At 45.0% G+C, this 121,159-nt stretch overlaps 14 protein-coding genes, 1 long non-coding RNA gene and 1 pseudogene across 20 annotated transcripts; 7 read left to right on the top strand and 9 right to left on the bottom strand.

Moving 5' to 3' along the window:
* Positions 1 to 249: 249 nt before the first annotated feature.
* LOC100831601 lies at positions 250 to 6,268 on the bottom strand (annotated as a pseudogene).
* Positions 6,269 to 6,816: 548 nt separating this feature from the next.
* On the bottom strand, positions 6,817 to 9,989 carry LOC104584365. Its single transcript, XM_010238811.3, has 5 exons — positions 9,674 to 9,989; positions 9,460 to 9,513; positions 9,251 to 9,329; positions 9,094 to 9,163; positions 6,817 to 8,502 (listed from the first exon to the last, which is right to left on the bottom strand). The coding sequence occupies exons 4-5, from the start codon at positions 9,101 to 9,103 to the stop codon at positions 7,346 to 7,348; spliced, it is 1,167 nt and encodes a 388-aa protein (XP_010237113.1). The 5' UTR covers positions 9,104 to 9,163; positions 9,251 to 9,329; positions 9,460 to 9,513; positions 9,674 to 9,989; the 3' UTR covers positions 6,817 to 7,345.
* A 779-nt stretch (positions 9,990 to 10,768) lies between these two features.
* LOC100831297 lies at positions 10,769 to 13,930 on the bottom strand. 3 transcript variants are annotated; one of them, XM_003579203.4, is made up of 3 exons: positions 13,564 to 13,930; positions 13,240 to 13,340; positions 10,769 to 12,497 (listed from the first exon to the last, which is right to left on the bottom strand). In XM_003579203.4, the coding sequence occupies exon 3, from the start codon at positions 12,493 to 12,495 to the stop codon at positions 11,170 to 11,172; it is 1,326 nt and encodes a 441-aa protein (XP_003579251.1). In that variant the 5' UTR covers positions 12,496 to 12,497; positions 13,240 to 13,340; positions 13,564 to 13,930; the 3' UTR covers positions 10,769 to 11,169. The 3 variants fall into 3 exon arrangements, with proteins under 3 accessions (XP_003579251.1, XP_014757681.1, XP_014757680.1); XM_014902195.2 differs by having other exon boundaries at positions 13,568 to 13,930; XM_014902194.2 differs by having other exon boundaries at positions 13,571 to 13,930.
* Positions 13,931 to 18,330: 4,400 nt separating this feature from the next.
* LOC100842183 (formin-like protein 6) lies at positions 18,331 to 21,074 on the bottom strand. 2 transcript variants are annotated; one of them, XM_003578509.4, is made up of 5 exons: positions 20,107 to 21,069; positions 19,661 to 19,944; positions 19,402 to 19,495; positions 18,930 to 19,046; positions 18,331 to 18,836 (listed from the first exon to the last, which is right to left on the bottom strand). In XM_003578509.4, exons 1-5 carry the CDS (start codon positions 20,948 to 20,950, stop codon positions 18,568 to 18,570), a joined length of 1,608 nt encoding a protein of 535 aa, XP_003578557.1. In that variant the 5' UTR covers positions 20,951 to 21,069; the 3' UTR covers positions 18,331 to 18,567. The 2 variants fall into 2 exon arrangements, with proteins under 2 accessions (XP_003578557.1, XP_024310914.1); XM_024455146.1 differs by lacking the exons at positions 18,331 to 18,836; positions 18,930 to 19,046 and adding an exon at positions 19,057 to 19,202 and having other exon boundaries at positions 20,107 to 21,074.
* Positions 21,075 to 28,570: 7,496 nt separating this feature from the next.
* On the bottom strand, positions 28,571 to 30,460 carry LOC100839866 (probable polyamine transporter At3g19553). Its single transcript, XM_003578501.4, has 2 exons — positions 29,496 to 30,460; positions 28,571 to 29,401 (listed from the first exon to the last, which is right to left on the bottom strand). The coding sequence occupies exons 1-2, from the start codon at positions 30,458 to 30,460 to the stop codon at positions 28,894 to 28,896; spliced, it is 1,473 nt and encodes a 490-aa protein (XP_003578549.1). The 3' UTR covers positions 28,571 to 28,893.
* A 4,154-nt stretch (positions 30,461 to 34,614) lies between these two features.
* On the top strand, positions 34,615 to 36,659 carry LOC100830991. The gene has a single exon (XM_003579202.4). It carries the CDS (start codon positions 35,143 to 35,145, stop codon positions 36,097 to 36,099), a length of 957 nt encoding a protein of 318 aa, XP_003579250.1. The 5' UTR covers positions 34,615 to 35,142; the 3' UTR covers positions 36,100 to 36,659.
* An 8,076-nt stretch (positions 36,660 to 44,735) lies between these two features.
* LOC112268899 lies at positions 44,736 to 54,111 on the top strand. The gene is made up of 3 exons (XR_002960405.1): positions 44,736 to 44,868; positions 50,731 to 50,897; positions 53,530 to 54,111. It is a non-coding gene; the product is annotated as an uncharacterized LOC112268899 (long non-coding RNA).
* Positions 46,616 to 48,560, top strand: LOC100830680. The gene has a single exon (XM_003579201.4). It carries the CDS (start codon positions 47,145 to 47,147, stop codon positions 48,099 to 48,101), a length of 957 nt encoding a protein of 318 aa, XP_003579249.1. The 5' UTR covers positions 46,616 to 47,144; the 3' UTR covers positions 48,102 to 48,560.
* A 4,060-nt stretch (positions 54,112 to 58,171) lies between the features above and the next one.
* Positions 58,172 to 59,765, top strand: LOC100827827. The gene is made up of 3 exons (XM_003578461.4): positions 58,172 to 58,430; positions 58,543 to 58,719; positions 58,845 to 59,765. Exons 2-3 carry the CDS (start codon positions 58,639 to 58,641, stop codon positions 59,364 to 59,366), a joined length of 603 nt encoding a protein of 200 aa, XP_003578509.3. The 5' UTR covers positions 58,172 to 58,430; positions 58,543 to 58,638; the 3' UTR covers positions 59,367 to 59,765.
* A 5,753-nt stretch (positions 59,766 to 65,518) lies between these two features.
* On the top strand, positions 65,519 to 67,769 carry LOC100830261 (dehydrodolichyl diphosphate synthase 6). 3 transcript variants are annotated; one of them, XM_024454893.1, is made up of 3 exons: positions 65,519 to 65,537; positions 66,412 to 66,476; positions 66,580 to 67,769. In XM_024454893.1, the coding sequence occupies exons 2-3, from the start codon at positions 66,453 to 66,455 to the stop codon at positions 67,453 to 67,455; spliced, it is 900 nt and encodes a 299-aa protein (XP_024310661.1). In that variant the 5' UTR covers positions 65,519 to 65,537; positions 66,412 to 66,452; the 3' UTR covers positions 67,456 to 67,769. The 3 variants fall into 3 exon arrangements, with proteins under 3 accessions (XP_024310661.1, XP_003578517.1, XP_024310660.1); XM_003578469.4 differs by lacking the exon at positions 65,519 to 65,537 and adding an exon at positions 65,766 to 65,972; XM_024454892.1 differs by lacking the exon at positions 65,519 to 65,537 and adding an exon at positions 65,766 to 65,972 and having other exon boundaries at positions 66,412 to 67,769.
* A 5,970-nt stretch (positions 67,770 to 73,739) lies between these two features.
* Positions 73,740 to 75,487, bottom strand: LOC100825353. Its single transcript, XM_003578453.4, has 3 exons — positions 74,900 to 75,487; positions 74,537 to 74,675; positions 73,740 to 74,395 (listed from the first exon to the last, which is right to left on the bottom strand). Exons 1-3 carry the CDS (start codon positions 75,308 to 75,310, stop codon positions 73,989 to 73,991), a joined length of 957 nt encoding a protein of 318 aa, XP_003578501.2. The 5' UTR covers positions 75,311 to 75,487; the 3' UTR covers positions 73,740 to 73,988.
* A 2,022-nt stretch (positions 75,488 to 77,509) lies between these two features.
* On the bottom strand, positions 77,510 to 84,436 carry LOC104584839. Its single transcript, XM_024463132.1, has 6 exons — positions 83,784 to 84,436; positions 82,715 to 83,342; positions 80,907 to 81,084; positions 79,617 to 79,745; positions 78,612 to 78,665; positions 77,510 to 77,758 (listed from the first exon to the last, which is right to left on the bottom strand). Exons 1-6 carry the CDS (start codon positions 84,434 to 84,436, stop codon positions 77,622 to 77,624), a joined length of 1,779 nt encoding a protein of 592 aa, XP_024318900.1. The 3' UTR covers positions 77,510 to 77,621.
* A 5,783-nt stretch (positions 84,437 to 90,219) lies between these two features.
* On the top strand, positions 90,220 to 92,955 carry LOC100829444 (probable E3 ubiquitin-protein ligase RHY1A). Its single transcript, XM_003579198.4, has 3 exons — positions 90,220 to 90,472; positions 91,889 to 92,097; positions 92,180 to 92,955. The coding sequence occupies exons 1-3, from the start codon at positions 90,299 to 90,301 to the stop codon at positions 92,586 to 92,588; spliced, it is 792 nt and encodes a 263-aa protein (XP_003579246.1). The 5' UTR covers positions 90,220 to 90,298; the 3' UTR covers positions 92,589 to 92,955.
* A 492-nt stretch (positions 92,956 to 93,447) lies between these two features.
* Positions 93,448 to 96,777, top strand: LOC100829147 (probable protein phosphatase 2C 78). The gene is made up of 4 exons (XM_003579197.4): positions 93,448 to 94,076; positions 94,484 to 94,851; positions 95,726 to 95,962; positions 96,050 to 96,777. The coding sequence occupies exons 1-4, from the start codon at positions 93,785 to 93,787 to the stop codon at positions 96,323 to 96,325; spliced, it is 1,173 nt and encodes a 390-aa protein (XP_003579245.1). The 5' UTR covers positions 93,448 to 93,784; the 3' UTR covers positions 96,326 to 96,777.
* Positions 96,778 to 97,639: 862 nt separating this feature from the next.
* Positions 97,640 to 99,370, bottom strand: LOC104584362 (vegetative cell wall protein gp1). The gene is made up of 2 exons (XM_010238808.3): positions 98,285 to 99,370; positions 97,640 to 98,002 (listed from the first exon to the last, which is right to left on the bottom strand). Exons 1-2 carry the CDS (start codon positions 98,957 to 98,959, stop codon positions 97,895 to 97,897), a joined length of 783 nt encoding a protein of 260 aa, XP_010237110.2. The 5' UTR covers positions 98,960 to 99,370; the 3' UTR covers positions 97,640 to 97,894.
* A 2,746-nt stretch (positions 99,371 to 102,116) lies between these two features.
* On the bottom strand, positions 102,117 to 105,067 carry LOC100828848. The gene is made up of 3 exons (XM_003579196.4): positions 104,457 to 105,067; positions 103,527 to 103,874; positions 102,117 to 103,406 (listed from the first exon to the last, which is right to left on the bottom strand). Exons 1-3 carry the CDS (start codon positions 104,913 to 104,915, stop codon positions 102,780 to 102,782), a joined length of 1,434 nt encoding a protein of 477 aa, XP_003579244.1. The 5' UTR covers positions 104,916 to 105,067; the 3' UTR covers positions 102,117 to 102,779.
* Positions 105,068 to 121,159: the final 16,092 nt, after the last annotated feature.

Below are 121,159 nucleotides of genomic sequence, written 5' to 3'. Positions count from 1 at the left end.
TTTAGGTGCGCAAGACGCTTCGTTAGGGAATGGCAACCATGACGTATGGGTTGACCATTTACCTCAGTTTGTAATTGACATTTGTGCTGGCGAGTTCTCCAGCAACTCTGTTTAATGGAATGCTACAACGTTCCTCTCAAAAAAGGGTTGCCGGGCTTATTTTCTCTGAGGCTTGCAAGTAATCGACCTCTGCTTTTTAACACAAGGACACAAATTTCTGTTACATGTGCTAAGATTGAACATATTGAGTGTAAAATGGGAAGTGAGATGTTATCGCCACAAACTGTCTGTCATAACCACATTGGCACATTGCCACTGGGTAGCAACAGCAGGGGTGGCTGTAAATCTGCTACGAGTAGGAGCAATGAGATACAGCATTTATGGGATGAAAAATGGCGGCCAAACTTATTTTCTATGAAGACTGTAAGTAAACTACTTGTACTTTCATACAATCACACACAGATTCTCTTGCACACTCTAAAAACAAGATGGCAACGAAACATAAAACGACAGAAAATTAAAGTAAACAGCGACTTCATAATCACCACAAGCAGGCCTCTGCAATCACAAAATGGCACATGGTGACAACAGCGGAGCATAGAGATGATCATAACCTTTCATTCTTTGCCCGATTAGGCGGATGCTCGAAACTCATGAACCGGTGGACGAGCGGCCCATGCCTTCTTTATGGAGTTCAATTCGTTGACTACGCCGTTCATCTTCATTCTGCGACTCGGGGAATCCTCGCAGCAAGCTAGCCCGAGCTTAAACATAGGATATAAGAATATATCCATGATATGTTGTGTGCTTCCGCTGTAGGTTGCAGTAGCATCCAGTATTTCCAGTAGCTTATCAGGATAGGCCATTTTGACATAGTCTACAAGACTGGTGGCGCCATTGATGAAACTGTCAGTTGGCCTTTTTCCAGTAAACATTTCCAATAGTAACACCCCGTAGCTATATATGTCACCAGCTGTGGAGGTTTCAGATCCCGAGCCGTACTCTGATAGACATACAAATGAAAGTTAATGTTGGCTACATACATGAGTAGACATAGAATCGGTGATGTCACTCTTTAATTGAATTTGGCAAAATAATACACACTAACCAGATTGTATATTTATCGAAGAAATAATATTAGCAGGAAAAATAAAAAATTTAAGATGGAAAAATTATCGAGAAGCATTAGCAATTAATATATAGTTCAACTCAAATTCAAGCAATATTGCTGACCTGGTGCGACGTATCCAATCGTGCCTTTAATCACAAATGAACTGCTTGCGGCTCCAGTACCACTTTGCTTGGATGCATCAGTACACATTATCTTTGCTAGACCAAAGTCAGTAACATGCGCACCAATGTCATCATCTAGAAGGATGTTGCATGGTTTGATGTCACAGTGAACTATGGATGGCTCAATTTGATGGTGAAGGTATTCTAATGCCTCAGCAACATCAAGTGCAATGCATAGCCTTTCCATCAAACTTAGCCTTCTAATGGTCATACCATTAGTCATTGTGTTTGGGTGCAGCCACTCGTCTAAATTTCCATTGCAGATAAATTTTAAGACAAGTGCCTTGAACTCATCACCATTATGGTCCAAACTGCTACACACAGTGATCACCTTGACAAGTTTCCGGTGTCGGATCTTCCTTAGGGCTTCACACTCCCTCAAGAAACTTCTATTAGCTCCCTGTTTGCCAAGATTGAGAACTTTGACTGCTACAGTACATAAACTATCATCAAGACTTAGAGTTCCAATGTACACGTTGCCAAAAGTTCCAGAGCCAATCAAATTTGCCGGTGAGAATGAATTCGTTGCTGCATCTATCTCAGCATAGGATATCCTCTCATGCTTCTCATTGTGAAATCCGGTTTCTTGATGAACAGTATTTGTTTTGGTTCTTGTCTTCATAAAGTAGCATGCAGTCAGGGAGCACATGAACAACATCAAGGTTCCAACCATACAAAAGAGTATGACACGACGCTGATACTGCGAAGCCTGGTGTGAACCTATAGATGGGCATGAAGAGAGTTGCAAGAATGGAGGACCTCCACACAGCATGTCATTGCCTGTGAGCGACAATATAGTGGCACTGCGAAAGATACCTGTATTCGGCACAGGGCCAGATAGGTTATTGAAGGAGAGGTTGAGATATGTTAGAAGCTCGAAGCTCTCAAGGAACTCTGGTACGGGTCCTACTAAGTTGTTGCTAGAAAGATCCAACTTTCCAAGGCCTCTCAAAGAAGAGAAAGCTTTCGGGATTATCCCTTGCAATAGGTTTGCTCGCAAGTATAGGGAATTCAGTAGGACGCAACTGCCGAGGGCATCTGGGATTTCACCAGATAGCCTGTTCATTGATATGTCAATTCCGACGAGGCTGTTCAAGTGCCCAATCTGTGTTGGAATGGAGCCAGTTAGAGCGTTGTTAGAGAGGTTGAGAAGTAGGGTCAGAGAGGGAATACGAAGTATTTCCTGTGGGATTTCCCCACTCAAGGAGTTACCAGAAAGATCCAGAGATCCAAGATTTGTGAGATTACCAAGGCTTGCTGGATTGTGCCTTCCAGAAAGTTATTAGATAGAGAGAGGCTGCTTAACTGTGTGATATTACCTAATGACTGTGGAATCTGACCATAAAATTGACTATGGGATAGGTCAAGATACTGGAGGCTAGGAATCTGGCCAATATCCAGAGGCAAGGTGCCTGTGAAGAGGCTATCTGACAGGAAGAACTTCGTCAGCTTTTGAAACTTGCCTAAGCCGTCAGGTATGGTCCCAGCTATTTTGTTCATACCTAGTGTAATCAAGTGGAGCTCTTCTGATAGGTTGGCAATAGTAATTGGCATAAAACCTTCGAGGTTGTTTTGTTCAAAGTCTAGTATTCTCAAGTTGCTACAATTAGTTAATGATGTAAGGAAATCCCAATCCCTGGGCTCTTTGGCTTGAAGTACATTGTTTCCTACCGAAAATAACCTCAAACTACCTTGGATGCCAATATCCCGTGGAATCAGACCATAATACCTATTTCCGTGGAGAATGAAATATGTAAGTGCGGATGCATTTGAAAAGGAGGCTGGTATTGATCCTTCGAATTGGTTCGCCGGTGTGGAAAAAACAATTAGCTTGGGAAGCCTAAAGCCAACATCAAGCGGCAGAGATCCTGACAGCTGGTTGAAGCCGATTCTGAAGACTGTGATGGAAGAAATATTGAACATGGATGGAGGAAAAGGGCCTTCCAGTTTGTTATCCTCGATTTCAAATCGAATAAGATTAGCCATCTTACCTAGAGCCGGAGAGATGTGGCCACTGAAACCATTGTTGGTTAAGTCTAAGTGTGTCAATGATGTCAGGTTGCCCAACCATCTAGAAATTTGGCCATGAAAATTGTTGCTCTGCAAGCTAAGCTTTGTGAGGGCTGTTAGGTTGGAGAATGACAACGGAATATCACCAGTCAGATTGTTATGAGTGACATTGAGAAATATGAGCTTTGATAGGAGACCCATGGAAGAAGGCATGGAACCAGAGAGATAGTTCACCCCCAGGTCCAAGCCACGAAGTGCTGCACAGCCACTGAGGCTGCCTGGGATGTCACCTTCCAGGTTGTTCATTGAAAGATCGAGGACACGAAGATGGGTCAGGTTGCCGAGCTGCGGGAAGATTGTGCCGGCCAGGCCAAAGCCCTGCAGGCGTATGGCAGTCACACGGCCGGGGTGCCGGCGGTCACTGCAGGCCACGCCCCTCCATTTGCAGAAACCAGGCACCTTAGTGCTGGTACTGTTGCCAGCATGGTCCCAAGACCAAGAGGACAGTGCGTGCGTAGGGTCCCTGGTGAAGGATTTGAATGACAGGAGGACCGAGAGATCACCACTGTTGGCAGTTCCATTGTTGGTAGGTTGAGAGCTGGATGTGAGGAAAAGGAGGATAAGAGTGAGAAGATAGAGGATCAAGAGCTGCCGTGTCCTCTGGATTTTCATGGTTGAGCAAGGAGGTGGAGGCGATTATTCTATTCTTTCCCTTCCAAGTCTTAAATAAGGTGGAGGTTGTCCTTTATTATTAATTTTGTGATGACTAATATCACTATCAGAAGAAAACGTGTGACAATGACCATGTTTTGTCTTGTGTGATATGCAATTAAAGATAGGATATGATTTCAAATGTTGAAATATTCCAATGATTGTTACAGCGCAATGGAATTAGATGTTAGAGAAAAACAGGGTCATATGGAATTTTATGTTCATGTGAAGTAATCAGTTCAATCAGCAAGTTACCGAATATCGAACATACGGTTGTTGCTACATGGTGTGCTCATGCTTTAGTCTCTCCATCACAGGGCATGCCTAGCTGTTAACAGCTTGAAAAATGGAATTATCTGTGTGAGCTTTGCTGTACTTGTAAAGCACTTGCCTACCCGATAGTAACTTTAATTTATATCCAGATTTATAACCTTTTAAAAAGCTGGTCATGCTTTCATATTGAAATATGGACCGAGTGTAGTGATTTTTATGAGACAAGTGAATGCATATTGTAATATATACAAATTCTATTTTGTAAGTAAGGACAGGCCAAACAAACAAACTTTTACATTTTGTAATGACAAATATCTCTATCAAAAGTAAAATAAAACAGAAGTGTGACAACAACTGGTGTGATATCCCGTGCCATGTAGTTGATGACGTGACATAATTGCAAATGCTGAAATATTCCAATGATGTTACAGGAAATGGCAATAAATCAGACATAGAGAAAAACAGGTTAGTATGGAAAAATAATTGTTCATGTGGCACAAACAGATCAATCAGAAACACTGAAGACTGAAAACCTCCAATTAGAAAAGTCGCATGGATAAATGAAATGATAAGGATCGTGATGGTCACCAAAGGACTCAATATCAGAATTGGATGTAGACCTGTCCAGAAGGCTTTCTTCTCCTTCCATAAGACTGACTGATTTCTCAACGTTTCCAGTAAGATTAATCGATTCATCAGGCTTGCAAGCTCTGGAATTAAAGTAGCAATACACAATGATGGAGGCTTTCCTATGTAAGTAATTACCAAAGTTTTAACACGGGCAAGTAGCAGAAGAAAAGAAATGAGTTTCTTTAGTTAAGAACCAAAATAGAAAATATAATTGGTGTCAACGAAAACAGAACGTCAGAAGCTGAGTATCTGTTTACCATTAGGAGAAGAAAAGACGTTTGTCAGTGAATGCATATTGCAATACATATAAATTCGCTTTTCTAAGTGAGGACATGCTAAACAAAACAAACTTTTACATTTTGTAATGACAAATATCTCTATCCAAAGTTCAATAAAAAAGGAGTGTGACAACAACTAGTGTGATGTCCTGTGCCATGTAGTTGATGATGCGAGATAGTTTCAAATGTTGAATATTCCAATGATGCTACAGGAAATGGCATAAATGAGACTTAGAGAAAAACAGGACAGTATGGATATTTTTTTGTTCATGTGGCACAAACAGCTCAACAAGAAAAGTCACCAAAGACTGAAAACCCCCGCCAATTAGAAAAGTCACATCGATAAATGAAATGATAAGGATCGTGATTTTCATCAAATGGTCTCCTCTCCTTCCATAAGACTGGCCGATAGCTCACCATATCCAGCTTGCAAGCTCTGGAATTAAAGAAGTTATACACAATGATGGAGGCTTTCGTAAGTAGGTTCCCAAATTTTCAACACGGGCAAGTAGCAGAAGAAAAAGAAATGAGATTCTTCAGTTAAAAAACAAAATAGAAAATATAATTGGTGTCAACGAGAACAGAGCTTCAGACACTGAGTTCAGCTTGTTTTACAAAGGGGAAGGAAAGATGTTTGTCAGTTTGTTTTAACAGCAAGCAGTCGCAGTTGCAAAGTTTGTCTGAGAGAGCACTATCGATAAGATCAGTTAAATTCCCACTTGCTTTCTAGGAATCAATCGTGCCAGAGAGACCATAGGATCTACAGCGTCCGTAACCCTAGCTGGAATGCGGCAATTAGCAAACAACCACCGCGCGTACTGGACCAGGACATGGGTCGAACACCTTACGTGCATCCAATTCCAAAGAACGTACACGCGCGAAGAAGAGGCGGCAAGATGGAGGGATTCTAGAAGTTCTGGGGGTGCGCTGTACGCACCTTTCTCCCCCGCCTAGTGGAGCTCCTCGCGGTGGTCGACACAGTGAGGCTCCGCCGGCGAGTCGCCGCAGCGAGCTCCGAACGCCGGGAGGAGAGGACCCAGAGGGGTTTCGGTGTGTTTTGTGTGGTAACGTTGGGCTCAAATCAACGCTTCATCCAACGGTTAGAAACAAAACAAAAAACAAAAAACAAAAAACATAATATTAAGATCAATCAGGTGGTTAAATTGGATCGACTTAGACTGTAATGTGGTTAGTATGGTTTCATCCCGTTTGGTCCGATCACGTTTGTTTATTTTATTGTTTGGCTAACCAATTTTAAAGAAACACCTGTTGTAGATACAAGTGGAAGGTGAACGAAATGGTTGTAATACCAAAATGTGACAGAAATCAGTACTAACCACAGACTCTGAAGCAACTCGGTATATTGTGCAAGTCGCTAACACCACCAAGTTTATCGGTTTGTCAAGAGGAAAAGAGAGCAATCACAGCCACAAACTCATCATCATTATCCAAGCATGCAAAATGCCACCAAAATTTGACCGTCCAATAAAAGATGTCTCAAGTTTGTCAAAATTTAGATGTATCTAAACATGACTTAGTGTATAGATGCATTCAAATTTAGTCAAAGTTGAGACATCTTTTATTGAACGGAGGGAGTACTAAAATAGGCCATCTGGAAGCATGCATTTAACAATCATGTTATCAAGATAGAAGATACCAACATTTACAAAACCAGAGAAGTATAAAGTGAAACAAAGAATGCACTGGAACTCCAGATCATTAGTGCTAAAGTAATCCATTTCATGTAACTGGACAAAACTGCTTCACCATAGAAGCAAGCTCTCAATGAATACCATGGTGCTCAGTCCTTTAAAAAAAGTATCGACATCATAGCCTGCAAACTATCTACCAATAGACAGAAAATGCAGTTTCTGACTCATGAACCTAAACACCAGTGAGTCAACAAATCTAATTGACTCGACACGACAATCAGCATAGGCTCACAACGAACCATCCTTCACAGTTGCGGTTCGAACTGCACCCTCAGGTACCTAAGGATTTAGATCAGGGAACTTAGGCTTCAGTTCAAGCCTTTAGATTCTACTGCTGCATCAAACCTAGGTGACGATCACAAACAACTCAGATGTACATACTCTTTCACTTCAACAGGGAGACCAACCACATTGCCACCCTTTCTTCAAGGAAATGACTTAAGTGCTCTGACTCGTTTGGCTATCGGTGACATTGGACCTCTCCTCGCCCGAACTATTAGTGGGAGCTGGGGCATCGAGATCAATCTTCTGCTTTTTCTCCTGTGTCACAGCAACAGCAGAATCATGAAGAATTTCAGGATCAAGCTTGGGCCTTTTCAGTTCTGACACAGCAGGTTTTCCAGAACAACCAGAAACCCTTTGGCAATCGTCAGTGCAACTCGGCTCCACCTCGACAACAGGGATTCCATTCTCACCCTTCTCAATACCTCCAATGGGACCCCCAGAAGCTGCGTCTGCCTCAGACTTTAGCATCAAGAGAGTATGCGCAGCACGATATACTTCAACCTGCTCCAAAACATCCTGCAAATTGCCCATCCTCTCACCACCCGCATAGCATTCCACAGAACATGAACTCTTCTCCGGGTCAGAAGTGAGCACCTCGTGTGAATCATCAGCAGCTGATTCGCCACCTGGACTATCAGTTCCTGGCTCATCATCAGAAGTTGTATCCCTGTGTGAATCATCAGCAGCTGATTCGTCACCTGGACTATCAGTTCCTGGCTCATCATCAGAAGTTGTATCCCTGTGTGGATCATCAGCAGCTGATTCGTCACCTGGACTATCAGTTCCTGGCTCATCTTCAGAAGTTATATCCCCGCCCAGTTGTCCTTGGAGAGACTGGGGAGCCTCTACAACATCTAACTTGTGTTCCGGTTCCGCCAGAGATGGTGAACTCTTCTCCGAACATGAAGTGAGCACCTCGTCTGAATAATCAGTACCTGATTTGTCACCTGGACTATCAGTTCCTGGCTCATCAACAGAAGTTGTATCCTCGCCCAGTTGTTCTTGGAGAGGCTGGGGAGCCTCTACAACATCTAACTTTTGTTCTGGTTCCGTCAGAGATGGCTGCTTCTGCTTCGGCATGCCAAACCCCAAGACATCATTATTGCTGCCCCAAGGATCATCAAAAGCTGGGTTATCATAGTTGTCAGGAACATTCAGACCAAGCTGGCCACACTGGGCACTGCTTGAAGCTTCTTCCTGTCCTGCAGCATTTCGTCCCAGCTTCTCAGGGGACTTGCATTTATCCTCATGGTCACACAAAGCCTGCATACTTTTGTAGGTCTTGCCGCAGGTACTGCACTTGACCATTTCTGAAGCATAGAGCGCTTAAAGTAAGTAACGACGCGTCATGGGAATTCAGCAAATTTATAAAGCAAAACCATGGAAGTAGCAACAGTGGAAGTATCCTAATTGAGAGCTGCAACACAGCAGTACCAGGCACTAGCTATAACAGCAATACATATTTAGAAAAATCAGGGAACCCAACTCTGAATCACAGCTAGCTCGTGGTAATTAAGAAGATGACATAGGGAATTAAGCAAGCCATTCTCAGCCGTGTGACCAATTAATTGAAAGACAAGGCTTAATGAGAATCTTCAGCAAAGGTAAGAAATTTTCACTTTCTGAAACAAGAACAGAAGAAAGGACATGGAAGAACTCATCGAGTCAATTATGTTAAATACTTCATCCAGATACATTAATTCGATCCAACCACAATCTTGTTCGAAGACAACAACTTTGCTCCTGAAAGAGCAAATCAAGAACAGACACACGATCGTAGCATCTTGAACAAACAAGAACTGAAACATAATTCGAGCATTCATGCAAACAAGGGGTATGCAGGAACTTCCTCTAACAAGCAGAGTAGGCAGTAGTTAGTGAGACAGGCACACGATTCATACCTGGAGGCATCTTGCAGAAAATGGTAAGCGGTCAAATTGGTCAGGAAAAGCAAGAACTTGAACTTGAGGACTGGAACAAGAAAAGAAATGTATTAGCAAAGACATCGTATAAGCACAAACAAATACAGAATCCATGGTTCCACTAGAATCCACAAACCAGAGACAAGCTCGTATTGAACTCTTGGCGAAAGACCAAGAACGCAGTTCTGGTTTGGTCAATCCACTTCTTCAGATAACTAGCAAAGATAGGGATTGGTTAATCACGAATTCACGATGGCATCCACAAATTGAATAAATACAGCATTAGAAGTAGAGCCTGCGCTAACAATGGAATCGAACGGATTGAGGTAGGCACGGTATTTGTACCTTGGCTTCGGGGCTTTTTCTGGAAACTGTTCAGTAAATCCAAGAACTCGCCGGCTGAAACAACAATGCGGCAAATGGATTAGCAAGAACTCATAGAAGACTCAAGCAAGAGAATCGACAAGCCCGTCTCGAGTTCTAGGCGAAGGACCGAATCAAGAACCGTAACAGGGCAGCGAACAGTAAACCATGCAAGAACGCAAGAATCAGAACCTACCTCAAAATCTTTGTGCCGATTCCAGGTTCTAATCAAACTGCGATGTGAGACCTGTGGTTGCGGGGCAAAAGAATTGGTGGAATGCGGCGAGTTATGGTATCGTCTCCCCCCGAATCTCTACTTGGTGGTTCTTCCTGGCAGTTCTTTTGGTGGGCGCGCGCAACTAACCGAGCGAGGGCGGGGGGGTGGGGTGTTCTTATAGGCTTCTGCATCCTGTGAATCTGGACTCTGCTGCGTCCTAGGTTCATCCTGCCCAGTGTCCACGGCGGCGGCTCCGCGGCACGGCCGCTGCGTGTGCAAGGAGCGGAGAACAGAAGCAGCAGGGGTTTGGGGAAGAAGCATGGAGAAGGAAGAGGGGAGGACATTGTGTGGAAAGACAATTCTGCCCCTCCATTCAGTAGGAGTTGCATCAAGATACGTGCATAGCCATATCTTTTTAGAGAATACGTGCATAGGTGATAGGTGTCACACATGGAACTCTCGCAGAAATTGTTATACATTTTCCTCTCAAAAGAAATTGTTATATTTTGACGAGTGACAAACTGATTTGTAGGTTGCATTCTCAAATCACTTCAAAATTTAAATTTCTATGAATTTGGCCCATATCGTCAAAGAAAATACTACCTCCGATCCCAAATAATTGTTGTTCTAGTTCAAACCTGCGACACTTATTTTGGATCGGAGTGAGTACCATTTTTAGCATTTTTATTCGATGATCACAACAGTGTATATAACTAATTAACGGATTTGTCCGGAGCTATCAGGACCGGAGATGGAGGAGTAGTAGGTGAGTTAGCTCGGACTGAGGTTTGATCATTCACATACAAATGTACAATCCAACGGATGAAATTTGGATACTTCAAATACAACCTGTTGCACTAGATCTCTGTGTTCCCCAGCATTTATTCAAGTACAGTTAGTTCATCATCACCCTTGGACTGAAACTGCAGCCTGCAGGCATGCATTCTGTAGTCCATGGCCTGAAAGAAATTAGAGAGAGCAGCATTACTCACGGTTTTGGACCAGCTGACTGCACACAAGCCATGTGTGCATACATACAGTCTGTCATGGCCAAGGTTTCAGCGAAGAATCCCATTAAAACAATGAAATAGAGAAACTGCAGCAAACAACTCTGGCCAGCTTCTCTTTATTAACGAATCCTTTCAAGATATGAGCATTTACAGAAACACAAATGTGTAAAAGCTAACTAAAGTTGTTAGGTAACTCCAGATCAATACTACTAGAATGACACAATCTCTTGTCTGCTTTTAACTGAGAAAAGCTTCTTCACTGTCAGCAACCAAGCAACAGCATTAGATCAGCGTCCTTCACTATCCTGACAAATTTGCCAGTAAAGGAAAGTATCAGTACAAAGCTCGTGGGTTGTGACTATCTGCAAGCAGACATATTGGAGTTTTTGCTACTAATATGATTGACCTATATACAAAACTGAAGTGGCTGTGGCAGTTCAGATGACAGTGAGCACTGGCATTGGCTCAGTGAACAGTGCTTGCCAAACACACCCGCTTAGGTTCAGAATTCAAGCCCGAGAAAACGTAGTCTCTGACGGCAAGAGCTGGAAGTCTGTGATCAAGCAACCTGGAGTCCAGTTCAAGCTTCTTCTTTTGCTCTTTGGTCACAACAAAATCGGGACAATCAGCAAGCCCTTGACGATCATTGCGCCTAGGATGGTGACACCTCATGTGGCCTCCCAGCGATTGCCCTGACCCAAATGACTTCTGACATGCATTGCACTGGTACCTCTTGACCTTCACTGCAGATGAACACTTCATCTCCTCAACTGCACTGATACCTCTTGACCTGAGTTCAGCATCTTCAGTAAGCCCATAATCAAGCACATTCAGCTCTATCTCTTTGGGAGCATTGGCGACCGAATGGTTATCCTTCTCAGGAACATTGGGGGTCAAACAGGTGTCCTTGGGACTATTGGGGATCAAAGTGCTGTCCTTCTCAGGAACATTGGGGATCAAAGTGCTGTCCTTCTTGGGAACATTGATGATCAAGCTGTTGTCCTTCTCGCATTGTCCACAGCAATCCTCATAAGCTGAATTCTTGGGAACAGTGGGGACCAAAGGTTTGCACTTGAGATCACTGGCAAATAAATGGGTATCCTTCTTGGGGACATTGGGGATCAAGTTGTTGTCCTTCTCGCATTGCCCATAGCAATCATCATAAGCTGAACTCTTGTGACCTTTTGGCTTCTTGAACCCAGCAGATCGAACCAGCAGATGATCAAAAGAATTCAACTTCACATCCTTTGACACATTGGGTATCAAAATCGTCCTGTCCTTATCTTCTCCATAGCAATCTTCATAAGCCGAAATCTTGCTAGAATGCTCTGAAAGCAGTAGGAGAGTAATTGCAGCATCTGTCTCACCAAATGTGTGCACTGGCATCTCCCTCTTTGACCGCTTGCGCTTCACAGGAGGAGACAACATGACATCATTGTCACCATCAGCAATGACCAGAGCTTCCATCAGCCCAGGTGCTTCTTCAATGGGCTTGCCCAACACCTTCTTCTCGCTGTGCTTCCTCATGTGCTCCCTCGGAGAATTGCAGGTAGAGAATACCTTTGGGCACAGATGACATTGTGTTCCCGAGGACGGCACAGAAGTCTCCTTGTCACTTGGACTCAACAGCGTCACGTGCAAGTCGACAACAATGGCAGTAGGACCTGGCGTGCTCTTTGGCTGCTTGGCGTTGCGCCAGTGGCATGACATGTGGCCTCCAAGAGCCTTCCCCGAAGAGAAGCTCTTGTTGCACTTGTTGCACACGTGCTTCGGTCTTCCTCGTGGTGCCATATCTAAACCATTACAAAGTTTCACTGGGTCAGAACACACAAAGATGAACTAACTCACTCATTGCCACAGTGCTGCTCCATTGATGCATTTCATTACCAGAAACTGATCAAAGCTTTCTGAATAAAAGCAACAAGCAAACTGCTGAAGTTTGTTTCCTATCAGCAATTACATGAACAATCCTTGCAAAAAAGTAAAGCAATTACAGAAACACAATACGGTGGAGAAAGCAAAATGCACTAGAACACTACACCATTTCTACTAAAATCACAGGTTCAAACATTGCATGCAGCTGAAACAAATAACAGAACGAAAGCATAAGCAAGCAACAAATTCTTCGCCTGCGCCATTCAGAAAACAAAACCTCAGCTCTGGAAATAAAAGGGGAGAATCACAATCTACTGAAGCTAAACTTAAGTCTCCCCTAACAGATTAAGCAAGAGCACACCAAGACTTCTGGAGAGAGAAAAAGAAGTGAACTCACTAACTGCTTCTTCTTTAAAGAACAGTACAAAACAATCAAACATGATGCGACAGCTGAGAATCTATGAATCATTACAAGGTCTACGGGACAATCAAAGACCACAGTGATAATACGCTAGATGAAACAGACACGAATTCTCGCCTCTTTGGGGCATTTCCGCAAACACGAGGACTGCATTTGATCAGACAGTACAAGAACGGGAAGAAGAACTCGCGGTAAACAACAGCAGTAACAAAATTGAGTAATGGGGGTGGGATTTTCACCTGGAAGCTCGAATTCCGCAAGAGAGGAGAGCGGGGCAATGTGTGTGACAGGCGCGGACGGATTGCTCGATTGGGGGGGAAATGCGAAGGGGACTTGATCACTGAAACGAGATTGCACGAAACGGGTTAGAATTCAGAGCGCACAGGCAGGCACGAGCGATCCACCCGAGAGGACACTTCAAACCACACGAAATCCCAGAAAAATCTTCAGTAACGACGAGGGACGATCGATTTCGAACCAACAACGGGAACCGATTGTTGATTGAAGAACCGAGACGCGAGAACAAGCGAGAAGGGGAGAAGGATTGGCGCTCGGAGACTAACCCACCACCTGGATTCCGAGGAAGAAGGAGGCGAGGAATCGATCAGGCTAGCTATCCCGCACGCCGCTGCGCTGCGCGCCGGCCTCTTCCTCCTCCTCTGTCCCTCGCAGCCCCTTTTCGGTTTGTGTAGTGTAGCCGCAGCGGAACAGCAAGAGCTCGCGTTCTTGAGGGGCTGGGGGTAGTTATAGACGGCCGCGGGGCAGGAATGTGGACTGGACCCTGTACCAGGTTCATGATGGGAGACGAGGGATGGGGGGGAGTCGCCGGCTTTGCCTTGCCGGGGGCGTTTCGGTGGAGACAGACAGAGCCTGCAGAGGAGACGAAGGCTTCAACTGAGAAGGAGGAAGAGCTGTGTGGCTAGGAGCACCCATCGGACGGTCAGGGAAACATGGCCCGGGGGCCTTTCTATTTTTCTCCCCAGCTGCTCACGGTAGGAGTAACTTGGTAGTAACATAAGTGCCAACTAAGCATTTTTGTGATGTGGTATACTAATAAATGAAAAAAAAGAGTTTTGTGATGTGGCATACTAATAAATAAATGAAAAAAAAGAGGAAGTTGGTAACTAGATAAGGTGCTGCTATAAGTACGACGTCCGACGCTTGTAGGATCCAACGTGGCACGCAGTCTTTCTTTTCCTCTCGAGGCAACGCAGATTAGATTAAAAAAAAACAACAATTTGTTCCGTCGGTTGTGCCTACCATTTAGGATTTTGCTATTTTTCCTCTGGCAGTTATCCCCTTGATCGCTCCTGGATTTCACGGTGCCCACGTTCACGGCAAGGACCATTTTAAGTGACTGTGCAAATCTTGTATCGTTAATATTTCTAGTTTGCTGTGATTCTGCTTTGAAGGTATATATGCATATGCATAGTTTGTTACGTATCTTTTACAACGGAATTTCTAGGAGAAGTGTATCTGCTCAGATTTTTTTTTTTCTGAGACAAGTGTATTTGCTCAGATTTGTCGGAAAAAAAATGTCAATCATATATAGCAGCTGGGTCTTTCATGAGAAAATTGGATTTGGTCATTTGGGCTAGGCTCGAGTATGGGCTAAGAAGATATGGTGAGGCACCAGGGAATCGGATCACGTACGAAGATCCTACGAAACTCGTCATGCGCACAACACTTTCATAAGTAGATATGTTACCATAACATCACACAAATTAAAGTAAGATGAGTTTACAACCTAATAAATGACACAATGCATGACGCCACCAACAATGGATACTACACGAGTACCAAGAACTACTAGTTCAATCAGAAAAATGTTTCAATATAATGAATAGTCAGTGGTTACTTTGAAGAAGTAACAGCCTCTTCACGAGTATCAAAAAATGAAAGAGGATGACATATGGGTCCATCGAGAAAAAAATGAAAAAAAACATGTTAAGGAGGAAGAAAAAATAATTAGTAACCACCGACGTCGGAGATGCCCTTATGTTTCTAAATTTTGATTTCCTCATATCTAACGGAGACGAAACCAATCGGAGAAGCGGCCTTGCTCGAGCGACCGGATACGGCTTGGGTGCTGATACGATTACGCCTTCGAGCTCCGGAAGCGGCTCCGTGTCCATGTAGATGAGATCGTAGCCGTCTAGTACTTCTTCTTCTTCGTCGGAGGAGGCGTAATAGTAGAGCTTGACGTTGACCTGGGCGCCGGTGGCGGAGTTGACGAGGAGGAGGTTGGAGCGGTCTCGTCGGCGGCGGCCAGCCAGCCGTGGGAGCCGCCCATCACGTAGCGGGACCGGAAGGCGGGGTCCGGGATTGTGGTTTCGGTGAGCTTGTTCGTGGAGAGCTAGTGAAGGACGGCCGTTGTGGCGCCATGGTCGCCGGAGGAGTAGACGAGGCAGGGAAGCTGCGGCTTGGAACAATGGTAATGGACATAGGCAGCGCCTGAAGAAGCCGGAGGTTCCACGGTAGTGGCTTGCGCCATTGATTCGAGCAGTATACCGGTTCCGCGATCGATGGCATAAAAAAGCTGGGAAGGAGTGCCACGGACGTCCCGTTTCATGTATTTGTATCCTGTGACCAAAATCTTGGAGGACGGGTACCCAAATTAGAGGAACCAGTAATAATTTGGTTAACGACAGGTAAATAATGTTGTCACCTGTGACCAACTTGGACGCGTGTTGTAGTCTTTTCCCGTTTGGCTTTATTTTGGCAACCGCAACCTTGTTGTAAGCGTAATTAATAAGCTAGCTATATATTCCAGGAAACAGAACCCGGTTACAACAATGTTGCAGAGGTTTGGCACTGTTTCTGTTCGCAATGGATTTGTCGATCGATGCATCCAAAGAAATATCACGGGTGATCTGATAAAAAAAAAGCAAATAACTTTCGTAAAGCAGCAAACAAAAGAAAACCTCTCACGCTGAAACTTACGGAGTCCCTGTGTATATAATAATAAAAGCACGAAGATTTCCTTCGTCGTCGTCCGCCGTGCATCAATTTTCGTGCATGTTCTGATTTTCCGTGTCTTCTTACACTCCATCGAACCTTCTTTTTCCTATTCCCACGGCGCTGACTTCCTAGGCCGCCGCCGCCGCCGACTCAACTGCCCGCGCAACACCTCCCTGCGGTGACCGCTCTCGATACGCGTCGGTGTCAGATTAGATTATCGTGCAAGAGACGAGCAAAGGGGTCCAGAGCTGATCGGCGCTATCCACCGTTCCTCGTGCACTGCACCACCGCGTGCTCTGACGCTAGCCACGGCCGGCGGGCGGTGTGGACTGGGTGCCATGTCCGTGGCCGCTGCTGCTAGCATTAGCCCCGAGATCATTTTGATGAATGTCCAATTATATTGTTATGTTTTGTATAAACATGAATTTTCGTATGCACATGTTTAAGAGGCCGTGGCAACGCACGGTCACTGTACTATACAATACTTAATTCATGACCAGATCAAAAGAAACTTTGGATCAGGAAACTATGCCCCTTCCCTGATTGTTCCACGTCTGCTCCTAGCACCAAGCCTGACATAATTACAAATCTTACTTCTATGGCAAGCTCATAATTCTCAGAAACTTGCAAATCAAATAAACCCTTTCAAACTATGAAACTAACAGGACTTAAATCATGACCAGATGCTTAGAACAACTCTGCAGCATGTCTGCGCCGAGATTTAATTCAGTTGCTTTCCAAAGCACAATCGGTGTACTCTCTCCGATCCTAAATTGTTGTCGAAATATTACATGTATCTAGACATTTTTTAAAAATAGATACATCATATTTAGCAAATTTGAGTCAAGAATTTAGCATCAGAGGGAGTACTTGAGCAGCAAAGCTCATACATAACTCTCTCAAAGTTGCAGACTAAAGAAATCCTCTCACACTCTCAAACTTACAATACTACTGCCTCTGACTCAAATTTGCCCAAATATGAATGTATATATTCTTAAAAAACGTCTAGATATGTGTAACATTTCCACGACAATTTAGCATCTGCTAAACGAAAAACGAAATGATTAAGCTACACCCGGCCGTGTCGTGTGGCGCCTCGTATCTCCTGCCCTTGAATGCGCCACAAGATTCCTGCAGCCAAAATGCGCCGCCGCCATGTGGGGAGCCGGCCCCGCCGTCGCGGGGCTTAACATGATTTAAATCAAGCTGTCAAAAATAAACAGGACTTAAATCAAGCTGTCAAAAATGCAAAACGACTCTATAGTCTATAGTACGTCTGCACCAAGATTTAATTCGATTGATTTTTTTCTCCAAAGCACAACTCTTTATCAGCTAACCAGCCCCATTCTTCAGCAACTTTCTGAAGCCCTGTCCAATAAGCAAACACAGGTTGGAAAGATGAGCACATCGTGAACGGTTGCGACATTTTCAAATTGCCCTGCACACCACTGCAAGCCGCACAAAGAAGATCCTCACAAGGCAGAAAACCATGGCGAAATTGCCCAAGCGAAGCAGGAACCATAGAAGTTCCAAGGAAAGCACCTACAACACCCCAAGATTAAAAAAAGAAGAAGCAACGGAGCACGTGAAAAACAGGCGTCGAGACATTTCAACCTCATTATAAAGAGCAAGTGAAAAACAGATGTCAAGACATTTGAACCTCATTACAACAGAGCAAGTGAAAAGACAGATGCCAAGACGTTTCAACCTCATTACGAAACATGCAAATAGGGGAACCAGGCCAATTTATCTCTCTCATGTTAACTTTGGTGATTACAGCATTAAGATACATCTGCCAGAAAACATAAAAACAATCTAAATATTAAGAGTATAAGCTAAATCAAGACCAAAAGAGTTGTTTTCTAGCAAACCATAAAGAGACCTTGGAAGAGGTTGAGAGCTCTATACAGATACGGAGTAGCCCTAATCTCTGTACAGCCGAACTACTCCTTGTAGTATCGGATCTTGTTTTTGTTCTCTTTTTCTTTTGCCCCTCTGAGAGTTTTTTGTTGTAACCGTTTCCCTCTTGCTTAATGAAATGGCAGAGCACCTGCTTTTGCATCAAATAAAATAAAGAGACCTAGCATAGTAAATCTCCCCATGCAGAGTCTAAACCTCATCCAAGAGTATCAGGTCAAGAACTAGTTAAAGCACCAAACAGATTCAAAATAGAGGTCGACCGAGAGAAATGGAATGGTCTCAGCAGCCTCTTTCTCAAAGAGAGAGGGAGAGAGAGTTCCCTGAGAAAAGGAATACAGTAGGGTACAATCTTGTTCATGACAGTTGTCGACACGTTAGGGAAATCCCTCTCAGACTGATGAAACATTTTTTTCGAGGAAAAAAACTACTCCGTAACAAGATTTAAATCATGACCAGATCAAAAAGGCAACTCTGCACTGAGATTAACTCAATTTTTTTTCCTCCGAAGCCCAATTGGCATGGGCGTGTATACATTTGTTGTCAATTGTACAGATGATCGAGTGTACCTCAAAAATTTGCAACAACCTCCTAGTTTGCAGAAAGTTGCAACTAAAGAAATCCTATCAGACGGCTAACGCAGTAACAAAATAAAACTCCCAAACTAACGTGACCAAATAAATGAAAACTTAGGACGAGGATACACTGACGCTGGCCTTTTGATTTCTGCCGGCTAGCACTGGTTTGAGCTTGCAAGCGCACGTGTGATTTTTTAGGTGTGTCGTACCACCACTGGAACCGCCTGTCAGTACCTTGGAGCAGTGGTTGCACACTGCAAACGTCAACACGTTTCCTTTGATGTCGCGTGCAAATATCTTTGTGAAGTACTCCCAAACATCCGAGCCCACTTTGCGCTTTTTCGACTCCGCATGGTCAGCGGTTGGAGGAACGCCTCTCTCTGTGTACGACACAACGAGAAAGGAAAGAAATGTTAATACTCTGAGTACTTTTTCTAGGTTTATTAATTTATCTTTCTGTGCAATATGCTTACGCGTGGAGGTGTCAGGGTCAGGATCACCGACCAAGAACCCAGGATTTGGCGTGAAAGGAATAAATCTTGGACAGGAACGCTGGTCCTGGTAATGGTGTACTGTTACTTTCGACAATCCTGTAAGGTGTTGAGTTGAATTAAGAAACTGAATTGGAGCATTGATCGCTCACTTACAGGCAAGGATTGTTAGCACTTAAATAACCATAACATGCAGATGATGAGAAGATTAACAGCTAGCATGACTCATCCTTAGTTCCTTGTAACAACATATTGCTGCATGACCATGTTCTCTTGTCAGATACTATTGTGTAGTATTAATTAAATATAATTGGATGGGAGTATTAAAGAAACGGAATTTCTTCTTGAAACCAAACATTCCTAGCTAGCTTGCATTTCAGAACGTGCTAGTGCTGAATTATACTCCTACATATGATATATTATTCTGTACGGGATAATAGCATTCTTTAATTACCATCGCATCGTCCTTCATGAAATGTGGGGCATTTGGGCCTGGGGTCGTACCCGGGTGAGTCTTGCTCGAATACGTGGCACAGAGCCAAATCATCCTGCGGTTATTATGCAACGAACACGCAGCATATAGCACCTCTTAGTACAAACAAGTTTATAATAATCAAAGCCAATTAGACAAACCGGATACTGATTAGTGATTGCATACGTGCTCAAGCATGATGTTTACCTGCCTGCATTGCATGAACCCGAATTTTACATACCTCTACAAAATATGAGCCGTTCACACGGGAGTAGACGTTCATGATCCACTTGGTCTTGGTACCACTCTTGGTGCGGAATTCAAAGGTCTTCTTAAACCCGACGATACACCATATATCATTCCTCTCCCCCGCCGAGTCTCTTAGCGTCCAGTACCCATCCGGTGTTTCCAGTGTAAACTTTTTCCTTTGACCGTTTTCTAATAATTGTGTGTTTTGGGCAAAACAAAGTTTAAGGTTATCCGTGAGATAGTGGATTCCTATCCTCCCCTCCCCGCGATCAACCCCTGCACGTAAGAGTGAATAAAACACACTGCTATAAATTAACTGCACCTGATTGTGTTCATGAAAGTACTAGCGTAGTACCTCAATATGAAGTATGGCATGTATAATCGCGGAAGCAAAATTAACTCTTAATTAAACAAACTACTACTCTGTAGTCCACATACCAGGTAGTTCCTGCGGGTTCTTGACAGGGAGGTCGGCGTTCACGACTGCACGACGTCTCGGTTGAGAGATGTATTTCCGCGGCAGGCGTTCACATGCTGGGTCGAGGTGCTTTAGCAGGAGCTCCACATCCGTGACGTCAGGCAAGTCCGGGAGTCTCCAGGCTTGTAATTCCTCCTCGATGGCCGATCTTGGCCGATCTGTCTGGCCGGGCAAAGGAGGAGGAACGGGGCGAACGGTGCTGGAAACCGAATCACCGCTTGAAGGCGGTTGTAATTCCGCGGCGAGGGATGATCGAGGCAGATCTATGTTCATATGGTAGCTGGGCAAAGGAGGAGGAGACGAAAGTTGATCGATCGGGAACCCTGCATCAGACGAAAGTTCAGCGAGGGACGATTGAGGCAGATCTATGTTCATATGGCGGCTGGGTGAAGGAGGAGGAACGTGACGAACGGGGGTGGGAACCAAATCACCGCCTGGGGGTGGTTGTAATTCAACAGCGACGGGTGATTTAGGCGGATCTACGTTCATTTGGTAGCTGGGTAAAGGAGGAGAAGACCAAAGTTGATCGATCGGGAACCCCGCATCACTGGGGGTGGAAACCAAATCACCGTCAGCTGGGGGTGGTTGAAATTCCGCAGCGACGGACGATTGGGGCAGATCTATGTTCATATGATGGCTGGGTGAAGGAGGAGGAGGCGGAGATGGATGATGCGAAAGAGGATCGATCGGGAAACCCCAATCCAGAGGAGTGGAAGCGAAATCGTCGAAGTAGCCAACCCCAATCCAGAGGATCGATCGGGAGAACACTTTATCCCCAACCTCGAAGCTCCCTTCCTGTCCCATCGCACCTTGATGTGGCGAGATACGGCCGGGCAGAGGGAGGAGAGGAGAGCAGAGGTGGGACTTGGGAGGTGGGTGGGAGGCGCACTTTCGAGCTGGAATGAGGATTGGGATTTGGGAAGACATCACGGTTTATAATGACGAGGCGCGCGTTTGGCAAAGGCATGCCTACCCGACCCGACGCAACGGCGGGCCGGGCATGGGACACTGCTCCTTCGGTCAAAACCTTTTCTGCTCAACTCTGGAAGGCATGCGATGCCAGGCGGATCGGGCCGCGTGGTTTTGGCGCTTTCCTTTCCCAACTTTTCGTCGCACTGCTCGAATTATTAAATATTAAAAAGAAAAAAAAAACCAAATTCGAGCGGCCCGGGCTCGTTGGTACCCGAAACGCAAACCAGAAGCACCAAGTCACCAACCCCAAACATTATTCTACAACAATGCCGTGGCTGTTGCCACGGCCTCTCCCGTTCCTTTCGCTTTCACAGATTCATCGAACAAGTGTGAACAATCTTCGAATTTTTTTTTTTGGTCCAAAGATTTTGCTTGAAAGGAGCTGCTCAAAACGTTCCTCCGTGTATGAAGAAATTTGATTTTATACATATATGTTGATACAAACAACGTCCGATCAAAGTTCCACCTTTTAAAACATACTCCCGTCGTTCCTAAATTCTTGCCTTTGTTTAGTTCAAATTTGAACTACCTAAAATCAAGACAAAAATTTAGGAACACGGGGATTAGCATATTTAAATACAAAGACCTACCAAATATCACGAGCATATGTGCGTGCGTTCATTGGGGTGAGTGTGCGTCCCTGTTTGTGAAGTCTGCATTTGTACTGTGTTTTTTCAACAAAAAAAAATATCACGAGCATACAAGCGAAGATCATATGATCAGCTTTTACCAATTACTCTCTCCGTCCGGTATTAAGTGATGTAAATATGTCTAGATACGTATGTACCTACACATTAAAACACGTCTAGATACATGTGTATGTAGACAAATTTGCGACACTAAATACCGGACGGAGGGGGCACAATACCCGTAGTAATTAAGCTCTCCACGAAATGCAGATAAGTGATGAGAAGAGGAAAAATATATATAGTTGAGCATAAGAGAACAAATGTCAGGTCATCTTGTAGAGAAATAAAAACTAGCTCCAAGAAACAAAAGAGATTTAGGCCCTCTTTGGATTGAAGGAACTCCAAAGGAACTTTGTAATGTTTCAATCCATAGGAATATTTCCTAAAGAGTCTCCTTGGCTTCCTATGCCATTTTTTCCTTATGGCATCAGCCTTTTCTTTCTTCTTTTGTTTGGCTTCGGCCTCCTTGTAACCTGTTCGGATTGTTTTTTTTCCTCTACTTAATGCAATGACAGTGCTCATGTCTTTTCCGTCAAAAAAAATTAAAATGCTTAAGTTTGATTTTTTTTGTCGAATAAAGTTTAATTTCACATGTTAATTTTCAGTTTCAGTATGTAAGTCTATGGTTAGTTAGTCTTCAGTTTCGGTATAAAGTTTAAGTTTATGGGGCTTAGTTTGAATCTCACTTTCAGTTTTAACTAAAACTACATTATTTCATTTTCAGTTTTAAGTTTAAGCTTAAAATTAGTTTAACATATCGATCACTACAAGAATTTACACGAATTATGACGTTCCGAAGCCGTCATAATGGGGCCAAAAATTCGTCATGTAAAATATTTAATGATAGTCCTGCTAATTGTGGTGGACTTGTGCTCATAGATCATCGATCATGACAGAACGTCCCAGCCATCGTAAAGTTGGCCATCAATGACGGTTCTAGGCGGTCCCGATCCTTAGCAGGCCTTGGCTCCGCCCAGCCCATTAAGGCCAAGGCCTCCGCCCAGCCCATTAAGGCCGGTCAAGACGTCATTGATACGATGACATCAGCATTATTGTTAGAAGTGAATCTAATGTTTAACACGTGGGTTGACCGGCAACGCCATGAGGCAGGCCCACAGGACGACACATGTCGATGGTACGGACCTGTCAGAGGATGATAGGTCTGTCAAGTTCCGATAGGTTCACGAGTCGTCTTTTCATGGGTTCACGTGTCGACATTGCCGAGCTACAACGTGTGAGGAGCTACAGAAAAATCGACTTATCTCTAACTAAAAAATTAGCCGACTTAGATATAGCAAAACCAAAATAATAATAATAATAATAATAATAATAATAAAAGATATATCATCGCTACTGTCTGCACGGTGTAACCACCGTTTTATTACAATGCACGACCAAATGACATCTTTTCACATAAACGAAATGACGGACGAGGTAAATCAAAACACAACCATCTAAAAAAATAAAGAAACAGCTACTAGAAGCTTCCTTATTTGGATACAAAGAAAAGGAGCGCATGCACAACCATAAGTAATGCTTGGTTGCTACACGGCTGCACGCAGGTGCATCTTGTAGTGATTCCAGAGCGGAGACGTGCCCTGCTTCTTGCTGTGAGCTCTCAGCAAGCCGTCGCAGCTGAGGCAGACAGCGTACACGTCTTGAGAATCCTTCGCGTGTACCTTTGCAAAATGATCCCAAATAGCGGATCTGCTTTGCATCCGTTTGCGTTTTCGTCCTCTTCTATCCTCTGGCTCTGGCGCCAGGGCCATGAGTACCTCGTGGTTGTTGAAGTACTCACTGAGCGAACCAACGTCCAATTGATCTTCAAGGAGAGGGGATAATTGCAGATCCTCGTCTGATAATTAAGGCCATGAGTGAAAAACAAACCAATCTCAAATTGTATATATAATCCATCTCATCTCAAACTGTATGCCTATGTAATAGTGCAGTACCATTTAGAAATAAAGAAAAATCTACCCCTATCTTTTGATTTCTCTTACTTACATATGGGATGGTGCTCGGTGTTGAAGTCATTGAACATGTTGTCGACGTCTTCGAAGAATGGCCCTGTATATTCAGGCAGCGGCTCCAGGTTTGTCGCCAGATGGACAACCGCTTGATAGTGGAGTTGGCCTGCCGAGCAAAGGATATAATTTTATTTTTTTGAAAGAGACAAAGGATATAATCTGGATCAAGAAACCTCGTTTTGCTGCAGAGTCACTATAGACAGGGAGAGAGGAACATACCATCGTCTCTCAATTCGAAAACCTTGTACAGAGTCATTTTTCCCTACAGTCAAACAGGCAAAGGTAAAACACGTGAGTAAGTATCAAATAGATCAATTTTCTTTCCTTAACGTTTAATAACAAATAGCAGTTCTTTTTAAGCCCGAATATGAATTATATTTAAACTACATGGATTGTAAAGCTATCAGCACGCATGGTGAAAAAAATTGCACGCAAATTTTAGTCACTATATTTTAGAATCAAAGCAGCCCTGCATGCATGCGTGTTTTTTTTTTTGACGGGTCCTGCATGAGCGCTTTTTAATTAAAGGATCAATCAATTTTACTTACATCGATAACAAAGGAGTTCAAGTCTTCTGCACGGTCCAGTTTGTTGTACTGGATCACGGCCCAGCCCGTCTTGGCTCCATTGGGCTGATAGAACTCCAGCGTCCTTTTCACCCCAACATAACGATCACGGCCCGAGTCCGTCCCAGCTCCACCTCCAAGTCGTACCGCGGTGTGCCCGCCTTCTCTCTTCTGCTTCCACCGGCCGTGGGGCGTCTGCCACTGCAGCCCCGCCGCCACGAAGCAGCGGCGCAGCTCCGACGGGTGCAACGACGCCAGGTGCGCGTTCATCACCTCCGACGGCGTGATCCCCAGCGCCGCGTTCTCCGACTCGCGGCGCTGCTGCTTTGCGCGGAGGTAGTCTATGATTTCTGCGTCGGTGGCCGTGGATGGGTCGATTTCTAGGCCGACCGGGTACTCCTCGAGCTGGAACAATGGCAAGGTCCAATCGGGCTGGCCTTCCATTGGAGCTTAGCTAGATCAAGCTTGAGCAGTTGAGCCTTGAGGTGTGTGCGCTTCGATGGATGGATGGATGTGGAGTGCAAGATCGATGGTGCATGCTTGAGTGTTGAGTCGATGCACCGTGGTGGCTTATATAGGAGCGTAGAGCTTGTAAGAAATGGGAGTGGAAGGAGGAGAAGCTAGCAAAAGAAAGCTTCCTTCGATCGGGCATGGCCAGCCCGGACCGATCGCCGCCGTACCCGTAACTAGCCAGTATTCCGGGCCGGCCGGGAGGTAAAAGCAGCAGCTAGCTCTTCGGTCGGTCGGGCACGGCTTGCCCGATCGATCGACTGCCGTACCCGCAGCTAGCTCTCGGGTACACCCTTAGCTAGGCTCGGGTACGCCCGGATATAATTAACAAAGTATATGGCGCGAGCCCGACGGGTTTAATCTCCGGGCAGAGAAGAGGGATACATGCATGTATATATGAAAAAGAGAGATCAACAAGTCTCCGGGCGCGGATACACCCGACGACGACGATCAGCACTGCAAGCCACGGTAGAGGTAACCCGAGCGCGCGCTCGGGTTCAGAAAAGTTTCCCGCGTCATCCACAGCAAAGAATTAAGTGATGGGCCGGTCACGGCTGGCTTGGGCTGTAATCCACAACATAAAATCTCCAAGCCTCTGTTCTTTGTCTTTCTAGTGGCCGCCGTTTAGTGGGTTTCTTTTTTTCTCTGAGTAAATTAGAGAAAACCACCGCATTAGGGGTTAGAGTTCCACGTAGGTACCAGTTTTCGTTTTAGTTGTAAAAAATCACCGGATTAGCGTAAACCCTCGCTCGCTAGCGTTTAAGCCTGTTTCAGACAGGTTATGGCCACGGTCGGGCCAGCGTGTCTTGCTAGCCTGGCCTCCAGTGTGGTCTCTTTTCTTGCTCCCCACCCGTCGCGCTTGCCCCGGCCCGTCATGCTCGCGGCCGCGTGTCCCTGCTCCCCGCGCGTTGCTGCTCGTCACGTGCACCCCGGCCCACCGTGCTCGCGGCCGCTCGCTGCTCACTACTACAAAACGGTCTATATGCAACGGCACATCAGTAACGGGTCCGGCGCGACCGTTACTAATGAACAACATCACCGTCGGTCGCGGCCGTGATGAACACAGCGGGCTCTGCCCGTCCCCGCCCAGCCATACATCAGTGGCGGTCGCGCGAGACGACCGCCACTGATGAACCACGCATCAGTAACGGCCGCAGGACCCTGTTTCCCGCGCCGATGTTCGCCGCACTGCTCTCCGCGGCCATGGCAGCGAGCTCGCCCCGCAGCAGCTCCTGAATAGGGTAGCAAGACGATGGCCGGCTGCAGCTCCTAGATGGGGAATAAAGAGGGAGGAAGAAGAGAGAGTTGCCACACTGGCATGCCACGTCAGGCTGACCTGTGGACCCGTCTTGTCAGTTTTTGGGTTATTCGCTAAGAACCGGATACTTAGCGTAATCCGGTGGTTTTTAGTAAAAAGAAAATATAGACCGGTACCAATGTGCAACCCTAGCCGCTAATGTGGCGTTTTTTTAATTTACTCTAGTTTCCTAAATGGGTTGTCTCTGAAGCTCGTTATTTTTTTTTCTCTTTTCTTTTTCCTCGTTGGTGGTTTGGTGTTCATTCAGGCTGCACTGTGCCACTGTGCCACTCTGTGGATGTAGGTTCCAATTAAGACCCATTAGGCCCTGTTCGGTTCCGGGCCCAATCATGTGCGGTCTCGCCCACAAAAGCATTGTCGATTCGCCGACATTGGTAGCTTGACGTAGTCCCTTCATCCGCTTTTACGGGACGCATAACTTGAACAACTCAGTCCAACAATACCAGACGTCCTAGCACATAAGGTGCGGGACGGGTCAGGCGTGTAGCGGCCAGCCAATCGGTGCCTCGTTAGTTTCTACTAATTGGGCAATAGGATTGGAAACGCCTGGAATCGAGTGCAAGCCTTGGCCTAGCTGGATCCCAAAAAAATGACTCCACTCAAAAAAAAATAGTGACCTGACGTCGTTTTATCCTTGATGTCAAGAGCCTAGATTGACTTGATGCCTTACAAGTATTTATCTACAGAATTTCAGTATTCAACTTTTGTTTAGAAGATTATTATTCATAGAATTGTAAATCTAGGAAACTTTCCTATAGATCGCTATACCCTCCTTCCTGATTTTTCTTTTGAGCGATTCATGATAGTTCCGTCCTAATGGATTGGCTGCTTTTAGTATTTAGATGCAGCCTTTGTCGTATGCTAACCGTATATCGAAGGCTCATCACAAGGTTGCAATTAATGGGTTGCTTCTTCATTTGACCCAAGTGACATCGGGTAAGGATCTGGGCCAACCGACCTTTACGTCCATTCTGACATGGACCGTTTCGCTCAAAAAAGAAAATCTGACATGGACCGTCCATCGTTGGACAGTTCTCTGGCACGTACCAAAACACTGAATTTTAAACTAACACATATTTCAAAGCATATGCATCGATTATAATCCGGTCAAATCTCAAAGCATGCATATGCGTCATCTCCGTCAGAAATTTGGTTACACACATGCATTGCTTTTAATCTGGCCAAAATTTCAATCAATCAAAATGTGATTATATAATATTGCTTGCTTCTTGTTATTCTTATTTACCGTTCATCACAATATTTTTGACCCAACCAATTATATTAGGTTTAAGCATTCACGGCGGTTGGGCAACACGTGCCACGAGGAGGCTGGCTTTTGAGATTAAACCTCTGTGCTTTGATGATGGAAGCTGGTTTGTTTCGATTCTCAAAAAAAGAAGAAGAGAAGCTCTGTTTTCTCAAAAGAAAAAAAAAACTATGTAACAGAAAATAGAGCCATAGACTGGCCTGGCCCAATTAGGCCGTGTAAGTGTAAGCCGAGCCCTGCAAGTTTCATTCGGTTTAATGGGCCTGCCTGTAAGTTTCGGTAGATTGGACCAATTCCATAGTGGGCGCGAGAAAAGTCTGGTAACGGACAGCTGCAAAACAGGCCCAACACCAGCGACGAAATTACTGCGTCATCCGAAATTATGGACAGGCACAGTAATCATTTTGCTGACAAAAGAAATCATGAAGCTGTAAACTGGAGCTCAGGATATCATGTGCCAATTATTCTGGTAGAAAATACTTCCACCGTCTCATATTAAGTGACTTTCTATTACATGTATCTAGACATTTTTTAGGTATAGATACATCCACATTTAGACAAATTTGAGCCAATTAATATGGGACGGAGGGAATACAATCAATACATGGAAACTAAGTTTTTTCCATGTAATATTTGGAGAAACAACCGTTTGTCTAGTTTCACTCCATGACGACTGACGAGGTCTGGTTAACAGGAAACTTGCTAATAGCAGTTTGAAAAGAAAGAAAGAAAAAACAGACACGCGCCAATCATTATTATCTTTTGACATGCGCAGAATTAAAAATTTAGACAGAAATAAAGACAAGGAGTTGGGGATTTGGGGCAACAGTGTGGGCACCTGTCAGCGTTGATCGAGACAGGTAAGCATGGGAGATCTCCATGCATAATGGCCATCTACTCCAGTCAGTTGGCAATGGAATTCTCTGTGGTCTGCGTGAGCCACGAGACCCACGTGTGTAATATCTGTATGTCTCGGTGAGCTGGCATGTCGTTTTCATACTGTTCAGTTAATATCAGTTCTACGAAAATATTCCCAGTTTTTGGCAGAGAAAGCATGAAAGCGTAGCCAGAGACAGAACTTCAGAACTTATTTGCTGCTTCTGAAATCTGCAGCAGCATAGCAGCTGCTGCTAAAGAATGGAACATACCACCCTTGTTATTACACAACAGTTTTCTAGCTGCAGACTTGCAGTTGCACTGCAGAGTAACTGTAATTTACTGGGGTGGTGAGAAACGGAAGCTGACTGACTTGGCTCAGATCTTACAAAGGTGCAATCAATTCTACGTCTCTGTCATTCAAGCTGAGAGTTTTCAGATTTCGGAAAATCCACATTTCACTGTATTTACTGAAGCTATTGTACAACAAGTGTTACGTATACAGCATGCCACCGCTTCCTGCTACTCGGCCTTGCTTGCCACTTCCTCTTCCTCCTCCTGCTCCACGGCGGCCGCGAGGAGGAGGCCGGCGCGGACATCCTCGACGTCGTCGCCGGCAGACGACGAGCTGTGGGAGCTATCGGAGGACGGCGGCAGGGGCGCCAGGAACTCGACCCAGCCGGTGCCCTTGAGCCGCTCGACGCCGAAGTAGGCGGCGACCCCGACGGCGACCACGGCGGCGTTGACGACGACGGTCCTGGCCGACGCGAGGCACATGACGGTGCCGATGAGCACCACGGGCGGGACGCACATGGCGGCGGCGGCGGCGGAGCCCAGCGGGATCCGGTACGGCCTGGGCAGGTCCGGGTCCTTGAAGCGCAGCTTGACGAAGGCCGCGAAGACGGCGAGCATCCCGAGCCCGTAGAGGAAGTTGAGGAACTCGATGATCTCCTGGAAGCTCATGAAGGACAGCACCACCACCCCCGCCGCCGAGCACAGGATGCTGTACGTCGGCGTCCCGTGCCGCGACCTGCATCCATCATATCATATCAAATCGATTCAGATTGGGGGATCGAATTGGGTTCATTCAGGGGATTGAGAAATTTCCGATTTCTTGTTGTTACCTGCGGGCGAAGATGGCCGGGATCATGCCCAGCTCGGCCATGCCGAGGAGCTGGAAGGAGTCGCTGCTCATCTCGGCCTCGAAGAGCCCCATGTTGGACATGGCGGCGGCGGCTTGGATCCACACGCGCAGCCACGGCCCGCCGATCCTCAGCCCGACCTCGGAGAAGAACCCGTCCGTCCACTCCGCGGCCGTCTCCGACGGCAACGCCCCCGTCCCGGCGAGGAGCGGGATGAGGTACGCGCCGACGACGAGCCCCACGGCGCCGAACACCGCCTTGGGGAACGTCTTCCTCGGCTCGTCGACCTCGCCGGCGAGCGTGCTGGCCTTGTCCCAGTAGTTGAGGTTCCAGAACATGGAGTTGAAGTAGCCGCGGGGGTCGACGGCGGAGCGGTCAAACGCGAGCCAGCGGGAGGGGCGGATCTTGGGGACGGCGAGCGCGGTGAGGGCGACGAAGGGGGAGAGGGAGAAGGCGGTGAGGACGACGGCGGAGAGGCCCACGAGGTGGAGGCCCCGGTAGTTGAGGTAGGTGAGGGCCGCGGTGAGGCCCAGCACGGCGAGCGAGCGGGCCGGCGGCGAGAAGCCCAGGTGGAGGTAGTCGAGGAAGAGCACCGGGTAGAGCGCGTTGTCGAGGGTGCCCGAGGCCCACTTGGAGAAGCCCACCAGGAAGGCCGCCGCCGGGCCGAACGCGGCGGAGACCCAGGCCACGTAGCCGGCGTTGGTGGGGAACGCCGAGGCGAGCTCCGCCGTGATGAGCGCCTCCGGGAGGGACCAGAGGACCGGGAGGATGAGGAAGCCCAGGAGCGGGAGGAGCGCGCCACCGCCGGCGCGGACCGAGTCCTCGATGCCGAACGGGCCGCCCGAGACGTCGTAGAAGATGAGCGCCACCAGGGGGAGCACCGTCAGCGGGCGCCGCCGCGGCGGCGGAGGGTCGCCGTCGGGGCCGTCGCCTCCGCCGCCGGTCATCGGGTCAACGGTCGCGCGCCTCCGCTGACGGCCCGCCGCCCGCCCGCGCGCGCGGCGAGGAAGAAGGCGATTTTGGTGTTTGGGAGTAGCGAGATGTGGAAATATGGGAATGGTCGTCGTGTTGGGAGCGTTGCGACTTGCGAGGGAGAGAGATATTATCGGGTAGTTTTGGCTCGATGGCAAGGTGGGCTCCAGAGTCTGGTGAATATTCGGACCACGCCTGGGAGTTCGTGCGAGCCCACATGGCAGATGAGTATCCGCTCGGTCTCGTAATTGTACCTATTTTAAACATAAATACTTTTATATTTGAACAAACTTGAGTCACTTATGTACGGAGGGAGGAGTATACGTTTAGTTTCAAAATTTGTTCACAACAAAGCGTACTTCTCTATTTTCAAAACATTTTAAAGTTAAAAAATTGCTTCTTTTGTCATACGGAAATCGAACCTAATAATATTACCCTATGCACTTACCTCATTTGAGGCAAAAGAATTAATTAGAGGATAGAGATGGTAGTTAGCAAATTCCCAATACAGTACAATTTTTTTACCTTACTTCTTTCCACATGTACACTTATTCGCGAACTTAGGGAGAAAACAATCAACTGCTCCTACATGCGTACACCGAGGAATTGCAATTATTGTGGTGACAAGTATGTGGAGTATTGTTTAGGTGTCACGTCGCTATTCCAATTTGAGGATGATAGTCTAGGTCTTTTTATCCAACGATCTAGAGTCAAAAGACTATTAAGTGACGGACCATTCATCATCATACACTACTACAGTTCATCATCATTCATCGTAGAGTCAGATTTGGGGTCCCTAGACGCAGGCAGGACCCACCCCCCAAAAAAAAACACCACACCCACCCACACATAGAGAACAAACAAATTTACAATAGGTGGTTTGTGTCAATCACGTGTAGTCCGGATCTAATATATACAAGGCACCGCGTGGTAGCCGAAAAAGACCATGACATACGAACACCATCTCCTCCTTGGCGCCCAGATGCACGGCCTACCTCGCTTGGTTAGACCAGTTTACAATAGAATTTTGGCGAATGAGTTTATTCTTCAATTTTCCTGATTGTATTCATCATGACAATTCAATGCAACCAGCAAAGGGAAACACGTCACACGTGCACGTTCACCCACATCAAGGCGGAGCTCGTACCTATCGTCCGTCACCAGAAGTACCGTGCCCCTACAGCCATCGCTGTCAGTTCCGCCACTCCGCACCCGGCAACCGTGCGTGAATTGCGATTGATTACTGTAGCTCCACCATGGCTAAAACTATTTCTTGTTGGTGCTTCTATGTAATAGAACTTGAATGAGTTGAGGCAGCTGATGTCATTTTTACAGGTATTGCATCCCTTGGCTGTTTACTTCTTCAAATAAGTGCTAGGAGTGTAACCGAAGAACGAAGCGGTATCTCAAGATGAACTGTTGTGATGTGTTGTGTCAACTACTTTTACTGTTTACCGTTTAGGGAAGTTCTTCTTTAGTCATTGTGGTAACTTTGGCGTATATAGAAGGCGAGCTACGTCTCTGTAAGCATTATTCCAATTGCTTTGTGCTTAACCAAATCTTCTATACAATAAAATATGTTCCCCCGGTTGAGTTCCGACGAAATCAAAATCCTTGTTTTGGAATTTCGATTTGTTTCTCGCGTTTAATTTTTTTGGCAATATATAGCATTGTATAAAAGGAGTAGGTGATGCGGCGCACGAGGCCCAAATGGGCCCCCATGGGGCGGCCTCCCTGCTAGTGGCTGCCGTGGGGCCCACATGGGGACTCACGGCGCCCCTCGCTTCGGTCTAGTGTTCCACGCGTTCCTTTTTGCCTAAAAATATTTTTACTATATTTTGTTTTGATGATTCTTGCGTGAAAAAGACCTAAAGGTGTTTTTGCTAAAAAATTCCGGCAATTTATATCATTGATTAGTGAGATCGGAAAATTTTATTGTGAAAAGTACTTGGAAAAGTGGATACATTTTGGATGTACCAGCAAGCAGCAACCGACGATGTTGCGAGAGGGATGTGTCGTTGCTGCCAGAAGGAGGAGGCGTGCAGTGCTGCGAGGCCATACGTGTTGCAAGGGGGGATTCGCTTGGCTGATCGGACGGGGACAGCATGAGACGCGCTCATCTAGCGGCAACAGAGGCAGCGGATCGGGGGATTTTTATCCCCTGACGGACGCCTAGCATTCGCCTACATAAAAATTCAGCAGCATAAAACTTAGAGACAACCCTTGTTGCTTAAGGGTTCGGTTCTGGGGTTGTCTTTCAGACAGACTTCAGTGTCATCTCGCCTTCGTCGTCGCAGGGATAAATATGTTGTCAAGTCCCCTCCGTTGTAAATTGCATCAAAATGTTGAAGTGGACAACGATCGCCTTGCCATTTTTATTTTTACTTTGCCGCCTAAAATTATGTCTTTATTTCTTTTCTCCTTCAAAACATTGTGTCTTCCAGTCTTTCTATATGCGAAGTCCAAATTACATTGTGCCGTTAAAAACTGTCATGGAGTTGTATAGAGATTGTTGCAGGAAGAAACTTTGAATCACGGCAAGTTCAAGATTACACTTGTCTGCTTGGCTCACTTTCAGGTGTTGTCTGTTTGCCTAGCTAGTTTGCTTACATTTGTTTACATAAACATATGTGAAGGTGATACCGATTCTATAATGCAAGCGAAGAATTTAGGGTAACATGATTTATGCTATAGTTAGCCTGACCAAACAGTTATACTCCTCTTGCTCACACACAAACTGTAACTATAAACATACAACACTTAAAATGTGGAGGAAACAACCAGAGTCTTAAGATGTAAATGGCGTCGGCACTCAGCAACGAGTTTCAGTTTGATGTGGTTTTCTCAATATGGACTTTGACAAAACCCCATGACGAAAAACCGAGGTAAAACGATAAATGATTCCCTGTAATTATCGCGTGAGCTGTCTCTCGATCATTGAATCTTGTTCTTGCAGTTCGCTCAAGACATGTAAACAGTCTCGAATTGTCATGGAATCTTGCTCTAACAGTTCCTTCAAGACATGTAAGTAGCCTCGAATTGTCATGGAATCTTGCTCTAGTCGTTCGCGTCAAAACACATGTAAGCTACCTTGAACCGTAATTGAATCTTGCTCTGCCTGTCAGCGCTAAGGCGCATGTGAGGTGTCTCAAAATTTTATTTCATCTATTGGTGCCAAGACGCATTTAAGTTGCCTTACGTCGTTGTAAAATAATATTGATACGGCCGTTCACAACAAGACACATGTGAGCTGTCTCCCGCCGATATGGTATCTTCCTCTAGCCGTTCACACTAAAGAGCACGGAAGCGGTCTCACTTGTTTTCATGAATCTTGCCCTAGCCGTTCGCACCAAGACACACATGAGTCGTCTCCTGCCGCTATGGAATCACGCTCTAGGCATTCACGCCAAAGCGCGCGTAAGTTGTCTCACTCCTTTTGAATCTTGCCTCAGCCGTCCGCGCCAATACGCACCCACAAGCTATTTCACCTCATTATGGAATCTCTCTCTAATCATTTGTGCCAAATCACACTCAGAGTTGTCTCAAGCAGTTACGAATTAATTCTTCCTCTAAGCATTCCCGCCATGTCATGCTCCAAGTTGTCTCAAGACGCTACGAAAATTTCCTCTAGTCATTCGCGCACCAGCCATCTCAAAATCCGTTATGAATCTTTTCCGAACCGTCAGAACAACGACACACGCAAGCCCGTTCAGCAAATCTTCCTCTATCCACTCGCCTAAGGCATAAGCGTAACCTGCCTCAAACTGTTATGAAATCTTTCTCTTAACTATGGCCTATAAAATTCCTCCTCCTCGTGGGTGTGTCGGGCGGACACTAGGACGGCCCCATCCACAAGATAGTGCTGGTACTTCCGCTTCGGTTCCACACTGAGGTGCCGGTGCAGCAAGTACTTGCGTGTGTTGCGCCGCCAAGCCCCGATTCGGCGGTGGCGCGCCGCCTCGTCGTCGTCCCCGCCTCCAGCACGACCGCTGCCAGGGTTTTTTCCGGCCCCACGGGGTAGTGGCACGACGGCCGGAAAGCACCATCTCCGCGATGGAAGGTGCGGCGGCAGATCCGAACTCGCACCTTGGAACAGTACATATAGGGATAGATTTTGGACCGATTCGAAAAACCGAATTAGATTTTCGGTAAACAAACCGTTTTCGGGTTTCTGGTCTGGCCCAGTTTTTTGCCCAAAACCGAAAAACAATTTCCGATCGGTTGTTTTTGTTGACTCTACTCCTCCCTCCCTCTGCCGAGCGACCCAGCCCCCTCGCTCCCTGGATCTTCTTCCTCCCTCGGCCGACGGCCGCCCCCCATCCCGCCGCTGCCGAGCGCCCATCGTCTTCCTCCTCGCGCGAGCGCCTCCACCGCAGGTTGATCTCCCCTCCGATTCTCTCGCTCCCGACCGTTTCTCCTCCCATCACCCCACCAACGGATTCCGCCCTTTAGCTCCCCGTTTCATAATCTTCCCCAATCCGTAACTGAGGCAAAAATCAAGGTAGGGCTCTACCTTGCCCTACCGGGTCCTCCGCCAGTGGTTCCGCTTCCGCGGATTGCTTGAAGGGTTGTTCGGCCGGAATCTAGGGTTTGCTCTTACAGAGCCCCGTCCCCCATATCCGCGGACGGAGCTACTGCATTTGGTGCGGCCCCGAAGATGCAGCCTCCCAAGAAGCCCGCCCGCGTGGACACGGCGGAGATCAAGTCGCAGCTTGTCAAGAAGCTTGGGCCCCAGCGTGCCGAGCTCTACATCCACAGCCTCAACAAGTTCCTGGGCTTTCAGCTTGACAAGAGTGAGTTTGACAAGATCTGTGTTGCTGCCTTGGGGAAAGAGAACATCAAGCTCCACAATTCCCTCGTCCGCTCAATTCTCAGCAATGCTTTTATGGGGCTCGGGCCACCGCCCAGCAGGCAGACGCCTACCGGGAATTCCCAGACTAGCGCCGTGACCAACGGGCCGTTGGGCAATGGCGTGCCGCTGCCGAGGAGAGTGCGGCCGTTGGGTAACCGGGACAGGAGGTGTACTGATAAGCCAAGCCCACTAGGAAAGTCCCCTCTTGGTAATCCAGGGGCTGCGGAGTTTGTGTCGGTGGAGGACGGCGAGGAGGTTGACCAAGACAGGGGCAGCCCACTGTGTGTGCAAAGTCAGAGCCCTATTAGGGCTCCTCTGGGAGTCGCAACGGTTCAGCAACCCCAGTTTTCTGCTCTCCGTCCTTCAGATGTTTGCTACATTAATGGTGAATTACCAGATACTGAGTGCTTGTCGAAGATACTTCAGGATAAGCTGGATGCCGAAGGCCTTAGCATGCCCGTAGAGTGCGCTAATCTGCTAAACTCTGGGCTGAATGCATACATAAGGCAGCTGCTGAAGTCTTGTTTGGATGTTGCGAAAGCAAGAGGAAACACAATGAGGGCGCACCAGGCTAATGGGAATGCTTCTTCCTCTTCTGCTGCTTTAAACGGTGGGCTGAATAATGGCTCCGTCTTAGACTCAGGCCGTGTGTACCAAGCTTCACTGGTAGATCTCTCCACAGCTGTACAGTCTAATCCCAAGTTACTAGGGTGTGACTCTGTGAAGCAAAAGGATAAGATTGCTTCTCACCTTGCCGGCTAACTTCAGCAGCTAGTCTTCTCACAGAACTTCAGCAGCTAGTCGTGTCACAGAACTTCAGCAGCTGTTATGCAGTGGCAATGTAGGAGGAGATCCAAATTACCATTTGATTGGGTGCTGTAGAAACCTACAGCTAGTTAGGTTGAGGTGAAGCAGATTTTGACTGCCATAGGGGCTGATGAGTGGGGCACATCCCCAGTGTTTTTTTATTAGGATGGTACATCTTAGCATTCCAGTACATCATAGTTCACCTGGCGATTACCTGTGATTATTTCACAAAAAATAAGAAGATTCTGCAAAGGTATCTTGGCTTCGCTCCTGCTAGCTTACAGATAGTGTTCCTACCTGTACATACAATCAGCTCTCTGTTGGTTGGATCTGTTATTGTTGGATAATCTGGGCTTGTTGTATATTGGGTCTTCCTGTAGGACAAAAAATCTTTGGTTCTTTCATCTCTTTAGTGCAAAGCTACATTCTTTGCTACCCCGGTTATGAGGTTATCTGCTATCCAGAGTTGTTAATCCCCTACAAATGTGTTGGATTTCCGACTGGTTACGAGGTTATCTGCTGTCCAGAGTTCTTTTTCTGCCTCGGATTTCTGACTGGTATCGAGTTTTGATGTGATTCGATTTGTTGTTCTACATCTTACATCTCTACAGCTCCCTCATATGCCTCTATACCAACTTCACCCTTTTTTAGTAGCACCTGCTGTACTTGTTTTAGTTTCTGAATATGCCTTTCCGAGGATATATGATGGACAGGCATATGATTCTGTTTTGGTTGGCAAGGTACTTTCGAGCTAGCATATGATGCCTGGGTCGGAATCACAAGTCTGGATGAAATCTGACCAAGTGGATCAGACGGTTGGTCGTTGCTGCTATGATCAGATGGTTGGGTGCTGGCCTTTGGATGTACGCACCAAAGAAGAATGTATAATGTGGGGTCGTTGCTCGAAAAGATTATGGCTTGGGGAGTTGGAACCTTGGAATAAGAAGAAGAAATGAACTTGATAAACTTGTTCTTTTGTTCGGACAGAAAAAGTTTTTCTCCCGGTCAAACCTAGGACAGAAAAGAACCTGTTCTTTTGTTGGGACCGTCTTGGGGAGTAACATTTATCAGGAAAAACTTGATAAACACCCGTTTAGGATAAGCGACAGATACTTCCATATTGGGTTTTTCTTTTCTTCTTTTTGGCCGAACTTGCTCTCTTCTTTCCGTAGAAACTTCAACTGTGTCTTCCTTCTCCTTCCATTCTCGACAGGTCCGACATCCATAGCTTCGTATGCTCATCTTTCAGCGACTGGGATAAAAAGAAAGGATATCTGGAAACTGGTCTTTCTACCTGCATCCAGTTGGAGATGCACCTACCAGTCTACATCCAGTTGAAGAAGATGAACTTACATCCAGTTGAGAGACTTCTACCGCCTTTTCCACTTCCTAGCTATCTGCTGCCAAACCATCTGTTGCAATCTCCCAAGGGTTTCTACTGCGTCTTTCTCCCCTTTCCCAGCAAGCATCCTATGCGCTAGGCCGGGCAGGGTAGGAGTTTTGCAGGATACGAAAAAAGGTTACTCCCGGCTAGGCAAGAATTTGCAGTATACGGAAAAAAAGAGTTACTCCCTCTGTTTCCATTTATGAGATATTTGACGAGTATAGTGTAGGACGCTTGCAGTAGGTAGGAAAATGAAGGTGCAATAGGAGAACCCTTCGTAGTAGGGAGCACGAGAAAGGTGTGTAGTAGGAAAACTTTAGGGACATTGGAGAGAAGGAAGATGCATAAGAAAACCTGAGGGAGGGCAGTTTACTAGGGTAGAAACCGAAGCACTAGAAACCGTAGACCGAATTAATGTGGTAACCCTTGCGGCAGGGAGTAGGACAAAGAAGGAAAACGAGAAAACCGACCCTTTCCGACAACAAAATGACAAAATAATGGGCAGCTCGCGCGCGCGGGAGGTCTCCGGTCCCATTCCGATGTGCCATGAAAACACTTAGGTATAAAAGGAAACAAAAAATTAATGGGCCGCTTACGCATCAGAGTTCTCTGGTCCCATTCCGACCGCAAGGCTTACCTATAAAAGGAAACGGCAAAATAATGAGCTGCTTGTGCACGGGATGTCTATGGTCCCATTCTAACGGCAAGGCTTACCTACAAAAGGAATGAAGCACATGCGCGAGCTGTACGATGGACAGAAGGAAGCCGTTCACCAATTTTTTCGGTAAGCATGCATATGTTAGCAATTTACTTTTTCTTGTGCATGTCTGATGCTGAGAAAACTTTTCCAATTCATCTTTACCATCTCTTCATTTCCAGTTGGTAGGTGGTACATCACCTCCTCTCTCCCCCACATGCCCCGGTGTTGACGTACCCATCGCAGTACTCCACACGAAAAAAGGGCTCAACTCCAGCTAGATTGGAAGCACGAAATTCATACTTGGCCTGAGGTTGTCCTCTTGCTTTTGTGAAGGTGTTCCTGTTCAGGAGGCGAAGACAAGAGTTTTCACTATAAAAAGTTAGTTGGGAGTGTACACCGTGATGCCGTCCTTATGACTTAGGAGGAAAGGTTGACGTAAACTCAACAGACACACTTCGATGTATTTTAAGTTTTGGTTGCCTCGTGGAGTGCGACCTACTCCTATGTTAGGAAGAGCAACGAGTATTGTGCGACAAGTTGTTCAGGTTTGCAACGACTTCTGAGTCAACCTCAAAGCTACATACCTTGACACTTACCGAAAGATGTTTATATTTCCTTTTTGCAGTGTATAAAAAGTATTTCCCACCACCTTATTGAAGGATGATATACAGTGATTAGAAAAGGTTGACAAGGATGCTTCATTCCATAAGAAGTTAAATGCAAGTGAGATCAGTATATGTGGTTGAAGATTTTCTCTGACACCCTTAGGGGTCAAAAGAGGGTGCAAAGTGTAAGTCATGTTTATGCATGTTATATCAATTGAAATTTATGGAGTTTGATTTATTGTATTTTTTACGAGGAAGAAGGATTCACTGCGATTTCATTAAGTAGAGGGAAAAACTATACAAGGTTAACAAGTTTAAACAGAAAAAAAAATGGACAAGCCGATCCAAAGATCGCCCCCGGAGGATCCGACTACTAAAGAGGCTTAGGTTGTTCTTGAACAGAACAACCACACCTTCTGAAAATTCTTTGGTTCCTCTCTTTCCAAATGTTCCAAATCATGTAGACGGCCACAGCTAGATCCTTGTGCTTTTCCTTTTGCCTTCCAACATTTATGTTTTTGCTCCACCATCTCTTTAAGGATGTAGCCTCCCTAGCAATCTCGTTTGCTTCATACGAAGCCAAATGTTTGGTCGCAGAAGAAGCGGTTGTCATCATGCGGCCATCCTCTGTTTCTTAGTCAATCTAAAGTCCATAGCCCGTTCTGAACAAGAAGCCATAAGAATAGTCTAATCTTTCCCTCTGCCGTTGCCTTTGGTTTATGATCCAACAGACCAACACACTTGTTCCATGTACCTAGATTGTTCGCAGTGGCATGAAAAATAAGATGTGAGAAAGCCTTGTTGAGCATAGAAAACCTTGTGCCTTAAGTTTAAAGCGTTATGTCCATTATGCCAATGATTCCAGAAATGTCAGGTACAATATTCAATAACATATGTGAGTATTTGCAGATAATTTGTTCATGTCAACTGAAAATCTCACCAAGAACCAGAAGGTTTGTGTATTTAACTTTCAAATAATATGTGCTAACTATGATGTCTTGTGCATGTTCACATTTATAGATTTCATTAGTGTTGGAAGGGTAATTCTTTGCATAACAGGGCAAATTACTACAAGACACTGCGAACTTGTGTTGATTTGCTGCAGGACACCCATATGTATATCACTGAGATGTGCCCATACAACACAGGGCCTCTGGTAATACGCATAAATTCGCAGATCCCTCTAGCTAACTTTCAATATCATACTTTCAGTGGATGCCAATATGGGACACCACTGGCTAGGATTCCTTCTGAATTTTATTGTGTTTCTGTGTGAACATGTTATGTTTCCTTGAATTTGCGTTGTGTATTAATTGTACTAATTCCAGCACTTCAACAGTCCATATGTAAATCCTCAGTTTCACTGCCTGCAAATATAGTATTGATGATACCTGCAACAAAATTATAATCTTTCATTTTGATTAAAAAACTAGATGTTAAATTCAGAAGAACTTTAGGTCTGAATATTTGATAGTCTATTTTACACATGCATTATATTATTATTTTTGTTTATAGCAACGCATGAATGTTGTGCTAGTAATCAAACCAGATACTATGTATCTTCCTCATTAATAGCATGATTGCCGCTATCATCTTGAATTGGCCTCCTAAGACTCTGCACAAGCCTGGATCGCCACTAACATGCTTTAAACGCCATATTAGAAACCCGCTTAGGCCTTGTTTGGTATAAGAGTATTCAACCCGATTGCGCTATTTGGTAGGTCTGGATTATCCACCACAAAACACCTCATTTTTTATCAATTAAAAACACTCCGCATACTAGTGTTTTACGGTGGAAGGAGACTTGAGAGTATTGGATGAACAGAACACCCAACCACCTCAAATACACAATCCACTTGTGAATAAAAATACACTTATACCAAAAAAGGCCTTAGGGCTCATAGAAAATTTAAAGGATTGAGAATTCCATAGAAAAGTTCATTGTAGATACATTCGTTTTGCTGGAAACTAGTAAAGTGATTCTTTAGATATCCCATTGATTTTCTATGTTTTTGGAGGACCATATAAATGAGAAAAGACAATTCCTTAGGATGGCAAATGCCATCCTTTCACAATCCTACGTTTCTCCTTTTCATATCTTTCATTTTCCCTTGAACTGATAATCTCTCAATGGATTCCTTGTTAACGAAACAATTCTCTCCCTACCGATTTCTATACACGGCCATTGGTAGAATGCAGTCAGGTACATGAACCTATTCTACAGCTTTGGGTTAAAAGATAGAAAAAACCTCCAAGCCAATATTATCATCCTCGAAAAGAAAAAGATGCTGCTCTGAACACTAACCCATGACGCCTGAAAATATTAGTACTATACAGACAAGTAAATGAACACCGTCAGAAAATCACGGCAAGCCAAACGGGTGTCTTTGCGTTTACCGTACCGGCAGCAACCTGTCATCATATCATGGTGCTCGTTGTTCTTGCTTGCACGCACGCATATATGTCCTTTCGCGTGCAACGAGGAAAATGTATGCGCGGTAGCAGATAGCACATTAACTGCATTACTGCAAACAGATTCTTCGCATCTTTGGCATTTGAATATCTCTCATGTTCTAGACGGCACCTTCAGCATTTGGACCATGGTAACCATGGTAAAAAACAAATCCCAATTAATCACAGATTTGCTATTTCGCAGTCGACTAGGATTAACCATGGTACATGAACATGATGGTCATGAGAGAATTATTCAGCACAAAATTCTTTGTATTTCAGTTGTAATTTATTTTTTTTGCATTTGTGACCAGGAGCGCGCCGCCAGCAGCACCATAGCACGTGTAGCTCAGCGGCAACCAAATCCAACGCTTCACCGTCATGTGATCATGTCAGGACCCACCATAAGTTAATTCTAGTCTTTCTTCGAAAATGACATTCTAAATAGTATAAAATGTTTTTTATTATTAATTTATATTTAGTTTTTATCGCTGCAGTCAAAATGTGCATGGTATGACAAAATTGGAGTCCTAAACACTAATGAACGCCTTTCATAGTTGCATGGTTTTGAAAACAGTATTATTACTGTTTCAGGACACAAAAAAAGCCAACCAATTTTTCATTTGGTTTTCACTATCAAAGATAACAGAAAACACAGAAAAGGATTATTGTTTCAAGAAATAGTACGCTATCAAGTGCAATTGGACGGGACACCGTGCTACTTTATTTTATTTTTAGAAGAGAGATCGTCTAGTTTTTTTATTTTATTTTCAGAACATAGATCGTCCAGTTTTGGCTGAAGTGCAGATACAGTTTGCTGACTGCAGGACAGAAAACAACCTAATATGTCCCACTCTATAGCGGCACTACTAGAAGTTTTCCTTGGATAAAGAGATCTTTACCCAGGCGCTGCCTGGCTGGCTCTAGGGAAACATGGGATGCTCTTGCCAGCATGTAAAGTAGACTGCCACTCTAGCCCTCTTTTGCTAGAGGATTTTTCTACCATGGTTTGAATTAAACTCTAGGGAAAGCATCACTACTATCATTTTAATATGCATATTTATATTTATATTGACCATAATTCAAATTCATATAAACATAATTTAAATTGGAGGCACCAATCAATACTGGAATTAATTGAAAAAAACACCATGAAATTGAGTCAGGTCTGATCCTTCATTCAATAATATATAAAATTAAATTATACACCACAATACATCAAAGAATCAGCATACAGAGTATGCATGGTATTAGATCAGCGGCTACATTTTGTGCAAGTCAATTAGACTGTAGCCAAAAATTTTGTACACACAACAACAACCGCAGATTCAAGTAGTTGGTTGGCTGCCCATGAGTGATAAACTGATGTTCCCACGTCCATTTCCCCGAAGAAAAAAAAAATCCTCCGAACAACCCTTCACAACATGCATCAGGCTCCATATTCCCGACTTGGACAGACACATGTGAGCTTGCATTGTGGTCCTGAAAATAACAGAGACAAGAACTTTAGCTGCTGAAAATAACGGTAACAATTTCAGCAGCATAAAACTCAGAGACAACCCTTGTTGCTTAAGGGTTCGGTTCTGGGTTCTCTTTTAGACAGACTTCAAAGTCATCTCACTTTCGTCGTCACAGGGATAAGTCCCCTCCGCTGTAAATTGCATCAAAATGTTGAAATGGACAACGATCGCCTTGCCATTTTTATTTTTTTTCTTGGCCACTTAAAATTATGTCTTTATTTCTTTTCTCGTTTAAAAACATTGTGTCTTCCAGTCTTTCTGTATGCGAAATCCAAATTACTTGTGCCGTTAAAAACTGTCTGTATAGAGATTGTTGCAGGACGAAACTTTGAATCACGGCAAGTTCAAGACTATACTTGTCTGCTTGGCTCACTTCCAGGTGTTGTCTGTTTGCCTAGCTAGTTTGCTTACATTTGTTTACTTTCATAAACATATGTGAATGTGATCCCGATTGTATGATGCAATGAAGAATTTGGGGTAACATGATTTATCTAGTCTAGCTTTAGTGAGCCTAACCAAACAGTTATACTCCTCTTGCTCACACACAAACTGCAATTATAAACATACACCACTCAAAATGTCGAGGAAATAACCAGAGTCTTATGATGTAAATGGCGTCAGCACTCAGCAAGGAGTTTTGGTTTGATGTGGTTTTCTCAATATGGAGTTTCACAAAACCCCATGACAAAAAACCGAGGTAAAACAATAAATGATTCCCTGTAATTATCGCGTGAGCTGTCTTTGGATCATGGAATCTTGTCCTTGCAGTTCGCTCATGACATGTAAACAGTCTCGAATTGTCATGGAATCTTGTTCTAACAGTTCGTTCAAGACATGTAAGTAGCCTCGAATTGTCCTGGAATCTTGATGTAGTCGTCCGCGTCAAGACACATGTAAGCCACCTTGAACCGTAATTGAATCTTGCTCCGCTTGTCAGCGCTAAGACGCATGTGAGGTGTCTCAAAATTTTATTTCATCCATTGGTGCCAATACGCATTTAAGTTGCCTTACATCGTTATAAAATATTGATATGGCCGTTCACAACAAGACACATGTGAGTTGTCTCCCACCGATATGGTATCTTGCTCTAACCGTTCACACTAAAGAGCACGTAAGCGGTCTCACGTTGTTTTTGAATCTTGCCCTAGCCGTTCGCACTAAGACACACATGAGTTGTCTCCTGCCGTTATGGAATCACGCTCTAGGCATTCACGCCAAAGTGAGCGCAAGTTGTCTTGCTCCTTTTTGAATCTTGCCTCAGCCGTTCGCGCCAAGACGTGCCCACAAGCTATTTCACCTCATTATGGAATCACACTCTAATCATTAACCTTCTTTAGTGCTACTATAATTTTAAAAATGAAAACGAAAATACCCGTCAAACGTAAGTAAATATATCCGAAACATATAAAAGGTTTGCGCCAAAACACACTCAGTTGTCTCAATCAGTTAGGAATTAATTCTTCCTCTAACCATTCCCGCCATGTCATGCCTCCAAGTTGTCTCAAGCCGTTACGAAAACTTCCTCTAGTCATTCATGCATCAGCCATCTCAAAATCTGTTATGAATCTTTCCCGAACTGTCAGTACCGCGACACACGCAAGACGTTCATGAAATCTTCCTCCATCCACTCGCCATAAGACATAAGCGTAACCTGCCTCAAACTGTTATGAAATCTTTCTCTTAACCATCCGTTGCCTATAGAATTCAAGTTCTAAGATTCGAAGAATTTACAGGTTCTGAAGATTTGCTCCGCACAAAGTCCCTCTGTATTTTTGCTGTAAAAGACCCTATGTATTTCAGCACGTGCGGCAGGCAGCAGAACGTCTGTCTCACCACCAGCGGTAACCACACCTTAGCAGGCCCACCCGTCAGAGTAATCACGCACGAGTCTCGTTGACAGTAATCGCTTTCTTCGTCGCCTGACCGTGGAACAAAATCGAGGGAAGGAGAGAAAAAAAATCTCTCCCCCGGTTGCGGTCGCTACAAACCCGAAAAGATCATTTTGCCGGCGAATTCGCGGCTGGGCTTTGATCTCACCTCGCGGGTGTGCTGCCCCTGATGCAGGTTAGTCTCCTCCCGTACTTCCCCTCTCAAATCTCTCCCAATGTTTTCTCCGCCGACGGAATTGTTGTCATCATTGTTGTATGGTAATTCCCTTACTTTGGATTTGGGGTTTGAGTATCTGGAACTCGAGTTAGGGTTTGCTTCGGATCATCGATTCCCCATCCGGGTCTTCCTCGGAATATTGTATGGGAGTGTGGATTTCTTTAGCTGTTGCTGCATCAGTTTCCGTGCGTGCGTGCATGCGCAAGCTCTTGGATCACGGGGCAACGCACTTAGCAAATCTTGGTGCTAATTACTTTGCTCCCTGATTTTATTTAGGCAAGTAAAATGTCAAAAGCCAAAGCCGAAATCATCTAAATAGGTGCTTTTGTGGCTTAAAAGCCAAAAGTCAAAAAGCGGTTTTAAGCCCAACCAAACAGGGCCTAAGCGAAGCGTTTTCCCACCAATGAGAGCTTTTGCGCGCTTAAGCGATGCTTTTTTGAACCATGTGTCATGTTGTGAACTAAACTGTTAATTTACTGCGTGTAAGCGAGCTCGTTTACTACTTGGCACCCCTCAGCCTCGGTAGTTGGCTAAGAACATTTCTAGCAGTTGCCGAACTCGGCCGATCCGAATGGGCCGAGTTCGGATCAACAGAAAAATATTTTTCAGCTTGGAAGAATGATGCGCAGAACAAAACCCGAATTTAGAACCGAACTTTTGAAAAAACACATTCGCGCATGAACAGATTAAACAAACATACATACACAAATCAACATTGCATATAGTAGAACATTTAAAAACAAACATACATACATTTATATATACTACGTCATCTCTGACGTCTAGCCGCCGGTGCGGGAACTACTGGTCGAGTTCGCTGCTCCGGACTGCCTCAGCGAGCCTCCCTCCTAGCAGCCTCTGCTGCGCCAGACCGCTCGGAGTCGATCCTCACCGATTCGTAACATCAACCTCGTCGGGCGCCTGCTCCGGGATGGCCGCAGGGCTATGGCAGCGGGACGCGTAGCTCTCCACCTCCGCCTTCGGGAAGCGGCGGCGGGAACCGGAGCCCGAGCTCTCCGCCTCCTCCTCCCATGCGCGCCGGGCGGGTGGGCCAGCCCAAGGGCCCGCCTCTAGGGTGGCCTCATCCGCAAGATAGCGCTGGTACTTACGCTAAGATTCCACGCCAAACCCCGATTCGGTGGCGGCACGCCGCCTCGTCGTCGTCCCCGCCTCCACCACGACCCCCGCGGGGAAGCAGCACGACGGCAGGAAAGCACCATCTCGGCGATGAAAGGGACGGCGGCAGGTGGATTGCGGCCGCCCCTTAGAGCGCTACGTATAGGGGTGATTTTGGGGCCGATTAGGAAAACCGAATTAAGTTTTCGGTAAACAAACCGTTTTCAGTTTCTGGTCTGGCCCAATTTCGGCCCAAAACCGAAAAACGAGTCGGATAATAATTGCTCTAACCATACCCCTCCCCCTCTCAAAATAAAATAAAATAAAAGAACTATTCCCCCTCCCTCCTTCTGCCGAGCGACCCAGCCCCTCGCTCCCTGGATCTTCTTCTCCTCGGCCGAGGGCCGCCACCCATCCCGCCGCTGCCGAGCGCCGCCACCAGCACGACCGCTGCCAGGGTTTTTTCCGGCCCCACGGGGTAGTGGCACGACGGCCGGAAAGCACCATCTCCGCGATGGAAGGTGCGGCGGCAGATCCGAACTCGCACCTTGGAACAGTACATATAGGGATAGATTTTGGACCGATTCGAAAAACCGAATTAGATTTTCGGTAAACAAACCGTTTTCGGGTTTCTGGTCTGGCCCAGTTTTTTGCCCAAAACCGAAAAACAATTTCCGATCGGTTGTTTTTGTTGACTCTACTCCTCCCTCCCTCTGCCGAGCGACCCAGCCCCCTCGCTCCCTGGATCTTCTTCCTCCCTCGGCCGACGGCCGCCCCCCATCCCGCCGCTGCCGAGCGCCCATCGTCTTCCTCCTCGCGCGAGCGCCTCCACCGCAGGTTGATCTCCCCTCCGATTCTCTCGCTCCCGACCGTTTCTCCTCCCATCACCCCACCAACGGATTCCGCCCTTTAGCTCCCCGTTTCATAATCTTCCCCAATCCGTAACTGAGGCAAAAATCAAGGTAGGGCTCTACCTTGCCCTACCGGGTCCTCCGCCAGTGGTTCCGCTTCCGCGGATTGCTTGAAGGGTTGTTCGGCCGGAATCTAGGGTTTGCTCTTACAGAGCCCCGTCCCCCATATCCGCGGACGGAGCTACTGCATTTGGTGCGGCCCCGAAGATGCAGCCTCCCAAGAAGCCCGCCCGCGTGGACACGGCGGAGATCAAGTCGCAGCTTGTCAAGAAGCTTGGGCCCCAGCGTGCCGAGCTCTACATCCACAGCCTCAACAAGTTCCTGGGCTTTCAGCTTGACAAGAGTGAGTTTGACAAGATCTGTGTTGCTGCCTTGGGGAAAGAGAACATCAAGCTCCACAATTCCCTCGTCCGCTCAATTCTCAGCAATGCTTTTATGGGGCTCGGGCCACCGCCCAGCAGGCAGACGCCTACCGGGAATTCCCAGACTAGCGCCGTGACCAACGGGCCGTTGGGCAATGGCGTGCCGCTGCCGAGGAGAGTGCGGCCGTTGGGTAACCGGGACAGGAGGTGTACTGATAAGCCAAGCCCACTAGGAAAGTCCCCTCTTGGTAATCCAGGGGCTGCGGAGTTTGTGTCGGTGGAGGACGGCGAGGAGGTTGACCAAGACAGGGGCAGCCCACTGTGTGTGCAAAGTCAGAGCCCTATTAGGGCTCCTCTGGGAGTCGCAACGGTTCAGCAACCCCAGTTTTCTGCTCTCCGTCCTTCAGATGTTTGCTACATTAATGGTGAATTACCGGATACTGAGTGCTTGTCGAAGATACTTCAGGATAAGCTGGATGCCGAAGGCCTTAGCATGCCCATAGAGTGCGCTAATCTGCTAAACTCTGGGCTGAATGCATACATAAGGCAGCTGCTGAAGTCTTGTTTGGATGTTGCGAAAGCAAGAGGAAACACAATGAGGGCGCACCAGGCTAATGGGAATGCTTCTTCCTCTTCTGCTGCTTTAAATGGTGGGCTGAATAATGGCTCCGTCTCAGACTCAGGCCGTGTGTACCAAGCTTCACTGGTAGATCTCTCCACAGCTGTACAGTCGAATCCCAAGTTACTGGGGTGTGACTCTGTGAAGCAAAAAGATAAGATTGCTTCTCACCTTGCCGGCTAAATTCAGCAGCTAGTCTTCTCACAGAACTTCAGCAGCTGTTATGCAGTGGCAATGTAGTAGGCGATCCAAATTACCATTTGATTGGGTGCTGTAGAAACCTACAGCTAGTTAGGTTGAGGTGAAGCAGATTTTGACTGCCATAGGGGCTGATGAGTGGGGTACATCCCCAGTGTTTTTTTATTAGGATGGTACATCTTAGCATTCCAGTACATCATAGTTCACCTGGCGATTACCTGTGATTATTTCACAAAAAATAAGAAGATTCTGCAAAGGTATCTTGGCTTCTCTCCTGCTAGGTTACAGATAGTGTTCCTACCTGTACATACAATCAGCTCTCTGTTGTTTGAATCTGATATTGTTGGATAATCTGGGCATGTTGTATTTTGGGTCTTCCTGTAGGACAAAAAATCTTTGGTTCTTTTACCTCTTTAGATTCTTTGCTACCCTGGTTATTCGTTATCTGCAATCCAGAGTTGTTAATCCCCTACAAATGTGTTGGATTTCCGACTGGTTACGAGGTTATCTGCTGTCCAGAGTTCTTTTTCTGCCTTGGATTTCTGACTGGTATCTGAATTTTGATATGATTCGATTTGTTGTTCTACATCTTACATCTCTACAGCTCCGTCGAATGCCTCTGTACCAACTTCACCTTTTTTTAGCAGCACCTGCTGTACTTGTTTTGGTTTCTGAATATGCCTTTCCGAGGATATATGATGGACAGGCATCGGATTTTGTTCTGGTTGGCAAGGTACTTTCGAGCTAGCATATGATGCCTGGGTCGCAATCACAAGTCTGGATGAGATCTGGCACCAAAGAAGTATGCATAATGTGGGGTCGTTGCTCGAAAAGATTATGACTTGGGGAGTTGGAACCTTAGAATAAGAAGAAGAAACAAACTTGATGATCTTTTTCTTTTGATCGGACAGAAAAAGTTTTTCTCCCGGTCTATCTAGGACAGAAAAGAACCTGTTCTTTTGTTGGGACTGACTTGCGGGGTACTCACTCCGTTCCATAATTCTTGTCTCAAATTTGTCCAAAAATGAATGTATCTATTTTTAAAAAGTGTCTAGATAAATGTAAGATTTCGACAAGAATCATGAAACGGAGGAAGTAATATTATCATGAAAAACTTGATAAACACCCGCTTAGGATAAGCAACAGATACTTCCATATTGAGCTTTTCTTTTCTCCTTTTTGGCCGAACTTGCTCTCTTCTTTCCGTAGAAACTTCAACCGTGTCTTCCTTCTCTTTGTTGCAGTGCAACTAAGTTACCCTTGCCTTCCATTCTCGACTGGTCGTACCTTCGTATGCTCATCTTTCAGCGATTGGGAGTAAAAAGAAGGATATCAGGAAACTAGTCATTCTACCTATATCCAGTAGGAGATGCACCTACGTGGCTACACCCAGTGAAGATGAACTTACATCCAGTCAAGAGACTTCTACCGCCTTTTCCACTTCCTATCTGCTGCCAACCATCTACTCTGCTCTCCCAAGGGTTTCTACTGCGTAGTAGGGAATAGGAGAAAGGTGTAGTAGGAAAACTCAAGGGACATTGGAGAGGAGAAGAAAGATGCATAAGGAAACCATGAAGGAGAAGCGGAAGCGCACTTGAAACCCTAGACCAAATGCGGTAACCCTTGCAGCTAGGAGTTGGGAGTAGGACAAAGAGAAGGAAAACGACAAAACCTAACCCTTTCCGACAAGAAAATGACAAAATAATGGGCGGCTCGTGCGCGAGAGGTCTTTTGTCCCACTCCGATGGGTGACGACAACGCTTCCATATAAAAGGAAACGAGAAATTAACGGGTCACTCACATGCATGGGAGTTCTCTGGTAGTTCTCTGGTCTCATTCCGACGGCAAGGCTTAGCTATAAAAGGAAAGTGTGAGCTCTTTGGTCCCGTTCCGGCGACAAGGTTTACCTATAAAAGGAAACGGCAAAATAACGGGCCGCACGTGCACGTGAAGTCTCTGGACCCAATCTAATGTCAATGCTTACCTATAAAAGAATGAAGCACATGTGAGAACTCTACGATGGACAGAGACCAATATTTTCGGTAAGAATGCATATGTTAGCAATTTATTTTTTCTTTTGTCATGTCTCAGGCTGAGAAAACTTTTCCAATTGATCTTTACCATCTCTTCATTTTCAGGTGGTAGGTGGTACATCACCTCCTTCCTCCCCGGCATGCCGTGGTATTGACGTACCCATCGCATTGCTCCAAATAGAAAAAGGGCTCATCGCCCTTGTACCCGCTCACATGACCACTTCGCCACACACCCTGTCTCCGGCACGAAAAAATCTCCCCCCCCCTCTCCCCCTAAGTGGAGCTTATCAGTGACACTGACAATTCCAGGTAGATTGGAAGCAGGAAAGTCACTTTCATTGTAAGTTTGTTGGTGGTTTACACCATGACGCTGTCCTTATGAGGGAAGGTTTGACGTACACTCAACATGATGACACTTCAATGTCTTTTAAGGTTCGGTTGCCTCGTGGAGTGCGACCTATTCCTATGTTAGGAAGAGCGAGAGTGTGGTGCGACTAGTTGCTCGGGCTGTCAACGACTTCCAAGTCAATCTCGAAGCTACGCCGACACTTACTGAAAGATGTTTATATTTCATTTTGCAGTGTATAAAAAGTATTAACCACCGCCTTATTGAAGGATAATATACGCAGAGTAGAAAAGGTTGGCAAGGATGCTTCATTCCATATAAGAGGTCAAATGCAAGTGAGATCAATATATATGATTGAAGATTTTTCTCTGGCACCCTTAGGGATCAACAGAGGGTGCAAATGTAAGTCCTTTTTATGCATGTTATATCAGATTGAAATTTATGGAGTTTGGTTTATTGTATTTTTTTTACGGGGAAGAATGATTCGCTGCGATTTCATTAAGTAGAGGGCATAACTATACAAGGTTAACAAGTTTAAACGGATTTTATTTTTTTGGAAAAGACTATCCAAAGACCGCCCCCGGAGGATCCGACGACTGAAGAGGCTTAGATCGTTCTTGAACAGAACAACCACACCTTCTGCCAAAACAAACTCCTGAAAAATTCTTTGGTTTCTCTATTTCCAAATGTTCCAAATCACGTAGACCACCACAGCTAGATCCTTGTGCTTCTCCTTTTGCTTTCCGATCTTTATGTTTTTGCTCCACCATCTTTTAAGGATGTAGCCACCCTAGCAATCTCGGAAGCTATTGTACTCATTTGCTTCATAAGAAACCAAATGTTTTTTTGCAAATGGGCAATCCAGAGCAATGTGAAATGCCGATTCCAACGTTTGGTCGCAGAAGCCGTGGTTGTCATCATGCGGCCACCCTCTGTTTTTTAGTCGATCTGGAGTCCATATTGGTTTTGAATAAGAAGCCTTAAGAATAGTCTAATATTTCCCTCTGCCTTTGCCTTTGGTTTATCATCCAACAGACCAACACCCTTGTTGTATGTACCTAGATTGTTCGCAGTGGCATGTCAAATAAGATGTGAGAAAGCCTTGTTGAGAACAAAAAAAACATTGTGTCTTAAGTTTAATCCATTACGCCAATGATTCCAGTAATGTCAGGTACGATATTCAATAACATATATGAGTTCACTGGCTTATTTGCAGATAATTTGTTCATTTTAATTGAAAATCTCACCGAGAACCAGGAGGTTTGTATATTTTTAACTTTCAAATAATATGTGCTGACTGACTAACTATGATGTCTTGTGCATGATCACATTTATAGATTTCATTAGTGTTGGAAGGGTAAACATAACGGGCTAAGTTACTACAAGACACTGCAAACTTGTGTTGATCTGTTGTAGGACACCCATATATGCAACAATACAAAGGCAAAAGCCGAGAAAAGCAAAAAAGGAAAGAAAATAAAAGAAAACGAGAAACAAAACTATACAAGTGGGAGCAGAGGGGTGGGGGTCAGGGTGCACGGGAGGCCGCGAAGAGCGCGAGTCCCGGCGCTGCCTCACAAACTAACCTCATTAAAGATATTTTCAACGAGGGAACCAACCAAATATGGACTGCTGAAGTGCTGGAGTTAGTAGAATTAATACACAGTCCAAATTGACAGGAAACATAACATGTTCACACAAAAACACAATAAAATTCATAAGGCATCCTAGGCTCCTAGCCAGTGATGTACCATATTGTCATTTACTCTTAAATCTCAGTGGGTGACGGCTGACAACAGTCGGTTAGATTAGACAAAAATCATTGAGAAGTGACTAGTGAGTACACGGGTATGGATTAATTGACATAGACAGTGAATGACAGTATACCATTTTTTTTAGAAAGATATTATACCATTTTCTTTAAACATGCATTGTATTTCGTTTTTGGTTTATTCAGTAGCAACACATCGGTATCTTCCTCATCAATAGCATGATCGCGCCGCTATCATCTTGAACCCGCCTCCTAAGACTCTGCAGTCTGCACAAACCTGGATTGCCACGTACATGCTTTAAATGCCATATTAGAAACCCTCTTAGGCCTTGTTTGCTACTAGAAGAGTATTCAAAGGGTTTGTAGAGTATTATCCCTTTTGATCCAGAAACACTAGATACCCCGAATGAGCCGTTTGGTAGGTCTAGATTATATGGGATAATCCCTAGATACTGGACACAAAACACCTCATTTTTTTATCAATTAAAAACACTTCTCATACTAGTATTTTGCGCTGGAAGGGTATTTGAGAGTATTGGGTGAACATCCAATCCCGTCAAATACACAACCAGTTGTGAATAAAAATACACTCCTACCAAAAAAAGCCCTTAGGGCTCATTTGTTTTGGAATTCTTTCATAGAAAATTTAAAGGATTGTGAATTTCATAGAAAAGTTCACTGTAGATGCATTCGTTTTGCAGGATATAGCAAAGTGATTCCTTAGGTATCCCATTGATTTTCTATGTTTTTAGAGGAAAATGAACATTAGGTCCAACTTTTCTTTTCCATAAAAATGAGGCAAGAGGATGGCAAATGCCACCCTTTCACAATCCTACGTTTTTTTTCCCTTGAACTGATGATCTCTCAATGGATTCCTTGTTAACGAAACAATTCTCTCCCTACCGATTTCTATACACGGCCATTGGTAGAATGCAGTCAGATACATGAACCTATTCTACAGCTTTGGGTTAAAAGATAGAAAAAACCTCCAAGCCAATATTATCATCCTCGAAAAGAAAAAGATGCTGCTCTGAACACTAACCCATGACACCTGAAAATATTAGTACTATACAGACAAGTAAATGAACACCGTCAGAAAATCACGGCAAGCCAAACGGGTGTCTTTGCGTTTACCGTACCGGCAGCAACCTGTCGTCATATCATGGTGCTCGTTTTTCTTGCTTGCACGCACGCATATATGTTCTTTCGCGTGCAACGAGGAAAACGCCTATCTTTCAGCAAAGTGCTTTCTTTTCTAATCAGCTATACATGAAAAGAGACATGGCAAAATGCAGAGTCCAGAGTGCAGACAGTAGTACCAAAAAAGAAAGCTTATGTACTTCCTGTTGAAAAAAAGGCATTTGCTGAAACAAAGCACACACACTTGGTCGCACGTGCGAAGAAAGAAAGAAAGAAGAGTTCAGGTTCAGAGGAAGATGAAGGAGGCAGCAAATTTGAAGCAGAGTTGAGCTCAGACTTCAGAGGGGAATCATCAGGAGAAGAAGAGAAATGTAGAGCCGTACTACGTTGTTTACGTCCTCGGGAGACTCGATCTCCAATGCAAGAAAGGAAAAGGGAACAGATGAACAAGAGGCCTGGAGATCGATGCGCGCGCTTTTAGGACATGTTGGCGTGAGCTCGTCGCAACCCCATGCATGCAATTTCCCCGTCTTTTGAGGTCAGTTCTTCTCATGGACAATTGTTTTGGGGGGACAAGATGAAGCAGAATTCAAACTGCTGCCTTTCTCCTTTCGGTGTGTGTGGCCATGAACACAGACAGATGCTTGTAAGTTTTAAAAAAAAGAGACTACATAAATGCTTGGGCGTTTTAATTTGCTCTTTCGCATATGTTGTGGTTTTAAACCCGGTTTAAATTTCTGCAGAATTTGTTTAAGAAGTTTCGTGCAGGAAGTCATATGTTTAAGTTTTTGCGCAGCGATTTGTTTCGGCGAAAACTGAAACCGGTGAGGAGAGGCTTCAAATTGGGGATGCAAATGGGATCCCATTTCTAGGCCATTAGGGGGTTGCTAGTTCAAAATTTGACTTAAAGATTTAGAAGTTTGCCTAAAAACATGACATATGCGGATCCCTATTGGATCTCTCCTTGAAATATAGTTATATATGTCTTGAGGAGTTTGGTCACTAACTCGGTGGAATTCCCTTGACCACTCGGTGACTCGGAGCCTCATTTACTGCTGCCTCTGTTCCTAAATATAACATGCGATGTTCTCCATTGTTCTAAGTCAAACTTATTAAATTTGACCAAATTTAGAGAAAACAACGGTAATATTTACAATATCAATTATACTATGAGAATACATGTCATGACGGATTTTAATAAAACTAATTTAAAATTGCAGATGTTGGTAGATTTTTTTTATAAATTTGGTAATACTTTAAGAAGTTTGACTTAGAACAAAAATTGAACATTTTATATTTATTAATAGAGAGAGTAGTAAAGATCTGACAAGTTGCCGAAAACATTCCAGTTATTTCAAAAATAACAGGAAATTCCCCTACTTACACATAGAAAAAAAAACATTCCGTTGCCCAAACGATAGAAAAAAAAGCCATTTTTGGTGCCCAATACTACTACTTAGCCACTTAGGATGGCATGAAGAAAATTTTATTACAAATACAACACACAAGCGTAGCAAATAGTCTTTTTACACATTTGACGTAACTTCTACTAATTAAGACTAACAGGATGTTAACCAAATGACATGGAAGAGGAAGATGACAAGTGGATGTAAACAGTTTCCTCTGATCATCATCAGGGCCCGAAATTGATTGTCTATACATAGACTTCTTTTTCCCAAGGTTATGACAAATATACTCCTCTCCTCAGTCCTCACTCACCCTTACGTAATGATGATGAGGCTGACGGCAACATTCCCCTGTTCTTCCTTCTTCCAAGTCAGTGTCATCTTATCTTTATCTTATCTTAGCCTAATTGAGCTAGCTGTTAGAGCTAGCACGGGCTTCCATGCTTGTGGAAACCGGAATGATGAGCCGGCGGCGACTCCGGCGCGTGTGCGAGGAGACAGACAGAACGGGAGGGCGGCTGAATTCCGTATATACTAATCACAGTCGCCGATGTAGTAAACTTTTAGTAACTTTTGTCTCTGGAGAAAGTTGAGCGCTGAATTCTAGCCAACGAACGCGCTCATCAGCCGGCCAGCCCGTGCGAGCGCATGCTTGTAGTGTCCCCTGATTACTTTTATAGGAGTATCATTTGCAGCCAGGCTAATCTAGGAGTTTCCCTGTGTTGTTTATTTCCTGTGTCATACGGTCATTTGCAGCTTGAGCTGAGAGAGAGCCCTGGCTGCAAAGAGCATTAGTAATTCAGTGCTGAGATGTCCTCAACATTAGGATATTATTAACAACAGGAGGGGATTAAAGAAGAAAGTTTTTGTCAGGTACTGTACTACTACTAACAGCTTCTGTCAGTTAACACCAGGCACCAAATAGATAATCTTATATTAAATTGACTTCACAGTGTTGGAAAAATCCTAATACTACTCCAGTAACATGGGGAGTGAATTAGTACCGTATACTACTCTTGGACTGGAAGCTTTGTGAGCAAACTGTAAGTCTGTAACCACACAGCTAGCTTTGCTGGAAGCCTAAAACAGGATTACTACTAGAGACAGAACAGAACACCCTTCCTTTTCGGTTTGCAGAAATGCTGCGCTTTTTGAGGGTGTTCCACGCTGCTCTCTCTGACTCACAACTGCTGCATATAGTTGCATGCATGGATCGGTTGCTTTTCCGAGGAAACAATACTATTTCGACTTCTTTTTCCCCTGTCCTGAAAAAAGTGAAAACTGTGGAGTGAGTAAAATAGGTGAAAAATCGTGCCTTGAATTAAAACTCCTGACAGAAGTACCATCTTGTTTTTCACCATGGGACAGAGCTCAGCTGTTCATTTCCCTTAGGCCTTTGCCACTTTAGAAGAGGTGGCTTTCTCCCCTATCTACAAAGCCAATTTTTCTTGCCTTTTGGCCACAGAAGATGTACTGCTGGACTGCTGCTAAATTATTTTAAGTTCTACTAGGTTGCACTGATTTTACCCTATTTGTTAGTGGTCATAATAATATTAGTCTCTGAAAGGTTAATTTGTCTTTGTTTCAGAGCTTGGAACATCTTGTGCTGATGAATGCTTTCACCAATAATAAAGAAATTAAGTGGCATGTGGAACCGTTTGCAGAGAAAATTAACATACCAGCAAATCTTCCATGCGAGTATATGTAGGTGTCCATCAATGTAGCCCTCTGAAAAATGACAATGCTTTGGTGAGACAGACAGACATGTTTTATCTACTATCTTTCCTTAAAAAGCCTTTGCACTAGGGAGAAGACTGAAAGAAAGCCAGGAAACCAGGAGTGCCTCTCTCATCTCATCTCTCCCTTCTCTTGTCTGTCTGGCCCACCACATCGTACGGCCTGCGCCTCTCTTCGCCGGCAAAGCGTGCACCATTGTCTTGTCCCTTGGACTATCCGTCCCCCCTTGCTTAAGGCTTTTTTAACTTACTTACTACTCCTATTAGTATATACTAATCACTGTTGTAGCAGTAGTACTATATGATTCATAATTAATGAAGCTTCTTCTGCTGAAGCAATGGCAATATTTCAGGGCTCCTTTGGTTGAAGGATTTTCTATAGCAACCTCAGTAGAATTTCAGTGCATATTTCCTAAAAAAAAAAGGAATTTCAGTGCATATGAGTTCTGTTTATTGAAAGAACCCTCTAATTTAATAGGAACTTTAACAAGAGGTCAATTAGATCTCACAAAATTTGTTCTTTGTGTCTATTCGCGCCTTCTCCGCTTTCAAATTTATGAAATTCCTATCAAGTATTCAAAGAGTCATGTCTGATGTATCCAATCCAATTCCTTGGAAGAATTACTGCTAAAGCAACTTAGCTGATGAAGCAAATGACCCTCAATTAGAATATGCAAAGCGAGCTCTCAGTGCAGGCATGCACACATGCATGCTTGATGCTTCCTCTGCAAGGGATGTGTCTGCATCAGCCAGCCTTTTATCTTCTTCTTCTTCTTCTTCAGTTTCTGCCTGCCTGCTTGCTTGGTTTTCTTGCAATGCCAACACACACAAACTGTTCCCACCTTAACAGAAAACAGTCCCCTGATTTGTCAGGGAGGCAACACCATGTCATGCAACAGTTGGACAAGAACCTGTCCTTCCTTATCTCGTCCCCAAGATATCAGGATACATATATATACAGTGGAGTACTAGCTAGATCAGTAGATCTCCTTGCAACATATACATAGCAATTAATGCAGATATGTCAAATGTGCAATGCCTTTGCTTGTTTTCAGTGACAAGCTGACAGCTCCATCTTACTAGGTACAGTTGCTTGCTTGTACTACTACATACACACAGTTGCATACACAATCCAAAGCTCTCTTTTTTTGAGCTTCACAGAAACCAAAACTTCTTCAACTTCACACAAGAACAATGATCTTAACTCTCAAGCAGTTACGCATGGTACTAAATACCTATCCACATTGTGGATTTTGTTCATGCAGTAATAATCAAGGCACCACCATTTCTTATATTGTGTCATTGCTACCACATGAACCATTGAAATAATTTGCATCACACACAAAGTGTATCCTCCTGTTTGAAATGCACTCCTCCTCCTGGCCAGTTTTAATACTAGTATTGCCTCAACAAAAAAAAGGGATAGGTTTTAGTATTAGTAACTGCTGGTGTGACCCATGCATTGCATTGTGCCAGGAAGATTAAACAAGACTTGTGCAGGGGCCTGTCTGCTCTGGGAGGGGCAGTGCCTGGCCTTCTTCCATGCAAGTGAGTGCCACTGGGTCTCTTGTTGCTTGGCATGCCAAAAAGTAGGGCTGCCAAAAGCAAAATTGAAATAAAAATATGTGTGTCTACCTAGTGTCCAGTGTCAGGCACCATGCCAATGCCATGCCATGGCAGCTGTGTTTATAAATCAGGACCTCCTCCCTCTGCAACTGCAACCTGCAATTCCCAGTGTCTCAGCAACAACAACACCTGTTCTTTAGCCTTCCCTCCATTCTGCTAAATATCTTGCTTGGCCCATGCAAGCTTGGTGCAAAGCTTGCTGAGGAAATTGGGCCGGAGAAGAGAGGAGAAGTGTCTTGTGAGTTCTTGGCTGCAGGTCAGTTAAATTGCTTGATGTCTGAAGATGTTGTTTGCATCGATCTCTGTCAGAGATTGTTCTGATAGCATTATAGCAGTTTAAATTTAGCTTTGTTTCCACATTTTTGCAGGGAAGTACTAGTGAATTTGGTGTGACCTGAGTAATTTGATCAAGTTTGAAGAGGGTTTTAAGTAAGCTGAATTTAAAAAGGTTAGAAGAGATCGATATGGGCAAGCTTGTGAGGCAGTGTGACATGGAGGTGATGAAGATGGCCATGCTCAAGCATGAGGAGACCTTCAGGCAGCAGGTATATATACAGCAATTCATCTTCTTCCTTCCTTCCTTCCTTCCCTCTTCTCCACCATTAATTTGAAAGCGAGCTATATATGCTAATGGAATCGATAACGAGCTGATCATCACTTTCTCTGGCAGGTTCACGAGCTGCATCGGCTGTACCGCATCCAGACGCAGCTCATGGGCGCCAGCGCCACCGGCCGGCAGCCGCGGCGCCGCAGCAGCAAGCAGCCGCGGCGGGCGCTGGACCTGCAGCTCCCCGCCGACCAGTACATCGTCGGCGCCGGCGCCGGCGCCGGAGCCGAAGAAGACGAGGACGGATGCGGCACGGAGCTGGAGCTGACGCTGGCCGTCGGCGGGAGGAGGCCGGCCTGCGTCGCCGCCACCCGCAAGAACAGCAGCGGCGGCTTCTCCTCCCCGTTCGCGTCCGACGACTGCTCCGGCGGCGGCGGCAGCGCGACGAGCCTGTCGTCCTCGCCGCCGTCTTCGGTCGAGTACCCCGTCGCGCTCCATGGCTACGCGCTCCCGATGCCGCCGCCGCCTCCGTGCCAGAGAGCCATGGCGTTCGACCACCTCGGAGCCAGCGGGGAGGCCATGGTGAAGTACTCGCCGTGGCAACTCGTGCAGTGCCAGCAGTACCTCAGCCTCAGGATGACATGAACACAGATGATTAAGCTCGCCCATCATCGTCGATCCATGCCATGATCACATCCACATCGCATTGATCATCTCCATGTCCATATGGCATTGCGTTGTAGAAGAAGAAGCCGCTATTTAGTTTTTTTTTTCTCTTTCTTTCTCTTATCTCTTCCTTTTCTTTGATTTCCTGTTGTGTTGCTAGGTGAGACATCGATGATGAAAGCTTTGGGGAAGCTGGTCATGGATTAATCCTAATCCCCAAGCTGCTAGTATAATTGGTTCATGACTGGCTAGCTAGCTAATGAGTACAATGCTGATTGATTCAGTAGTTAGTTAGTTAATGTACTTCAGGCTTTCTGCAGACACCAGAACAGTGTGAATTGATTGATGAATAACATGTCATGCTCATCGTTTGTAAAAGTTGCATGGATGGATGCATATGCAAAGGGGGTAGGGCAGGAAAAGGGGAGTTTTTGCAGTAAAAAGCAACATCCATGCCAAAAGTAACGGTGAGTACTAGAGTTTCAGAATTTTCGAAAAGAAACGTTAAGAAAGCATATACTCCATCCGTCCCATGTTAAGTGATTCAAATTTGTCCAAATATAGATGTATGTATGTCTAAAAGCGTCTACATACATGTAATGGAAAGTCACTTAATATGGGACGGAGGGAGTATATTGGATGAACTTTGGTGGGCCTGCCAAAATGAAGGAAGTTTCGGGGATTATGGGACGGAGGGAGTATATTGGATGAACTTTGGTGGGCCTGCCAAAATGAAGGAAGTTTCGGGGATTTCAGTAATTATTCAGGTATTTTGGCCTTTAAAATTCCACCAAAATTTATCAGAGTTGTACCGAAACATAAATTTGTCCATCACAAGTTACACATGCTAATTTACTCGGCTCTCATTAAAGAGAGAAAAACAACATAATGAATTTTTGGCAAAAAAAACAATATTTTTTTGAGAAAAAGGAAAAACAACAAGTTAATTGCTCGGCTCTCATCGAACAAACGAGCTATTGTGTGCCGGGCACAAATTCTTGGCAAACTATTTTTGTATTGAAAGGATAAAAATTCAAGGCCTACCTAAATTACCATAATTTCGTTGAAATTTTAAACCTGTTATGCCGCTCTGATGTTCAGTGTACCATCAACTGAAGATTAGATTTTTTTTCTTGAAAACGTACAAAGGGGGTAATCATTATGTGTAGTAACTTAAATGTAACCCATCCCAGTCTATCTATCACAAGGAGGGCAAACAAAAAAAAAACGAATGTGTTTCATCTTGGGAGCAAAAAATGCTCTCTCATTGCATTCGACATAGGAGGAGGAGGCAGACAGGCAGTGAAGGGTTGTTCGCCTGATAGGATTGGGAAGCGAACACATGCCTAGTAAAAACGGAAAGGAAACATTGCTAAATAAAAAAAAACAAATTAAGTACTGAGACCAGGCAAATTATAACCACACGGCGAAGAAATCTCGAGTACGCAAGCCTTGCCACTGCAGCAACCAAACCGAAAGCAGAGTTTCTTTAAAAAAAGGACCGAACTCGCATGTGATTTATGCCCATGTATATATAGTGTCTATCTTGGATCAAACACAAGAAGATATTAATTTCTCGTAAATAAAAGATAGTTGGGTCGTTGGCTTCAGTGGCTTGTACTCGAGCTAAGTAGCTGACAAATTAACCAACTTTAAAAAAAAAGAACATTCGATCGCACGCAGTAGTGCCGTACGGCATGTGAATCCCCGGCTCTCCGGCAGGACTCCCGGCGGTAGCATCCGATTAAGAAAACAACGACAGCAATATCCAACATCGGCGACCACTAACTTATTACTACTACCTAAAAAACAAATCCACGTGTAAATGGGTGTATCGATGAATCGATCTGGCCTAAAAAAACACCTCTATCTACATGCAGTTCTTATTAGTACCTCCGTCTGGTTTTATAAGGACTATTGAATTTCGTGCCAAGCTTTGACCAACAACTATACAAATAATATTTGATATATATGTATATAAAATTATATCATCAGAAAGAGTTTTTCAATACGAATCCAACGATATTTTTTTTGTGCCAAAATATCATCGTATTACCAATATACTCCCTCCGTTTCATAACGGGTCTTATAAACCCGGACAGAGGGGGTAGAAGGTCCCTCCTATTTTAGATAACATTCTTTTTCCTTATCTCAGGGTGTCTAAGAAGATTATTTTTTTAGCATGCTCCGTTCGTGCACAAATAAGTGTATTTTTAGGTTTGGTTCTAAGTCAAAATAAATAAATAGATTCAACCGACTTTTTTGAAAAAAGTAGCAACGCATATGACTCGATACATTATGAGACTACATTTCAAAACGGATCTAATAATGCAAATTCAGTGCATAAATGTTGATACGTTTTCCAATAAAATCGATCAAACTTTAACATCTTTGACTTGGAACAAAAACTGAAGTACATTAGTTGATGAGTTCTGAGAAATGCTCCCTCCTCCTTGGGAAAAAATGCACTCAAGTAGAAGGGGATTTAGTGGCTGCAACCCTTAACTTTACCTCAGTTGGATTTGAGGAAAAATATCTAGGGTTTCCAATTCCCGAGGGTCGAATGAAGAATGGTAAATTTCAATCCGTCAAAGAAAAAATCTCAAAAAGACTGTCTGACTAGTCTGAGAAGTACAAGTGGAGGTAAAGAGGTACTAATAAAATCTGTGGTGCAGGCTATCCCAACCTATATCATGAGTGTCTTCAGATTTTCAACTGGCCTTTGTGAAGAGCTTGCTCAGATCACAAGGAATTTTTGGTGGGGAGATGAGGAAAATAAACTTAGGATTCACTGGCTGGCTTGGGAAAAGGTTATTAGACCAAAAATTTTTGGAGCTGTTGAGTTTAGAGACTTGCAAGCCTTCAACCAAGCCTTACTGGCCAGACAGGCTTGCGCTTGTTAACAAAGCCTGAGAGCCTCTGTGCTAGGTTGCTGAAAGCAAAGTACTACCCCCATGGCGAGCTAACTGACACATCCTTCATCAAGAACACATTGCCTGGTTGGCAAGGAATCATGCACGGGCTGGACCTACTTAAGAGAGGAGTCATATGGCGTGTCCATGATGGAAAGAAAATCAGAGTCTGGCGTGACAGCTGGCTTCCCCGGGGAAATATGAAAATATCCGCCAACCTGAGAGGCTCGCGGATTAGGAAAGTGGAAGATCTGATAAATGTTAACACTAAGAGCTGGGACGTACAGAAGGTTACAGATTCCTTTATGCCACATGACGCTGAGGAAGTGTTGAAAATAAGAATTCCCCAGCATGATGGCGAAGATTTTGTGGCGTGGTTTCCAGAAAAATCGGGCATTTTCACTGTCAAAAGCGCCTACAGACTTGCCCTAACTAACAAGATTAATCTTGGCAACAACTCCTCGAGTGCATTACCTGATGGCGAACGAAGGCTGTGGCAATGCATCTGGCAGACCAATGTGCCTCCAAAAGTGAAAATCTTCTGCTGGAAGCTAGCAACGAACTCCTTAGCAGTGCAGCAAGCTAGAAGCAAAGGCTTGAAAAAAAACACTTCCCACCTGTAGTATTTGTGGCCGTGAAGATGAAACCTGTTATCATGCGGTTATGACATGCACCAAGGCACTAGCTCTTAGACATGAGATGAGAAAAATCTGGCCCCTACTGCCAGACGCCCAAATGCCCAATAATGGGCCTGACTGGTCCTTGATCTGCCCGGACAAGATGGATGGTGGAGTGAGGCAAAAAACGATGCTTTTGTGGTGGCGAGCTTGGCACCTCCGCAACGATATCATCTTCGGACAAGGAAAAGCTACTGTTGGTGACTCGGTGGTTTTCCTAAAGAATTTGGTAGATACTTTGGAGGGTGTAAGAGAAATGCAACACAACGTTGATAGCAAAGGGAAATCTCCGATGCTCTGCAGCCCACCCAAGCCGGTGGCCACTGCCACTCCCTGCACTAGCAATTGGAGCTGACCACCCCCTGGCTGGCTCAAACTGAACACCGATGCGGGTTTTGACCCACAGACTCAAGATGCTACCTGGGGAACGGTGTTAAGAGACAACTTGAGAAATGTGTTGTGGTCTGCGTGGGGTAACCTGGGCAGAGTTTCTTCTGCACTAGTGGCCGAAAGCCTTGCTTGCTTAAAGGGATTGCTTGCTACTCATATTGACCCAGGAAGGAAACTGGAGGTCGAATCGGATTGTGCCAACCTTGTGTCTGGTTTGTGCATGAAGACTCTTAATCGATCAGAGATAGCAGGAATCATCGGCGACATCAAAAAACTTGCAGGACACTTCACCTCAGTGACGTTTCACAACGTCGGTAGGGCTGGCAATGGTGTGACACATGAACTTGTGAAATTAGGCCGCACTGTCCAGTCAAACCTCTTGTTAGGCTATGATGTACCCCACTGTGTGTTACCCTCTCTTGTCTCATACTCACGCTTGTACGAGGATGATTGATTCTTAGTATATCCAGATGTTTTCCTTTACGTGGACGGAGGGAGTGTGTCCATTTTCGAGAAGTCTTTTTTCTTCACCACCGGGCGTACTCGTTATTTGTTTTCTCCGCTGCTTCCATTCGAGAGGAAAGACTATTTACAACAAAGAGGCAAAACTAAAATCTCTGGCGGTCGAACCGTGCGCTGGATCCCGTCACCGCAGCAGCCACGGCGCGGTGGATCTCGTCACCGCCGCCGCTGATCCCGTCAACCGGCGCCCCTTCAACGCATCGCCCGTCCTATCGCTGGGCCTCTCTCTCTCTTTCTGGATTTCCTTCGACAGACCGTCTCTCTCTCTCTGTGCGCAGTTCGTCGGAAGGATATTCGGGCGTAATGGGCTGTAGAAAGAATACAGTACTACTAAAACAACCATCCAAGTGGGCTTTTCGGTCTACTAGTAGGTTGGATGAAAAAAATGCGGACGCCGTAGATTACCTCTATAAACGGGCCTAAAACGGCAATCCAGCCCGGACATTCGTGATAGGCCAGAAACCTAGGCCCGTCGCACGTTTCCTGGTAGAAGTGGCCCATATGCCTGCGGAGAGAATCGGACAAGTCCATTCTCCATTCGGATGTTGACTTGCTGACTTTGCTAATAAAACCTGTCATTTGGATTGTGGCAAAAAACAGGATACAGCTGTACATTCACGGGACCCACCGTTTTTACACCGTTTGAGGTGGGAAAAGCACCACCCCGGCCTGTCAGCAGTGGGCCCGCAGCACTCCCGGCTTCGCTGCGCCCCGCAGACTTTTGCTCTTCTTGGTCATCTCTTCCCTTCCCCGGCCATGCTTTGCTCTCGATTTCCCCCATTCCGGCCGCAGGCGATACGCCGTCCTCAATCGAGCACCTCCAAAAGTCCAAACTCCTCCCGTAGCCACCACCTCCAGCCGCTCGATTCCCCGCCCTGCACCGGTACGCACAGATCGATCCATCCCCATGGGATCCCTGACTCCTTGACTCATGATTCCTCTCCTCCCCGATTCCCTCTTCTCTCCCGATTCGCGCCGCCACCCTTCAGATCCACCGCCGGCAACTCGCCCCCTCCACCCTCCGGCTATCGAGGCACCACGCCCACCACCCTCCTCCACACTCAGGCCGAAGCCCATCTTGCCGCCTCTCCCACGAAGATCCGGCAGCGTGGCGCTCATCTCGGAGTTCATCTTGTCCCGGTCCAAGACCCTCCACCGAGCTGCTCATCCACGCCCGCCGCCATGCTCGCCCTCCCTGCCTCCCTTCCATGTAGATCCATCTCGGTGTGCGGAGCTCCTTCCCCTACGTACCAAGCCGCCGTAACAATCTGAATTTTTGTTCCTTATTTTCGATCTTTGATTTGTTTTGTTCTTTCTTGGGGGTTGATTAAGAACTGATTTTTTTTTTCTTTGTCCACTGCGGCACCGGCTGCAGGTAGTACACTGCGTCACCGGCTGCCCCACGCCCGCCGACGTCCTCTGCCTCCTCTTCGTCTGTGGAGGATTTTGACGCCTGGCTCGCCAACAAGCTTCTGCAGATCCTACGAAACGTAGTACAGGTATCTTTTTTAAAGAATATATTTAGTTAACTGCAATTTTTTTGGATTATTGATCTCATTGTGTGTTTCTTGTAGAACTCGGGGTCACAATTCATAAGGGAAGGAGAAGGAGTTGTGATTATCTACGCAGAAGGAGGAGACGTAGTACAGGTATCTGCAAATTTTTTGGATTATGTACGCAGCTTGCCTAGTTTCTTATGACGTCCACTGTCCTTTCCTACCCCATGTCGTGCTATCGCGGACTCAAAGCTGCCGCCGGGCACCGTATAGCTTTGCTCCGTCCTGAGGCTCAGATTTCTCCTCACGTCAACGTGTACTCTCCCCGTAGGCCGTAGCGTACTAGCGTGTCTCCGTCATTCTCCCTCTCGATCCTTCCTCCCGATAAGAAACCCCCAAACCCCATCCTCCAACGATTAGCACCACCAGACGTCCCCCGCCTCCTCCCAAGCCAACGCCACCGCCCCGCACCGGCGGCGCGGAGATCCAGCTCGGGCGAGGGGAGCCAGATCCTCGACCTCCAGAGCGAGCACGGCGCGGGGCACGAAGGCGGCGGCCGGCGGCAGCAGCAGCTGGCGGACAGAGAAGGTGAGTTTCAATCCCTCTGGAACTCGTCTATGGTTCACTTAAGGAAAATTTGTGCCGCCAAAGAACTCAATGGCAATTAAAATCCGGTGCTGCAAATCCAAATGCCGTCTTTCGGTCCCAGTTTCATATCTTCACACCAGTTCCAATTTTTCTGCAAGCTTCTCATCTACTTCTATTTGATAGTCCCAAGATGACCCTCATTTCTTCCTTAAAGAGGTCTGGGTTGTCTTGGGTGATTGACATGTTCATACTGCCCTTGAAGAAGCATAAAAGATCAATTGTTGACAGTTTTTTTTCCTTTTCTTTCCCAGTGTACATCCTGCTTAATTCTGTAGTAGTAGTGATGATATACATCTGGTACTCATTTTTCTGACGGTGAATGCTCGCTTCTCCCCTCTTCCTTGGAAATCTGAAACTTTATATCTTTTCCTGTTTGCAGCTTTGAATATTGGCGCATTGGTTGGTTGACCCCTAGTGGAAATGCTTGATTCACTTATCAGCCAAGTACAGATCCACAACTAGCTATATGGCTTTTATATCTGCACTTCTTCTAACACTTCGCAAAGGCACTGATAGTTTTGTTTGTCATGCTGTTCATGATTTGAAGATGGAGAAGGAGAAGCAGCCTGATGAGATAGTCACAACTGGTGTTCTTGAAAGTCTGCAGAATTTTATACGCAAATGCATCGTAGCTGTCCTCTCATATGGCCCGATGCCTAGACACATTGCGTTTATTATGGACGGTAACCGCAGATATGCTAAATCCAGAAGTATCAAGGAAGGCGCCGGTCATAGGGTGGGCTTCTCTGCTCTGATGGCAAGTCTTCTATACTGTTACGAAATGGGTGTGAAGTATATAACAGTTTATGCATTTAGCATTGACAATTTTAAACGGGACCCAACTGAGGTGCAAACTTTGATGGAGTTAATGGAGGAAAAGATCAATGAGCTGTTGGAGAACAGAAATGTGATCAATAAGGTTAACTGCAAGATCAACTTCTGGGGGAACCTGGACATGCTTAGCGAACCGGTTCGACTGGCAGCTCAGAAATTGATGGCGAGCACCTCCAGAAACGCAGGGTTAGTCTTATCTGTTTGCATGCCATACAACTCGACCTCTGAGATTGCAAACGCCGTCAATGAGCTCTGCGCAGAACGGAGGGATATGATGCAGAGAGAGCACGCTGGCAGCAGCAATGGCCGTGCTGTAGGTAGTGGCGCGCATTCGGATATTTCAGTGGCTGATTTGGACCGCCATATGTACACTGCTGGTTGCCCAGATCCCGACATTGTGATCCGGACCTCGGGTGAGACTCGGCTGAGCAATTTCCTCCTGTGGCAGACGACGTTTAGTCATCTGCAGAACCCGGAGCCTCTGTGGCCTGAGTTCTCCTGGAGGCACCTTGTCTGGGCGATATTACAGTACCAGAGAGTCTACCCTTACATTGAGCAAAACAGAATTCAGGCAAAGAAGCAGCTGTGAATGAAGTATCTCATCTCCTTTGGAAGGAGATAGAAAGATAAACAGATACGAAGAAAATGGTAACACCAATCTGTCCTGCCCAAAGTTGGCTATTATATTATTTACCTTGTACCAAAAGAGTGTAATTATGCGAACCATGTGTATTATGATGAGTAACCCTTCATTTCATTGTTGGGTTTGGAGTTACTGCGTACTTGCCAGTTAGCGTAAACATGAGTGTAAACAAAACATGGATATTGTAAGGAATACATATACTCAGTACTCACTAATATTTCTGCCAGCACCATGTAATAGTTTAAATTTGCCATGTTTTACATTTTCTTTCTTTTTTACATTTAATTTAGATTTTTCTAATTGATATGTATGCTCCACTTTACAGTATATGGTTCATAGTTGGCACAAAGTGGTAATGTATTCACAACTGATATGGTGTTAAAGGTTTCATCCAGTTTTCCTTAATTAATTATCAGAGAGACAACTCTATTAATTCTGTTTTATTAATGGAGATGTAGCAATTCTTGCTCTTTTGAGCGAGGTTCTTAAAACAAAGAGTATGTTTTCCTATCAAAATCGGCAAATCATTGAACCAGTGCTGAAGAATAGATGTACTTTTACCTTGGTCGAACAAACTGGGCATATAAACACTTTTCCCTTTTTTTCCTAGCTCTGGTGGTCATGGTCTCTTTTATAGGCTGCCTGTTTGGGGTGGATTATAATAATCTAGTCTTTTTTAACTAGGTTTGCTTATCTTACTGTTTGGCTCGCCAATATCTTTATCTCAGGCAGCTACTATCGAAGCAAATTATAAAAAGGAAATGATTTGCAGTACGACGTTTTGATGTCCGATAGATACGACATGACGTGACTAGAATTGAGCCTCCTGATGATTCTTCATCTAAGAAATTCAAATGCAGAGATGTACATTGAACTGGATGGGATTGTGACTTGTACGTACAATAATAATTGAAAAATACATCATAGTTCAGCCACACACTGAGACTTAACTGAAGAAAAACGTCAGGTTTTGATTGCAAACCGTGTTCAGTTGGTCAAAGCTGGTTGGCTGTCCGAATTAGAGCGTGAAACTCCATCTCGGACGTCCTTTTAGGGTTAGACAGCCATCATGCTGGGACATTGAAATCATGCAATTTAATTAGAACAAATTTCAAAACTTTAATTATTTGTTGTGCTCAAACCATCCGTCCCGACAGAGTGTAATTTGATGATTTTAAATTTATTGCATCCTATAAAAGTTGTGTATTACCCTAGCCGTTTTATGTTATTGCTTAATTCATGCTTGTATATTTAGTTTAAGTTATTTATTTATGGGATGTGCTAATGCACGACCATGCCCGCAAATTTCATCCCGTGCGTACACTCGAGGCAGCATGCCCGGTGACTATTTGCATGCATTAATGGACAAATTTAATGTCATCATCTATATTTTTTGAGATTTCAAATTTCAAAATGTCTTATCTCTGAAAATGTGTACTTGTTTTATGGTCCGTTTTTACGGTTAGGTTTGTCTCGACTAGATCTTTGAAACTAAATCTCATATTAGTATGTTTGAACAATATTTTTTTCGGGCCTACAAGTTAACAGCCAATAATGCATGAAGTTACCATCGTGTTAGTGACAAATAACCATGCGGTAAGTTCAAGCCAAATAGGCTGGTAATTTCTCCACTAAAGTTACCATCGAATAATATATACAAAAGTATCACCGAGTTAGCAACAAGTTACCATGTGAGAACTTCAAGCATATTGGTATGTTCGACGGAAAAAATTCATCTCAAAAGTTACCACCCGATAACATATGAAGTTGACATTCTTTTGATACTAAGTTACCACATGGCAAACTACGTACAAATAGAATGGTAGTTATGCATGAAAGTTACCCGCCAATAATTAATGAAGTTGCCACCCTATTACGACATGGCGGCCTTTTCAAAGTAAGATGAATTTTTTTTGCATTATCGATTGGTAACTTAAGTGCCTGATTTTTTATAGCAAAACATATCAAAATTGGATCTAAATTTAAAGATATCGTCGATATGAAGCGACTGGTGAAAACGGATTATAAATCAGACTGACGATTTGATCTACAAAACCTATTGAACTTTGAAAATGGACTAGTACAAAGAAAAGTGACCACATACAGCTGCACCCTCCGCACACCCAACTAACACCAAATTGGCATGCGAGGCAGCGCTGGACCAATCACGTCCGTGCGCATGAATCAGCCAGATAAAGAACGGTTTTATATTTGCATTTATTGCACCAAATGTTTTTTTAACCGTCCTATCGCATCAATTACTGCATAACCTTATTAATCTACATATGTATTTTTTTAATGAAAATGTATATGACTGTTGTTGTTGAAGAACAACACATGGATTATATATGATGTGTCTAGGGTGCAAGGGGGTTGTGGCCGTCTTTATTAATAAGATTGCCGCAACACTTATAGAAAAGACATCCCGACATTTTTCTTAATTAGGTTAGGTCGCAGTGTGTAGCACGATCTACTCCTATGTTAGAAAGTGTGGCAAGTGTCGTGCTTCGATTGTGGTCTTTCAGGGGTCTCTTTCCTTTTAGCTCATTAAAGTGAAGATGGAACAATGGTATTCGGTGAAGACTATAGACATTTTTGGTGGGATAGAGATGGAGAGGTAAAACCTGGTTCATGTAGACCAAGTGAAGAATGGTTTTCTACAGTGGACCATATGAGTTACCCACTTCTCTTTTCCCTTGTGGTACTTTCTCTTTTCCTCTCTCTTTATGTATCTCTTTTTCCACGTTGGTGTCCTTCCTCGTCGTGATTTGGCCCTTTCACGTGAAAGTCATTTCTGCCAGCTCCGCCACATAACAGCAGCATGCTGCCAGCCACGCGCTGCCATGTGGCGCCAACCCGGGCCCACCTATTTTTTAATCCGTGTACCAATGAAATATACCACTCATATATCATCCGCATATCATATATCAATAAAATATACCTTTCATATACCATACACCAATGAGATGGGCCCAGTCTGATGCCATGTGGGAGCCACTTGGGAGCACGTGTGAGGGTTTGCATGCCACCCGATAGCGTGATAGGTGGCGGAGGCGCTGGGCGTGATGCATGGGCATGGCATGTGTGTGAAGGTAAATTATGATTTTGACCTAAGAAAAGGTAAATTATCATTTTCCTAACTACTAGCATGCTAAATTGTATGGAAGCATCTTTAGGAGCTCTTTCTATTTCTGTTTTTCGGAATCTAGTACTCCCTCCGATTCTAAATTGTTGTCGAAATATTACGTGTATCATATTTGGACAAATTTAAATAAATAATTTAGGATCAGAGGGAGTAACTCTTTATTATTCGTTAGCAATTAGTACTTACTCTAGCTTTCGCTGTAGGATGATCTGATATTGTGCAACGTCTTTCGGCTCACAAACGAACGCAAGGGCCTTGCCGCAGAAATTTCTCTCTCTCTCTCTAACTTGTACAGTACTTCCATGCCCCAAATATTCGACACAGGTAATAATCTTGACCTCCTTTTGTAATTCTAATATGGAGTAATTAATACGCACTACTTCATTACATGACCCGGATAATGACATACTCCTAACTGCCTGCTCTGTTTTCAGATGGTCCGCTATCTCCTTTGCGCGAAGATCAGCTGAGGAGTATCTACGACGAGAATCCGCCGGATGGGGTTGGACTACAACGAAATCCAAAGCGCCCAAGGTCGACTAGTGCAGATGGTAAATCAATTGCTTGGACAGATTTCACCAAGATATACGTACAAGATGAGCGTGGCGGCTACAAGCTTGCTTACGCGGTGTGCCACATCTGTGATAATATGTTAAAAGCTGCTTCCGATAATGGCACCAAGACCCTGTGGAGGCATAAAGAAACATCCTCCTGCAAGCAATTGAAGCAACAAACGCAATAGTGGAGACGTGTTCTGCATCTGTAGTGCCTAGAATAGGAGTAGAGCATTTTTTTTTACCGCAACAAATAGGAGTAGAGCTAGATACAGGGAGGGGAACTCTCCGTGTCTTTAATTCGAAAATACTAGGACGAGGTTTTTTCCCCCAGGAAGCCAGCTCGACGTCAAATTTTGGACTGGGTTTTTTACTCGTCCGAAAAAAAATTGTACTGCAGTTTTCTTGATGAAATTTATTTTGTTATTCCCGTGTAATCTCAATGTGCCACGTCACTTATTTTTGGGACGGGGGAGTACGAAAAGACCAAATTGTTAGGTTCAAAATGAAAAGAAAACGCAAAGAAGCATGTCTATCGCGTGGACTACCAACTGAAGCAAGTGAAGACGTACGGCTCTGCACAATTTTCTTGATCTGTCCGGAGGAACATAAAATTCAACTTTTTTCTCCCACCTGTTCAATCGGTGTACAAATTTGATAAGGTACGCACTGCAGAAAGATGACCCTTTCATGTGCGTTTTTCCACCTGTTCAATCAGTATCAATGTGCGTGTGGCCATTTGTTCAGACGTGCTCGCTGCCCGTGCTCTATCCAGTTTGGGTGCGAAAATTAGGACCGATTACACGAAGGCAATGCATCACTCCAATGTAAATAAACACACACGATACGACTAGATTCTCTCTGCCGGGGATCGATGCATCATCCAATGGACGGAGTAAGTTGCAATTCCATCCTTTATGAACCGATAGTCGGATTCAGGACAATTATGCTTCCAACCTTTCCTTCATTGTCATTGTTAAAAACGAGGAATCAAGATTCCGATCGGTCCGAGAAGCTAGCCTTGCAACAGAACGCAGAGTCTTTTCACTGGGGGAAAAACAGAGAAGCATGGACCAAGATGACGGGCGGATCCATCCATCCTGGTCAAATTCTTGATCCCCCATCCAATCCTCGTCAATTGATCTCAGATTTAAGCTTTCCATCCCAGCCAAAGTAAACAGAAAGGATAAGAACTCCCCAATCATCCTCGTCCTCATCCTCACGTCACATGTCACTTGGTAATCAGAGCGCAGCGACGGGGTGTTTAACAGCAAATATACAATGACGGAAACGGTCGTCGGAAAAATTAAGTCTGAATTCAATAGTTGGAGAAGCCATCGGCAGAGAGTGTACACATAGAAATGGTTGGTGGAGGTGGCCCATTGGCCGTGTGCTACAATGCGTGTCCCCCTTTTTTAATTTTTTCCAAACAGTTCAGTTCAAATTTCAAGCAGTGCCACGTTAGTTGCATAATATCTATACATTTAGAAGAAAAAAAACTGTTAAAGAATACCTTATTCTACATTTGAAACTGACATCAAAATATATTTTGACTAAAAGGTGCGCGGACATAATAAGTTTTTCCTATGTTACTTCTTGTTAACTTTGATCGAATTCGTAAATAAAAATATCAACATATGCATTACCAACATATCCACACAGCTCCTCCAGTGTTGTTCATCAGCCTGAATTCTAACAGAGAGTTCGCGTAACGGAGAGCTTGACTCTAAAGAGATCACTCAGCTTGCACGGGGGAGAAAACGACAACCGACGAGCTGAAATTCTCACTTGCATTGGACTGAAAACGAAGCCATCGGAGCATTGGCCTTTTCCAGAATCGATCTTAGCTGTCCTTTGGCCGAGCTCCCGCTGGACGTACTCCCCAGTGTCGCTGGAGTTGGGGCTGACAATTGCTACGAGCATGCACATGTAGTTGCAGATTCAATTGGTCTTGCGGCCCCCCTTCTCCCTCCACCCCGTGCTGTTGGCAGAAACTTTGTATTCCCGTCATGCTTCGTGATGAAAAGGGGAGAAGTCCTAGGTTATTTTTTTTTTTTGTTCTTGAGGTCCTTAGGACACTGGGGCGGCCGGCGGCCTGCTACCTATATTCAGAGGGAAAACGACGCGTAGGACTGGAGCGATCTCAGCAAGGTAAACGAGGGAGGAAAAGCAGAGTTTGATATGCCGACCGTGATAACGCTCGTGTTACAGGAAACCTGTTCGTCTAGACCTTTGCAGTCACAGGAGGCATGTCCAACAAGGCAGCAAGATTACTGTCAGGCCACCGTGGCTCTGTACCTCTGCCTTTAGCACTTGCGCTGGACGAAGTAGTACCGGGAGGTACCAAACGATCAAAACCGTTAGCTGGACGTGGTATTGGACGGCTGAAATTATTTCTATGTTTCAGCTTAAATGGATTGACTCTTGGCCGTTAATCTTGTTTGTTCAATTCTAGTTTCAGTCAAGTTTCTGATGTACATATATCTTTGTTTGTTTTACCTCCTGCTCGCCCGCTTCTCTCCCCTCCCCACTTTGGTAAAAAAATGTTATTTCCAAATACAGTAGAAAATGTGTGTTACATTGGAATTGGATGGTGCATTGCCTGCGTGTAATCCATCTGAATTTTTGCATCATATCAGGCTTGGCGAAGCTAGAGCAGAGAACTATTGGGCTCCGCTTCACTATTTAAGGTGCAATCTTCCACTAACAAACACTGGCTAAGCTAATTCAATGAAAGACTCGGCGAATTTTATTGGGTTCACGGCGCTGCCCCTAACAAGCTAGATAGAACTTGGGCAGCGAGCACGTGAGTAGTCTGGCACTACAGATGCAGAGCACCTCCCCTGCTGCTGTGTCTGTTGCTTCACTTGCTTGCATGAGCATGTTTCGTGATGCCTCCACAGGGTCTTGGTGCCATTCTTGGAAGGAGCTTTTAACAACTTATCGCAGATATGGCACACCGCGTAAGCAAGTTTGAATTTGCCATACTCATCTGAGTCATCTCTTACGTATATCTTGGTGAAATTCCTCCAAATATCTGATTTACCATCTGGACCAGTCGATCTTGGGCGCTTTGTCTTTGGTTGTAGTCCAACCCCATGCCCCTGATTCTGGCCGTTGAAGCACTCACTCAACGAACTTATGCGACTGTTCAACTGCTCTTCACGCACAGGCGATAGGGGACCATCTGAAAAAAGAGCAGGCAATAGTGAAGTACTACCTCCATATCTTTACAAAACTGCCGACGCCAATTAATTAGTAACGAAAGGAGTATTAATCTTTTAATTAGTACTCCTACTCCATTATTGCAGGAGGTCAAGCTTATTACCCGTGTCGAGTTCTTCGTGATAGAGAAATCTGAAAAGCGTATCGAGATGGTCAGGAATTTGAGGGTAAATTGCCTCATCTGGGGACATGACCTCGCCTTTGTTTCTCACCCGGAAAACCACACAAAGCATCAGCTCATCCTACGGTGAAAGCTGGCCGAGTCAGACTAATATCAGTACTTCCTCGGTTTCAAAATAAGTGACTTGAATTTGTATATGTTTTTATACAAATTCAAGTCACTTATTTTAGAAAAGCGGGAGTAATAATAATTGATGGAAATAAAAGAGGGTTTCTGGATTCGTCTGAAAAAACAGCTCCTAATAAAATCATGCATGCATCGCTGATTTAACTGTTCCTAGATTACCTGCAGAAACAAGTCACGCCCTTCATCCTTCGGCTCCAACAATTTGTACTGGATCATGATCCAGTCCGATTTGTCACGGTTGCGAAACATTCTCGTCTGCCTGACCCCCGTGTACTCAGGGCCAGCTGAAGAACGGACCGCGTACAAGGGGCTTGGTACAAACCGGTAGGAGCCCCAGCACGACTGACGTATCTCCAGCTGGTTCATAACGTCCCCCGACATCAGGAAGCAGGATGGAAGCTCGGACGGGGCCAGCCCGACGAGGTGGGCGTTGACCGGCAACCGTTCCCACCCCCGCGCCAGCTTCTCTGCATCGTATAAAGCCGTCCTTTGTTGGAGGAGGTCAAGCAGCTCCTGGTCGCTGGTGGCGAAAACGTCGATTTGTGGGATCACAGTGTAATCGTCGGCCATCGCGCCTGCCAGAGATCCGACGAGATCGATCTGTGCGTAACGGTGCAGGGAGGGGGTGGCTGGTGGTGGTGGGTAGGGTGGTGCTTGAGCTCGATCGGGTGGTGGGTGAATCAGTGGATGCAGGGGTGCTGGGTCGAGGAGGACGGCTTGTGTTTCTGTATGTGTATCGCTGGGTGGAGGGTGGGGATGGAGCACAGCACGGCTTATAAAGAAAATAAAGAAAAGGCTCGGGACTCGGGTAACCCGACGAGTGCTCTGAGCCCGGTGCTCGGGACTCGGGTAACCCGGCCGGGCTCAAAACCTCGCCATCAACCAGCGTGTAAACAATGCGGTAAAAACCCCGATAAAAAAAAAGTCTGGCTACGGCTAAAACGATCATGTACGTCCAAAGTAATGATCGTACGGTTAAGAAGGCGTCGGCTGAGAAAAACACGATCTTAAAAAGGATTGTACGGCCGAGAAGGCGTCGACCAACTGAGAAAAACACGGTCTCAGACGACTGAGTCCAAGCAAAACCGAAAGAAAAAACAATGTGATAAAAACAATACCAGTGTATAAAAAATAAGTGGTGGGTTGCGGTGATTTTTATGATGTGTGTAAATAGTCCCGATGAATTTTACGGATAACTTGATCAATAAGATAGATATAAGATAAGTGGTGTGGTGGAGTGGGTCCACAGTCCACTGTCCTATCACGCGTGTCCCTTTTTTTTCAAAGCAGTTCAGTTCAAAGTTTTTTTAATACTTTGAACGAGTATGCACAATAAAAATACTAACATATGCTTTCTCAACTAGTATTATTAGGACTACTGTTTTCAAATAGTGCACTTTGGTATATATGTATTTTTTCAATAAACTCAAAATTTGGTCAAAGTTGACTTAGAATAAAGGAACCTAAATAGACTACTCCCTCCCTCCGACACATATTATTTGTCAAAATATTACATGTATATAAACGCTTTTTAAATATACATACATCCATATTTGAGCAAATTTGAGACAAGTAACACGAATCAGAGGGAGTAATTTTTTAAAAAAGAAATACATAGATGAAAGAAACTAAGAGAGTAGTACACATGGTACTAGGGTGTGTTTGGGACCGGTCCAACTCCACGAATTTGGTGGAACAGGTCATTCTATATAGTTTCACTTTTAGGTGGAGCGGGACCTGTAACAAATTAAGGAATACAAAAAACAATATAACTACAAAACATCTCCCAATTATCCACAACTTCAACTCCATGAAAAAGTGGAGCTATGAATGACCGGTTCCAGAGCTGTCCCAAACACACTCTTATATAATGTGAAAGTCTTGTGGACCTGGCCCGGTAAGGCGCTAGCTCATGTGTGAGTAGCTGGACCGAACAACCGTGCGCTTGTACAAGTTGATCTTCTAGTAACAGCAAATCAAGGCCCACGGCTTTGGGGCGGCCGGCCCAACGTGTGATGGGAGAGAATGTTGGGTTTAGTCTCACATCGGTAATTGACTATGAGGAGGACAACATATAAGGTGGATTAATTGTGGTGTTTCCAAAAATTCCTCGAACTAGGCTTCTACTCTCCCTATGCACTTTCCAGGCTTAATCATGATTTTCACTAGCCCAAATCATGTTGATTATTATGATTACCTTTATTAGTTACTATATGTATTTGCTATAGGACGTGATTGGCCTCTTTTAAGGTAAGTTCCAGATTTTCTTACCTTCCATTCTTCGCATGGCCTTATATACTGGGTGGGAATTTTTGTTAATATGGCTATATGGGACTAAAGGTAGTACCACGCTCCAGAACAATCGACACCCATATGATGGCTTGCCTTCCGTCATGTGTGAAAACCGGAAGGGACCAGCGCATGCGCCGGTGGTGGCAGCGGCTCCGAGGAAGGAAGAGGATTCGGGATCTGCCGGCAGACTGCAGAGGAGAGCAGAGACGGCGGCGACGGCTTCTGTGGAATGAAAGAGTGGCCGGAAGGATAGGTTAAAAAGGGAAGAACTAAGGTCCTTTTTTGCATAATGTACAAACATTTGAAGGCATTTGAAATGACCCACATACTACCCTTTCGGGTAATATGGTGATCTTTGACAAATTGAAGATGAAGTGCCGGCTCATCAACAACATATCGATCAGAATAGTACAACAGAAGCATTGCAGCGGTCCATTATTACAAATCCATACAAACTGAAGTGCCAACACAAAAATCTTACAAACTGATTCCCAAAGTACTAGGAATTTAAAATTGGGAATTTAAAACCGTTCTGTTTGGTACAGCAAAAGTAATACTACACGCTCGTCTCACAAAGCTACTAACTAATCTACATGTCATTGCTGTCTTCACGGTACTCGTAGTAGTAGTCCACTCCTTCGTCGACTTTCGTTGAAGGTGGCTCCGCTGGTACTTCTTCTCCAACTTCGACGTACACCACTTCTTCCTCTGCCGTCGGCTCACAACCTAAACAAAGGAGGTTTACATAGGGGATGAGTACGGAAGGTACTCAACAAGTCCAGGGATATCAACTGGTGTTTGATGCACTATGTACTGAGAACAGAGGTGCTCTCCAAAAGAATGCATTTTGTAAGGTAAGAGAGTCAGGTTATTATTCAAAGAGCTATTGATCCCTTGTCTTATAGGCTGCTAGAGTCCCCGATGGACTCCTTTCCTGCCGCGTTCGTAGTTCCAGCCAGGAACATGGAGTGACAGGTCACACTTTTTACACTCTGCAGAGGTGCGTTACTTTACCCACAAAGGACCAAGCGTCATGGCGTTCATGCCGTCGCACTCACAACCAGACTCTTGAATCACAAAGCTTTTTCGCCGTCTTTCTGCCATACTCCACGTCGTAGTCCCGCTCAACAGGCTGGGTACTACTGGTCTCATGCTGATGCTACAGATCCAGCACATTGTAGCTGGTCCCAGACCAGACTACCTTCCTAGTAGTTGATACTACAGATCCAACTACCAAGGTCTTGCTCTCCTAAGGGTAGTATGGCATACGACAAGGGTACTTCGGCTTTGCCCTGCCCATACAGGGTATGTGGTCAACGCGGTCGCTACGGTGCTTAAGCACAGGTAATCAATTGTTGTTTAACCTTATATGAAAACCCACTGTAGTGGAACCCGCCTTCCATTGTGCCTTCGGCACCTTTCCAGAGTTCCACCACCCACCATGATCACGCCCAAGGATGGCGGTCTCTATTCTAATTGATTCACTTTAGAAAATAGGTTTTCATTTTGTGCAAGTTATAGAAGAGATGGAAACTTTGTCAAACAGTACCAAAGGACATGAACAAGAAACTGGACTTGCCTGGTGACGAATAGGTAATGGAGTTCGACGGGTTTGCTTGTTGAACTCCCGCTTCTGAAAAGAGAGAAAGTCCGATAAGGACTTGTTCCAGAAGTTATGCATCGAATGCATGTAATGCAGATGATTATGCTCATGACATGCTCATGATAGTGCTAAATAAATTTTATCACAGCAAGAAACTTGAAACACCTGCATGTACAATTTTAAGAATTTTAGCTATTGTCATTGAACCTTTATTGTGATTTAAAGCATTAAAGCCAATTCAAAAATTAGGTTCTGATTTATTTTGGTTTGACAACTCCCTTAACAGATTTCCTCACTCACAGAAATTTGGTGAAAATAATTTCCTACAGTAATATGTACTCTAATGTGTGTGTGTACTTGCTTCAACAACCTGAACATCTACTACAGGAGTGTAGCTCTTTTCCTGGGTGCTGTTTATTTTTGCTTGACCAGATTTCAAGGTGCTAAAGTACAAGTACTCTGGAAAAAAATTTGCCAAGCCTAAAGCTGGATGATTGAAATTAATTGTCAATCCTCAATCTAATTCTCTCTACAGCTTAAGCACTCAATCCTACAAACAAGGCATGTATTTACACAACAGTCATTTAGATAGACTAGGAAGTAGTGCTTGTAGAATTAACAATCTATGCTCACAGCTTCTTTTCTGAACATTAAGCTATTTCCAAAACTGAACTGTACGCATGTGTATGTGGCACACCTACATACACAGGTTAACAGTACAAAATTTGACAACAAGAAAGCATGGTTTCCTGTGTAACCTCAAGATGACATTAAAAATCTGAAGTAAGCTTCTACTGTAAACCCAAAGACTTAATAAGAAAGCAATACATCACTCTGTTTTCTATAGAGAACACTAACAAAAACAAGATGAGGTTTTCCCTAACTCCTCTTCAAGCATCAGAACAACACACAATCAAGCAAAACATTCAGTTTTTCCCCTTGGACAACAAAAAGTAGTTTTTCTCTACTCCCAGGCTGTACCTTCTTGCTCTGCTCGTCCTCCTCCTAGCTGTTCTGCTACTAAGCACTTCTCCTCCAGCTGCAGCACGACTGTCCCTGGCCTTCTCCTCCCCGACTCCTTTTCTTCCCAAGCCCCTGCACTCTCAGGTGCTCAGCTCTTCTAGGTCGCAGCCATGGCCTCCAAGTCGGGAGTTATGGTGTGGGGAATTTTTACACTGGTGAGAACTGTGGAGAAGAAACTATCCCTAGCTTGGGTCGATTCCTAACTACACCCTTCTCAGGATATTTACAAAGGTCACCACGTGGCTTTGGTATGGTGCGTGGTTGTGCCTCGGCTGGCCAGCTTTAGTGATATCTTGTACACCTGTAAAACTGTGCAGAGGGCAAGACTTTGGAAAATTAATAAATAAATTTATTTCTCTGACCAAAAAAAATCTCTATCTGTAAGATTGGTTTGCATAAATACCTTAGTATTATTTTTAGTAGTCATATTCATGGTCTTAGCCATGTGCCCCTCTGATATTTTCTAAATCAAAATACTTAGTGGGAAGTAGTTTCAAATTAAATACATACGTTTCACTTTTGATGCACTTTCGCCCTCGTAATTAACACTGCGAGTTAAACGAAATATGCCGGTGAAACTACTAACTTATGTGACCCTGCGGTCTTAAGCGTTAGACGCTGAAGGTCGCGACTTCTTTCTGGTTGGAGTTAATTATTCACAAACATCAAGCATACAACCCTCATAAAAATAAACTAGCACAAATAATTAGTGGCAATAAGTATTCACTTAAGTTTTTCTCTTCTTGTTGTAACTGATTTTCAGTTTAAGTGAATAAAAAAAATGCGTATGCAATGCTTGACGCACAACCAAGTCTATAGCTAAAAACAGGGTTCTCACATCCTCTCTCCCTTAAAAGAAATTTCGACCTCAAAATTCTTAACCAAGGTACCTGAATAAGAATGGATAGTCTCTACGCAGATCTTCTTCCTTTTCCCAGGTTGCTTCTCGAACTGGATGATTCTTCCACTGTACTTTGCAGAATTTGATTGCCCGGTTCCTTAGTTGTTTCCAATCGTCCTCTAGTATCTTAATTGGTTTCTCAACATAGTATAAATCAGCTTGTAGTTCGATTTCTGAGTGTCTCACTTTAATTGGTTCTTGTGCACACCTTCTGAGTTGAGAGACATAGAAAACATCATGTACTTTTGATAGTGATTTTGGTAGCTTCAATTGATAGGCTACATCTCCCTTTCTGCTCAAAACTCGGAAAGGTCCAATATATCTAGGACTTAACTTCCCTTTGATACCAAATCTCTTAACTCCTTTGGTAGGACTCACTTTCAAGTAAACCAAGTCTCCTTCTTGGAATTCTACAATTCTCCTCTTTTTATCAGCATAACTCTTTTGACGGCTCTGAGCTGTCTTGAGTCGATCCCTGATGATGGTAACTACATCTTGCTTTTCCTCAACAAGATCAGGTCCTAGCTGTTGGGAATATGTCCTAGAGGCAATCACGTATGATGTAATTCCCAATGTATTCATAAAGATTATTAAGTTGTCCTTGTTTGAACATCTGATATGTATCATTGAATATGTGATTTGATTGTGGAACTATGTATTCATGTTGTTCATACTAAATTGTCCTTAGTCATTGAGGTTGTGATGGACACATAACCTAGACTAATGTGAAAGTTGGCTGATGACTCGGTTCCACTTGTCATGGGCATGGTGATGTCATTCCAGCTTACACGGACTCGGCTAAAGAGTTTAGTGAGTCGGACTGACCCATATTGAGATGCAACGAGTAGGTCGTCATTTGCATGTCTCAATCAATGTAATCCTTAGACCTGAGGTTATCGCACAATCCGAGTTGTGGATCACCAACTTAGGTTCTGTCAAACGTTGTTCCGTAACAGGGCAGTTATAAAGGCAGAGTTCGGGTTGACTGAGAATCAAGCTGTGTGATGTGGATAACCAAGATGGGATTTTGCCCCTCCGACTGGAGAGATATTCTCTGGGCCCTCTCGAGTGATATGATTCGGGAAGCATGGCCATGCGCGACTCGGTTAACTGTTAACCGGGTCGATTGACTAAGAGTTAGTCGGATGAATCGTATATCACGGATCGAGAAGAGAGTTGAACTATTAAAGGGATGACGATTAATCGCTTATAGTTCGACAAGGTATATCGTGAGGCAAAAGGGACTAAGACGTATGTCACATTGGAAGGTACGTCGTCATGACTCGATGGTACTTGGGAGTCGGCACGTTCTGCTAGGAGCAGCTACCGATTGATCGATTGAGAGTCGGACTCCAATCGTGTCCAAGTCGCCATGAGCCTGCGGGGTCACACACTTAAGAGCGGGAGCAAGTATTTGGTCGGGTTGGACCCGAACCGGAAATGGACTGACAATGCGAGTTGGACTCGCAGAGTGGATGGGCCACAAGTGCTGGAGCCCACTTCCACTCGGTATATAAGCAGGGGCGTGGGATGCCCAAGGGGCACGGTTCGCCACTCTCATGCGTTGAGAACCCTAGCCCCATTCAGTTCAACCATCGCACCGGACCTATCAGTCCGCCGCCGGAGCTCCTCCTCGCACGTGTGGATACCGGCAGAGGTGCTGTACGTTCAGCACTTCGACGATCGCGGGATTGGATCGGCTGGATCGGATCGAGGGACTACACTGCATCAAGGCGCTGCATCGATAATCCGCAACTGCGCGTCTAGTGGTAATCCTTGTGGCCTTCTACCTTGGCTAGATCTTGGGAGTTCGCGTAGGAAAAGTTTTGTTTATCTCTACGCGCCCCTTCACTAGCAATTTCTTTTCTCCTGTTTCATACCAACACACAGGTGATCTGCATTTCCTCCCATACAATGCCTGAAATGGTGCCATTTGTATACTGCTTTGATAACTGTTGTTGTAGGCAAACTCTGCTAGTGGTAGATGTTCATCCCATGATCCACCAAAGTCAAGTATACATGACCTCAACATATCTTCAAGGATTTGGTTTGTCCTTTTAGTTTGTCCACCGGTTTGAGGATGATAGGCAGTACTAAAGTCAAGTTGACTGCCTAAAGATTGTTGTAATTGTTGCCAAAATGCTAATGTGAATACGGATCCTGGATCAAATACTATTCTATCAGGAACTCCATGTTTGCTAACAATCTCCTTGATGTAGATCTTAGCAAGTCTTTCACATGAGTACTTCTGGTTGATAGGAATGAAATGTGCAGTCTTTGTCAACCGATCAATAATTACCCATATAGCATCTTTGTGGTTTTGTGTCCTTGGTAATCCAGTGATAAAGTCCATACTAATCTCCTCCCATTTCCACTGGGGTATTGGTAATGGCTGCATCAAACCCGCTGGATTCTGATGTTCAGCTTTCACCCTTTGGCAAGTGTCACATTCAGATACAAACTTAGCAATTTCACGCTTCATGTTGTTCCACCAAAATGTACCTTTCAAATCCATGTACATCTTTGTGCTTCCTGAATGAATTGTGTATGGTGTTTGGTGAGCTTCTTGTAAAATCACCTTCTTGATATCCGGAATGTTTGGAACACATATCCGGCCTTTGTACCACAATGACTCGTCATCTGCTAGAGTGAATTCTGATAATTCCTTCTCTTTAATCCTTCTGATTTCCTCAGCAAGGAACTTGCCCTCTAACTGATACCTCTTGATCTCATCATCCAAGGTAGGTTGAATTACTAACGATGTAACACTGGCTTCACCTATGCTGAACACAAGTTCAATTCTATCTTTTCCCAGTCTTTCAGAATCTTATTAGATATGCTTGCAATCCTTTCTTGTTGAATTTCAGACTTTCTGCTCAGCGCATCTGCTACAACATTGGCTTTTCCTGGAGTATACTTAAGTTCCAAATCATAATCTTTGATGAGTTCTAGCCATCTTATTTGCCTCATGTTCAACTCCTTTTGTGTAAACAGATATTTCAAACTCTTATGATCAGAATATAGCTCACATCTGACTCCATAAAGGTAATGTCGCCATTGTTTCAGTGCAAACACTACTGCTGCTAACTCCAAGTCATGTGTTGGATACTTCACTTCATGGGGTCTTAGATGTCTAGATGCATAAGCAATGACTTTTCGATCTTGCATTAGTACACATTCCAGTCCTGATTTTGATGCATCACAATAGACATCAAAACTTTTACCACTTTTTGGCAAAGTTAACACTGGAGCGGTTGTAAGTCTTTGCTTCAGCTCTTGAAAAGCTTTCAGTCCACTCAAATTTGGTTTCTTTCCTCAACAAATTAGTCATGGGTCCTGAAATCTTGGAGAATCCTTCAATGAATCTCCTGTAATATCCTGCCAAACCTAGAAAACTTCGGACTTCTGAAACCGATGTTGGAGACTTCCAATTTATAACAGTTTCTATCTTCTTTGGGTCCACTGCAACTCCTTCTTGTGTGATAACATGACCCAGAAAAGATACTTGAGTCAGCCAAAATTCACATTTACTAAACTTGGCATACAATTGATGTTCCCTCAAAGTCTGCAACACAATTCTGAGATGCTCAGCATGCTCTTCTTTGTTTATGGAATAGATGAGAATATCATCAATGAAGACGATCACAAACTTGTCAAGATACTTCATGAACACCTTGTTCATCAAATTCATGAATACTGTAGGTGCAATCGTCAACCCGAATGGTACCACAAGATATTCATGATGCCCATATCGAGAGACAAAACCAGTCTTCGGAACATCCTCTGGTTTGATCTTTATTTGATTGTAGCCTGATCGCAAGTCTATCTTAGAGAAAATTCCAGCACCTGTTACTTGGTCAAATAGAGCATCGATCATGGCAATGGATACTTATTCTTGATGGTGACGTTATTGAGATTTCTGTAATCACCACACATGCGAATTCCTCGATCCACCTTTCTTGATTAACATCCATCCATCCATCCATCCACCGAAGCACACGCACCACCCCGGCCAACCTAGAACAACACACCTCAAGGCTCAAGCTCGATCTAGCTAGCTGCAATGGAAGGCCAACCCGATTGGACCGTGCCATTGTTCCAGCTCGAGGAGTACCCTGTCGGCCTAGAGATCGACCCAATGACTGCCACAGACGCAGATATCATAGACTACCTCCGTGCAACGCAGCAGCGCCGTGAGTCGGAGAACGCGGCGCTTGGGATTGGGATCATCCCATCGGAGGTGGTGAATGCGCACCTGGCGTCGCTGCACCCATCGGAGCTGCCCCGTTGCTTCGTGGCGGCGGCGCTGCAGTGGAACACGCCGCACGGGCTGTGGAAGCACAAGAAACAAGGCGGGCACACCGTTGTGCGAGTGCGACCTACAGGTGGCGAGCTGGTCTCGGGCCGTGGGCCTTACATCGGGGTCAAGAGGACGCTTGAGTTCTATCAACCCGACGGGGCCAAGACGGGCTGGGCCGTCATCCAGTACAAAAAAGAAGTAAATTGATTCATTTTTTTAATGGGAACTTGTTATTATACGTTAAGAAAGAAAACGTGATTTATTTGATACTCACTCCTTGTTCTCTTCCACTGTAGGAAAAACTGATTTTCTACAAGGTTTCCGAACTGAGAGCCGATGGTATAAGTTCCTTTCGCCTGTCTAGTACTCACTCTGGAGGTAAAAAGGGTTTACTGATCCAAATTTAATCCTTTATTTGGCAGGCAATCTCCATTATCGAGCACCGCTCCATCTGGCCACAAACCTAGAGCAACTGTTTGTTGAGTACACGGGGTCATTGTTCGATGATCTCGATAACCTGTTCGCTAATTTCAACCCCGAACAACAACACCCCATATGTAAGTGAGAGAAATCTGAAGATAGTGACAGATTTTATTTTCTTTCTTTCTCAATGGTGCTACTCCTTCGTTCCATAAAGATTGACGCGGTTTTGAACTAGTTCTAGTTCAAAACGGTGACAATCTTTATGGAACGGAGGGCTATACAGGCATAAAGTTTAAGATGAGATGGATTATATGAATTGAGACTGTTTTATTTTTTCACTCACGGCCACATCAGATGGTGACCTGCGGCTATCCCCTCTCCCTGGAGATCAACTGTACGCTGGTGGTTCCCCAAGTGACTACTTCAACGACGACGAGGTACTCATGCCGCTGCCAGAGCCAGAGGCACGAAGAGGACGAAAACGGATGCGAAGCAGATCAGCGGTTTGGGAAAACTTTGCCAAGATAGACGGTAAAGATCCTCAAGACGTGTACGCTGCCTGCCTCTCCTGCGACGGTTTGCTCAAAGCTCACACCAAGAAGCAGAGCACGTCTCCACTCTGGAATCACTACAAGATGCACCTGCGTGCAGCTGTGTAGGAACCAAGCATTACTTAGTGCCTGCCAGCCTGCGTTGTTGTTTGTATCCCTAATAAGAAAGCTTCTACTAGCTGGTTTATTTTTTATTTTGAGATGGTTGTGTTTTGGATTTAGCTCGGCCATTATTTCTTTTATGCGGGAGATGCCATTTGGTCGTGACGTATAAACGGTGATTACGTACCCAACAGAATATATCTTTGTTTCCGCTGTTCCATTATTTCAACTTCAACCAGAAATGGAGTCAAGGAGAGTCCAAGGGTAGCGGCGGAGCTTGACCAATATGTTTGGGCTGGGGGGCTAAAATGTAATTTACAAATCTGGGTGGGTAGGGGGGCTAGGGGCGCGGGCAACACATAGCTCTGCCGCCACGATCGATCAAAGCAGTTGGGACTTGGGGATAAAGAGAGGGAAATTAAAAAATAAAATAAAAAGAAAACTTCATCCACATTCACATTAAGTGTCACAAATTTGTTTAAATACATGCATTTAGTCTCGTTTTAGTGTGTAGGTGCACCTGTGCATTACTCCAGCTTCCAGCGAGTTTCTGCTCTTTTCCTTCTTCTCTATCTTCCAACTAAACAAAAGTATAAAAGTATTTTAATTTTTATATCCTGGTTAGATCACCTTATGGGACCCCCGGCCGCCTTTGAACGGCCACCTCACTGGGCCCCTGGCTCCGGGCGTAGACTCGTCAGGTTACTCGCGCCCAAACCCCTGTTGTCCGAGTTACTCCCTCCGTCCCTAATTAATTAGCGGCGGCTTTTTTGCCAAAAAAAAAACCCTGTAAATCCCGAAATAAACCTGCGGTCCACGTTCTATTGTAACTTTTGCAAAAAAAAACTGTAATTTTTCAAAATTAACACGCAGTCCACGTTTAATTGAAGATGTGGACTGCAGGTTTATTTCAGAAATTTACAGGTTTTTTTGCAAAAAGGCTGGCGCCAATTAATTAGGGACAGAGGGAGTGAGTAAGTTTAGCCCCCGCCCCCCCCAATTATCAGCTTAGGACAAAAGCTCATCCAACCATTATTTTGGTATAAAATCACCCTCTAACCGGCTGCTTTTGAGGAATTTGGGAAGCTTCAAGATCTCCTCTCATAGTTCCATCTTCCCACGGAGGTTGATCGATGGGATCTTACGTGGGGCGCCCAGTACTCTTCTGTGAAGTTCTATGCATTTGGTTTTCAGCACCTGCACCCTGGGGCAATCTATCGTTGGTTATGGTCTTGTTGCTGCACGCTGCGGGTGAAGGTGTTTGGGTGGCTTCTTCTTGTTGACCGTCTTAACACCCGTGATATGATGAAACGGCGGCACTGGCACATTGGAAATGGTGAGGAGCATTGTGTTCTTTGCCCTACTCGCCAGTTGGAGGACTAGAAGCACTTGTTTCTCGGCTGTAATTTCAGTGCTCGTATCTGGAGGTTCCTGCAAGTTGATTGAGATGATGGTCCATCGGTGGATGTGATTGTGCGTCATGCTGCTTCCTCATTTGGCAAGCCTTTTATTTTGGAAGTGGTTCTGGTGGCTTGTTGGCACATTTGGAAGATTCGGAATGGGTTGATTTTTAATCATGTTAGGCCTACCTTTGGTGCGTGGAGGGCGGCCTTCACTCATGATATGTTGCTCCTTGTTCATAGGATTAGACCTGTCAATCTTAATAGTCTTTTCTCTTGGTTAGATTATACTTTGTACAGTAGGTAAGTTTTCTTTTCAGTTCTTTGTACAGCTCCTTTGTAACTTTGTTGCTTTAATAAAAACACTGTAGGGGCTAGTTCCCAGTCAAAATAAATAAATAAATAAAATAAAATCACCCTCTAATCTAATAGAACAGTATCTGATCACATGCTAAGCGTGATTAGACATTCAGTTTAGTTCCCTTGGAGTATTCTTTACGAAGCCGGCCCCCAGGACTAGGACTAGGAGTATTTATATAATTTATAACGTTGATCCCACTAATTATAATTAGTGGTTACAAGATTTATATGTAAGGTGCACACATCACCATCGTACATCATGCACATCATTAGAATGCAAAGCTTGCTCTTTTCTCTTCATCGATCGGTGTGTCACGGGGAAATTAAACGGAGTAGGAAAGCAAGCAGAGGAGAATATATATGGGGGGCCCGTATGCATGTTGTTGTTGTAATTAAGCCGTCAGAGCTTCCGACTTTTTTTTTTGGAAGAAAACTTCTTCTTTTTTGCGAAGAAAACTTCATTAACTGACGAGAATAGTGGAGTAGTACAATCCTTAGTGACTGCGTCAGAGCTTCCGATCGAGTGACTGGTCATAGGTGCACACCATACGATCGGCTTTTTGTGCAGGAAACGTCTGCTTGAATCTTAATCTCGAGTAACATGTCACTTGTTTTTTTTTCTTTTTCAAATCTTGTTTGTGAGCAGCGCGCGCAAGGATTGTTGCAGCGACACGTACATATTTTGTTTGGTGGGCTGCATTTTACAGCGTAGCTAGGTCCAGCCCAACTTACTGGGAGAGGTAAAGCCCACAGCATATATGGCCAGAGAGCAGACCGGCTGGGCCCATAGCAAAGCCCTCTTTCGAGACGATCGAGCCGTAGCCATATACCGTATGCATCGTCATTTACGTCGCTCACTTCTCCCCAAAAATGTTTCACCAAAAAAAAAACATCTTCCCAAAAACATGTAAACCTAAACTATATATACATATTTCTTTTGGAAACTGCGATGTGAGTTAGAAGAACCAGATGAGGCGTTGAGTGCTCAGCGGACGCAAAACTAGCCCTAGCTAGCTAGAACAAGTACGTGATTTATGTCAAGTCTCAGTTGGCTCACTCACTCTTTCAGAGCCTAGGTAGTTGATTATTTGCACTTCCAACCTAATTTCCCAGGCAAGATGATGACGATCGATCGACCGAGCACGCGAATCGGATGGTGGTGGGCGTGTCTCCTCTCCTATCCCCAGTTGAACGTCATGCGAATGGGACTCGTAGTTATTTTCTTTGCGGGGAGACTCGTAGTTAATTAACGGCCGTCCGATCGAATGATAAGTGCTCTCTCAGACTTTCTTTTACCAGTATCTAGATACTTTTTAATCAAAATACATTTATATTTGAATAAATTTGAGTCACTAATATACTAATACGAGAGAGTATTACTCGTGCTATGCTCACCACCACGGCAACGAAAAGCTTGCCATGAAGCACTTCCAGGGCTAGCCAGACAGGATGATGACACATCCTGCACGCGTGTCGTCACGCGAAAGGGACTCGTAACCGCCGTCCGATCCGATCGATCCCCAACCCAAATATCATGACCAGGAGCTTTGACTGTGCATGCAGTTAATTAGTATATATCGGGGGCAGAGTAGACTGAGAGAGATAGTGATAGTTGAACTTATGACTAATGGGGCCCACCACAACGCGGAGCAAATCAGTGACAAGTGGGCCCAGACTTAACACCTGTCCGTGGCCTTTTTATTTTAATTCTTTTTTCTTTTAAAAACTTTTTTTGCCGCTGACCGTTCGGTCCAAGTGGTAGCCGGCTTTTCTGCTAGTACAGCTTGCACCCGCAGGGAGCCGCTTATAATGGCGCATATATGTAATCGTCAGAATCGATTAAGCTCTCGTACGTGTGGTGGTAAATGTTTGGAATGAGACCAGCTGGCTCAGTCTTTCTTCGTTAATTATTACTCTAGCTAGTGACAATAAACGGCCGCTGTTTACTGCTTTGCCGTGATTTTGACCTGACAGTTACCTAGAGCAAAAACAAAAGCGCGCACTTGGCGATAGCGACGGGTATTTCGCGCCCATGTAACCATTGCCAATTAATTTGCTGTGACCATCTCTGCCAATAAATAGACATAAAAATCGTTTTCACTACGCAAAGCAAATTACTGCAAGTCTCCGTTGGAAAATGTTGCATCGTACAGTAGCGTACAGCAGTTAGTTTCACCTGGCTTAATAAACGGCAACAAAGACCACCGTTCCAAAGACCAAAATACTCCTAATACTACTAGGTTGTTGTTACACTGTTCCTGCAAGTGTTGTCATTTTCAGCATCATCAGCTATCAAAATTCCACCTCTGCCTTCAGCCCTTCATCCCACACCGTCCAACTGACCTCGATCAGACGGTGCAGAAAAATTCCGCACCAAACCAACCGGAAAAAGTCTTCGCAAATTCCAAAAGAATTTGACCTTTTCCTCTAATTCCTTTTGTTTTTTTTTCCTCAGGGAAAAGAGAAACTGACAGCGCAAAAAGAGAACTGAAAACGCCGCAATACATAAAGCACACTGCCGCTACAACTCGGGGGAGAAGATCAGAAGAAGCTCAGAAGCAGGTGGAGCTCAAACAGTTCGCCTTCGCCACACCTTTTCTTGCATGCCGATCGCCTCCAAGCTCCTCTACTTCCAGCGCCGCCCTTCGCCGGCGCCGCCGGACCCGCCCCTGGAGCCGCCCGACCCCCGCCGCCGGCCCTGCCGCGGGACGGCCTCTGGTCCCCGCCGCCCGCGCAGCGGCGCCCTCTCCCATCACTATCACCACCACAACAAGCCGGTGAGGCCCCCTTCCGTTTCATGTGATTCAATTCCCCCCTCCCTCCATGACTGAACTTCCTGGAACCAGAAGTTGCCTCCGCTCCGTTGGCCTGCTCGTTGCTCTCGTTGTGTAGTTTCGATTTTGGAGTTTTAGATATGGCGAATTGCTTGCGCGTGATTTCGCCAAGTCCTAGAGACAGAGAGAGAATGATTTTTCATGCAGCAGAAAAATTTGGTGGGTTGATCTTTGGGGTGTGGAAAACATAGCGAATTTGGTAGGGGAAAGAAACTGGAGGGATGGATGGTGCAACGAGTTTTACTCCCATATATCTAGGACTAGGATGGGAACACCCTGGGGCCAGGGCAGGCAGTTGCAGCTAAGCAAGTACAAGGTGTGTGGTTAAAATTCACCTTCCTTATATAGATGGAGAGGGGTTGAGGGTGAGGCCCTGAGTCTAATCTTTTGACACTTAATCCAGGAACGAGCTACTGTTAGTGCTAGATGCGGTGGACTTCTATGTGGCCATTTGATCAATCTCTGATCAACTGCATGCCCAACATGTTTGCCTTTGGTCACGGTCAAATTGTTCAGTGATTAGGAACTGTTATGTTGCATGTAGCTTGTTGTTAGTTTTTTTCATGCTTGGATGATACGTTTCTTGCAGTGAAGGAACGTTCTCCTATTTCCTCATAAAACTTCCATGGTAGAGTTTGCAGATGTTCAGTTCCGAGGAAATATCAGCTGGTGCCAGAATTGTGTTCAGTCTTCTAAAAACTTTGTGAAGTTTGTGGCTGCAATGTATTTTACTGATATGTCTGTTATCACGGAGGCAGCATATGCTGGAATGTTCTTTCCTGAGAAAATGAGGTTCGAGTAATCTTTGGTAGAAAAATGGGGACATGAGAATGATGGTTCTTTCTGAACAGCTATTCAGTAACATAGATGAGTTGTAGGCTGCAATACAAACGAGTAAGCCAAAGCTTTAAGTTGACTGAAACTACTGTGGAAAGTTCAAAGTCCTAATCTACGTGATTGCTTATTTTCTGAATGTTTATTTTGATAGGAAGCTGTGATTTTTTTATCAAGTGCGTTTACGTCAAACATTTGTCATGTTCTGTCAATTTCTACCAAAATACTTATACTTATTAGACGTCTCATCATCAAGCAAATAGAAAATTTCTAACATACATGTCTCAGTTATTATGAGATGAACTTTTCGCCTCTATAGCCTATGGAAAAATCAGTTAAATATGCGTAGAATCTCCAGTTGATGTCATGAGTTGGCCACTATTTCTTATGTGCCATTCAGCTATTTCCAGGCATCCAACAAACCACTTTCAAGGCAGAGCACACTCTTATTTTCCATGTTTTCTGTTATGATGATGACCTTTGCAAAATGTTCTTCAGTTTCTAACATCTTATTTTTTAACCCAGGGCCAGGAACTTCTTCCAGGAAGCCAAAGAGATGGTGTGAAGCTTGTGGGATCTGCTGGAAACATAATCGAACATATTGGCAGTATGGGCTCCAGCTCAAGGCTAAACCGCAGTGTCTCGTTGGATCAAGGACGGCTCCCCGATGCTGTCCAGCAGGCTAGAGATAGGCTTCTTCAGAGGCTTAATAGCGTGGACTTGTCAGGAAGAAGGTCAGCGACACCTCTCAGCATGTCTTTCTTCCAGCTCAGAACTTGAACATCCATTTTACACATATTTTGCACACTGTTACAGGCAAAAGACACCATCTTCAGAAACCATTTGGGCTGCAGTAACTCATCCTGCTGACCTTGCTGTCTCCACCTCCGCGGACAGCGAACTACGTAGCCTAACGAGTTACTTCCAGTCCAGTGTATCCATCAGTGCCTTGAAAGTCCAAGAATGCATCGCGGATAAGCATATGCCTGTCACGCCATGTACCGAACCGGACCCTATGCTACAAGTACCAGCCTGCGAAGAAGGCGAAAACGCGACACCTTCAGCAGAATGCTCGATATGCCTGGAGAGGTGTGGCGGCCCAAATGGGCTCATCCAGCTGCGCTGCAAGCACATCTTTCACTCGGCATGCCTGGAGCGGTGGTTGCGATCCCGTGGCGACTGCCCTTACTGCAGGGCCAGCGTGCTCCTGACGTCTGATCACTGATGGATAAGCAAAAACTGAGGATGAGAAAACCTAGCTAAAATATGTTACTGGTTAACCTGTTATCTAAGGACCTTCGAGTGTTGTTAATTAGCGAGGCGTTGATACAGTTTATCGTTGTCAATGATATATCCGTGCGGCTTCAGTGATTATTGGTTGTTGCAACTGGCTGTACAACTAGATATCATGAATATTGAAAGCCATGAGCTAGGTTATGTAATTATGTTCCATGGGGTGCTTTTGCTCTCCATGTTCCAAAATCCAAAATCTGAATTGTGTGTGGCTGTGATGATGTTGTACACTTGTACTGGCATGTCATTTAGAACATTCATCTAGATGAACACCTCAGGCTGCTGTAGCCTTTTTCTTTGTTTCTTTAGGAGACAGGCTTTGTAGGCTTGTAAGCACATTATTGCTTCTTTCTCATGCAAGTGTGTTCATCAGCGAAGAAATGGAATTCAGAGGCCGCATCAATGCCTGACGAGTTCAGTGAGCAAGGCTCTCTTGTCCTGATCAGAAGAATCAACTGCGTGCAGTTTATTTTAATCTTGAGGTAGTATATTTTAAGGACGGCGTCTATACTCAAAACAACAATGTTTTTCTTTAACTGGGATAATAAAAACCAACTAGGTTTGGTAAAAGAAAAAAGGTGTGTTGGCTAAGGCTTACACGATCCCTCTCGCTTGACTTGACCCCTGACGACCCTGGCCGGTCAACACACGACCATTTCACTACAGGTGGGCCCTATCCAGATAAGGACACGTTGACCTGCGTTGGTCTCCCAAATCGGCAAGGGAGAGACGCCCACGTGTCCGTGGCACCAAACCTGACGGCCAGGTGTCGCCACGGCCTTTTAATGGAATCGCTCCCGACTGCAAACTGCCAGCTGAGGAGAAGCACCAAGAATAGCAAGCAGTGGGGAAAAAAGGGCAAGAAGTGGATATCGATCGATTGATCGCGTTGGGTCGTTTGGCGCGAAGACGCCAGCGAATCCGCGCGGTTAATTTGGATGGTGGCAAGGTGGAGGAAGGTTCGGTCTTGCGGAGAGATTTCGTGAAATTTTGGAGGGGGAGGAGGAAGAAGAAGTTGCGGTCTTGGTGAGGAATTTGGAGTTGTTGCGTGCGAGGAGGAGGCAACGACGATATTGGCGAGGAATCCGGGGTCGGAAAGGGGAGAGCAAGAGGAGGAGGTGGTGCAGGATGCTGCGGTGGCTGGCGCGGCCGGCGGAGCGGTGCCTGGGGCGCAGCGGCTGCGGGTGCGGCGGCGGCGGTGGCGCCGGAGGAGGCGGGGATGGGTTGCTGTGGAACGCAGAGCTGAAGACGCACGCGTCCGGGCAGTACTCCATGGCCGTGGCGCAGGCCAACGAGAGTCTGGAGGACCAGGGCCAGGTGGCGACCTCGCCGGCGGCCACCTTCGTCGGGGTCTACGACGGCCACGGCGGGCCAGAGGCCTCGCGCTTCCTCTCCTCGCACCTCTTCCCGCACCTCCACAGTGAGTTGGTCCTCTCCCGTTATTAGCTCGCCTCGGTTGGGGCCATAATCAGGTTGCTGTCCAATGTTACTACCCAGGATTTCCTGTTTAGGTTTAGCTTAGAGTTGCTGCAATTTGCAACTAATTTACTGATTATTGGTTGAAGCTTTTAGACTTGTTTGTCATGGTAACCATATCAGACTTGCTGTAATTTGCCAATTTTTATCCAGATGTCACGTAGTTTCCAATTGTGACCGTCCACATTTAGATTCTTTGCTTACCTTTCCTCATTTTGATTGCTCCACTTTGTGGAGGATGTTAGTTATCTCTATTGATCAAAATTATATGGTTTTCATATTCTGCCTGAATATTTTCTCTTCATAGTTATCAAGGTGTCTTAGCAAGTGTAGTCCTCTGAATCATGACAGAGTTTGCATCCGAGCAAGGAGGCGTGTCAAATGACGCAATCAAGAAGGCGTTCCATGCTACAGAAGAGGAGTTCTTGCACCTAGTCAAAGGATCATGGCTCAAACGGCCCAAGATTGCCGCAGCCGGCTCCTGCTGCCTCGTCGGAGCAATCGCCAACAATGTTCTGTATGTCGCCAATTTAGGGGACTCAAGAGTGGTCCTTGGCCATAAAGGACCTAATGGCCGGGGAGTAGTGGCCGAGAGGCTGTCCAATGACCATAATGTTGCCGACGAGGAGGTACGAAAGGAGCTTGCTGAGCAGCATCCTGATGATTCGCATATAGTCGTCTACACCAAGGGAGTTTGGCGAATCAAGGGCATCATTCAGGTACATGCCGTAATTAAATTATGTTAGTTTCGATCCTTATGTTGTACAAAAATTAAGTCATCACTACTAGATAGCTTTGTTTCAGACGCTGTGGTCCCCAGAATTGTTTGTACTCAATTAACATGTCATGAACAAGTCCAGAGAGCCTCACACCTTAGGTGATCTGGTCCCATTCTATTCCGACTCAAAAGTATTTGCAGCTGTAGTGTAAGTGAAGCCTGATGCTAAGTTAGAAAATATAGAGAATTGAGTCCAAAAGGTATGCCTCATCCACTTTAGAGTTTGAGGGTGATTTGATGACTCTTCTTGGGCCATAGTTGATGAATGTTTATCAAGTTTTTGAGGTTGCTGACCAATCAAAGGTTCTAGCGAAGTGACCTACTAATATCCCTTGCGCTCACTTTATATCGCCTACGCTGCATTTGTTACTCGGATAAAGTAAATATTCCTGTTTTGATTGGATGCCGCTTTCGTTCCATTGTTCATTATACATGGAGGTGCATACGATCTCCGTATCATGACATAGATTCCGGTGTTCTTATGCAAAGCACCCCTTGATCCAACACACCATATGAATATTATTCTTTTAAAAAGGGTCATCAACTTGGATTACGTGTGCAGTGTGGCTAACTCAATGCTAAAGATATGCTCTCCTTTTTATGTTTTTAAAATCTTATAGTTAATCGATCTATGTGAGTGTTACATCATCTAGGAAAAGATGTCACCAGTTGCCTGCATCCATAATCATCACCCTTTGCTTTATAATGTTCCTTAAACCCATAATAGTAGTTCAACACAACAAACCTGCTTTTATACATCGACAATCACGAGCCACTCTTTGCAAGAATTGACGTCATTTATTTGGTTCATTCAGGTTTCCAGATCAATTGGGGATGTCTACCTGAAGAAGCCTGAATTTGCCAGAAACCCTAAGTTTCAGCATTATGTCTGTCCTGTTCCGTTGAAGCGGGCCGTCATAACAGCCGAGCCATCAATCAAAGTACACCATCTGCGACAGCAAGACCTCTTCTTAATATTTGCGTCAGATGGTCTGTGGGAGCAGCTAACCGACAAAGCGGCGGTGGATATTGTCTTCAAGAATCCCAGAGCAGTAAGCAAAGTTTACTTAACCTAGTCAGGGCGAACCACTATTCTGTTATACAGAATCTGATACATTTTGTGTGGAAAATGTGCTCAGGGAATAGCCAAGCGATTGGTGCGAGCGGCACTGTCTGAAGCTGCAAGGAAAAGAGAGATGAAATACGCCGACATACAACAGATCGAGAGAGGGATAAGGCGGCACTTCCACGACGATATCACGGTTGTGGTGGTCTACCTCGACAATCACAAACGTGGTGCACAACCGAAATTCAGTAATTTGAACAGTTTCAGGTTCACCAATGCACCGGAGGACATATTCTCCGGCAGGTCCGATCAGCGGGGGCACCAACCCCTCAGTGGTGCTGTGGGCTAGTTTATTGTCTTGAGGGGAAGAAACATAGTGAAAAAGGAACACAGATTGAGGCATGAAATGCATATTGAGAGGTTTCCAAAAATTCCTTTCTTTTTGTACATAATGGGTTTGTATAATCTGATATTTCTAGACAAGAGTCCCAACTGGACATACTTTGGGTATCAATCATCAAAGATTAGATTCCCCAAAAAGAAAAGAAAGGGTGAGTTCTAAAGATTGTTGGTAAGATCCTTTGCATGCGTCACAAGCCGAGAATCAAGCCCAGGAGCTACTCTTGTTTGATCCTGAAGCTTTTGTCCATCACTGTGATTTGGTCTCAAGTGGGCTCAGGTTTCCAAGTAGTAATAAAAAAATGTACACAACACAGGACTGCTTAGATTTGTGTGTGTGCACTAGCATTGCTGTATGGGCAGCCTACTGCTATCAGGTTCCCCAAAAGAAGAGCTTTCCCAGCTTTTGTGCCTTTTTCTTTAGCAGAGATTGGTGTTTTCTCCTTGTTGCAAGAATAAGAGTGCTGCTGATATACGGAGTATTGTTATATTTCAGTATGTGGAGTCCAATGTCCCAACAGTCAGTTCAAATTACAGCCCTTGTGAAAACCAATGTGGCAAATTCTAGATAATTTTGCAGAACGATTAAATCACTCAAGTCCATTAAAGTAGAATCATGAACAATGGCGCTGGCAAGTAAAAGTGTAAAACAAGCCAAGTGTCCAGTGTCTGAGCTAAAAAAATCGATGACAGTAAGCTAAATTCCATGTAAACATGCCAGTTTGGACAGAACAGGACTGGCCACCATCAGGAGCCAGACACAGGTGACTGAGACATTGTCATTTTGTGATTATCATATTGTATTTTTTGGGTTCTGATTCTTTCATACTTGGCAGTATCTTAGATATCCTGGTACTGGTATTTTGTTCTATATATTGGCAGGTATCAGCAGTTTCCAAGGATCTAGCAAAGCAAGAAGCAGCAAGCTAACAACAATTGCCAACTGTTTCACATGCATTTAGCACCTCCCTACTTCCAACTTCCAAGACACTGCACGGGACAAGATTAAAAGACACTCCAGGTTGGCCGGCTCTTCTTGACAGTTGTTATTGTTTGTTTAGAAAATGCAGGTGTGTGCGCGCGCGCGCCATAAACAACATCAACCAAGCAATTTACCTGCTATAATTCCATCCAAGTAATAATGGGTCTGCAACCATGTACAAGGTTGATAAAGGAGCAGGCATGGCCCACATAACCAGTGGCTGCTGCTTTGGGGGCACCGTGGACAGTGAAAGGACCCATTGCAAAGCAGCGGCAGTAGTAATTTAGAGACCATGGTAATAACAAGCTGGTTATAATAATAATCATAGTAATAAGGAAGTAGCAGCAGTGCAGAGTTTACAGATCCAAGCAAAAATCAGCACAGACAGGAGCGGATCAGCACAGTAGGTAAGAGCAGAGGGATCAATGGTAGGTAGTAGTGGTAGTCGTGGTAATAACAAGTGGCAGCTATAGTAATAAGCAAGGACTGGCTGAATATGGTGACCCCACCGGCCATCCTCAGGCGGCTCGGCTCAGCTCAGGCCAGCGCAGGTCCCACCGTCAGCGAGACGGCAACAACCAGCAGCAGCAGCATCGTCGCGCCTCCGGTCCTCGCCGCCGTGTAGCCTCTTGGGGCCGCGCCGCTCTGCAAGTGGGACCCAGGTCGCAGTCAGATAAGACGTTAAAAAAAAATACAGCTCAAACTAACGGGTAAACGAGACCACCCGGAAGGCTCCACGCACAGCCTCACGGGCTTAGTGGTCTTGTTTGACCGGACAACCGTTGACTGACACTCGGGCCCCGCTGCGGACGCGAGGGCGGAGAGGATCAAATGCGGTTTACTCGCGCCGGGCTTGGAATCCGACGGCCCGGATTAGTTTACGCCGAGTACGTAATTAACGGGGATGGGGGCTGTAGGGATACGTACCGACATGTCGGCGGCCGACGGGCCGGGACCCGGGGCGAGGCCGCTGCCGGCGCCGGCAGCGGAGGAGAGCGGAGGCCCGGCGGGAGGGAGGCTCTTCTTCTTGGTCTTGGTCCGGGGATTCTTCGTCGGCGCGGGTGCCGGGACCGGGGCGGCGAGAACGACGGGCGCCGGCGCCGGAGGGGACGACACTTCCGGCGCGGGGGCGAGCGCCGCCGGGGGCGGAGACGACACTGCCGGCGTGGGCGCCGGCACCGCAGGCGGCAGTGTGGGCGTTGGAGCGGCAGCAACTACTGGCGCCGGCGCCGGAGGAGACGATAGCGCAGGCGCGGGCGCGGTGGCCGGGGGCGGCAATGCGGGCGGAGGGGAGCTGGCTGGGGTAGGCGGAGCGGCGGCCGGGGCAGGGGAGGTGATCTTGGTGCTGGGCTTCGAGGGGGGCGCCGCGGGGGGAGTGGAGATCGGGTTCTTCTTGGAGGAGGAAGAAGAAGGAGAAGGGGCGGTTGGGGAAGAGGTTGTTGGAGGGGAAGCGGCGGAGGTGGCTGGAGAAGGGGAAATGGCGGCGCCGGAGTTGGGGGAGGAGGTGGATGGCGCGGCGGCTGGGGATTGGGAGTGGGCGGTGGAGGCGGCGAGCAGGAGGACGACGACGAGGGGCAGAGGCACGAAGAAGCGAGGCGCCATGGCGAGCTGGGTTTGCGTGTGGCAGTGGAGTGAGAGTGTGAGGGACAGTGCAAGCTGGGCAGCGGCAGCACGCGCTACTGGTAAAAGAAGGCCACACGCACAGTCTAGTCTACTGTACTGGCCAGAGTGACGACCCTGGCTAGCTCTCTGGCCCGAGGCCTCTCTGTGGCTCTGTGTGAACTGTGAAGCATTGGAAAGGCCAAAACGAGCGAGAGAGTCAAATGAATGAGTGATCGATGAGAGACAGAGACAGAGGTGCGCCACCGTACTCCATTTTTCTTTCTCCAGATTTTCTCTTACACGATGCAGGAAAAGAAACAACCATCTTCAGGCTTCAGGTGATCAAAGAGGGGTGAAGGTTAAGGACAAGTGTTGTAGCATGTGTATGCATGATGACAATGGGTGATTAGCACAAGATGGCCTCGTGATTCAACAAAAGAGCAAACTTCGCCTTTGCCTTTGCCTTTTTTAGCTTCTCTCGCTCATTTTCTTCCCGTCATCTTTGCTTGTCTTAAGTGTCAAGGAAAGAATACCAAGATCAAGATGCAGACCAAGGCGATCCAAGCCAGGGTGCAAAAGTAGAAGGAACATGGTCATCGATGGATGGGACAGAAGCTTTACTACAAGCCACGCCACAAGCAGACCCTAATGGGCCCAAAGGACAGCAGATCTCTTTTACTCCTATCTTACAACGGCCCATCAAGGATTCGGCCTCTCTTTAGCCCAATGTTGGACAAGCTAAATCTGTATTGCTAGGCCGTCCAAACTGAGCCCAAAGGGAAGCGAATGTTGTTGGAGAAATAGAACGAGACGGAAGATGGTTTCACTTCCTTGGCTTTGTCTCTTAACTTAACATCTCCTTTAGAAAAAAGTTTCTCATGAGAAACACCGATTACCATTTTAACAGAAAGTTAAGAGGGATCTGAGAGTCCAGCTCTCACCATTTTAATAGCACGAGAAGAGATATAGGTTGCAAGGGAATTCTTTTCTAAAAAAACACATCTCAGCTATCCATCGTCTGTAAGCTAACTTCTCATGATTTCCTACCAACCAGATAGGAACGAGACTTTCCTGTTTAATCCCCAGAAGTATTTTTTTTTAGGACACATCGGTCGATCCCCGCGGTTCGATTAGAAAAAAGAATTGGCCCCGTTTATAAGGAAAACCGGACCGGAAAACCGATACAATGCACCGCTTATTTAAGGAAAGCCGTGCGAAAAAACCCTGACAAAGAGCATGCACAGGACAAAACCGAAAACAAGGAATTCAGATTACAAATCAAATTTACCTTGTTTAATCCCACAACAAACTTTCTCCTCTTAACTTCCGTTCCCCTTTCCCGATATTGTCGAACACGCTGTATAAAGGGTTGTGAACAAGATAAAGGGCATGCATAAGAGGTTCCGTTTATGGTAGGATAGAGCTATCGCTTGTACGAACCCAAGGGGGGATCCAATTCCCAAACAAGTATCTTCTGCAAGAACAGTGGGAAAAGGCATGCCATTCTTTCCTAGTGGTTGTTTGCATGCATAGGATGCTGCTTGCTATACTCCACACCTCTAGTGCTATCCAGTATGCAATAGAATCTGTGCTCGTTTGAACCCAATTCGTTCCCACTTTGATCTTCCTGCACCGCCAAATCATTTCCCCCCCAAAAAGTGTCCATCCAATCCATAAGCTAGCCTCTCAGATTTCTCGTACTCACACGTGTCGGGTGCGCTTCGATCACCGGAAGAGGAAGAGATACGACATAGGCTCGATCGTGCTCGAAAACATGTTAAATTTCATGTGCGAAATCATCCAAAAGCTCGAGCTGAAAGGTGAGATATTCGGTCAAACGACGGTCTTCCATAATAACATGTCTGAAGCACTCCCACACTCTGTAACTAACTGTAAGACGAGACCGACAACCTTTCTCCACGAACCTCGCTTTACAGCCAAATGCCTGCAGAATTCAGCTCCAACTTTTAACATATATTTGTTACCATCTTTGCTCTTTTAACCCCCAGGGTATTTCTTGATCTGAGCTAAGCTCTGACCAACTGCCTCAGGCAGAGCACATGTAAACTTCTCACCAGCAAGATGCCATGCCATGGAAATGGAATGTAAAACATACCACTGACCCAAAGTACTACCCTGCAGTTGCACTAGAGGAGTAAAGGTTGCAGCTTTTTTTGCTCCAAGTCTTTGCTGATCAAAGACCCTGCAATCTGCATGCCTTTTAGGCTTTTTAGCCACACACCCAAGTCAAAAGAGAGAGCACAGCATAGCATAGTGCACTGCACCTGCATTAGCAAATGCTCTACTTGCTTGCTAGTAGTACCTGTTGTGTGACTAATTGGAGTTTGCTGTTCAAAGTCAAGTCCAAAAGGGGGGGTCTAACAACCAATCTTCGAGTGCTCCGGCGACAGTGTGGTGTGGTCCTCTCAAAGAACAAGGCAAAAGGTGCGGCAAATTTGCTGGATTCATGCTTCTTTGATTGATTGGTTACGGTGATCAGGATTCATGCATGCATCAGATCGGGACTGGGCTCTGGGAGATCTTTTCTTTCTGCTTTGCAGAGTCAATTCCCAATAATTTGAGCCAATGGGGATAGCCGGATTAACATTTTTGTGAAATTTTGGTAAAGAGTACTGGGATTTAACATTTTTGTGAAATTTTGGCTCGAGTTGATTGCCGCGCAGAATCAAAAAATTCGTCGTGTGAGACCAACAAGTGGGCCACTGCAGAGATATACATGTTGGTAAAATACATCACCGACAATAACACAACCAATGACATGCATCCATAATGAGGTGCCGCCGTGCATTAGCAGGCATTGCATTGTGCTGAAGCATCTGAAGGAATGGGAGTCAAAGAGATAAACAAAAAGTGGCAAAGCTAATTGCACCTTAACAAAGGAAAGTAATACCAATGCTTGTGTGCATCGCAGCAACTGAGGTGATGGCACATGGGTGCCATTGCCACCCATGTTAATGGATCATCATCATACCCCCTCTACAGTCCACACACTGCAAACTAAAGCTGAGTTGCAAGAAGAGGGGGGCAAAAGATACACTGATGGTGCATTATAGTACTGGCAAATTAGCATCCAAAAGCTGATATCATTGCTTTAGCATGCAAAAGTGAGGAGGAAGAAGAATGAGTGCACAGCATAGGGAAGGGAAAAAAAACAGCTCAATCCATGATATTCATAGAAGTTTTTGGCTTACATCAACTTCTGTAGAATACAACCACCATCTCATACTAAATAAGAGAGATGTGTGTGAAGGGGAAAGGGGAGAACAGCCAGACCCATGATATGGTGGTACCCTAAACAAAGAGCAACAACCACTCTGGACCCCTTCCATTTCTCCCCCTAAAAGTTAGTTTGACCACAGACTATCACCAACCAAAGCACACTGGACTGCTAATTAGACGCGACCCAATGATAAAATTCACTCTTGATTGCCGACGACGAAATCCTTCTTCCTCGCTGGCTCTCTGATAATTAGTACTGCTAGCACCACCACCATGTCCTCATCATGTGGTTGGATGGAGGAGGAACACCCCTGGTTCTTCCACAGGCACTAACCAAAAAACAGAAATTACCAACAAGCCTACCTACTACGCCATATCTCTGAATGAGATCGGAAAGGATTCTTCACACAAGGCCTCCTCAGGGACATGGAAGACCATGTGATTGCCTTGACCTTCCCTATTTACAGAGGACATTTGGAATTTTAAAGATCCAAAATCCTCCTTTGGCCCTTTCTTTCTACCTACATTCATCAAAATGAGTCAGTAGCTACTGCAAGAAGCAGTATGGACAGACCACAAATCACTTGCAATCTCGCTGCAGGGCTCCGCTCCAAGCAACGTTATCATCAGCTTTCTCCAAAGCAGCAACCTTCACACCATGGCATGTGAGAAGACCAACCTTGCTCTTGCCACCGTGCGGAAGCTCAACAGTCTCACTGATGGATCCAGACTTGATATCAGTGGGTGGGATGAAGCAGTCCATGGAGAGACCAGGAACATTGAACGCAACCTCCTCGATGCTCCATGCCTCCTCCATGCGAGTTTTGGTGTGGCTCATGGCAACCTCTCCGAAGCGAAAGAGGGTTACGGCCGAGCGTCCAGCATGTGCAATCATTATTCCTTCCACTGGCCGGTAGTCCTCGATGAACGAACTGATGGTAGTCTCCCAGTAAACTGCATCACCTCCAGTTGTGGACTGAATTCTGGTAAGGTGTGAATCCTCGAGATGGACAAGAAGGCCGGTCTTCTGGCTGAAATATCCAAAGAGAACATGCCTGATAATCTCTGCAAGCCCCTCGCTGCGCGCTCTTAGCGTCTCAGGATCAGCACACAGCTTCAGAATGAAGCAATCTTCCCCATTCACCTTCCTCTCACCAATGCAGCGTGCACCAGCAAACATGCTTGCGGTGGTCAAAGGATCCAGTCCCTAGAGAAAAAAAAGGAACAATACTCTTTGAGTCAAGCTTTGGTATCTTGCACTGTGGTACATGGCTACAGACAGAGAAAACACCACCTACGGATGGTGAAACTGGTGCCGACGTTGTACCTGAAGTGCTCGGCGGAGAGGGCGAACAGGCCCCTTGGCAGAGTGTGCGCCAAGCCATGGGGTGTGGCGCCAGACAAGCTTGCCGTTGCATCCGGCATGCACCTTGCTACCCCCGAGAGCCAGCTCAATGTACCACATCTCTGGAGCCATCTGCCACAGCACGAACCGGCCAGGCTCAGCGCAGCGCGCCGCCATGCGGTTCTTCACGACACGGCCAGCCGTCTCACACTCGGTAGCCACCATGCGCACCTTGCCCATGGCATAAGCGTTTCGTACAGAAGAAAGGAGCTTCTGCCCGCCGGAGGCAGCCAGATACTGCTGCAGAATGTATTGTGCCGACGAAGTCTCCTGCATAGAGCAGATCAAGATCTCTCGGTTACACATGTATACAGCTATGGTAAATAACAAATTTTTACAGCAAGTAGCTCTACCACACAGCTTTTATTTAAGGTTAACCTTTCTTCTTAACAGCAAACAAACATTATCTGTTCAAGGGGTATATAGTATAGCATACAAGGAAAACCATTTTAACTTTTTACAGTGGTAGTGTGTGTTGAGATACCAATAATGTAGCAAACGCATGAACTAGTGGTGAAAACATCACATCAAAGACCCATTTTATCAAATCTCCCCTTTTTAGAGGGTTTCCCCTAACGAACCAACAGGTTTCTGGAACACACATCAGAGGGAAACATCAAAGAACAGTTTCTGCAGGCTGCAGCAAACAGGAGGACCAAATTAAAGAACCTGTGATTAAAAAGAAACCAGTAATTCCAGCTAATAGCTGTTAGCTTTGGCAGCCAAGAACTCAAATCTAGAGACCATGCATACAAAATGCACGGGCTTTTTCCCCATTGGAACACTGGAACGAACTCAATCTGGAGCAAGCACAGAAGCAGAAGGAGAGGGGCGAAGGGAGGAGGGTCTTACAATGGGGGTGTCCTTGATGCTGAGGTGAGGGAGCGGCTCGGCGGCGCAGACGTGCACGGGGGCGAGCGCGGCGCCCATGACCCCGAGCAGCATCCTGAGGTCGCTCCGCCTCGCCGCGCCGCCGCCGCCGCCGGTCCCGACAGCCAAGGCTCCCGCGGACGGCGCACGCGCGAGCTGGCCGCGCACCCACCGGCCCCACCCGTCCCCCTTCCTCCCGCGGCCGAAACCCCCGTCTCCCCCACCGCCGCCGCCGCCGCCGCTGGACTCCTCCGGATCCGGGCCCTCCATGAGCGGCGCGAGCACCTCCCCGCCGCCTCCCCCCGCGTACCGCAGCGCCGCGGCCGCCGCCGCCGCCTCCGCCGACCTCCGCCGCGCCCTCGCCGGCGACAGCCCGCGCGCCACCTCGTCCCTGAGCGCCGAGAAGAAGCCCTGCTTCCTGTTGCCGCCGCTGCTGTCCATGGCTGGCACTACTGGCAGGAGAGCTCTTCGCGAATATAGACGAAGCCCAGGGGGGTGGGAGCAAGGAGCGCAGGATGGAGGCTCGGCGCCGCGGCGTGGAGTGTGTGAGGATGACCCTCCTGAGCGACTGAGACTGGACTGGACTGCGTGCCTGGGGAAGGTTATGATGCGGTTACCAATGTGGGCTGCTGGATCCGGCTACCGCCCCAGGTATGGTCACCTCCCTGCCTTCTCTTATTTGGCTGATTTGTCTATTGTAGAAATAGAAAAGAAAAAAAGAAATATCTACGAGGTGTCAAGCCTCGACATGATGTTTATTTACCAGCCCAATGTAGAAAGGAAAAAAAAGACTTAATTAGGTGACTTCGATATGAGAACTATACACGTCTCAACATAGAAATATAAAAGAAGTACCATCAGGCGGAATATTGATTGGAAGAAAGGAAATAAACGAGAAGGAGAACCCTTGCATATCTGTTTCTACACTTGCCTACTCGAGAGGTGAGTGCATCCGCGCAGTAGTACGAAAAGCCTTGAGAATGTGGGGCCCACGTGAGGCCCGACGTGATATTTACGAACGGTCATGGTGTCGTTAGCGAAATGTCGGACAGAAAAAGCCAGCGTTACATCATGTACGTTCTCGTGTGGCGGTGCGCGCAAAAAAAAAAACATAGGCACGCCGGGATGTTTCGTTAGCTCCTGGTATTAGTGTGGCCAATCATAATCCTAGTTGCTTAGATTGGATTCAAAGTGCTTTAATTAGTTGGCTTTATTAAGGTTAAGGTTCCACTAACCAGCTTTGCCCCTCTCTCTAATCACTTAAAGCTCAAATAGGCAGAATCGTGATCTCGTTGTTCGTCTTTTGTGGAGTCACGATGTAGTTTCACCACCGACACGCACAGGTTTGCGGTTGCGAGGAGACTGAAAGAAAGGGAAAAAACACAACACGCGTAATCTCAAAAAAAAAAAACCTCCAAAACTAGACCTCATGATACAACATGGCAAAGTCAAATTACCCTGCTAATCCCACACATTTTTTTTAACTTACTGTAATAATCAAATCAGAACACCTAATGCTCCTAGATAGCAGTAATCAATGTACTTATTAATTTGATGCCAATGCATTGACGAACAACCAAGACATATGTAAGGTGCAAAAACAGTAAATTACTCGTATAACACGAGGGGGCATCTGATCTGACTGACTGACTGGAGAGTCTCAGACGACCATTCTTCTAAGAAGTTCATCTCCCGACCGTTGGACACGCTGCCCTAATTTACATTTTCGCCCTGGAATGCGTGTAAACAAAACTAGTACTACTACAAATTTCGTTGAAATCCCAGAGGTTTGTCGGCTGACATGTGGGTCTAGTGGCCGTGCGTGCGGTGTGCAGTACAAGTGTTCAACCGACAGCGAATTCCCCATAAATGAATTTTATAAAATTCAGGAAATACGCGATGATTTGATACGTACGTACGCGTGTGGTGTCTCGGCGTGGGCGAATCATCGATCGATTTTAATTATTTTTCGGAGATACTAATCTCCATTGAGTATTGCTTAGCCGTCAGGACAATCCCCATTAAGGAGGTCGGCGTGCGTGCATGCTCGAGCAAGATGTGTTTAATTAACTAGTGTACTAATTAATCACTTGCTCCTGACATGATGTCCTAGATAGGTAGCTGGAGTACAGTAGCTAGCTTGGAATCTGGAGATGAGTATAGTACCCACCCCCCCACCCCCTTTTTTTTTTGTTAGAAGAGTTTTAATCCATTTGTTCAGAAAGACTAGCGTGTACACGTTAATTATCACGTATACTCAGTACTCAGTACGAGTAATACTTGATCCCTTCGTTCTCCAACTGAGGGCATATTAGTTTTGTCCCTAGTCAATCTCTCTTTTAAGGTTGACGTGGTTTTGCAGAAAAATACTACTCTCTCCGTTCCATATCAAATGACTTTCTATTACATGTATGTAGACGCTTTGAAGTATAAATACATTCATATTTGAACAAATTTGAGTCACTTAATATGGGACGGAGGGAGTACTGTAAGGCGCCAATGTATATATATACATGGATTATGTGAAAATCATATATACTCCTGCCATTGAATTCGTCTTCGAAAAATACTTCCGGTCATAGTAACTTTTATGGTGAATAACTCTTATATGGAAAGGATGAACCAAGTAAATAAATCATGTAAGTGTAAATTTGCTCACCATAAAAATAGTAAAAGTAATGTGTCCTCTTTAAGAGAAGGGAGGAACTATTGCCTGCAAAAAACTGGAATAGAGCAAAAAAGATTATTTTGCCCCAAAAGCTACCTAATAGTTGCCGATCGGATAGATGGATCTAGAGTAGCATTGACTAATTTGGTGCAGTTGACCCTGCAACTACAAAAATCATTCTAACAAAAAATCATCCAAAAATCATTAATAATAACCATCAACCTGCCATGTGTTTTTCACGTGCTTCCTTCTAGACTTGAACTGATTGTAGTGTTCATGTTTACAGTCTTAATAATAGAGAAAAGGAGCATGACAGAGCCAGTACGAAATTATGTTGGTGGCCAATTAACAGGTAATGCTAGCTAGATCACTTTCACTTTGTATTTGGAGTTCATCTTTTATTAATTAGTTTCGCACATTATATGGTGACAAGCTAGCAGCCCCCCTTAATTTTTTTTAAACCGCAATCACTTTAATTTCCTCTGTCTGATCTGTCGTCTTGGAATAATTGGCTGCCACTCTCCCTCTCTCGTACATTATCTGTACGTATCGGCATGACAAACTGCTAATAATAGTGTGCCAAAGGCAGAGAAGAAAAATCTGTTTATAAATAGCAAAGAGAGCAAGCTAGCAATGTCATGCTAATTTATATTCCTTTACACATAGATGGCTTTATGTTCCTTTACACATAACAAGCCAGTAATCTCGCAAAAAAGAAACCGAATGTCTCAAATTTTACACCGTAATTGTCAAAACGTTGATGCCTAACCACACACAAAGACGAAATTAATCGACATCAACAGTGACACAACACACAATTAATCATTCGTGCATGTGTGTGGTTTAAGCACCGTCCATACATGATCATCAAGCCGACCCCTAAGCTGCTTCTTTCGCACTCTCGCCATTGAGACCACACCTGTGTGTATCTGATTTTGGTCACCCGGCCTCAAACCATTGATTAGTAACAATGACACCGGCTGTAATGCTCTCAAGAGTGTTGGGAGTCCACTGTCAGCTAGCCATCATATTCTCCATTAATTAATTAACCCTACGCAATGCATGTGACGACCGCCAAACTATATGTATACAAAACAACCAAAAAAGTTGTGACCAAGAGCCAAAAATCTCCTTTTTATAGAAGATGAACCTATGGATGATCAGCGCGCGATATGTATTAGCACGAATTAATCAGCATTTAATTCTAGATATGGAAGGTAGAATATATAAATTTTGATAGCAAGAGTTTTTTTTTCCGAATCGGGCCTCTCCCCACTTTCCATTTCATTCAAAACGGAAATAACAAGGTTTCAAACAGTTATACAGCAAGAGCAGAAATGAAATAAAAGCAGGAAGAGGCGGATCCGGGCACCAGCAGGAAACCCACTGCGCCCAGTCCGGCTCGGCTTGGGCACCATGGGGCGAAAACCTACTGCCACCGAAAAGCCAAGACTATTCTAACAACAGTTCAAAGACGTTTCCATCAACAACGGCACAATCTAGCTTATTACAAACCCACACAGGGGCCAAAAGTATGACAGCCAACGAGCAGGCAGTTTTTCAGCAACGATCAGTCAAAACTGGAGGTGATACGAAGTGCAGCTTCAGTCGCCCTCTGCATAGCCTGGTGACGGCGCCGAAGTTGAGTCGCAGAAAGCATGAGGCCAGTCGCTCCATCCTTGATCCCCTGCTTCATGAGCGCAACCTTCTGAAGTTCAGCCCAGTATTGCAGGAAAGAGCAAAGTAAGAAAACCACAGCAGTAGGGTGATGTAAAACTTTCTTCTCAAAACAAACAGCATTTCTTGTTTTCCAGATGGCCCAGCACATAGCACCAAGGCCTTCAATGAAATAAGAGCGAATATCAGGAACAAAGCGTCTAATCCAGATGAAGTATTGCCAGGGGTTCTGAGGAACCAGATCAGTCCCCAAAAAGTGTCCAACGCAGCCCCAAACCACCCTAGCAACCGTGCATTCAAAGAAGAGGTGTAGTAATGTTTCATCCTTATGGCAGAAATAGCATTTAGGATTCCCAGGCCACTGTCTCTTGACCATGTTATCTTTAGTAAGAAGGGAGTTCAAAAACATCTGCCAAAGGAAGATTTTAATCTTTAAAGGAATCTTAGCTTTCCAAATTTTACAAAGTTGTTGGTAAGAAGATTTCACAGTATAACAACCTTTACTGTCCCATTTCCACATGAAAGAGTCAGGAGCATCAGACAAAACAACATCTCTGAGAATAGAAATTAAATCAGCCCATTGATCCGCCAGGGAGCCATGCAACCATCTAGAGAAGATGACAGATCCTAGATGTTGTTTAAAAAAGGAAACAGAAACATCTTTAAAGTCACAAAACTAGTACAATTCAGGGAATTTAGCATACAGGGGTACATCCCTCCACCAAGTGTCCTCCCAAAATCTAATGATAGTGCCAGAACCTAGCTTACAAACTCTACCAGAGAGATAAAGCTGTTTAACTTTCATCAAATCTTTCCAACAAGAGGAGTCAGTGATTTTTTTTAACAGTAACAGAGGACTGTCTCATATACTTTGCTTTTACAATTTCTTGCCACATGCCTTTCTTATTGTCCAATCTCCACCACCACTTACAAATCAAAGCAGTATTAAAGGGACTAATTCTTCTAAAACCAAGCCCCCTTTCTCTTTAGGTCTACACACCCTATCCCACTTCACAAGATGGTATTTTCTTTTATTACTATTCCCTTGCCAGAAAAAAGTTCTTCTAGATTTGTCAATTCTCTCAATCACAGTTTTAGGAAGCCTATACATGGACATATGATAAGTTGGAACACTCTCAAGGCAATATTTGATCAAAACAGCTCTGCTCCCAGCAGACAAGGAACCCCCTCTTCAGGCATCAAGCTTTTTTGCAACCTTAGAGCAGAGGAAATCCCAATGCTTAATAAGAAGTCTAGACCCTCCCACTGGTACCCCTAAATACATAAAAGGGACATCCCCAATTTTGCAGCCAAAAAGATTAGAGTAAGCCTGAGCAACATCATTATCTCCACCAATGACATAAAGTTCACTTTTAGGAAGTTAATCTTTAAGCCAGACATAAGCTCAAAAGTGTAGAGTAACAATTTCAGATTAATAACTTTCTCCATGTCATGTTGAATACAAAGGATGGTATCACTTGCATACTGCAGAATGGCAATGCCAGTAGGGAAAAGATGAGGAATAAGACCACAAATCATGTTATTAGATTGAGCCCTCAGAATCATTCTAGTGAGACAGTCAGCAGCAAAGTTGAAAAGGAAGGGAGAGAGGGGGTCCCCTGCCTTCCCCCTTTGTGGCTCATAAAATAAGGACCCAACATTTCATTCAACTTGACACAAACAGTGCCATTACATAGAAGCATTTTAATCCAAGACATCCACAAGGAGCAAAAACCTCTAGCATCCATGCAGGAAAGAAGAAACTTCCAATCAACCTTATCATATGCCTTTTCAAAATCAAGTTTAAGCAGAATTGCAGTAGAATTTTGTTTTTTAACTTCATGCATAATTTCATGCAAAGAAAGGATCCCATCCACAATATATCTCCCCCTAATGAAAGCATTCTGGTGAGGGCTAATTAACTTGTTCGTCACAGAATCCAATCTAATGGTCAGCACTTTAGTGATGAGTTTATATAAGCAGTTCAGAAGACAAATGGGACGAAACTGTTAAATTCTACAAGCATCAACAATCTTAGGAAGAAGATCGAGTTATCACCCCATAATTCAATCTTTGAATATCTAGCTTGCACTTATGAAACTCCTCAAACATAAACATGATATCTATTTTCATAAAATCCCAGCCAACTTGAAAAAATTCAATGGGTAGCCCATCAGGGCCGGTGGCCTTGTTTTTTCCATAAAGAAGAGGGCCATTTTCACCTCTTCTTCGGTAAAGGATCTAGTGAGGAAGGAGTTATCACAACTAGTTACATTCACTACATTAGACCAAAGAGAGGGATCTAACTGAATATCAGAAACAGGGGCAGGGCCAAATAATGCTTTATAGTAATCAGTGGCATGCTGGAAGAGTAAAGCAGGATTAGAGATAGTACCAGAATCATCTTCTAGAGAAAAAAATAGAATTCTTCCTCTTCCTCCCATTCGCAATACGATGGAAGTATTTAGTGTTGCAATCACCTTCCAGAATCCACTTCTGATGGGATCTCTGAAACCAGTAAAGTTCCTCATCTGCATACAACCTATGCAATTTAGTCATAATATCAACCTTTCTCCCACAGTGAACTAGGAGCATGAGCCCGTCCTCTTCAAGTAGTTCAATATTATCTAGCTCTTCTTGAAACAATCTTCTTTCTTTTTTCATATGACCAGAGATATTAGCCCCCCAACCTTTGAAATACTTCTTACAACGTTTGATTTTAATTTGAACAATGTCAAGAGTAGACTTAGCACAAACAGGCTAACACCAAATGTCTCTACGTTTAGAAAGGAAATCATCATGTTTAAGCCAGGATAATTCAAACTTAAAAATGGTGTTTTTCTTGTTCCGAGGAATAGCAGAATTAAGGAGCAAAGCATTATGATCAGAAAGGGATCTAGGCAATTTCCTAACAGTGACTAAGGGAAAAATATCCCCCCATTGATCAGCAGACATAAGGATTCTATCAAGCTTGACCAATGTTGGGGGATCTTGACCATTGGTCCAATTAAATTTCCCCCCATTGAGAGCAATTTCTCTAAGATTGTAATGATGAATAACAGAATTGAAATCATCAGTACGATGAGAGTGACAGTAATTTTGATTCTTCTCATCAGGATGCCTAATGATATTAAAGTCACCACCAATAATGTATGGGACATCTTGCAAGGCCAAGAAATCATACATCTCCTCAAGGAACTCATCCTTCAATTCATCATGAGCAGATCCATAAACAGATAACATGTTCCATTTTAAATTCAGTTGTTTGTCCCAAAGACAAACCTGCACAATGTATTCCCCAATCTTAGTCATATGAACCTCAAAGGAATCTTTCTTAACACCCACTAAAATACCACCAGATTTTCCTTCAGAAGGAAACCAAGTCCAGAAGAAAACATCAAATGGGTCAAATTTCCTCAGGTAAGCATCATTAACCATAGGTTTTTTTGTTTCTTGAAGCAGAGAAAATCAAGACTATGGTCTCAAATGAGTTCCCTCACACATGCACCCATTCCCTTCTTCCCACTCCCCCTACAGTTTCAAAAAAGACCACTACTCATGAATTTTTCTTTTTCCTACCCCTCCTAGTGGCTCTCCCATTCCCAGGTTGGGCCAAGCCACTAGATACAGCAGGCCCTCCACTGGAGGGTCCAATGACACTAGCTGGATTCAGCCGTGTCTTACTGGTTCTCAACTTTCTAGATGAAACAAGAGTAAAATCATCACCAGGATAAACAGGAGGCAAATCCTCATGATCAGAAACAGAACCAGCAGAAGCAGAAAATTGGGGAGTAGTAGAATCAAGGAGAGAAACAATAGCCACAGGTTTATTAGTAATCAGAAAATCTCTGGCAGTTTCAAGTTCTTTCAAAATATTAACAGTGGAAAAAGTGTCATTGAGAATGAAAGCCCCCATAGATTGAGCGCGAGAAATAATCACATCATCACCAAGAAGCGAGAAAGAATTAGTGTGAGGGCACATACCGTCAGAGTTCTTCTTCTGCAGAAGGGCAGTTGCCTTAAGGAGAGCAGGAGCAGGCGCCTTCTTGGACAATCTGTCACTGAATTGAACAGGAGCAACAGGCTTCTTCACAATAGGCGCAGGAGGCTCAGCATCAGAAACAGCCTGCTGAGAGTCTTGTGATAATGGCCCACCATCATCAGAGAAGCAGACAGGGTCCTCATGCATACACTCAACACCGCACCCTAAGCGTTACAATTGATAAGGAGAAGAGCTACTCCAATCAACACCAGGACATAGGGCTTGGATCACACCCCTCACATCAGCAGGAGCATGAAAAGTCTCTGCTGGGAGATTTTGCTGAACAGATTTGAGCCAGGGGGATAGGCCAACATCAACCAAAACCTGAAGATGTAAGCCTTCAAGGACAGCATGAAGCACATGAAAGATTTGCTCAGACCTAGTCACCACAGATTCAGCTTCCTGGCACATTGTATCAATAAGCAGGTCATTGTAAGCATTTTCACTCTCGTCTTCCTCTTCCTCATCAGCAGCAAGGATATCATTTACATTCTTTTTCCCCCTCCATACGAACTACCCCCATGGTTTTAGCTGGAGCAGATTTTGGTGGAGGATCATTAAAACGATGCCTCTTAGGAGTGTGAATCTCTTCAGGATCGCGGACATCAGATAGAACAGTAGCCTTCTCGTTGTTGTTTTTTTGTGACTCACAATCACAGATTCACATTCAAAGAAGAAGTCATAAAGTAAGGTACCCAGGTATCCCTCTGCAGATGCAGGAATGTTATAGGCATCGACACAACCAAGCTTGATACGCACAAACTCAGGTTTGGATAGGGTAGCAGGATCAATGTCCAAAGTGACGCCAACCAAAAAACCAACAAAGGCAACCACGGCCTCAGAGCGCATGTCACCACTGATCCATTTCCCCTTTAGCACCAATAGAGGGTGTCCAGGGATCAACATTCACCTTAGCAGAAGTGTTTTGAAGAACAAACCCTTAAAAAAGGAAAACTCCTCAACTTTTTTAGCACTAGGAAAACGCATCACAAAGTGACCAGGACCAATAGAACGAGCAGAACAACGCCATGTACCAGCAAACAGAAGATTGAATGCGGCCTCAACCTGGCGTGCGGTGGCCACGCCCTCCACTACAATGATGACAACTGAGGAATTCTTATCTTTGGTGGTTTTTTCAGAAGGAATTGGGGGAATGAATAAAAACCCCTGCCCTTTAGCTTGGAATCCACACATGGGAGCAGAATAATCTTCAAAAAAAATTCCTAGGGCAATCTCGCACAGCATGACCGAGGATCCCACATTTAGAGCACGCACCTTTAGGAAGAGTTGTCGGCGGTGAGGTATCACGAGGATGTTTGCACGGTGAAGGTAACGAACGAGTCGGCGGCGGCTGGTCTCCAACCACCACCTCCTCGATGCGACCCACTGGTGCCGTCTCGGTCACCGAAGCCGTCGCGCCATCTGGGTTTGCCCACTGGTTCGTCCCAGATGACTCCCACGCCGTCGTCTGAGCAGCTTCCTCCCAGCGAGCATTCCCCTGTTCCTGGCCACGGATCTGAAGATCCTGACCATGGATCTGAGGGTTCCGATCACGGATCTGGCCTCTGGCCTGCCCCTGGTCCTGACCACCATGGATCGGGGCCTCCCTACCCTGATCACGGTTCCAGACAAGACCACAGCCACGACCACGCCCAGCCCCAAAACCATCACGGCGTTGGCCATAACCACCCCGAGCCGCCACCATCGAGGGACGTCGTGCACGGGGTGGCGTCGCCACCACCTGAGCAAACGAACATCGGTCACCACCAACAGTCCCCCGCCACGCACCAGTAGGCGCACCAACCCGAGAAGGAGGTGAACTAGGACGCCGCCAGAAATGGGCAAACAAGGAATCAACAGTAAACCCTAGATGAGGACGAGACGAGGAGAATGAGATGACCGAAGAATCCGAGGCGACTCCCTTGGATTAATCACGTCTGCCTGCCCCCTCGAGGAGTCACCAATGGATCCACGCGTCAAAGGATCAACGGAACGACGTGGCAAAATCGCCGCCGCAGGAACAGCCGTCCTCACCCGCGGGACCGCGCCTAGGACGGAACTACCCCTCGCGGGAATTGGGGCGGGAATCACCCGCACCGACACGCTCGAGGACACGCCCGTGAACTTTTTCAATAGCAAGAGTTTATAATTAAACATTGTTGCCATTTCAATGAAATGGAAAATGGGGGTCGCCCAATTTGAAAAAAGTTTAGAATTAAAACTTCAAATTTTTTTAGTAGATTTGCTGTTTTGGAGGCACATATTTGCCACACTATGACAGTGTGAACCAGAATTCCAGTTCAAACCAGAATTATTGTTTGAATCATACACCACTGACAGCGTCCCTTTGAACGAGTTTTGCACCCGCCTGCGAGAAAGGACTTGGGGGTGACGGCGTCGGTCTGTGGAGGAGTTCGGGCGGTACACCAACGAAAGGGTGTAGGCCGGATGGCAAAGGAGAGCAGTTGCCACGTCACCATGTGTTGTCCCTCAGGGAGTGGTGGAAAAAAAAAGTTATTGTTAAGTGCTACACTATGCAAGGCAGCATAGGCGGCAGACGGTTGTGCGGGACGTGACGTTTTGTGATGAAGCAGCAGTGGTCCGACTTTGCTCTACGTGTAACAAAACTACTACTCCGTATAAATCATCATATTAATCATTTTATTAATTGAAAAACAGCGGATTATTTTGGTGGGTCAAATTACAGACCGATGTAAATTGTTCTCGGTGAGGAAAAAATACTATTGTTCTGTGGCATCAAGTAGCACCGTGATCTAAAACTCTTAATTTGGCAGTTCCAAATTATGATGTAGATAAATTTTAGAGAGGAGTTCACCTATTGGCTATTGCGGTAGAAACACAAGATGACAAGAACACGAGGAAAGTGCACGTCGGATGCCAGCGTGGCTCATTTATGCGTAAATTCGGCGATTTGGATTAGAATGAACAACACTCCAAGTTTATGAATCCGCTTTTCAAGCTGGGAGTTAATGGATAAAAGTGAACATTGTTTGCCAAGTTAAAGGACCCACCATGCATGCATGCAATTTCCTCCAAGAACATCAAGTAATCAAGAGCAACGAGCAAACTAATAATGGATTTCCACTTCTAAGTAGTATTAAGTATATATGGAACAATAGATTTAGCCACACAAATCGCGCGAGCCACAATAGCCACTAGCTCTGTTAGTTATTCAAATAAAGGTACTCGAATTAGATCTAGTTCAAATTCGTGTCAATTTTTATGAAATGGAGGGAGTAGCTGATTAACACATTTGTGTATTTAAAAGTTGAGTTAATTTAGCGTCAGACTCTCCTAAATAAACCGCAGACACTGCAGCTCATTAATGTCCAGGAAAGATACAAAAGATACACACAGGAAACATAAATACTTTGTACCTGCGTGTTTGCAAGATCTCAGCAGCTTGGTACGTACGATTACCCGCGCTTAAGACGGTCGCTCGGCCAGCTGTTAATTTGCACCGGCAACCTTGCAATTGCAATAAGTGTGTACCCCGTGACGATGTGCAGAAAAAGCTGAGCAAAGTAGGGCTGGCTAGTTTAATTTGCACGTAAATTGACCCTCACCGACAACCTAGGTAGCTAATTATTGTTTTGGCGGGGACAAGTTCGAGCAACAAAAATCAAAGTTCTAAGTATTATTTGAGCATGGTTTTATTTATCTAAAAGTACCTGAGCATGATTAATGATTGTAAAGCTATAGTCAATTTATTATGGAAAAAGCACACCGCAAAACTTGACACTTACACTTGACACGAGTAGCTTTCCTGTCTTAATTGATGTTCAAGACGTGCAATTGAACTTTCTTAATTAGCACTGTGAACTACAGTGGCGGAGCCAGAAAAACATTGACAATTATAATATGGGGTTCACATGTAGTTTCTAGTCCAAATTCTATTGAAATTGATAATTTTTATTGGGTTCATAGCTATACTGCAGCTCTGCCCTTGGTGAATTACTCCCTCCGTTCCAAAACATAGGACGTATAACATTGTTTATTGTCAAATTTATAAATTTTGACCACATATATAGCAAAATGTATCAAGACATACAGTGCCAAACAAAAATATAATGAAAGCTTATTTAATAATGTATCTAATTAATGAAAATTATTTGATACCGAGCATGTCGATAATTTTTGTTATATACTGGATTAGTCAAAGTTTAGAAAGTTTGTCAGTTAACTAAAGGTATATGCCGTACAAAAAGCATATAACTATGTCTAAGGTTATATCCCTTCCTAAAAAATAAGAATCATAGGAGTGGTTATATCTAATTTGCCTGATTTTTAAGCAAAAATCTTAAATCTAGGTTGCAGGGTACGTAGCGTACATACACACTTGGTTGATTGAAGCCGCAGGCTCCTGAATCCTGATTAATTTGTTACTTAATTTGTACTTAAGGACGATGCAGCAGATAGGTCGGTGTGCTGCAAAAAATCTGACTTGAGCGTTTTAACTTGTACTGTTGGTGTCAGCCAAATTAATGCCAAGTGTTAATTTCAACCAATTGTGAGCTCTTTAATTTCCATCACCTGAGTTCTCGTGGGTTTTCCGTGCACCTTTCCCCTTCCTCTCAAAACACCAACCTATCTAAGAGCCACACCACTAGGGTCTCTTCAAACCCGGCATGTTCTACGTAGTCACCGATGGACGGCCCTATCTTCCTATCCCGGCCGGCCATCTCTAGTGTTTTCTACCCACAGGCATAAGTTGCCACTAGTGTTTCTACCATAGGAATAAGTTGCCACCTCCAACGTACTGTAACCAAGACACTCGGTGTCGTCGCTTCTCATCCACCGCCACATGTGCTCTTCCCTTTGGAGGCAAAGTTACCATATAAGGCTGCTTGAATTGTTCAATTTTTTCGAAAGGCTAGTATTTAGTTTAGGCATGGCTATTTCTCAGTCCCTCATTTGGAAGCAAAATGCATTAAATCTTAGTTGATGTATCAGAACTGTTAGATTAAGATCTGAGGGTCATTCTCACTCTATCTCGTCTCCCACTTCTGTCGTTGGATTAAGATCGGACGACCAAACATGTCGACTGCTCTCTAACTAAAAAAAACGACTTCTCAATAGCAAAATTGTTTAGTTTAACTTTTAATAAGAGATAAACGCGATACCAGCCACTAATCCAGACAAAAATACAACATTCCAAACAGAACGGTGGGTTCAGGTAATGAGGTAAAGGAGATGAAAAAATTACAAATTGAAAACAACTTAGTGTTAACCAGGAAATTAAAAAACAATAATCTGCTCGTTTGACAACTCCCCTCTTCCCTAATACCCCAACCATTTAAATGTCCATAGGATGGTCCTCCACCATCCACGTGTCGTCTCGCCCTGTCCCCACCGCTGCCGCCGCTAGTTCCCCGCCACACTCCCCGAACATCCTTCTCGGTTCGGGGAGCACAATAAACCCATCACCTCCGACACGTACGTATAAACGTCTCTTTAATTTCTCTCTCTCTCTCTCTCTCTCTCTCTCTCTCTCTCTCTCTCTCTCTCTCTCTCCCTCGCTATATATCTCACACACATGCATGCATGGTCCTGCGTGGTATGCGGGATACACTACCACAGACAGGAATATCCCTGTCAACCAAGAAATGACAGGAAAAATGCGTTTTCCCGACAGGAATAGAACTCCTGTGTCGGCCGACAGGGATAGACGACAGGGATATCTATACAGGGATAGTCAAAAATGTCTGTGTGTTGGCTGACAGGAGATATTTTCCTGTCGGCTACTCCCGTGTGTGGCCGACAGGAATATAATCCGTCGTCAGGTTGAGGCTTGTCAGGTCGAGGATATTTTCCTGACAGGTAACTGCTGTCAGCGCATGCACAGGAAAATAAAGTAACATACAGATCACATTTTTTTGTCGCCAGGTCTTTGTGGTTACCCGACAGGAAAATGTGACAATAACAGGAATAAACCTTTAGTGGCATCAGGCACGACAGGAAATAGCACAAAAGCTGACAGGAAATAGCACAAGAGCCTCTTTTGGTCCAGAATACAGCCCACATTCATATTCAGCCCATATTTACATCAAAACAAAATAATTGTTGTTACTCATGGCTAATATTTTTCATGTACATCGAACCAGTACAATACATAAGCTCAAGGCTAGTATTTTTCATGCCATCAGAGCGGTACAATACATGAGCATTTCTCAGTACAGGAAATCGAAAGATCAGGACAACCTAGATTTATTTAAACTTGAAAGCAGAAAACAAATAAATCAACTGAGAAGCTTTGACAACTTGGCCTTACTATTTAGTCTTCATAACTTGCATGGACTAGAAACTTTATCAGCGTTGTGGTAGCGATTCAGTAAAACAAACACTTGAGTTGCAACAAATTCCTGCCTTAGTCCCTACAAGTGGAGAATAAATGGTACTCCGTACAATAGAACCAAATTATACAAGACATTATTGTATAGAAGCTTGTGACCGAACAGATCTTACTGGATGACACTTCATTTGCCGCCGAAATACTTGAACATGTCCACTGCATTGTTCATTGCTTTACTGCAAAATCCATGATCACATCAATTTGGCAAAATTAGAACAAGTTGTAGTTAATAATGGTTTTAGTCCTGCAGCTCCACTAAAAACATAAGATTCAAAACAAAAACTGAATATCCAAAACTAAAATAACACTAGACACTAGCATGAACCTATTTGAAGCAAATTCTGGTGCTCGCCTTCTCTTTGAAACTTTAGCTTCTCTCATAGCAGAAATACTTTGACTAGCAATCTGCAAAATTCATATATTTGCCAACAAATGACCTTATAGATGAAAGACAAAAACTTGGTGCCCTTACTCAACAAAAAAGTCAAAGCAATTTTCATTAATTTGTAAACAACAAATAGCAGGGGACAATATACCTAACCTCAGAAAGATGTTCACGGATAGAAACAACTATGCAGGCTGCTCATAAACCAGCTTGCTTTTGTCAGTGCAAAATAAAGTAGCAAACTATATATGCCATGTATTTTTTAGAAAGATATATCTATAAAGACATTTGCATCTAATATAACTAGGAACTATGCATAGAATAACACCAATAGTTTAAATAGAAGTTAACAAACAAATGTGATAGGTAAAACTTCAGATTTCAGAACCAAAAGAATTTGTCAAGGCTAATAAAACAGGTAAAGTACAAACTACTACTACTAGAGTAATGTTTACCACAATGCCAAAACCATAAACGGTTGTTTGGATGTCTCAGTTATTCAAAGGGGAAGGAGGGTATTTCAGTTCCCGCAAAACTTAATAGAAGCACAGAGGCTTATCCATCCATCAACCATGATTGTATCATTAAGAAATAAAACAGTTCAGAGAAATGGTAGTAGAAACTAGACTATTTGGACTTCATTGAAGGAGTAAAATACAGAGGCTTATCTTATTTCATTAGCCACATGGTTTTAGCCTCTAAGGTATGTTTGAACTAAAATGAGCATCTAACCTTGCCAAAGCAGCCGGTTCCCAGGTTCATGGAACAGCTTGCTTAACATGATCTCGGAGTACAATCTGTGCCTTTGAGAGTGCAACAGTATACAATGTGATACACCAGCCATCAAAAGCAACTGACTTCGTACTAGCAGCATCTAAATCCACATTTGAAGGTACCAGATCGAAGCAGACGAAGCAGTCCTGGCATTTTTTAGCTGTTCTTTATAGTTTATACCTCAGATTTTGGAGGTACCAGATCGAAGCAGACGAAGCAAATCGAAGCCTGCCGCGGCCACGTCCGCACAGGGCCGCCGCCGCCAAACCCGCAACCTGCCGCCGCAGATCTGAGGCGGGGAGGAGGATGGCGCGAGGAAGGGAGGTCGACGGCGCGACGACCTGAAGGGGCTACGGCGGCCGGTGAAGAGCTCGTGCGGGGAGAGAGAAAGAGAGGGGAGGCGGGGGCGCGAGGAAGGGAGGTCGACGGCGCGGTGACCTGCAGGGGCCACGGCGGTCGGTGGCGAGCTCGCGCGGAGAGAGAGCAAGAGAGGGGAGGCAGGAGCGCGGTGAGGATGCGGGTCGGCGGAGGAGAGGGGAGGCGGGGGCGCCGCGACGGCGGAGGAGAGCGGAGACGGGGGTGGGCGCGGCGGAGGAAGAGGAGCGGCGGCTGGTCGAGGGAGCGGCCACGGCGGGTCGAGGAGGCAGATCCGGGAGGGGGGGGGGGGGGGCGAGGGAGGCGGGTCGAAGGCGGATCCAGGGAGGGGGAGTCGACGGCGGCGTCTAGGGGAGCCGGGCGGGCCGGCGGAGGAGATGGGAGGCGGTGG

This window comes from Brachypodium distachyon, chromosome 4, assembly GCF_000005505.3.
Source record: "Brachypodium distachyon strain Bd21 chromosome 4, Brachypodium_distachyon_v3.0, whole genome shotgun sequence".
Lineage (NCBI taxonomy): Eukaryota > Viridiplantae > Streptophyta > Magnoliopsida > Poales > Poaceae > Brachypodium > Brachypodium distachyon.
The sequence above is the reverse complement of the archived record's forward strand: the minus strand, read 5'-3'. Positions and strand labels throughout refer to the sequence as shown.

Coding starts and splice junctions, on each gene's coding strand:
- LOC104584362 (XM_010238808.3), bottom strand. CDS start 98,959: ATGGCGCCTCGCTTCTTCGTGCCTCTGCCCCTCGTCGTCGTCCTCCTG. Junction 98,003..98,284: donor CGTCGGCCGCCGACATGTCG/GTACGTATCCCT, acceptor TCCCACTTGCAG/AGCGGCGCGGCCCCAAGAGG.
- LOC100830680 (XM_003579201.4), top strand. CDS start 47,145: ATGCAGCCTCCCAAGAAGCCCGCCCGCGTGGACACGGCGGAGATCAAG.
- LOC100825353 (XM_003578453.4), bottom strand. CDS start 75,310: ATGGCCGACGATTACACTGTGATCCCACAAATCGACGTTTTCGCCACC. Junction 74,676..74,899: donor GGCGTGACTTGTTTCTGCAG/GTAATCTAGGAA, acceptor CTTTCACCGTAG/GATGAGCTGATGCTTTGTGT. Junction 74,396..74,536: donor TCACGAAGAACTCGACACGG/GTAATAAGCTTG, acceptor CTCTTTTTTCAG/ATGGTCCCCTATCGCCTGTG.
- LOC100831297 (XM_003579203.4), bottom strand. CDS start 12,495: ATGGCACCACGAGGAAGACCGAAGCACGTGTGCAACAAGTGCAACAAG.
- LOC100842183 (XM_003578509.4), bottom strand. CDS start 20,950: ATGGGACAGGAAGGGAGCTTCGAGGTTGGGGATAAAGTGTTCTCCCGA. Junction 19,047..19,401: donor TCATGAAGGACGATGCGATG/GTAATTAAAGAA, acceptor AACACCTTACAG/GATTGTCGAAAGTAACAGTA. Junction 18,837..18,929: donor TGACCCTGACACCTCCACGC/GTAAGCATATTG, acceptor TGTCGTACACAG/AGAGAGGCGTTCCTCCAACC.
- LOC100828848 (XM_003579196.4), bottom strand. CDS start 104,915: ATGGACAGCAGCGGCGGCAACAGGAAGCAGGGCTTCTTCTCGGCGCTC. Junction 103,875..104,456: donor GCATCAAGGACACCCCCATT/GTAAGACCCTCC, acceptor TGCTCTATGCAG/GAGACTTCGTCGGCACAATA. Junction 103,407..103,526: donor CTCTCCGCCGAGCACTTCAG/GTACAACGTCGG, acceptor TTTTTTCTCTAG/GGACTGGATCCTTTGACCAC.
- LOC100839866 (XM_003578501.4), bottom strand. CDS start 30,460: ATGACCGGCGGCGGAGGCGACGGCCCCGACGGCGACCCTCCGCCGCCG. Junction 29,402..29,495: donor CCGGCCATCTTCGCCCGCAG/GTAACAACAAGA, acceptor TGATGGATGCAG/GTCGCGGCACGGGACGCCGA.
- LOC100830991 (XM_003579202.4), top strand. CDS start 35,143: ATGCAGCCTCCCAAGAAGCCCGCCCGCGTGGACACGGCGGAGATCAAG.
- LOC100827827 (XM_003578461.4), top strand. CDS start 58,639: ATGGGCAAGCTTGTGAGGCAGTGTGACATGGAGGTGATGAAGATGGCC. Junction 58,720..58,844: donor AGGAGACCTTCAGGCAGCAG/GTATATATACAG, acceptor TTTCTCTGGCAG/GTTCACGAGCTGCATCGGCT.
- LOC104584839 (XM_024463132.1), bottom strand. CDS start 84,436: ATGATCGATGCTCTATTTGACCAAGTAACAGGTGCTGGAATTTTCTCT. Junction 79,746..80,906: donor CAAAGGAGTTAAGAGATTTG/GTATCAAAGGGA, acceptor AGAAGAGCTGAG/CACCTGAGAGTGCAGGGGCT. Junction 77,759..78,611: donor CATTACCTATTCGTCACCAG/GCAAGTCCAGTT, acceptor TCCTTTGTTTAG/GTTGTGAGCCGACGGCAGAG.
- LOC100830261 (XM_024454892.1), top strand. CDS start 66,499: ATGGCTTTTATATCTGCACTTCTTCTAACACTTCGCAAAGGCACTGAT.
- LOC100829444 (XM_003579198.4), top strand. CDS start 90,299: ATGCCGATCGCCTCCAAGCTCCTCTACTTCCAGCGCCGCCCTTCGCCG. Junction 90,473..91,888: donor ATCACCACCACAACAAGCCG/GTGAGGCCCCCT, acceptor TTTTTAACCCAG/GGCCAGGAACTTCTTCCAGG. Junction 92,098..92,179: donor GTGGACTTGTCAGGAAGAAG/GTCAGCGACACC, acceptor ACACTGTTACAG/GCAAAAGACACCATCTTCAG.
- LOC100829147 (XM_003579197.4), top strand. CDS start 93,785: ATGCTGCGGTGGCTGGCGCGGCCGGCGGAGCGGTGCCTGGGGCGCAGC. Junction 94,077..94,483: donor CCTCTTCCCGCACCTCCACA/GTGAGTTGGTCC, acceptor GAATCATGACAG/AGTTTGCATCCGAGCAAGGA. Junction 94,852..95,725: donor GAATCAAGGGCATCATTCAG/GTACATGCCGTA, acceptor TGGTTCATTCAG/GTTTCCAGATCAATTGGGGA.